This window comes from Delphinus delphis, chromosome X (assembly GCF_949987515.2).
Source record: "Delphinus delphis chromosome X, mDelDel1.2, whole genome shotgun sequence".
Lineage (NCBI taxonomy): Eukaryota > Metazoa > Chordata > Mammalia > Artiodactyla > Delphinidae > Delphinus > Delphinus delphis.
The window spans coordinates 41,409,991-41,543,440 of NC_082704.1; the positions used below are offsets into that span (position 1 = coordinate 41,409,991).

Below are 133,450 nucleotides of genomic sequence, written 5' to 3' on the forward strand. Positions count from 1 at the left end.
GACCTTGGGTAAGTGACTCATCCTCTCTCTGGTCCCATTTTCTCATCTGTAAGAACCTACATCCTAGAGTTATTGCGAGTTACTATTAACTAAGCTATCTGCCAGGCACTGTGCTAGATGCATGAATAATCTCATTTAATCCTCACAAAATCCCTGTGGGTTAAAACTGTTATTGCCCCTATTTTACAGATGAGGAAAGTGGGGCTTAGAAAGACTAAGTGATTTGCCCAAAATCACATAGCCAGTGATGGTGCTTCAACTTGAATTCAGATGTCTCCAAAACCTATACTCTTGATTGTCATGCTACACTCTTTCTTCTTCAATATGTTTGAATGGCTTCATGGTATGTAGAGATCATAAAGCTCATCACAATATTCCCCAAATGTTGCACATTTAGATATTTTCCACTCATTTCCTATTACAAATAACCCAGTGAAGAACATCTTTGTCCATAAAATATTGTGTGAACTTCAGAAAAACCCCTTAGGGTAGTTATTCTGAAGTGGACTTAGACTAAGTATGAACATTTTAAGGCTCTTAACATAAGCTGGCAAACTGCTTTCCAGAACTTTGGTAGTTTATGAGAATAAGGTTAAATATGTTTTCATATATTGACCACCTATTTATATGCTTTGACCATGTTTCTTCAAAGACATTCATTCTTCTAATTTGTTTGTATGCTAAATAGTTATATATTATGTTATGGTATATACATTTATGTTATATGTATATATTTACATGTTATATATAATATATATTAAGTTATATGTTTTATAGTTATATAGTATGGATATTAGCCAGTTTTATCATATAAATTTTTAATAAACTTTTTATTGTAGAATAGCTTTAGACTTTCAGAAAAGTTGTGAAGACAGTACAGAGTTTTCATATACTCCATACCCAGTTTCCTCTATTGTTACACCTTACATTAGTATGGTACAGTTGTCACAACTAATGAACCAATACATTATTAACTAAAGTTCATACTTTATTCAGGTTTCCTTATTTTTTTTAACCTAATGTCCTTTATCATCCAGGATACCACAGTACATTTAGTCATCATGTCTTCTTAGGCTCCTTTTGCTGTGGCTTTTTTTGCCTGTTAAACTTTTTTTGCAAATCTTTTACTTCCAATTTATAATTTGTCTTTCTCATGTATGAGGTTTTTTTCTGATGCATATAAAAAGTAAATTGTATATTCAAATATATCAGTATTTTCTTCTGTGATATCTTCTCCTGTATTTATACTTAGGAAGTTCTTCCCCATATCAGATTGAGGAAAATGTTTACCTATATAATTTCTTATTGTTTCATACTTTCACTTTTATATTTATATCTAACTCACTAGTCCACATGGAATTTATTTTGGTATATGGTATGAAGGAGGCAGTCTAATTTACTTTTTCCCAAATAGTTACCATTTCTCTGTGCACCATCTCTTATAAATTCCTTTCTTTTCCCACTGATTTGTGATTCTCTATTACCTATTAAGGTTTGTTTCTGGGCTGTCTATTCTTTTCCACTGTTAGGATGACCAATCATCCCAGTTTGCTCAGGACCGTCTCAGTTTTAGCACCAAAAGTCCCATGTCCTGGGCAGCCCCTCAGTCCTGGGCAAACCCCCCATTGGATAGAGTGGTTGGTCAACATATCCACTGTCTTTTCTTGTGCCATTGCTATGCTGTCTTATTTACTGTTGCTTTATAATACATCTTCATATCTAATAGAGCAACTACCCCTCACTGTTCTCTCCAAAAATTGATTGTTTCTCCTTCTAGATGAAATTCAGAGTATTTTACCAAATCCCAAAATAAAAATTCTAGTGGGATTGCATTACAGTTACAAATAATTTGAGGACAGACATTTTTGCAATATTGAGTCTTCTCATGCAATATGGAATGCCTCTTTCAAGTCTTCTTGCATGTTTCTTATCAAAGATTCAAAGTTGTTTTCATATAGGCCCTTACATACATTTCATTCCTAGGCAATCTAAAATTTTATACTGCTATATTAAATGGGATCTTTTTTCCTCCATTATATTTTCTAAATAATTAAAAAGATATTTTTATGTATATCCACACAATTTTACCTAAATGCATAAATGTGAATTATACACATGCTTTATTTATTAATCACAGCCTTTTTTTTCTTTTGTTTTTTGCTTGGCTACCCCAACTCTTCTCCACTTCTACCCCTGCCACACATGTTAGTAACCTAATATGTACCTTTCCGTTTTCCCCATACTTAGAGAAATCTATACAGATAGATATAGATAGATGATAGATGATAGATAGATAGATAGATAGATAGATAGATAGATAGGTAGATAGATGATAGACGATAGATAGGTAAATATGGTTTTTGCTCATTGATTTTTTGTGTACTTTTATTTATTTTTAACATCTTGATTGGAGTATAATTGCTTTACTATGTTGTGTTAGTTGCTGCTGTATAACAAAGTGAATCAGCTATATGTATACGTATATCCCCATATCCCCTTCCTCTTGAGCCTCTCTCCCACCCTCCCTATCCTACCCTTCTAGGTGGTCACAAGGCATGGAGCTGATCTCCCTGTGCTATGCAGCAGTCACTGATTTTTTTAAAATGGAGTCATATTATATACATCAGTAGATATTTCCAGATTGTTTACCATGACTATAATACTAAATATTTCTACCATCAATGTGTAAGAACACCTGTATGGGAAAAAGCACTCTTTCTCCTGTGTTTCTCCTTTACTCTCACACTACTACCACACAATATCTCTGACACCAGATGTGTGGTTTTTCCACACATCAAGCAATTCTCTGACACCAGATGGGTGTCCTACAATTCAATTCAGTCCTAACGCTATCTACTTAGCGTCAGATCTCACAAATTAAGGGTTCAGTCCCACAAGACTCCCCCTACTTCAGACACAAGTTGAAAGTCCCAGTTTGTCACCTGTACTTCTCACTGACCAGCTAAAAATCGGGGTTCTGATGACCCCTCCTTGGGTTTAATATCGATAACTTTATGTTTACCAGTTTATGATAAAAGATATAATAAAGGATATGAATGTACAGCCAGATGAAGAGATACATAGGGCGAGGTCCAGAAGGGCACTGAGCCCAGGGGCTTCTGTCCTCATGGATTTGGGATGCGGCACCCTCCCAAACTTCTAATCATGGTTTGGTCTTTCTGGTGATGAGTTCCCATCCTGAAGTTATTCAGGAGCCCACTAAGAGTTGCCTCATTAGAACAAAAGACATTCCTATTGCCCAGGAAATTACAGGGGATTTAGGAGCTCTGTGTCAGCAACCAGGGGCAAAGACCAAATATTAGAACAAAAGATGCTACCGGTACTCTTATCACTTAGGAAATTTACAAGGGTTTCAGGAGCTCCGTGCCAGGAACTGGGAACAGAGACCAATATATATATTTTTCTATTATTTCACAATATTCTTTTTCCCCCATATCCACCAGCAATAAATTTTTGCCGCTCCTAAACCACCCAAATGTCCATCATAGGAGATTTGCTGGGTAAAATATGGCACACTGGAACAATGGAATACCATGCAGCTGTTAAAAGAAATTAGAAAGTTTCTATATACTGCTATGGAGTGATCTCCATTAAGTGAAAAAGCAAGGCGCACAACAGTATTATGAAAGAAAGTGGGAAAATAAGAACATATACATGCTTGTTTATGTTTTCAAAAATAAACAATGGAAGTATAAACTAAGAGCTAATAAAGATTGTTACCTCTAAGAAGAAGAAGGAACAGTCTATTGGGGGTCAGGAATGAAAGATAGACTTCTCTGAATGTGTCACTAGTTTTGACTTTGGAATCATGTAAATGTTTTTCACAATTATAATAAAAATTAAACAAAAAACTCCCTAACATTTGAAAACAAAATAAATACAACAAATTACATATATATCAGTTGTTGGCAGAGCAACACAGAATTATTCCACGTTTCTTTAAGGCACAGTAATTTGACTCAACTGGTGGGATAGACCCAAAAGAGAAAAAAAATCACAAAGAAATCAAATTACTTTCAATAACCGTATTTGTTAGCAATAGTACTGGAATTGTTATTTTAAAACTATAAGATATGTATTGTAGAATAGAGTAAATAAATAATTATGTTAATGTCATTAGCAACTGAGATTTCAGCATGAGAAAAGGGACACAAATATAAAATCAAAGTAGTTGAGAACAAATTCTATAATTTCAATTTTGAGCTGAAAATATCAGGATGAACTGATTTATTTTTCTCTTTCTAAAAATATACCTTTAATGTTTTTATAGTTGAATACATCTATCTCTTCTTTTATATAACTTCCAGATATATAGCCTTTATTAGAAAGATTTCTTCTGCCCCTGCACTGTACTCACAGTCTACCAGACTTTCCATGTTTACCATTTTACTTTTATATTAAGTATTAAACTATCTGGAATTTATTTTTCAAAAATGTATAAGATAAGAATACATTTTTATTCTCTTCCAAATAGATAGCCAATTGTGCCAGTATCAATTATCAAATAATCTATACTTTTCCCACTGAACTGAACTATTGTCTTGGTCATACATTAACTTTTCACATATCCTGGTGTCTCATTTTGGATTTACTTTTCTGTTACACTGATCTTTTTGTCTAATCTTATATTAATATTATGTTGATTTGATCACAATGGCTTAATAGCATTTCCTAGTACCTAGCAAGACAAATCCTCCTTCAGTGTTCTTATTTTTCAGACTTTTCTTGACGACTCATTTTATCCAATTCTCCCTAAAAAATCTTGTTGGGATTCTATTTGGAATTGCTTTACATTTATATATTAATTCTGGGATAACTGACATTTTTCCATTAGGTCTCCCCATTCAAGAACACTGCATGTGCCTTTTCATTAGCTCACGAGATTGTCTTATATTTATAAAATATTTATAATGAAATTTTATAGGTTTCTTCATATAGCTCCTGTGACTTTCTGGCTAAATATATTCCAAAGTATTTTATAGGTTCTTGAAAAGTTTTTTTCCAGCTTTATTGAGGTATATATACTTGACAAATAAAAATTGTATATATTTAAGGTGTACAACGTGATGTTTTGATATACCTATATATTGTTAAATTATTACCACAATTAAACTAATTAACATATCCCTCACTTCACATAGTTATTATTTTTGTGTGTGTGTGAGAACACTTAAGATTAACTACATTTAAGTTTTTATTTAATCTTAATTAACTTAAATGTAAATAGCTACACGTGACTAGTAGCTACCATATCAAACAGCACAGGTCTATATTATCTAAAATAATGTTAAATAATAACAATAGTAGGTATGTCTTTATAGTCCCTGCTTTTAATCAAAATGGTTTTAACTTTAGCTACTTAGGATACTCTTTGTCTTGGTTTTTGGTAAACAGGCTGTTATATTTAGGGCTTTTTTCTATTCTTATTTTACTTAGAGTTTTTATTAGGAATTCCTGCTGAATTTTGTCAAATTACTTTTACTATTTATTTATGTGATCATAGGGCTTTTTCCTTTAACTTAGTGGTATAATGGATTATGATGATAGATTTTCTTATGTCTAACCACTCTCATTCCTGGAATAACCCATATTTAGTCATAGTCTAATTTGTTATTAAATGATTTTAAAATAAAAATTTAATGTGATTTTAACTAGAGATTATGTTATTTCTTTTTAAAATTTTTATTTTATATTGGAGTATAGTTGATTAACAATGTTGTGTTAGTTTCAGGTGTACAGAAAAGTGATTCAGTTATACATGTACATATATCCATTCTTTTTCAGATTGTTTTCCCATTTAGCTTATTACAGAATATTGAGCAGAGTTCCCTGTGCTCTACAGTAGCTCTATTTTCTTCAAGAGTACCTAGATCTTTCTGTTTCTTTGCCGTGACAAGGTAGAACTATGCTCCCCCTGTTGGGCATAGATCACCATTTCTGTAGAGCTCAGATCACCTAGGATGCAGCCCATCTTCACATGCATATTCAATTACTTATTCAAAAGGTAAGAAGATAGAATTGGACTAGGGGAAAACAGATAAAAGGTAAATAAACCTAAAATTCCTTCTCTAGACTTAGACTAGGCAGTTCTTGGAAAAATGGTAAAAATGACCAAGTTGATTACTATTCCTTTTACCACATAGATTTTTTTCTAGTGTATCAATAGGAATAAAAACTGGCCGATTAATTTAAATCTAGTGGGCAGTTCCCAGGAACAAAGTAAAGAGGCAGCAAGGGGCATGTAAGACAGATAAATTAAACTAAAGAAAATGATTGCAGAAGTAACAATTTAAGCAAAGTTACAGTTGGTGTGCTTTATATACAGGCAAATATTCACTGAAATATATAGTATCTTCTAAATACTCTAAAAATTAAAACTTCTACCAAATAAAGAGACAAGTGAAATAAAAGACCATCTTTGGCAGAAGTAAAATACTATCAGAACTAATTTGGGAGTATAACAATTAAAAATGAGAAAGATAGAGTAAAAATTATGATGATACTAATGGACATCCCAGATAAAGCACCTTCATTCTGCCTACCTAATACCTTCAATGCACCCAAGGGTTGCTAGGGCAAAGACACAGGCTACAGAATTGGCAGCTTCTCTGACTCCCACTTCAAAGGAGACACAAAGTTCATGGTTACATGAGGGAACATGAGTATGTATAAACCAAACTTGGCATATCTGTACTAATTTTTACATATACTACACTTCTTAAAGTTAAGTCCAGGCCACATAAAGAATCAAATGCTCTTATACATCCACTGTGCTGTATAAACTCTGAACTTCTACCAAATTCCAGTTCAGCACTACCTTTTCTCATGACTGAATAAATCCCACAGCAGCTATAAAACAAGACAGTTCTTACTGATGCCCTAGTAATATTTATCATTATTCCAGTGAGCCAAGTTTGATTGTTTTTTGTTGCGATACGCGGGCCGCTCACTGTTGTGGCCTCTCCCGTTGTGGAGCACAGGGTCCGGACGCGCAGGCTCAGCGGCCATGGCTCACGGGCCCAGCCGCTCTGCGGCATGTGGGATCCTCCCGGACCAGGGCACGAATCCGTGTCCCCTGCATCGGCAGGCGGACTCTCAACCACTGCGCCACCAGGGAAGCCCCTGATAGTTTTTTTTTTTTAAGTTGATAGTTTCTAATACATTATGACCCACTAAAGTATCAGTAAATGTGCACAAATGACTGGTAAATAAGGAGCAAATGCATCATGTTTCCAGAGAAATGAGCAGCAGATAAGCATTTGATTTATATTTTACTGTGATTAAGAAAACTGTGCTTCTGCCAGAACAGAAGACCGAAAAGGCAGGATATTATTGAAAAGCTCACAGACAGCCTCAATTTCTGGAATCTGACATCAACTTTATCCTCATCTCCTTACGTTATTTGTTCCCAGGATGCCACCATCATTTGGATAATTTTCCTAGCGAAGTTGCTTCATCCCCAACATAGAGCCCATCTGCAAAGACTGGGACAGATCTCTCTTTTACTTCCTCCCTCCCTTCCTTAAAAGAAGTTGCTTCCTTATAGTGCAGGCCTTGAGAAGTGAGACTCAACTGTAACTCTAGGCCAAGGCAACAGGAGCTGAAGTTAAATTTGCTTTTGCTTAGCCACACAGAAATGGATGTGAATGTAGGGCAGAGACAGAAATATACTCTTGAGATAATTTTTTATTATATAAAAGTAAGTAAATATGTATCTATGCTTATGTAACTGTGTATGTGAGTGTGCATGTAATTATGGGCGGAAATGAGGTTTTACTGAAAATATCTGGGAAAAAGAGAAACCCTGAATGCTTGTTGGCTTATTCTAAACCTGGCTGTGATCCATGAAGAAAACACTGTCAAAATCAACTTTATAAGAACTCTGGAAACAAATCAAAAGTTTATAGCAACTATACTTGTTGAGTGACATCACCAAAAATGGCAGAGTAGGGAACTCCAGGGTTCCATCTCCATGAAAACAACTAATAAGTGGTCAAAAACTGTCAAGTTTTTCAGAATTCTGGAATCTAATTTAAAAAATACAAGCAGTGGAAAGTTTAATGAGGAAAAAATTGGCTACACTGCAGTAAAAGAGTGCTGTGGTGTTTTTAATCACCTACCTACCAACTCCTCACTCCCCAGGTCAGTGGCAGCCATGAAGATGACATCCTGCACTCCTGGCACAGGTTGATATTGCCAGAGTGAGCAATACAGACCTTGTTCCCAAGGATTGTGATTGTTTCTTTCAAACTGACTAGTGGCTCCCTCAAGGACTGGTATAAGGGCCTGCCTTTATTTCATCTGAATTAGAGCAATCTCAGGGCTTCCTCAGTGGCTTGTGCCAAAAGCATTTAAAAGCAAAAGTATTGTCTGGAGCAGCCTGGGGGAAGGGATAACAGTAGAGACAAGAAATAGACAGCCTGAAAAGCCCTGGAAAAAGGGAGTTGGGAAAGGAAGCCTTCCAACAGCTCTTATGTATACCAGGGAATTGAGAAAGCTACATGCATGCCAAGAGCTAGACACATGTTCAGAAAAGGCCTGAGAAGATTTAAGCTTTCATCTCTGCCTGATCTTCAGGATTTGTCCAAGCAGGAACTGAAGGTTAAGGCAGAGTTGTAAAGGAACTGGCTAAGCATTTACAGAGTCCCCCAACACAGAGGCAATCTACAAACATTGGGAGAGTACTTTTCTCTTTCTCTTTTTTCCTTTCTGTATTTCTTTTCTTGGCTCTAAGCATTTAAGAAAATTCCATCAAAATACTAGTTGACCACTAATCTAATGGAATACAAACCTAACTGGCCACATTACACAATACAGTAGTCTCCCCTTATCTATGAGGGATACGTTCCAAGACCTCCAGTGGATACCTGAAACTGAAGATAGTACCAAATTCTATATATATGAATACTGTGTTTTTTCCTATACATACATACTTATGATAAAGTTTAATTTATAAATTAGGCACAGTGAGAGACTAACAATAGTAATAACAATAACACTGAACAATTATAACAGTATACTGTAATAAAAGTAATGTGAATGTGGTCTCTCTCTTTCACTCTCCCTCTCAAAATATCATATTGTACAAACTTAATGCCTTTTCCATCCTAACCAAACACTTATCATGCACTGTGGCCATAACTCTTGTAGTTTGAGGTGCAACAGGAAAACTATCATGAATTTCTTTTTCCTTCTTCCTGATTTCACAGATAGAAGATTCTTTCTTACTGTAGATCTTAGCAACCTCAGCAAACAATTTTTTTCTTCCCTTATTAAGTCAAGAACTTTCACCTTTTCATTTAAAGGAAGCACTTTAAAGCTTCTCTTTGGCATATATGAATTGCTAGCATCACTACTCTTATGCTTTGGGGCCATTATTAAGTAAAATAAGGGTTATTTGAACACAAGCACTGCAATACTGTGACAGTTGATCTAATAACCAAGATGGCCACTAAGTGACTAACAGGCAGGATATGCTGGACAAAGGGATGATTCATGTCTCAAGTGGGACAGAGTGGAACAATGAGATTTCATCATGCTACTCAGAACAGTACACAATTTAAAACCTACGAATTATTTATTTCTGGAATTTTCCATTTAATATTTTCAGACCATGGTTGACTGTGGGTAACTGAAACCATGGAAAGTGAAACTGAGAATAAGGGGGAACTACTGTAGAGATTTTATAAAAATAGTTTAGAAAAGTTATTAAACAAATACAGTCCACAATAGGAAGCAAAACACACCCTGAGGAAGAGGAACAATCGTATTTCAAAAGTTGCCATATTATAACATTCAAAATATCCAGTTTTCAACAAAAATTAAAGGAAGCCAAAGAAAGGAAAAAGAATGGCACATTCACAGGAAAAAAGAAATTAATAGAAACTGTCCCTAAAGAAGCTGAGACATTGTTTTTACTAGACAAAGAGTTTAAATCAACTGTCTTAAATATGCCCAAAGAGCTAAAGGAAACCAAGAACAAAGAACTAAAGGAGAGTAGAACAATATCACACCAAGCAGAGAATATCAATAAAGAGATATAAATTATAAAAAGGAATGAAAAAGAAATTCTGGGGTTGAAAAGTATAATAACTGAAATAAAAAATTCACTGGAGGAGAGAGTTTTGAGCAAGGTTTGAGCAAGGAGAAGAAAGAATCAATGAACTTGAAGATAGACTAATCCATATTATCTGGTCTGAGGAGCAGGAAGAAAAAGGAATAAAGAAAAATTAATAGAGCCTAAGAGACTGATAAGACACTATCAATCATACTAACATATGCAAATGGGATTCCTGGAGGGATGGAAGAGAGAGAAAAGGGAATAAAAAATATTTAAAGAAATAATAACTGATAACTTCCCAAATTTGATGAAAGACATGAACCTATGTATACATGAAGAAGCTAACAACCTCCAAGCAGTGTAAATTCAAGAGATCCACACTGAGACACATTATAGTCAAATGGTCAAAATACAAAGCCAAAGAGAGAATTTTGAAATAATGAAGAAGTGACTCATCATGTACACAAGAGCCTCAATAAGATTAACAGCCTATTTCTCTTCAGAAGCCATGGAGGCCAGAAGACAATGGGGTCACATATTCAAAGTGCTGAAAGAAAAAAACTGTCAAGCAAGAATCCTATATGTGGTAAAACTATGCTTCAAAAACAAAGTAGAAATTAAGATATTCCCAGATAAACAAAAACTGAGGGAGTTTGTTACTAGTAGACCTGCCCTGCAAGAAATGTTAAAGGAGGCCCTTCAGGCTGAAATGAAAGGACACTAGACAATAACTCAAAGCCGTATGAAGAAATAATGAACAACACAAAGATAGCTACATAGGTAAATGTATAGGCCAGTATTACTGCATTTTTTGTTTGTAACTCCTCTTTTCTTTTCCTTCAGTATTTAAAAGACAAATACCTAAAAATAATTATAAATCTATGTTATTGGACACACAATATATAAAGGTGTAATTTGTGACATTAATAACATAAAGAGTGGGGGAAAGGGCTACACAGGCATAGGGTTATTGTATGCCATTTAAATTATTGATATCAATTCAAATTATTGGGTTGGCCAAATTTTTCATTTGGTTTTATTCTGTTAGATGGCTCTAGTGGCACTTAGTTGTCCTTAACTTCGTTAGAAACAATTTTGCTAGATTGTATGTGACAGCTGTCATATCAGCATGCATTTGAAAAAAGACATCAAAATTGATGAATTTTTGTGTAGCCATTTTAATATTGAAGATGGAAGGAAAAAAGCAACATTCTCAGCATGTTATGCTTTATTATTTCAAGAAAGGTAACAATGCAATTGAAACTCAAAAAACGATTTGTGCAGTATATGGAGAAGGTGCCGTAACTGATCAAACGTGTCAAAAGTGGTTTGTGAAGTTTTGTGCTGGAGATTTCTTGCTGGATGATGCTCCATGGTCGGGTAGACCAGTTGAAGTTGATAGAGATCAAATCAAGACATTAATTGAGAATAATCAATGTTATACCACGTGGGAGATAGCCAACATACTCAAAATATCCAAATCAAGCACTGAATCATTTGCACCAGCTTGGTTTTGTCAATAGCTTTGATGTTTGGGTTCCACATAAGTTAAGTGAAAAGAATCTTGACTATATTTCCACATGCGATTCTCTACTGAAACATAAGTTCCGTTTTACTTTTTTTACTGAAAAGTTATTTTTTTACTGAAAAGTTCCGTTTTTAAAACAAATTGTGATGGGCAATGAAAAGTGGATACTGTACAATAATGTGAAATGGAAGAAATCGTGGGGCAAGTGAAATGAACCACCACCAACCACCCCAAAGGCCAGTCTTCATCCAAAGAAGGTGATGTTGTGTATATGGCAGATTGGAAGGGAGTCCTCTATTATGAGCTCCTTCCAGAAAACCAAACAATTAATTCCAACAAGTACGGCTCCCAATTAGACCAACTGAAAGCAGCACTCGACAAAAAGCGTCCAGAATTAGTCAACAGAAAACGCATAATTGTCCATCAGGATAATGCAAGACCACTTGTTTCTTTGATGACCAGGAAAAACCTGTTACAGCCTGGCTGGGAAGTTCTGATTCATCTGCCGTATTCACCAGACATTGCACCTTCAGATTTCCATTTGTTTAAGTCTTTACAAAACTCTCTTAATGGAAAAGATTTCAATTCCTTGGAAGACTGTAAAAGGCACCTGGAAGAGTTCTTTGCTAAAAAAAAATTAAAAGTTTTGGGAAGATGGAATTATGAAGTTGCCTGAAAAATGGCAGAATGTAGTGGAACAAAAGGGTGAATACATTGTTCAATAAAGTTCTTGGCGAAAATGAAAAATGTGTCTTTTAGTTTTACTTAAAAACTGAAGGCACTTTTTGGCCAACCCAATAGACTGTTATAACTATAGGATATTAAATGTCTTCCCCATGGTAACCACTAAGAAAATATCTATAGAATGTACACAAAAGGAAATGAGAAGGGAACCTAAATGTGTCACTACATAAAATCAACTAAACACAAAGGGAAATGAGGGACAAAAAAACTATAAGACACATAGAAAACAAATAGCAAAATGGCAGAAACACTTTATTTTTCCTGAGGAGTAAGGGATTTAAGCTCCACATCAGGCACCCATTTCTTAGATCCTTCACAGAAAATAAAAGACCCTCAAACACCTGGCTTTGAAAACCAATGAGTAATAGTCCAGGAAAACTGTAGAACTACAGGGAACAGAAAAACCCACTCTTGAAGGGGTCATGTGCAGCCATAGCCCTGGCACAACAGGAGGGTGCAAGCAACCCACACAGGGGACATTCCTTGAGTGCCTGGCTCTGGTGGCTAGGTGGGATTGCACTTCCAAACCCCACAGACATCTCCTACATAAGGCCATTCCTTCAAGACTGGGAGAGGTAACTGATTTACCTAATACATAGAAACAAATGCAGAGAGTTAAGCAAAAGAGGAAACAGATTGTTCCAATCAAAAGAACATGACAAAACCTCAGAAAAAGCACTAAACAAAATGGAGATAAACAATATACCTGATAAAGAGTTCAAAGTAATGGACATAAAGATGCTCACCAAATTCGGGAAAAGAATGGGGAAACACAGTAAGACCCTCAACAAAGAAATAGAAAATATAAGAAAATACCAACACAACTACCATATGACCCAGCTATTCCACTTCTGGGTATTTTCTAAATAGGACAAAAACACGAATTCAAAAAGATATATGCACCCCCATGTTCATTGTAGCATTATTTACAGTATCCAAGATATGGAAACAACTTAAGTGTCCATCAATGTATGAGTGGATAAGGAAGATGTTATATATATGTACAATGGAATACTATTCATTCATAAAAAAATTGAAATCCTGCCATTTGTGACAACATGGATGGACCTTGAGGGTATTATGCTATATATATATATTCTTTTTCAGATTCTTTTCCGTTATAGGTTATTACAAGATATTGAATATAGTTCCCTGTGTTATACAGTAGCTTCTTGTTGTTTATTTATTTTCCATACAGTAGGGTGTATCTGTTAATCCCAGATTCCTAATTTATCGGTCCCCCTCCCTTTGCCCTTTGGTAACTATAAATTTGCTTTCTATGTGTGTCAGTCTATTTCTGTTTTGTAAATACATTCCTTTGTATTTTTTTTAGAGTCCATATATAAGTGATATCAAGATATTTATCTTTCTCTGACTTCACTTAGTATGATAATCTCTAGGTCCATCCATGTTGCTGCAAATGGCACTATTTCATTCTTTTTTATGGCTGAGTAACATTCCATTATATATATAATATTCCATTTTATACATATATATATATATTCTCACATCTTCTTTATCTATTCATCAGTCAGTGGACATTTAGGTTGCTTCCATGTCTTGGCTATTATAATAGTGCTGCTATGAACATAGAGGTGCATGTATCTTTTCAAATTAGAGTTTTTGTCTTTTCCGGATATAAATCCAGGAATGGGATTGCTGGATCATATGGTAACTCTACTTTTAGTTTTTAAAGGAACCTCCATACTGTTCTCCATAGTGACTGCACCAACTTACATTCCCACCAACAGTACAAGAGGGTTCCCATTTCTCCACACCCTCTTCAGCATTTACTATTTGTACTTTTTGATGGTCATTCTGGCCAGCATGAGGTAGTACCTCATCGTAGTTTTGATTTGTATTTCCCTAATAATTAGCGATGTTGAGCATCTATTCATCTGCTTCTTGGACATCTGGATGTCTTCTTTGGAGAAATGTCTATTTAGGTATTCTGCTCATTTTTTGATTGGGTTGTTTGTTTTTTTGATATTGAGCTGTATAAGCTACTTGTATATTTTGGAAATTAATCCCTTGTTAGTCGCATCATTTGCGAATATTTTCTCCATTCCATAGGTTGTCTTTTCATTTTGTTTATGATTTCCTTTGCTGTGCAAAAGCTTATAAGTTTAAATTAGGTCCCATTTGTTTATTTTTGGTTTTGCTTCCATTACTTTAGGAAACGATCCAAAAAAATATTGCTATGATTTATGTCAAAGGGTGTTCTATGATTTCCTCTAGGAGTTTTATAGTATCCAGTGTTACATTTAAATTTTAATCCTTTTTTTTTTTTTTTTTTTTGCAGTACGCGGGCCTCTCACTGTTGTGGCCTCTCCCGTTGCGGAGCACAGGCTCCGGACGCGCAGGCTCAGCAGCCATGGCTCACAGGCCCAGCCGCTCTGCGGCATGTGGGATCTTTCCGGACCGGGGCATGAACCCGTGTCCCCTGCACCAGCAGGCGGACTCTCAACCACTGCGCCACCAGGGAAGCCCCAGTTTTAATCCATTTTGAGTTTATTTTTGTATATGGTGTTAGAGAATGTTCTAATTTCATTTTTTTACATGCAGCTGTCCAGTTTTCCCAGCACCACTTATTGAAAAGACTATCTTTTCTCCACTGTATTTTCTTGCCTCCTTTGTCATAGATTAATTGATATGGTCAGTTGATTTTCCACATGGGTGCCAAGACCATTCAATAGGGGAAAGGATAATCTCTTCAACAAATGGTTTTGGGAAAACTGGATAAGACGTCCACATACAAAAGAATAAAGTAGGACCCTTACTTTACACCATATACAAAAACTAGCTCAAAATGGATCAAAGACCTAAATATAAGACCCCAAACTACATAACTCTTAGAAAAAAACATAGGGGAAATCTTCATGATAGCGGTTTTGGCAACAGTTTCTTGGATATAACACCAAAGGTACAGGGAACAAAAGGAAAAATGCATTAGATGCCATAACAATCAAAAATTTTGTGCATCAAAGTATACTATCGTGATTATGAATTAGTAATCCACAGAATAGGAGAAAATATTTTCAAATCATATATCTGATAAGTTGTTAGTTTCTAGAATATATAAAGAATGTCTACAACTAAACAACAGTAAAAGATAAAAACCAACCAACTCAATTTTAAAAATGGGCAAAGGACTTGAATGGACATTTCTCCAAAGAAGATATACAAATGACCAATTATCACATGCAAAGATGCTCAATATTACTAGGGAAATCAAACATCACTAGCGAAGTGCAAATCAAAACCACAATGAAGGTGATATCAGCCCTGAACCAAGATGGCAGAGTAGAAGGACGTGCTCTCACTCCCTCTTGTGAGAACACCAGAATCATAACCAGCTGCTGGACAATCATCGACAGGAAGACACTGGAACTCACCAAAAAAGATACCCACATCCAAAGACAAAGAAGCTACAATGAGACAGTAGGAGGGGCACAATCACAGTAAAATCAAATCCCATAACTGCTGGGTGGGTGACTCACAGACTGGAGAACACTTATACCACAGAAGTCCACCCACTGGAGTGAAGGTTCTGAGCCTCACATCAGGTTTCCCAACCTGGGGTCCGGGGGTCCAGCAACAAGAGGAGGAATTCCTAGAGAATCAGACTTTGAAGCCTAGTGGAATTTGATTGCAGGACTTTGACAGGACTTGGGGAAACAGAGACTCCACTCTTGGAGGGCACACACAAAGTAATGTGTGAATCACGACCCAGGGGAAGGAGCAGTGACCCCAGGGGAAACTGAACCAGACCTACCAGCTAGTGTTGGAGGGTGTCCCACAGAGGCAGGGGGTGGCTGTGGCTCATGGCGGGGACAAGGACACTGGCAGCAGAAGTTCTGGGAAGTACTCCTTGTCGTGAGCCCTCCCAGAGTCTGCCACTAGCCCCACCAAAGAGCCCAGGTAGGCTCCAGTGTTGGGTTGCCTCAGGCCACAAAACCAAGAGGCAGGGAACCCAGCCCCACCCATCAGCAGTCAAGGGGATTAAAGTTCTACTGAGCTCTGCCCAGAAGAGCAACAGTCAGCTCTAACCACCGCCAGTCCCTCCGATCAGGAAACTTGCACAAGCCTATTAGATAGCCTCATCCACCAGAGGGCAGACAACAGAAGCAAGAAATACAATCCTGCAGCCTGTGGAACAAAATCCACATTCACAGAAAGGCAGACAATATGAAAAGGCAGAGAGCTATGTACCAGATGAAGGAACAAGATAAAACCCCAGAAAAACAACTAAATGAAGTGGAGATAGGTAACCTTCCAGAAAGAGAATTCAGAATAATGATAGTGAAGATGATCCAAGACCTCAGAAAAAGAATGGAGGCAAAGATCGAGAAGATGCAAGAAATGTTTAACAAAGACCTAGAAGAATTAAAGAACAAAAAAACAGATGAACAATACAATAATTGAAATGAAAACTACACTAGAAGGAATCAATAGCAGAATAACTGAGGCAGAAGAATGGATAAGTGACCTGGAAGACAGAATGGTGGAATTCAATGCTGCGGAACAGAATAAAGAAAAAGAATGGAAAGAAATGAAGACCGCCTAAGAGACCTCTGGGACAACATTAAATGCAAGAACATTCGCATTATATGGGTCCCAGAAGGAGAAGAGAGAGAGAAAGGATCCAAGAAAATATTTGAAGAGATTATAGTCAAAAACTTCCCTAACATGGAAAGGAAATAGCCACCCAGTCCAGGAAGCGCAGCAAGTCCCATACAGGATAAACGCAAGGAGAAACATGCAGAAACACATAGTAATCAAATTGACAAAAATTAAGACAAAGAAAAATTACTGAAAGCAGCAAGGGAAAAATGACAAAAAACATACAAGGGAACTCCAATAAGGTTAAGAGCTGATTTCTCAGCAGAAACTCTACAAACCAGAAGGGAGTGGCATGATATACTTAAAGTGATGAAAGGAAAGAAACTACAACCAAGATTACTCTACATGGCAAGGATCTCATTCAGATTCGATGGAGAAATCAAAAGCTTTACAGACAAGCAAAAGCTAAGGGAATTCAGCACCAGGAAACCAGATGTACAACAAATGCTAAAGGAACTTCTCTAAGTGGGAAACACAAGAGAAGAAAGTGACCTACAAAAACAAACCCAAAACAATTAAGAAAATGGTCAAAGGAACATACATATCGATAATTACCTTAAACGTGAATGGATTAAATGCTCCAGCCAAAAGACACAGGCTCACTGAATGGATACAAAAACAAGACCCATATATATGCTGTCTACAAGAGACCCACTTCAGACCTAGGGACACATACAGACTGAAAGTGAGGGGATGGAAAAAGATATTCCATGCAAATGGAAATCAAAAGAAAGCTGGAGTAGCAATTCTCATATCAGATAAAATAGGCTTTAAAATAAAGAATGTTACAAGAGACAAGGAAGGACACTACATAATGATCAAGGGATCAATCCAAGAAGAAGATATAACAATTATAAATATATATGCACCCAACATAGGACCACCTCAATACATAAGGCAACTGCTAAGAGCTATAAAAGAGGAAATCGACAGTAACACAATAATAGTGGGGGACTTTAACACCTCACTTACACCAATGGACAGATCAACCAAAATGAAAATAAATAAGGAAACAGAAGATTTAAATGACACAATAGACCAGAGAGATTTAATTGATATTTATAGGACATTCCATCCAAAACCAGCAGAATACACTTTCCTCTCAAGTGCGCACAGAACGTTCTCCAGGATAGATCACATCTTGGGTCACAAATCAAGCCTCAGTAAATTTAAGAAAATTGAAATCATATCAAGCATCTTTTCTGACCACCATGCTATGAGATTAGAAATGAATTACAGGGAAAAAAATGTAAAAAACACAAACACATGGAGGCTAAACAATACGTTACTAAATAACCAAGAGATCATTGAAGAAATCAAAGAGGAACTCAAAAAATACCTAGAGACAAAGGACAATGAAAACACGACTATCCAAAACCTATGGGATGCAGCAAAAGCAGTTCTAAGAAGGAAATTTATAGCTATACAAGCCTACCTCAAGAAACAAGAAAAATCTCAAATAAACAATCTAACCTCGCACCTAAAGGAACTAGAGAAAGAAGAACAAACAAAACCCAAAGTTAGCAGAAAGAAAGAAATCATAAAGATCAGAGCAGAAATAAATGAAATAGAAACAAAGAAAACAATAGCAAAGATCAGTAAAACTAAAAGCTGGTTCTTTGAGAAGATAAACAAAATTGATAAACCATTAGCCAGACTCATCAAGGAAAACAGGGAGAGGGCTCAAATCAATAAAATTAGAAATGAAAAAGAAGTTACAACAGACACTGCAAAAATACAAAGCATCCTAAGAGACTAATACAAGCAACTCTATACCAATAAAATGGACAACCTGGAAGAAATGGACAAATCCTTAGAAAGGTATAACCTTCCAAGACTGAACCAGGAAGAAACAGAAAATATGAACAGACCAATCACAAGTAATGAAATTGAAACTGTGATTAAAAATCTTCCAACAAACAAAAGTCCAGGACCAGATGGCTTCACAGGTGAATTCTATCAAACATTTAGAGAAGAGCTAACACCCATCCTTCTCAAACTCTTCCAAAAAATTGCAGAGGAAGGAACACTGCCAAACTCATTCTATGAGGCCACCATCACCCTGATACCAAAACCCAACAAAGATACCATAAAAGAAGAAAATTACAGACCAATATCACTGATGAATATAGATGCAAAAATCCTCAACAAAGTACTAGCAAACAGAATCCAACAACACATTAAAAGGATCATACACCACGATCAAGTGGGATTATTCCAGGGATGCAAGGATTCTTCAATATATGAAAATCAATCAATGTGATATACCATATTAACAAATTGAAGGAGAAAAACCATATGATCATCTCAATAGATGCAGAAAAAGCTTTTGACAAAATTCAACACCCATTTATGATAAAAATTCTCCAGAAAGTGGGCATAGAGGGAACCTACCTCAACATAATAAAGGCCATATACGAAAAACCCAAAGCAAACATCATTCTCAATGGTGAAACACTGAAAGCATTTCCTCTAAGATCAGGAACAAGACAAGGTTGCCCACTCTCACCACTATTATTCAACATAGTTTTGGAAGTTTTAGCCACAGCAATCAGAGAAGAGAAAGAAATAAAAGGAATCCAAATTGGAAAAGAAGAAGTAAAGCTGTCACAGTTTGCAGATGACATGATACTCTACATAGAGAATCCTAAAGATGCCACCAGAAAACTACTAGAGCTAATCAATGAATTGGTAAAATTGCAAGATACAAAATTAATGCACAGAAATCTCTTGCATTCCTATACACTAATGATGAAAAATCTGAAAGAGAAATTAAGGAAACACTCCCATTTACCACTGCAACAAAAAGAATAAAATACCTAAGAATAAACCTACCTAGGGAAACAAAAGACCTGTATGCAGAATACTATAAGACACTGATGAAGGAAATTAAAGATGATACAAATAGATGGAGAGATATACCATGTTCTTGGACTGGAAGAATCAATATTGTGAAAATGACTATACTACCCAAAGCAATCTACAGATTCAATGCAATCCCTATCAAATTACCAATGGCACTTTTTATGGAACTAGAACAAAAAGTCTTAAAATTTGTATGGAGACAAAAAAGACCCCGAATAGCCAAAGCAGTCTTTAGCGAAAAAACGGAGCTGGAGGAATCAGACTCCCTGACTTCAGACTATACTACAAAGCTCCAGTAATCAAGACAATATGGTACTGGCACAGAAACAGAAACACAGATCAATGGAACAAGATAGAAATCCCAGAGTTAAACCCACGCACCTATGGTCAACTAATCTATGACAAAGGAGGCAAGGGTATACAATGGAGAAAAGGCAGTCCCTTCAGTAAGTGGTACTGGGAAAACTGGACAGCTACATGTAAAAGAATGAAATTAGAACACTCCCTAACACCATACACAAAAATAAACTCAAAATGGATTAGAGAACTAAATGTAAGACCAGACACTATAAAACTCTTAGATGAAAACATAGGAAGAACACTCTTTGACATAAATCACAGCAAGATCTTTTTTGATCCACCTCCTAGTATAATGGAAATAAAAACAAAAATAAAGAAATGGGACCTAATGAAAGTTAAAAGCTTTTGCACAACAAAGGAAACCATAAACAAGACAAAAAGACAACCCTCAGAATAGGAGAAAATATTTGCAAACGAATCAACGGACAAAGGATTAATCTCCAAAATATATAAACAGCTCATGTAGCTCAATATAAAAAAAAAAAACAACCCAATCCAAAAATGGGCAGAAGACCTAAATAGACATTTCTCCAAAGAAGACATACAGATGGCCAAGAAGCACATGAAACGCTGCTCAACATCACTAATTATTATAGAAATGTAAATCAAAACTACCATGAGGTATCACCTCACACCAGTTAAAATGGGCATCATTAGAAAATCTACAAAGAACAAATGCTGGAGAGGGTGTGGAGAAAACGGAACCCTCTTGCCCTGTTGGTGGGAATGTAAATTGATACAGCCACTATGGAGAACAGTATGGAGGTTTCTTAAAAAACAAAAAATAGAATTACCATATGATCCAGCAATCTCACTACTGGGCATATACTCAGAGAAAACCATAATTAAAAAAGATACATGCACACCAATGTTCATTGCAGCACTGTTTAGAATAGCCAGGTCATGGAAGCAACCTAAATCCCATCGACAGACGGATGGATAAAGAAGAAATGGTACATATATACAATGGAATATTACTCAGCCATAAAAAGGAAGGAAATTGGGTCATTTGTTGAGACGTGGATGGATCTAGAGACTGTCATACAGAGTGAAGTAAGTCAGAAAGAGAAAAACAAATATCGTATATTAACGCATATATGTGGAGCCTAGAAAAATGGTACAGATGAACTGGTTTGCAGGGCAGAAATTGAGACACAGATGTAGAGAACAAACGTATGGACACCAAGGGGGGAAAGACGTGGGGGGGTGGGGGTGTCGTGTGATGAATTGGGCGATTGGGATTGACATGTATACACTGATGTGTATAAAATTGACAACTAATAAGAAACTGCTGTATAAAAAATAAATAAAATAAAATTCAAAAATTAAAAAAAACACCACAATAAAAATAATGGCTATATATGTTCTGTGCAAGCTAGTTTGACAAGAGTGTTGCTTCTGGGAATGGATGTGATTGCTGTTTTTTAATGTTCTAGGGATTTGTTCAACAATACATCTAATAAAGATGAATACGAGTGCTAAAAAAAAAGCCCACCGTGAGATACCATTACATACCCATTACGATAGCTGTTGTTTTTTAAAAATGGAAAATAATAAGTGTTGGTGAGTAGGTGAGGATGTGGAGAAATTGGAACCCTGTGCATTGTTAGTGGGTTGTGAAATGGTGCAGTCACTATGGAAAACAGCTTGGTGGTTCCTCAAAATTTAAAACATAGATTTACCATATGATCCAGCAATTCAACTTCTAGGTATATAATCTGAACAATTGCAAGCAGGGGCTCAGATACTTGTACACCACTGTTCATAGCAGAATTATTCACAGTAGCCAAAGGTAGTAACATCCCAAATGTCCATGGGCAGATAAATGGATAAAGAAAATGTGGTATATCCGTACAATGAAATATTATTCAGCCTTTAAAAGGAATGAACTCTGATACATGCTACAACAGGGATGTACCTTGAGAATATTATGCTAAGTGAAAGAAGCCCGATACAGAAAGACAAATGTTGCACAATTTTATTTATATGAGGTACCTGGAATAGGCAAATTCATAGAGACAGAAAGTAGAAGTTACCAGGAGCTGGGGGAAGAGGGGGAATGGTGAATAACTGTACAACTAATTGTTTAGGGGAAGTCCGAATATGTAGACATAGACACAGAGTCAAATGGAACTGAACTTAAATTCAATATTGGCTCTGCCATTTACTAGATGTGTGACATGAGTCAAGATAACTTTTTAAAATCTCAGTTTACTCATCTGAAAAAAGCAAAAACAAAAACAAGAACAGGATCATAGTCACATCAAACTCACAAAGCAGTTGTGAGCATTAAATGAGATAATGCATGAAAAACACTTAGTAAAGAGCTTAGGGGAGAAGGGGAAGATGGCGGAAGAGTAAGACGCAGAGACCACCTTCCTCCCCACAGATACATCAGAAATACATCTACACGTGGAACAACTCCTACAGAACACCCACTGAACGCTGGCAGAAGACCTCAGACCTCCCAAAAGGCAAGAAGCTCCCCACGTACCTGGGTGGGAAGAAGAAAGGAAAAACAGAGACCAAAGAATACGGATGGGACCTGCACCAGTGGGAGGGAGCTGTGAAGGAGGAAAGGTTTCCACACACTAAGAAGCCCCTTCATGGGAGGAGACTGCGGGTGGTGGAGTGGGAAAGCTTCGGAGCCGTGGAGGAGAGCGCAGCAACAGGGATGCGGAGGGCAAAGCGGAGAGATTCCCGCACAGAGAATCGGTGCCGACCGGCACTCACCAGCCCGAGAAGCCTGTCTGCTCCCCTGCCGGGGCGGGTGGGGGCTGGGAGCTGAGGCAGGGAGAGGACTGGCGGTGTGAACACAGCCTGAAGGGGTTAGTGCACCACGGCTAGCCGGGAGGGAGTCTGGGAAAATGTCTGGACCTGCCGAAGAGGCAAGAGACTTTTTCTTCCCTCTTTGTTTCCTGGTGCGCGAGGGGAAGGAATTAAGAGCGCTGCTTAAAGGAGCTCCAGAGACGGGCGCGAGCCGCGGCTATCAGAGTGGACCCCAGAGAAGAGTATGAGATGCTAAGGCCACTGCTGCCACCACCAAGAAGCCTGTGTGCGAGCACAGGTCATTATCCACACCTCCCTTCCGGGGAGCCTGTGCAGCCCGCCACTGCCAGGGTCCGGGGATCCAGGGACAACTTCCCTGGGAGAACGCATGGCATGCCTCAGGCTAGTGCAACGTCACGCTGGCCTCTGCCGCCGCAGGCTCGCCCCGCACTCCGTACCCCTCCCTTCCCCCGGCCTGAGTGAGCCAGAGCCCCTGAATCAGCGGCTCCTTTAACCCCGTCCTGTCTGAGCGAAGAACAGACGCCCTCCGGTGACGTACACACAGAGGCGGGGCCAAATCCAAAGCTAAACCCGAGGAGCTGTGCGAACAAAGAAGAGAAAGGGAAAATTTTCCCAGCAGCCTCATGAGCAGCGGATTAAATCCCTTTTATTCTGAGCCGTGTGGATGAAAGGCTCTTGGTGCTGCAGCCAGGAGTCACTGCTGTCCCTCTGAGGTGGGAGAGCCAACTTCAGGACACTGGTCCACAAGAGACCTTCCAGCTCCACATAATATCAAACAGCAAAAGTCTCCCAGAGATCTCCATCTCAACACCAACACCCAGCTTCACTCAACGACCAGCAGGCTACAGTGCTGGACACCCTATGCCAAACAACTAGCAAGACAGGAACACAACCCCACCCATTATCAGAGAGGCTGCCTAAAATCATAATAAGTCCACAGACATCCCAAAACACACCAACAGACGTGGGCCTGCCCACCAGAAAGACAAGATCCAGCCTTATCCACCAGACACAGGCACTAGTCCCCTCCACCAGGAAGCCTACACAACACACTGAACCAACTTCAGCCACTGGGGACAGACACCAAAAACAACGGGAACTACAAACCTGCAGCTGCAAAAAGGAAACCCCAAACACAGTAAGAAAAGCAAAATGAGAAGACAGAAAAACACACAGCAGATGAAGAAGCAAGATAAAAACCCACCAGACCTAACAAATGAAGAGGAAATAGGCAGTCTACCTGAAAAAGAATTCAGAATAATGATAGCAAAGATGATACAAAATCTTGGAAATAGAATAGAGAGAATGCAAAATACATTTAACAAGGATCTAGAAGAACTAAAGAGGAAACAAACAACGATTAACAACACAATAAATGAAATTAAAAATACTCTAGAAGGGATCAATAGCAGAATAACTGAGGCAGAAGAACGGCTAAGTGACCTGGAAGATAAAATAGTGGAAATAACTACTGCAGAGCAGAATAAAGAAAAAAGAATGAAAAGAACTGAGGACAGTCTCCGAGACCTCTGGGACAACTTTAAAAGCAGCAACATTCAAATTATAGGGGTCCCAAAAGACGAAGAGAAAAACAAAGGGACTGAGAAAACATTTGAAGAGATTATAGTTGAAAACATCCCTAATATGGGAAAGGAAATAGTTAATCAAGTACATGTAGAAGTAGGAGATTAGATCACTCCCTAACACCATACACAAAAATAAGCTCAAAATGGATTAAAGACCTAAATGTAAGGCCAGAAACTATCAAACTCTTAGAGGAAAACATAGGCAGAACACTCTATGACATAAATCACAGCAAGATCCTTTTTGACCCACCTCCTAGAGAAATGGAAATAAGAACAAAAATAAACAAATGAGACCTAATGAAACTTAAAAGCTTTTGCACAGCAAAGGAAACCATAAACAAGACCAAAAGACAACCCTCAGAATGGGAGAAAATATTTGCAAATGAAGCAACTGACAGAGGATTAATCTCCAAAATTTACAAGCAGCTTATGCAGCTCAATAACAAAAGAACAAACAACCCAATCCAAAAATGGGCAGAAGATCTAAATAGACATTTCTCCAAAGAAGACATACAGACTGCCAACAAACACATGAAAGAATGCTCAACATCATTAATCATTAGAGAAATGCAAATCAAAACTACAATGAGATATCATCTCACACCAGTCAGAATGACCATCATCAAAAAAATCTATAAACAATAAATGCTGGAGAGGGTGTGGAGAAAAGGGAACACTCTTGCACTGCTGGTGGGAATGTAAATTGATACAGCCACTATGGAAAACAGTATGGAGGTTCCTTAAAAAACTACAAATAGAACTACCATATGACCCAGCAATCCCACTACTGGGCATATACCCTGAGAAAACCATAATTCAAAAAGAGTCATGTACCAAAATGTTCATTGCAGCTCTATTTACAATAGCCAGGAGATGGAAGCAACCTAAGTGTCCATCATCGGATGAATGGATAAAGAAGATGTGGCACATATATACAATGGAATATTACTCAGCCATAAAAAAACGAAATTGAGCTATTTGTAGTGAGGTGGATGGACCTAGAGTCTGTCATACAGAGTGAAGTAAGTCAGAAAGAGAAAAACAAATACCGTATGCTAACACATATATATGGAATCTAAGGAGAAAAAAAAAAAGGTCATGAAGAACCTAGGGGTAAGACAGGAATAAAGACACAGACCTACTAGAGAATGGACTTGAGGATATGGGGAGGGGGAAGGGTAAGCTGTGACAAAGTGAGAGAGTGGCATGGACATATATACACTACGAAATGTAAAATAGCTAGTTGGAAGCAGCCACATGGCACAGGGAGATCAGCTCGGTGGTTTGTGACCACCTAGAGGGGTGGGATAGTGAGGGTGGGAGGGAGGGAGACGCAAGAGGGAAGAGATATGGGAACATATGTATATGTATAACTGATTCACTTTGCTATAAAGCAGAAACTAACACACCATTGTAAAGCAATTATACTCCAATAAAGATGTTAAGAGGCTTCCCTGGTGGCACAGTGGTTGAGAGTCTGCCTGCCGATGTAGGGGACACGGGTTCGTGCCCCGGTCCGGGAAGATCCCACATGCCGCGGAGTGGCTGGGCCCGTGAGCCATGGCCGCTGACCCTGCGCATCCGGAGCCTGTGCTCCGCAACAGGAGAGGCTACAACAGTGAGAGGCCTGCATACCGCAAAAAAAAAAAAAAAAAAAGATGTTAAAAAAAAGTGCTTAGCACCTAATAAGTGCTTAGTGATTATTAACCTTAGAACAGTTCCTGGCACATAACTCAAACTTCTGTTGAAGGAATACATGCAACTGCATATTTCCTATAATGATGAAATTGACTGAAGCCATAGTTAAGGGAGAGGGAGGAAGGCTTTGGAGGGGATGGGGGTTCAGAAGAAGATATCAGAGAGACAGCAACATGACAGGACAAAACCCAGAAAAATATTCTGACAATATGACAGTATGTATATGACAGGTTTTTACCTGTACATCAGAGCTACTTCTTGGATCTGCTCTCCCCTACCAAGAGAAACCATAATTCGTGCCTTTTCCTTTTTTTCACTTTTCATTCCATTCTTTCTCAAGAAGGGGCTGGAAATCTGGCAGTAAAGGAAAAAATTACATATGTGTATGTTTGTGCCTTAATTTTTGCCTCCTTTCATGAAAGTCTTACCATATTTTAAGCACTTAATAAATATTTCAAATCAAGTCTGGCATATTAGATTATCAGTTAATATTTGTTGGATGATTGAATTTATAAGTGAGCAGTTACTTACTATGCTCCCCTCCTTCACCCATAGGGATACTCCCTCTGACACTTCTGTCAGAGCACTATTTTTATTTATCTAATATTTATATCTGATTCTCTTCACAAAAAGTTTTGAAGCAGTTTTCAGTGTTATGTACCACAACAGATAAAAATAATTAGGGATTGGGAGACAATGTGATGATTCAAAACAAGAGATCAACATATGCCAGTGAGGTTCACAGTTGTTAGAGGTGGGTTGCAAAATTGATTCTGAGCTTCCTAGCAGCCATCAAAAGGAAATTACATAATTCACATTGTCCAATGATTCAAAACACACTATTAATGGTATTTCAGTTACTGAGAATAGAAATTTTCCTTTGAGTTATTATTAAAGAATAATTTTTGATATAAATGCCATCAATAATTTTCTACAGTACATGAAAAATGAGTTTCATTGGTCCATTTTGTATTATAATCTTCAGTGTACCTCACCACATTATGCTAAAGTAAAGATCAGTGGATGAATTCTCAAAGGGACAAAAAACGGTTTTGTCTTGGTCTGAAGCTCTGGCAATTTAGCTTCACTGAAGGGAAAAAAATATCACGTATCCAGAAGAAACGACTGTACCACAATTAGTCTTCTAAAAATATTTATTCCTTACCATGAAGTTTAGATAAGTGAAGGCAACAGAGACTTCACGTCTATAATCTCTAAGAGGCACCACTTAATGTCTCTAATATTACCCCTGTGTCTTTAAGGACACCATTTTAGGAACGGTTTCATTTTTAGGAAAGTTCTGGAAACTTTTAGGTCACATGACTCAATAGGAAGCCATTTTATGACCTCAGCGAGAGACCATGGAGTGCCCTGAGGGACGGCGCTGCAGTTCCTCAGAAAATGATTTAACACCGACTTCAACATCAGAAGTAATGAGCCTCCGATATTCCCAAACTGCCGTTTTCCATGGAGCTGAAACTGCCGGCGGTCTTGGCGCCCAAACTGCCGGCGGTTTTGGCGCCCAAACTGAAGGCGGTCTTGGCGCCCAAACTCCTGCCGACTATGGCGCCCAAGCTGATGCCGCCATCGGCAACCAGGCTGCTGCCAGAACCCCTCTGGAAAACTTACGAGAAGGGACAGGTAAGTGGTTTTAAGATTTTTTCCGTACATTAAGGATCTATGGGAGAAACGAACTGCTAGAAGTTTATTTGAACCACGATGCCCATTTAAGAGAAATAAGCGGAGTACGCTGTATCTCTGTCCAAAAGATGTAAAATAGTGACTGTTTCGAAGGGATCAGCTAGTTAGAGTAGTTTGGGCGCGGATTCTAGTTATTTAATGCGTTTGCGCGGCGGTGTAGTTTTCACCAGGCGAGGTCGCGTCACCAAGGAACAAATCGGTCCAACCTAACAGATTTGTGGAGCAACCGATTCTGCCACCCCTTTTACAGTTATCACTGTGTGCTGGTAAAACCCCCGTGGCCGACCCAAGGGTCGTCCCTGTGTAAAGGGTATTTGTTCTTTTTTTTTTTTTTTTTTTTGCGTTATGCGGGCCTCTCACTGCTGTGACCTCTCCCGTTGTGGAGCACAGGCTCCAGACGCGCAGGCTCAGCGGCCATGGCTCACGGGCCCAGCCACTCCGCGGCATGTAGGATCCTCCCAGACCGGGGTACGAACCCACGTCCCCTGCATCGGCAGGCGGACTCTCAACCACTGCGCCACCAGGGAAGCCCGGGTATTTGTTCTGAAGCCTTGCTCCGCGAGGTACTTGAGCGGCCGCAATCAGCACCCTTCGAGTTACCGCCCAGGCACGCGGCAAGCTGGCCGCCGCCTCGAGGCCATCCGCCTATCCGCGGTGGCGGAAGTGTGGGGAGGGGTTGCGCGCGAGGCTCCTCCCTGTCGCCACACAGTCCGCCCGCCGCCGGGAGCCCACTCGCTCCCTCTGGAACCACCCTGTGCAGAGAGGCCGTCCCGGCGCGAGTCGGCTGAGGGGCGTGTGAGTCCGGCGGTCGGAGGGCTCAACGAGGCGCCAAGGGCTGCTCGCTGCTCTTCCCTTGCCAGCCCACCTGGGGTGGCGCGAAGGCTTAGGGCCCCTTGGCCTGGTGGGAGGTTTTCTAGGGAAATGGGATCAAAGCCTAGGGCTGCGGTCTTCCCTTGGGAGCCTAGTGCCCCTGGGATAAGGATGGAGTGGTCATTGCCTCCAAACTGCAGCTAGCAGCTATGAACTTGAGAAACTACCAATTTAGTTTTGTGCTGACTTGTGCTAATGGGAGCTTGCGGTCAGGCGCCCTCCATTTAATCATAATTCTGATTCCAATTCTAATTCTGATGAAGTGAGATGGAGCTGGCTGGGTGGGGGCGGTGAATGGTGGAGAGAGGCCCTGTTAATTTAATTAGGTATCAAAGAGTGCTTGCTGGAAAAATGTGGATGGCTTTTCTTAAAAGAAATATGATGCAACCAGTTCATTGTATAAATGCAGATAGCAAATCTAAAAAATCATTAAAACTCATTTCTACCAGGGATGTCTACCTTCTCTGAAATGGTTCCAGTTCTTACATTCTTTCTTTCATAAGAGAGGAGTTGCCAGAAAGGCACTGAAATGAACAAAATGCCTTAGTCTTAATTCTGCTGATAAATCTAAAAGTTACTACTGATCTGATAAAATCTTGCTTAGCAGCTAGTTCTTCAAATCTGTATTTCTGCTTCCAACCTTAAATGTTTGTTACTCTTATGTTAGGCAATGTACCCAGTTCCAAGATTTTTTATTCAATTTATTTTATTTTAATTAACTTTCCCCCTTACCTTTACATTTAGTTTTGTGTGTGTGTGTGTGTGTGTGTGTGTGTGTGTGTGTGTATAACTGTATGAGGCAGGAAAAGGAGAGAAATGGCTATCACAAATAATCTCTTTTTCTCCCTTTCTCTTTTTCTCTCTCTCTCTCCTCCCCCCCACCCCACCCTCCCATCCTGGGTGTCTGATTTTTCACTCCTGATTTCTCTTGTGCTTTCTATGCCTTTCTGGTAGTTTCTGAAGTCAGCCTAAAGGACTGAAATCATAACTGGTGAATGGTTTACCTGTAATAGGGTCTCAGACTCACTTGTATGAGGTTTTGTTTGTTTGTTTTTCCTTTTCTCTATTTTAACTGGTAGTGCTAAATATTCTTTGTCCTCCCCCCACTTTTTCCAATTTTTTTAAATTGAAGTATAGTTGATATACAATATTATATGTTACAGATGTACAATATAGTGATTCACAATTTTAAAGATTATGCTCTGTTTATTGTTATTATAAAATATTGGCTATATTCCTCGTGTTGCACAATATATCCTTGTAGCTTATTTTATTATTTTTTTTCTTGTAGCTTATTTTATACCTAATAGTTTGTACCTCTTAATCCTCTACCCCTACATTTCCCCTCCCCTTCCCTCTCTCCACTAGTAACCACTAGTTTGTTCTGTATATCTGTGAGTCTGCTTCTTTTTTGTTATATTCACTTGTATGTGTTTTTTAAAAAGGTTCCAGTGCTTTTAAGTGAGATTCAAATTCAAAACTCAGAACTCAATTAATGGTTTACAGAGTATTAGGGGCTATACATTATCTGGAGCTTTTCATCTAACTTAAATTATAAGATTTTATAACTTGGTGTATAGCATAGTGTCCTTAGAACATAAGAAAACTTTTTCAGTTTTCATATATGTACACTGCTTTTTTCCATTTATTTATTTATGGCTGTGCTGGGTCTTTGCTGCTGCATGCGGACCTTCTTTTTAGTTATGGCGAGCAGGGATCACTCCTTGCTGCAGCGCGAAGTCCTCTCATTACGGTGGCCTCTCCTGTTGTGGAGCACAGGCTCCAGGTGCGCAGGCCTCAGTAGTTGTGGCTCGCGGGCTCTAGAGCGCAGGCTCACTTGTTGTGGCACATGGGCTTAGTTGCTCCACGGCATGTGGGATCTTCCTGGACCAGGGCTCGAACCCGCATCCTCTGCATTGGCAGGCAGATTCTTAACCACTGCACCACCAGGGAAGCCCACTTTTTTCCATTTTTGAGAAAAAATTTCCTCAGAAGTAGTGTGGGCCCTAAAACTCAAAATGCAAGCCACTACAGATATATCCCTAATAGATGGAAAATAAGATGAAAAAATGAAGATCAACTTGGAGATTATTCACTTTACAGAATGTGCATTATATATATATGTGTGTGTGTATGTGTGTGTGTGTGTGTGTGTGTGTGTGTGTGTGTGTGTGTGTGTATGGATTCATCTTAGGATTCCTTCAAATGGCTCTTAGGGGTATTTCAAATAAGTGGTGGTTGTGAGGATTAAATGAAATAATAGACCTTATGCACTCAATGTAGAGCCTGGCACATGGAGTGCATGCAGTAAATGTTAGTGATGAATAAATCAAATTAGATTTTATGTTTTTTCATTATCATCCCTTCAGAAATGAGTCTATTCCATGAAGTTAGATGTACTTATATAGATAGCCCAGCCATAAGACTGGGGCTCCTAACTTTTCCCCGAGATAGCTCGGAGCTGTTGATGTTGGCTTTAGAGTCATAAAAAGCTGCCTGCTCTCACACGGACTGTTTAATTCCTACCATTTTATTGATCATTAAGGTGAAATACTGAAAATTAAGCTCTGTTTCCTTCAAATCATCATAGAGCATTTCTGCCAGTGGTTTTTGGGGTTGATTTTGGCCTTTGGTTGGCAGTCTTCTCTGCAGAGGTATGTAGCTTACTTGCTTTGGTAGTCACCACTGTATTGATGAGTTAATCCTTTACCGGAGAGTCTAAGAATATTAAGAAGACTAAATCATGTGTAACAGCTCTTACTTCATTTGTTATCATGTAATTAGTATTAACGTTGGAAAATCTGCACATATGGGAGGGGAGATAAGGTGACTTTATAAATAATCAAGTTATGTCAAATAAAGTGTTTTGAAGCTGTACACACATCATTCCAGTGAGGGTTATCAGCAAGATATTGTATAATTTTACCAGAAGTGGTCAGTAGAGGGGGCAAGAGGAGTTTTTGGTAACTCTGTTGGTTTTGTTTTTGTTTTCGTGAACTCAAAAACAAGAGATGAGTAGAAGCCAGGATGAACCTCCTTACGAATTTGAGAAGCAGTTTATATTGCGTCTGCCTCTGGTAAGAAACCCTTGTATCTCAGGCCAAATATCTTCAGGGCATAAGTATCAGCCCTGCTTGGATTCTGTAGCATTTCTGATTATTTAATGTAGGCTATAAAAACCAAGAACATTTGTTTCCAGGAGTTGTGTTGTATTTAGCAGTCCTATTCTAGCGTGTACTCCTTTAAGCAGCATTTCTTTTGTCCTGCACATGCCACCTACTGTGTGGGTTGATTTCCTGGCAAACAGGTGGGACAATGATGGATTCAGTCACTTATCACAGATGCCAACAGCCTTGCTCACTGGACAGCCAAGATAAGACTCTTCTAAAAGAGAGTTCCTTTCTGTCACCTCAAAAAGGGGCAATGGAGGGGTTAGCACTGTCTCCTCAAATTCATCATCATGCAAGGCTGTTGAAGCTCATTTCAGCATTGTGTTAGGGACTCTTCCCCTATTGACACCTGTATTTAAGTATTATTTAGTCTAAGAAAGGTACATTAAGTATGGGCTTCAGAAAGGTATTTCCCTAATTAGGGTTAGTTAATATAGCCAGTAAACTGCAGCTAAGCCTTCCCGTAGCAACTACAACTTGAAGGGTAACAGTGAGAAACAGGAAGGTACAGCTAGGAGAAGGCATTATCTGTAGCTACTAAAAGACAACAATGAGATTAGAGTCAACCTCATCCTAACTTGACTTACCCAGTGCACAGTATCTCATGGTACATGGCATTGTTCCTAACGTTTCGGAAGTTTAAGGTTCTATTTAAGGGAGGACTGTCTCTGACATATCTGTTCTATTACCTGCTAAGTAGACAATTCATCCTTCTGATTTTTCAATCTACCTCCTTTTTAGGAACATGCTTCTACTGCCAGAAAGATAATACGCTCTGGAAGTGCTGCCATGAAGGATAAACTGAAAATTGACTTATTGTGTAAGTAGTTAATATCCATTCACCATACATTGAACAGTAATTTATTAAGGGATTGCTATGTGTCAGGCACAATACTAGATACCAAGTATGTGACAAAGAATAGAATGTGGTTTCTGTCTTGATGGACTCAAAGAGAGGCTTCAGTCACTTCCATCTCTTCCTTTTAAGAGGAAAGGAAGTAGAACTTATACAACTTGAGGTAATTATCATGGTGTGTATAAGGAAGAACTTGGAGGTCAACTGTGGGATTTGCATACTGCTGATTGTCTCCTATATGAAACTTGTGATTTCTGACTGTCCAGGGGAATGACAGGTGGATGTACTATTCTTTGTTTACAAAAGTGACATATCTTTATCTTTTTTAAATAATATTTATTAGAGTTTTAAATACAGAGAAGTATATGAAGAATAAAATTTTAAATGGCCCATAATCCCACCACTCTGGTAGCCCTTACTGACACTTTTAAAAAAAGGAATACAAATGCATGGCTAGAAAATTCAAATAAAACAGAAAGGTTCAAAAGGAGAAGTGAAACTATCCTTCACAGTGCCTCAACCTCAATGCCAAGGATAACTAATATTGGCCTTTTCTCCTTGTGTTTCCTTATAGACAAAACTTTTATGCATAATACCAACGTATAAATAATCTCTCTATATTTTTAAAGATAATTTACACAAAAAGGATCATGTCAAACATAGTTCTGCATCTTTCTTTTTTCACTTAATATTAGAAGATTACACTTGAATCCTTTTGTATCAAGAGACGTTCATGTTTGAGACATCTGGGCAGGATTCAGAGTTGTCAGTATATAGCTGACTCTTTCTCTCTCTCTCTCTTTCTCTCTCTCTCTCTCTCTCCCTCTCTCTCTCTCCTCTCTCTCTCTCTCTCTCTCTCTCTCTTTCTCTCTCTCTCGCTATTGTGTAGAATTTTATCTAGAATTTTTATCTAGAATTTTATCTAGAATTTTAACTAGAGATTATAACTTGAGACTTATTAGTACTATTCTAGAATCAACCCTCCCCTTACCCAACCCTTTGAAAACACCCATGTACAATGACATGATCGAATGCTCCTAATGGTATCCAAACGAATGGGTTTAAATGAATGGAGTTGGCCTTTCAAGATGAGAATGAAACAGTTACCACTTCATTCACTTTAGTTCACAACCATGACCAAGAAACTCAGCTACTTTTGATGGAATGACATAAACTAGAAAAAAAGAGCTCCATATACTCTGCCTTCTTTGCTGTGGAAAGTTACTAATTGCGTACACAATTCTGGCATTGTGAGAAATAGTAAGTTTCAATGAAAGACTCCTCTGTCCCCCATAAGTCTTCATTATTCAAACCCCAGGAGTCTTGAGAGTACATTGGGAAGATGTCAGCTTTAATCTTTTCTACTTCTGTTCAGCTGATGGACGTCATGCAGTTGTTGGGGTTGAAGATGTCTCACTATCTGCTAAGCTGGTTGATTTGCCTTGTGTTGTTGAAAGCCTGAAAACTCTGGATAAAACAACTTTTTATAAAACGGCAGATATTTCCCAGGTATGGACAAGTTTTCTTAATCTACTCGCCCACACATCCTTCAAGGATTTACTTTCTCCCTCCTTTTCTTTCTTTCAATTCTCTTTTCACCTGCTTGTCATTTCTAATTTCCAGCTCAATTGCACGGGGAATACAATGTCATGTTCTGGTTTGGTGTTTGATCCATCACTTTTCACTACTTTATCCAAATAGCTTTTAGAGCCTCCTGTTTGCCATTTATAGTGCCTTTCATTATTTGAAAAATATGAGCATCTGGGATCTTCGTCTGAAATTCCTGTTAAAGCAGTGTGCTGTTAACTCTGGAGGTTTACATTGGTTCTTATTCATCATCTCTACTGTTGATTTTTTGTTTCCTTTATAAATCAAAATGCTAAGATATATCTTGTTTTCAACACATTCCTTCCGCAGTGGTAAACACTGGAGCTAAAAAAGACAACAACAAACTCAGAGTCCATATGCTGTGCTGCCGAGATAGAGAGAGAATGCATACGAGTGTATGTAATACTTGGTTTTCTGGAAATGCCAAGTAGCATTCTCCTTACTTTTGTGCTCCAGGATTTCTGGTGGTAAGAATGATCATTATCCATTACTAACCCAAGATTTGTGGCCACAGTCAACTTCTTTGTCTTTGTTAAATGCAGATGCTTGTGTGCACTGCTGATGGTGGTGTCCACTCTCATCCTGAAGAACCGGTTACCTCTACTGATCTTAAAGCAATCAGGAAAAGTAAAAAGGAGAGACAGAAAAAACATATCTGGAAGCATGGCAGTAAGTCATCAGTCCCTTGCTCATTCTGGCTAACTACATTTATCTGCTGGATCCTAATTACTTGTGAGCCAGGGATCTGTTACCACACTTAGGTATTTGGTTCAGTAGGCATCCAGACACTCTTAAAAGAACGAGTCGTGTCATGAGCCAGTGGCTTAGAGCATAACCTTATCAAATTCAGACAGATATGTGACTACCATCAGTCATATATACATTTCACCATGTTGAATTTATTTTAGTTACTCCACCACTTAGGAATGTCAAAAAGAGAAGCTTCTGCAAAACAACAAAAGAGGTTAGTGCCATGCTATTTCTGTGTCTACTGGTTGGATTGGAAGAGGATTATGAATGGGGGGGAAGGGAGACAGTCAGTTGGGTATTCATTTTTTCAGTCATTTATATGTCCAATAAACATTTGCTGAGTATGAGCAACATGCCAGGCACTGTGTGCTAACAATTGGAAATATGTAAAGAACAAAAACAGACTTGACCCTTGAAGTTATAGGGTAGTCACTTAGGGATCTAGATGTGTCATGAACTTGAAACTCCTGCTAACGCTTTTAAAAGTTTCCAACTGCAAAATCTTGTTTTAAAGTGAACACATCCAGAACCTGAGAATTGGGAATTGTGGTTGTATTTCTAACCTTAACTCAGACTTGTAGAACCCTGGGCAAACTACAGGAGTACTATACCTTGGCTTCTTTTTTAATTAAATTTTTTATTTTGAAATTATTGTAGATTTACATGCAGTTGTAAGCAATAGAAAAGAGATACTGTGTACCCTTTACCCAGTTCTTCCCATTGTAACATTTGCAAAACTATAGTACAGTATCACAAATAGGAAATTGACATTATTACTATTCACTAATCTTATTCAAATTGCTCCAGTTTTGCTTTCTCCTGTGTATGTGTGTGCATGTGTTTAGTTCTATGCAATTTTATCCCATGTGTATGTTGGTGTATCCACCCACGCAGTCAAGATACTGAACAGTATTGTCACCACCAGGATCCCTCATCTTGCCCTTTTAAAGCCACACCCATCTCCTCCTCACCCCAAACCACCAGGCTCTAACCCCTGCTAATCACTAATATGTTCTCCATCTCTATAATTTTGTCATTTCGAGAATGTCATATAAGTGGAATCATACAAAGTATAACAGTTGAGACTGGCTTTTTTTTTTCACTCAGATTAATTCCCTTAAGGTCCATGTGGATTGTTGCATGTATCAATAGTTCATTCCTTTTTATTGCTGAGTGGTATGCCGTGTTATGAATGTACCACAGTTTGCTTAATTGTTCACTCATAGAAGTACATCTTGGCTGTTTCCATTTTTTGACTATTATAAATAAAGCTGCCAGCAGGTTTTTGTGTGAACATAAGTATTCATTTCTTTGGCATAAATGCCCAGGAGTGCAATTACTGGGTATGTTGCATGTTTAGTTTTATAAGAAACTACCCATAGTGTTTTCCAAGTGGCTGCACCATTTTACATTTGCCCCAGAAATGTATGTGTGATCCAATTTCTTTACATTTTCACCAGCATTAGGTGTTGTCACTATTTTTTATTTTAGACATTCTTATAGATGTGTAGTGATCTCACTGTGGTATTAATTTGCATTTCCCTGATGGCTAAAGATGTTGAGCATCTTCTCATGTGCTTGTTTGCTATCTATATGTCCAGTTCAGTGAAGTGTCTGTTCATGCCTTTTGCCCATTTTCTAAATGGATTGCTTTTATTGTTGAGTTTTGAGAGTTCTTTTTTATATTCCAAGTACTAGTTTTCAGATACGTGGTTTGCAAATATTTTCTCCCAGTCTGTAACTTGTCTTTTTATGTTCTTCACTGGGTCTTTCAAAGAGCAAAAGGTTTTTTGTTTGATGAAGTCCAATTTATTGATTTCTCCTTTTAAGGATCATGTTTTTCATGTCAAGTATAAGAACTGTTTGCCTAGCCCAGATTCTGAAGATTTCGCCTATCTTTTTTAAGTTTTATATTTAATTTAAGTCTGCAATCCATTTTTGAGTTAATTTTTGTAAAAGGTTTGAGGGTTAGTTCAAGGTTGTTCTTTTTTTTTTCCCCTTTGCATGTCCAATTGTTCCAGCACCATTTGTTAAAAAGGCTACCCTTTGTCCGTTGTATTGCTTCTGCACCTTTGTAAAAACTAAGTTGGGCATATTTGTGTGAGATTTTTTTCTGGGTTCCATTAATCTGTGTTGATCACCGATTCCACAGTGTAGCTTTGTAATAAGCCTTGAAATCAGGAAGACTGATCTCACTTTTCTTTATTCAAGATTGTTGTAGCCATTCTAGAGTCTGTAATTTCCATATACATTTTAGAGTAAGCTTGTCTATGTCTATAGAAAACCTTGTTGGAATTTTGATAGGAATTGCATTAAACCTATAGATCAATAGCTTTACTATGTTTAATCTATGAACATGGTTGTTTTGGTTTTATACTGTCAGTCAACAGCATTCATTGAGTGCCTACTAAATATAAAACTACATTAAGGGCTTCCCTGGTGGTGCAGTGGTTGAGAGTCCGCCTGCCGATGCAGGGGACACGGGTTCGTGCCCTGGTCCGGGAAGATCCCACATGCCGCGGAGCGGCTGGGCCTGTGAGCCATGGCCGCTGAGCCTGCGCATCCGGAGCCTGTGCTCCGCAACGGGAGAGGCCACAACAGTGAGAGGCCCGCGTACCGCAAAGAAAAAAAAAAAACTACATTAAGAATGGTTCTAGAACTCTTTAAGCTTTAGTAAAGTACAACAATTATAATATAACTTCATTGTTCATTGTGTTTTATTTCATAGGTCACTGATATCAAACAAACTGAAGAAGTCAGCTTTCCTGAGGTAGACAAATCGTAATATAACTTTATTGTTAACCTATGCTGTGTTTTATTTCACAGCTCTTTAATTTCAAACAAATAAAAAAATCATAAAGATTGCTTTCAAGCCTTCCTTCTCACCTGTAACCCCTACTCCCATACACATACACTGAATTTGATTCACTGAAAAATGAATTCATTGTTCAATGTCTGACAACTCCAAGAGCAAAAGATACAATTTGATCAGTGACCCTGTGTATTTTAATCTGCTTCTTTTCTGTGATATTTATTTTTAAAAACCATTTCTTGGAAGCCAGGGTTCACTCTTACCAGCAATTGTTTGTAATTAGTTATTCCCCCTCAAAGTTCTAATCTCTATTTGTGGCATGATGAATTGGTTGCTGTGGAGATAATTGTCTAAAACTGGATTTAAGGGAGAATATGTGGCTAAGACCCAGTTTTTATAGGAAACTCTCTAATAATAAAGATGTGGAGAAGTGGAATCTGGGATTTTGGATCTTTAAACCAAATTACTTCCAAGTAACAAAAAAATTATAGTTCTTTGCCAGTGTGGGTCAGCACAAATAATTAACAACTGAGGCTTAAGGGTCATGCCTCTGAGGAGGTCTTTAATATAGAGTTGCAGATTGAAAAGATTAAATGTCTCAAGTAATTTGATTGGGAAAAAATAAGCTTACTGTACAAAAATATAGACCCTGATCAAAGTTTCCTTCATAAATAGCATTGTTTAAAGTAGAAATTTGATTGGATGTATCTTAAAGAGGCCTAATTATTTGAATTCATTTGTATGTAGGAAGAGGACATTTCTGCAGAACACAGGGTGTTAAGTGATGGTACTGGTATTCCTTCTTCTCCAACTTTGGTTCAGCATGTTGAACCTCCTGATGTGGAAAAGGAAGTGAAAAGACTACTGCACTCAGATGCTGAAGCTATCAGTGTCCGTATCCTTTTATACTAAATATTTTCTGTGTAGTCTGGTCCACCCAGAATGCACTTGGTGACAAGCTCTCATTTCTGATATTGTGTGCTGATGTTAATGTACAGAACTTATGATTTTTGGAAATGTTACTTTCTAGCTAGGAACAGTACATTCATGTAATAGAAATTATTTACTTGCGTAATTCAGTATAAGGCACTTTTCTATACTAGGAATCCAGATACAAATGGCCTGAAGTTGGACTAAATTAAATAGCACTTTCAGCCAGAGAGCCTCTTCCCTTTCAAGTTTGCCTTCTGCTTTCTTTCTGCTTTTTCCTTGACTGCCTCTCCTTTCAGGATGGGAGGTCATTGCCGAAGGTGAAACCAAGGAAATAGAAAGTCAAGGCTTCATTCCAGGCTTTGAGATAGCCTCAGAAATGAGTGGCTGTAAGCAGCGTCATACCTTACCAGGTGCATTAATAAAGGCAAAGCAGGAGCTTCAGAGAGGGCAGGTGTTGACTGTGTGTAGGACCATTCTCTGTAAACTCAGGCCAATCACAGAAAAAGGGTGCCTTTGCCCTTCTCTCCTCATATTGGTCCCACAAGTTTAGGGGTTTTAGATTGGGGTTCTAATATCCCATCCATCTCTGCTATTCTAAATTCCTGTGGGCCCTTGGATTCTCTGAATATTTTGATCATTGAGTACATGAATGAATGTTACAGTGTTTTTGCCTTTCCTGTCCTTGTTTTATAAAGGGAATAATCTTCCTGTGAGAAAAATTATTTTTAAAATTCATTGGTTGCCCAGTAAACTTGAGGGGGAGTATAATTGCAGCTGGAGTGGGAATTATTTGAAAAGCTTCAGATGGTTTCACCTTCCTTTTGCTTAAAACCCATAGAATATGGTGTGTTTCGGGAGATGGTCAATGACTCTAGCAGTAACAGTGAAGTTGAGGATGATAAGGAGGAAGATGAAGAGGGAGAGGAGGACTATGATGATGCGGATAAAGACAAGGAAGAGGAAGAAGATTATTATGAAATGTATATGGAAAGGGAGCTACAGGACAAGTTCACTGAATCTGGCCAGTATGAGGCAAAGGAGGGAACCAGCTCAATGGGTAAGTTAGGGAAAAACAAAGGGGTGGGACAGAGTGGGTGGCAGTACTAAAGACTGACTTTAAACACGTGTTAGTTGCAAAGTTAAGTTTGAGAAATTATTGCTCAGATGTGTAGTGGAGTTTTAGTTGATTTGGATCTTGGTCCACTGGTTTAGGCCATGTTTAGATACATGAAGTTTTTGTCTATCTCTGTTAGTCATGAAAATTCAGAAGCAGACTCATTACGTGGAGAAAAAACTCCAAGAGATTCAGTGCAAAGCACAAAGACAGAAGAAGCTCATTATGAAAGTGGAAAACCTAATGCTCAAGGTAAATTCTTGTTGGCTGGTATAAATATATCCTGATATCTTACTTTCAAAATCCCATCTTTGTGTTTCCACTCATGTCATCTCTGTGCAGCATTCTGGCTCATTCATGAACCTGAACAACCTCTTAGATACCCCTAATAAAAGATAGCCCTATTTCCTTTTACCTGAGTATTTTTGATCATCTTATATAAGCATTTTTGGGAGGGGACCAGGAGACTTGAGATAATAATTGCCAATATTGAACATTTAACTATGTGAAAGGCATGTACAGAGCTAAGCATTTTACGTGTATTATCTCATTTCATCCTGACATCCCTGAAATATAGGTGCTGTCACTATTCCCGTTTTATAGATAAGAAATTGAAATTCAAAGAGATTAAGTAACTTGCCAAGGACCACAGTAAGTGGTAGGGCATAGATTGAACCCTGTTGCTCTGTACCAAAACATATTCATTACAATGAAAGAGAAACTAAATTAATTTAAAATTTTTATGATGCCTGCTTGAACAAAAATTAATATCATGCTTTATTTTTATTAATATGCATTAATACATATTTTATTAATACACATATCAGCAAAAGGAAAATGTATGTTTAGGCCATGTTTGCTTCTCTTTTTATAGTGAGGGAAATTCTGAAGCATCTGGAGAATTCCTTGCCAGATTTGTTTTTCTATAGAGCTGTTGTCATCAAAGGGGAGCAACTTGACACAGAACTATACTTATTTAGAGTGTTGTCCTTCAGAATAACCAAGTTAGATAATAGATGTGGACATACTTTGAAAGATACAGATATATGGTATTATGATTGTTGTCGTGTGCAGTAGTAGTTAAGAATGGTAATATTCTGCCCTAGTGCAGGGGAATGAAGGAGTCAGCACCAGATTCCAAGCCAGCTCTTTAAGTAGGTCACCACAGTCAAAGGATTTGTGCTAAACTAGAAAAAGGTAACATGAAGGCATTCTAACTCTTTGTTTTAGGGCAAGAAAAAAAGTGCCATGTAGGGTGTATAAAATCAAATCGAATGGCCCTGCAGTTGGAGAGTGTAGTTTTTATACTCTAAATCCTTTTTAAAATGTGTTTTTATTGAAGTAGAGTTGATATACAATGTTGTGCCAATCTCTGCTGTACAAAGTGACTCAGTTATACACATAGAGACATTCTTTTTCCAAATCCTATTTTAAAAGTACTCTTTTGTTACGACTGACAGTTTTCTTACTTATCAAATTATTTGCCAAACTCTTTGTCTCTCTTGATTCTCTTTTCCTTTGAGACTCAGCATTCATCTTTTATATAATTCGTTTTCCAGAGTCATTTACAGTCTGTGCTGGAGCAGCTTAAGCTACAGGAAAAGCAAAAAAATGAGCAGGTGAGAAGTGTGTTTTCACATCAACCAGAAAATATTTGATGCAAAGAACCCCACCCCCCATCTCATTTCTGGCTGTTCTTTCACAGGAACAGTAGTGGCCAAATCTTCTAAATGAGGGTAGCAGGTTGGAACAAAGTCTTTGTGAAAATTTGTTCATTCAGCAGATATTGAATGTCTATTAAGTGGAAAGCACTGGATGTACACACAGTGTTGAATAAGACACATACAATACTTTTCCTCATGGAGCTAACAGTCTAGCAGGGAAGATCAACAGCAAACAAATTATCATACAAATATAAAGGTGCAAATCATAAAGAAGGGCTGTGAAGGAGAAAGAGTCAGTGGTGCTATCTGAATAGAGTCCTGAATTAAATTGGGGAGATCATAATCAGCCTTTCTGAGGAAGTGATACTTAAGAGACCTGAAGGAAAAGTCCAGGCAAAAAGTGTATGAAGAGCTCCTTGGGTGGAGTGTATGCCAGGTCCCACATTGGAAAAGAGCTTGGCCTCTTTGAGGACCTCTGCAGTATTTAAAGCGAGGAAGAGAGTGACTTAAGGTAAGGTTGGAGAAGTAGGCAGAGGCCATATTGTATGGTCCCTTGCAGTCCATGATAAGGAGGATGGGTTTTAGTCTTAAGTGCAATGGGGAGCCCTTGGAGAGTTTTAAGCAGGAGAGTCACATTTAATTTAGAAGTTTTAAAGATCACTTTGATTATTATCTGGAGAATGGATTGTGGGAGGGCAGGACTAGAAGCAGGGAGGCCAGTTAGGAGGCTGTGGGGTCGTCTAATAAAAGGTGATGGTAACTTGAAATAAGGAGGTGGCAATGGAGATGGAAAGAATAAATATTTTTTCTTTTTTTATTGAAATGTCGTTAATTTACAGTGTTGTGTTAGTTTCAGGTGTACAGCAAAGTGGTTCAGTTATATATATATGTATGTGTGTGTGTGTGTGTGTGTGTGTGTGTGTGTGTGTGTGTATTCTTTTTCAGATTCTTTTCCATTATAGGTTACTACAAGATATTGAGTATACTTCCCTGTGCTATACAGTTGGTCCATGTTGTTTATTTTTTATCTATTTTATATATAGTAGTGTGTATATGTTAATCCCAAACTCCTAATTTATCTCCCTTCCCCCCTCCTGCTATCCCCTTTGGTAACTATAAGTTTGTTTTCTATGTCTGTGAGTCTATTTCTGTTTTGTAAATAAGTTCATTTGTATCATTTTTTTAGATTCCATATGTAAGTGATATCATGATATTTGTTTTTCTCTGACTTACTGCACTTAATATGATAATCTCTAGGTCCATCCATGTTGGTGCAAATGGCATTATTTCATTTGGAAAGAATATATATATATATTTAACGGCAATAAAAATGTGTTATAACAGCTTTATTGGGATATAATTCATATACCATACAATTCATCCATTTAAATTGTACAATTCAATGGCTTTTAGTATATTCACAGAATTGTGCAACCATCACCACAATCAATTTTACATTTTTATCACCCAAAAAAGAAACCTGTACCCATTAGCAGTCATTTCCCGTTTCTTCTGACCCTCTCACTCACCACGACCCCCCCACCCAGTTCTAGGCAACCACTAATCTACTTTCTACTAGCCTATTTTGCCTATTCTGGTTATTTCATATAAAAAGGAAACATATGTCCATGCCTCTCTCTCGCTTTGTCACAGCTCACCCTTCCCCTTCCCCATATCCTCAAGTCCGTTCTCTAGTAGGTCTGTGGCTTTATTCCTGTCTTACCCCTAGGTTCTTCATGACATTTTTTTTTCTTAAATTCCATATATATGTGTTAGCATACAGTATTTGTCTTTCTCTTTCTGACTTACTTCACTCTGTATGACAGACTCTAGGTCTATCCACCTCATTACAAATAGCTCAATTTCATTTCTTTTTATGGCTGAGTAATATTCCATTGTATATATGTGCCACATCTTCTTTATCCATTCATCTGAAGATGGGCACTTAGGTTGTTTCCATCTCCGGGCTATTGTAAATAGAGCTGCAATGAACAATTTGGTACATGACTCTTTTTTTTTTTTAACATCCTTATTGGGGTATAATTGCTTTACAATGGTGTGTAAGTTTCTGCTTTATAACAAAGTGAATCAGTTATACATATACATATGTTCCCATATCTCTTCCCTCTTGTGTCTCCCTCCCTCCCACCCTCCCTATCCCACCCCTCCAGGCGGTCACAAAGCACTGAGCTGATCTCCCTGTGCTATGCAGCTGCTTCCCACTAGCTATCTACCTTATGTTTGTTAATGTATATATGTCCAGGCCTCTCTCTCGCTTTGTCACAGCTCACCCTTCCCCCTCCCCATATCCTTAAGTCCGTTCTCCAGTAGGTCTGTGTCTTTATTCCTGTCTTACCCCTAGGTTCTTCATGACATTTTTTCCCCTAAATTCCATATATATGTGTTAGCATATGGCATTTGTCTTTCTCTTTCTGACTTACTTCACTCTGTATGACAGACTCTAGGTCTATCCACCTCATTACAAATAGCTCAATTTCGTTTCTTTTTAGGGCTGAGTAATATTCCATTGTATATATGTGCCACATCTTCTTTATCCATTCATCCGAAGATGGGCACTTAGGTTGTTTCCATCTCTGGGCTATTGTAAATGGAGCTGCAATGAACATTTTGGTACATGACTCTTTTTGAATTATGTTTTTCTCAGGGTATATGCCCAGTAGTGGGATTGCTGTGTCATATGGTAGTTCTATATATACACTACCAAATGTAAGGTAGATAGCTAGTAGGAAGCAGCTGCATAGCACAGGGAGATCAGCTCAGTACTTTGTGACCGCCTGGAGGGGTGGGATAGGGAGGGTGGGAGGGAGGGAGACTCAAGAGGGAAGAGATATGGGAACATATGTATATGTATAACTGATTCACTTTGTTATAAAGCAGAAACTAACACACCATTGTAAAGCAATTATACCCCAATAAGGATGTTAAAAAAAAAAAAGAAAAGAAATACAGTGATGCTGAAGAAATTTTAAAAAAAAGGAAACATACACTACAAGGTCTGTTGTGTCTGGCTTCTTTCACTTGGCATAATGTTCTCAAGGTTAACCCATGTTGTGGAATGTATCAGTACTTTATTCCACTTTATGGCTGAATAATATTCCATTGTACAGATATACAACATTTTGTTTATCCATTCATCCATCAGTCGACATTTGGGTTGTTTCCACTTTTTGGTTACCATGAATAATGCTGTTGTGAACATTTATATATGAGAGAATGTATTTTAAAGGTAGAATTGATGGGAATTGGGCCAATTACTGAGTGTTGAAGGAGAAAAGAGCATTAAGGATGTATGCCAGATTTCTAACTTGAAAGACTATCATTTAAAGCCACAAGAGAGTGAGCAGAGTGAAAAGAAAAGAGGGCAGTGTGGGATAAGTGAGGGTCAAGTAGCTGTATAGAAATGTATGCTGGTTCCAGCCCTATACTGTTGAGGGTAGAGTAACAGTTTTAAAGAGACTGGAGGTCGTATTATGAGGATGGACTTAGCATGGAGCTTTTTTAGGGGGGGGCCCACGCCGCGCATCTTGCAGGAACCCGCACCTTCAGCAGTGAAAGTGTGGAGTCCTAACCACTGGACCGCCAGGGAATTCCCGAGCATAGAGCTCTTAAGGTAGTGATGCCATCCCCCATGCTCATCCCCATACAAACAAGGCCAGGAGAATTCTTATGTTCTGTATATTCCCTTCCCCTCAGCACATCACTCATCCAAGTACTGCTTATAAACAGCCATGTGAACAGTTAATGCCAGGATTGCTTTAGCACCCACTAAACATCTTTGTTTTCCTACATGTAAGTAGTTAGTATTGGGGAGTGCTATTTTCAACATAGAACTACAGTTGTAAACTTTATTCACTCAGAACCCTTTATGTTAGCTCATTTATTCAACATAGATTTATTGGGCACCTACTTAAAGCTAGGTTCCACAGGGAACTACAAAATGCTTATGACATAGTCTCTGCCTCCAGTTGGGGAGAAATACATGAGAGGGATAGGAATTTAAAGGAATGAGAGCTCACTTTTGTCCATGGAGATTAGGGGAAGCTTCATGGAGAGATGGTGTTTGGGGCCTTAAGAGGTGGGTAAGGTTCTAATAAAGAGATAGAGAAATGAAGGCATTCTGTATAGAAAGTAGCATTCACAATGGCTCAGAGGTGGTGATGCCAGGCTTAAGAGTTTAGATTTTTGGTGTAGGTCATAATAAGCCCTAAAAGCTTTTTCACCTGGGGAGTAACTCAGGAAATTTTCTCTGCTAGCAGTATATAGGAGAAATTGGAGGGGGGAAAGACTAGAGGAAGATGCAAGTGATAGAAGGAATCAGAACTTAAAAATTGATTGGATTTCCAGGACAAAAAGGGAACAAGGAGCCTGGGTGACTGGAAAATGGTGAGCCACTAACAGGAATGAAGACAACTTGAAGAGGATTCTTGGGGGGTGGAGGATGGAGAAGATGATGAGTTGAGTTGGAAGCACTTTTTAAAATGGGAGATTGGAGAGTGCCTCATGCATAGAAATGATCATTGAAGCTGTGGGGATAGATGAGTTAGCCAGGTTGACTGTTCAGCAAGAAGTCTGAACCTAAGGAAAAACCTCCCTTTAGGAGGTGGTGGGAGGAGAAAGTGCCAATAAAGGAGAAGGAACTGGAGAAGTCAGTGGTGGTAATCATGGTCAGCATCTGAGTGAAAAGATGCTCTCAATTACTACAGCTAGCAATTATAGCAGTTTGGTAGCTCATGTCCAGCACAGGATCATTTTGTAATGCTCCATTCCTGTCATTCCACAAAATGAAAATCCACACTGATATGGGGTGAGCTAAATTGAATAATACTCAAAAACAATCTTTGTCTCAAAGACAGTATACCTGAGTGTTATTGGTCACTTTGCCATTTCAAGTAAATAAAAAAAATAAATCTTACATCACAAAATGTTCAGGGCTTCTGACTTAAAAAGCATCAGGGTAAGTAGAACGTCATCAGACTTGTTATTGGTTAGGACTCTGAGTCAGTTTTCAAGGGTCTCATAACATGGCAGGAAGCAGCAGCCACGACTCGGTTTAAGACACGTTAAAGGTGCGTTCAGTGGGGCAATCGGCTATCACAACTGCCTTATCTTCTGAGTCTTAGACTATGGCTACAGTGATCCCATCTCCTTTGCCCCTACAGTGAGCTGTGACCTCTGTACACTCTTCCCAGAAGTACAAATTCTTAACAGCAAGCATATTTAATTTCTTTAGTATATTCAATTTTGAAGCTTCGTTTTATAAGTTTGGCATGATAAAGGACAGCATCATTGTTTGTGTTCTTGACTGTGGCACTGTTCTTTGGAACATTGTAAGACTAAGATAACCTTATAAATGCCAAATTACAGTCTTCCTTTTTGGTTTATATAAGTAAATTCTAGATCAAGTAATGGAACTTAAGATTTCAGATGAATTTTTCATGTTTTTCTGCCTCTCCCTACAGCTCATTTATCTACGGAAAAGACTGAACTATTTTCTGAAGAAGTGAGGAGAGCCTTCAGCCTGGCACACAAACCTTGGCTTCACCATCCAGACTGAAGACCTAGATGAAATTGTACCTGTTTCTTCTCCTTTCATTGCCTTATGTTGCATCATTTGTATTTGTTTCTCTGAACGTTTTTTTTTTTTTTGCTAGTTATATTCAAAGTTTGTAGCCATGTAGAAAGGGACAAAGTATTAAAAAGTAGTAGACCTAGAGACCCAACTTAACTATGGGACTTTGCTTCTCTTTATCAATTTGAGAGTTAACTTAAATTGTTTCTCTTTTATGGTGTCTCAGATGATTCAGCCATGCTTGCCAAAGGCAAACAGTCTAACCTGAAGGCTATACAGCTGGTTTGCATAGATTTTTAGCTTTTTCTTCTTCTGTTTGTTCCAAATATTTCCTAAAACAGAGTCAAACCATTTCTACCATGGGCTAGCACCTGCCACAGTGAATAAGTGCCTATCTGGCAGCAGTTGATACTAGGTTGTATCCTGTCTCTGTTCAGGCATTAATGGCTGCTTTCCGGCTCAGGGATGATTTCTTGCTGCTGCTATCTTTGTTCTGTTGTTAATGGTTTTAGGATTGTGTCTGGTTGTTATTTGGCAGCTATGGGACTAGTTAGAACAGAGATGATATTCTGAGCTGTTATCCTTATTCTGAGCCTCTTCTTCCTAACCCCCATCGGAAAAGGTTAGGAAAAAAAACAGATACCTGTGGGAGCTCCCTGGTTGCCTAGTGGTTAGGATTCCAGGCTTTCACTGCCATGGCCTGGGTTCAGCCCCTTGTCTGGGAACTCCCATAAGCCTCGTGGCAAAAAAAAAAAAAAAAAAAAAACAAAAAACGAACAAAAAACAGATACTTGTATTGCCTGTGAAAACTTCCTTAAAAACCCTGGGCCAGTTTGGTGATTTTCAGCTATGTTAAGATTTTATAGTCTGTATTCCTTAAGCAATAAATAAATTCCTTAAGTGGATTACTGTCACTTTATTAAACAGCTCCCATGATAAGTACATTCATATCCAAAAGGAAACTGGTAAGACAAGCAATAAATTCTGCAGTTAGGAAATTAAAGAAGATGCTGTCAGCACTGGGACATCCTTCTAAAGAGCTCTTAGGATAACTCCTAATGAACTAAGCAGATCATCTCATATTCACCATAAATCATTGGGATTTTGAGAGAAGGTACAGAGAAGTAACAAAAATGGCAGCTCCAATATTTGCACTGAATTATGTTGTAGTGGAAGGAGCACAAGGTTGGAATCCTGGCTCTGCTACCTACCTTGGGCAAGTCCCTACACCTCTTAGAGCCTCTGTGTCCTTATCTGGAAATCAAGGGTGATAATGCTTGTCACCAAGAGACATCTGAAGGTTTTCTGGAAGTAGCCCAGCTAGACCCAGGTCTGGTCCCAATTGATGAAGTCGGTGCCACTCTAGGAAATGAACCCCCAAGATTTCTCTGCCACTTTTAGTTCTCTCATTCCAAGTTGAAGGTAATAAGCCAAGGGCAGAGAAGGGGAAGTCAGTATGCATGGGCAGGGCCTATGGAGAAGGGATGAAGGCAGAAGGAATGCTGGGGACAAATGCAGGGAAGAAGTGGGTCTAAGGGCGAGAGACATGGACAAACAAAATGAAGCCAAGATTAGGAGAAAAGTTAGAGGATAGCTTGAAAACCAAGATGGTTTTTTGAAGTTTTTTTTTTTCAGAAACCCAAAATTTAAAAGATGAGAAGAAAGAATAGGGAAAAGGACTTGTCAGAGGCAGAAGGTGGGGGAAGAGGCAGGGTTTGAAAAGAAGATAGACCTTTCCAGATGAAGGATGGCATAGGACTGGGGCAAAAACATAAAAAGTACCCTGGGGATGTGGCTGGAGAGACTGAGGCCGGAGAGAGTGGCACATAGACCACAGGTGGCATCCAGGGGTGAGAGAAGTAGAAGAGCCCTAGTCCAGCCTCTGTCCAATACTGTAGCCCAAGAGCAGCCAGAGCTCTGCTGAGAGGCAGTGGGGAAGGGAAGACAACGGGAAGGAGCAAATTCGTGTATCTGTGGTGCCCTTCTGTTCCCTCTACTACCACGTCTTGTAACCCTGGGTAACTGCTTCACCACTGCCCTCCAGTCACCCAAGGCTTGTTGCCGCCCTGACTCCCTCCCTCCCCCAACACACACACGTAATATATCATGAAGGTTTCCTTTTCTACAGCTCAGTGATTGTGACTTTGGCATGTTACAGAACTGCACTGTCCAATATGGTATCCACTAGCCATGTGTGGCTTTTGAGCACTTGACATATGGCTAGGCCAGCCTAGGCCAAATTGAGGTGTGTCTTTCCACATAGGCAAGGCTCAACTGCAGGTGGCCCCAGGCCTTGGCAGAATGCCCTGTGATCCTCCTGGAACCTGGGAAGACGGGCAATCTCACGAGGATTTGAGACAAGACCATTTCTCACCTCCCTGTTTTGAGGGAGGCTGTCATGGGGCAGTTTCTCATCTGCCTCCCTCATTCTGGTGAGCATGAGACTTTCTGCCTGCCTCCCCACTCCCCTACCCTTGCCCCAGAGGGTCCAGCTGCAGGCCATAGAGCTGCTTAGCAGCGGTGTGGAGTTGGTACTCAGCAACATGGTGTCCTGCCATTCATGTTGCATGTCATCTGGCCCCTTTTGTTTCAGTGTCATCCTGTGCAACAGCGACATGGAACGGATCCCATTGCTGGTCTTGCTTTTGCTGTCTCTAAGTAATAAAGTGCCTGGATGTATGTGGGTTTCCTGTTCTTTTTTACCAGTTGAAATCTGTCAGCTTACTTGACAATTTCCAAGACTTAGTAAAAAAAGAAAGAATATAAAATATCTCAATAATGGTTTTATACTGATTACATGTTGAAATGATAATACTTTGCATATATTGGGTAAAACAAAATATTAGTAAAATTAATCTCACCTGTTTTTTACCTTTTTAATATGGCCGCTAGAAAATTTAAAATTGCATATGTGATTCACATTATATTTCTGTTGGACAGTGATGTTATAGATCAGTGAAGAAAGAAAAATTGGTGGTGGGGAGGAGGGACTGACAGGGTTTTATTTTGCCAGAAAATGGCATTAAAAAAATAAAACTATCGCCACCAATTCACAGGGACATTTTAACACACACCCCCAAATATATAACCATAATCTCAGAATAAAGGATAGACTTTTAAATTGATTATATGTAACTTTATGGAAACTCACTGCATTGTCCAGATTTTTCTCTTAATGCTTTAGGCTGGTGAAAAATTCCTCAGATTGATGAGGATGGTGTTGAAGAACCATTGCTACAAAGAGCTCATCCCATGAGCTGATAACTAGCTAATTTGTGTGGGGCTTTGAGAGGCGACCAGTCCAGGTAACAGTGGTGGATGGGGCTAGTGGGGGGTGTCTTCTTGTCCTGTAGGTGTTGGACTCTTCTGGTGGCCTATGTTTTGCAGTGTTCCTGTGGCTTCTTGGCCCCACCCTCTTCTCCCACACCCAAATAAGGTAAAGATGTGGAGTGTCAGAGTCAAAGAGTGTAACCAGAGGAACCAAAGTAAACAAATACGAATTTATTCTTTTCAAAGCAGAATTTACGGGAAAGGGGAAAAGCACCACAGTGAGTGGCAAAGTTAACTAATTTGTCTCCAGCCCCACCCCTTCATCCCAAACTTTTCTAGACTTGTGCGCGGCCCTTGCCACTTCCCCAAATCCCATCCTTGTGACCAGTCCTTGCAGCCAGCGAGCAGCATCGCAGGCTTCGGTCTGGCCTCAAGACTTCCCTGGGAACAGCAAGGACATTGAGCAGGTGCCCCTCCAAATGCGGCAGCTGTGGGAGGAGATGGAGACTGGGAGCTGAGCCCTGGCCTTGAGCCTTTCCCTCTCCCACAGTCATTGGTGTTTAAAGAACAAGAAGGAGCTGAAGTATTCCTTTGTTCTCAGGGCCAGATTTTGGAAGGAAGGCCCAGAGACAGAATTGCCCAGCTGAGCAGGTGAGTCTCCACAGCCCTAGGGCAGGGCCCCCACTTTCTCCTCCAGGACTGTTCATCTTAAGGTAGCTACTTTCTTGGTTATCTGTCACCTATGTCAAGGGAACTTTGATGAGAGTCTTGGCCTGAAATGGTCTCGGAGGTCGTGAGTCTGCCATTGAGAATGCCTCTTCAAGGAATGCTCTAGCCCAAAGCTGACTATGGAGCCCAGATCCCAAACACACACCTCAAGCATCATGGGTATTCCTTAAAATTCATCAGGAAGGAAACCATCTCCCAGGATTTGCCTCTGCTTGGCCTCAGGGTTTCGCATTACCATGGCCTGCCAGCCCAGCTCCTAAAGTACAACAAACTCAAACAGGTTTCTCTACAAGGAAATATCTCCAAACTTTGGGCCTGGAAGGAAATGGACATTTGAAGGTCTTTCCATTCTGGAGGGAAGGGTGCATATCCTCCTGGGTAGGACCCTCTCTAGGGAACCATACAACAAACAGCCTGATGTCCTCTAGCCAGTCAGCCTTCCTTAATAATTTCCCAGTCAACCTGACTCCACTCTGCTCTCACTAGAAGCAGAGGCACCCTCATAATGGTTTTTTGGCCTCTACCAGATTCTGTCGAGAATACATTACCTATCAATCCTAACTGTTCCCCGATACTATTTGACAACAACCCCAGCAAACACATTCCTTATCGCTGATGCTAATCCCACAAGCCAGGGGTTTTCATTAGGTTGCCTACCCAGCAACTCCCTTCACCACCCTTCCAGTACGGGGCCAAAAACTACGCAGCATCACACACAATACCTCTAGGAGACAACATACACGACAGATGCTTAACAACATGCAACACATCTCCGTAAATCCCACCTTAATTTGAATTCACAGTGCCCAAAGACCCGTTTACCTCACTGTGGGAAAACTCTCCGCACATGCTGCAGTGACTATCACTGGACTCTCAAGCGATATACTCACCTTGGGCATCAAGGTAAACCCAGGACCACTAAGTGTCATTGACCCTGTTACTGAGAATTCAACTCTTGACTTGCTGCTTCAGTCTACCTATAGCACAAATCCTACATAACGAGATCTACGTCTTCTCTACCATGGCCTACTGCAGTTGCCACAGGCCCTCAACAGCCCAAGATCTCTCATGTGGAGTAGCAGTTAGGAAAAGGATTTTCCAGGACTTTCCTGGTAAGATTGTTTCATAACCTCTGCCCTCTTTACCAGCTGAGCAGGTAAGTCTCCACAGCCCTAGGACAGGGCCCACTTTCTCTTAGGCAGGCGTATGCCTCAAAGACCCTGAACTCTGTGTCCTAGAGCAAATTTTCTCTATACTATTCCTACCTACAATCTAGGCTCCTACAAATATAGCTCCCCCGCGCCCGACCCCAGTAACTGATGTCCAGGCTCTGTGTTTGATGCCCACCTGCCACCTGCTCACCATACATCACCAGTGCTCCTGCCCAGAGACCTCATGAGCTCTAAGGCAGATGTCATGATGAAGTCTGACACCCTGAACCTGTGGCTTAGTGCCCCCTGGTGATTCTAGAAGGAGGCAATCCTTGGCTTCTGGACCCAAGCCACTGCCTTCCCTGCCCAGCAGTAGATAAATCTACCTTCCCAGCAGTTCTACCCACTGGCCTACTGCTTGGTTATAAGACAGCACCCCAACCGTCTCACACCCTCCTGACCTTGGTATCAACTGCTACTTTCCTTAAGGCCCTGAGCCAGACTTAGAAACTGGAAGGGGCAAGAGGATGTACTCTGTGTCTTAGCCTGGCTATTTGTTCCTCCCTTTCTGCATGGGGTGAGTAGAGCTTGGATTTGTTCTATTTTGGCCTCTGAACCATTGTTTAGAGGAGCCCAGGAAGATTCACCCAAGGCCCACGTCTCCAGGGAACAAGGTGTGGAATGAATGAAGAGAGCAGAGTGACTCTTCCTGTTAGATTCCTCTGTGGCCACAGGCTTCTGTTGCTTTGGTCTTGAGGACAGCTCACCTCAAACATAAATGGAGAGACATCCTAGGGGAGCAGCCAGGAGGCATCTGTCTGTCCAACCAGAGGCTGGGACTAACAAAGAGCAAGGCAGAACATTAATACTTCAAGAGGTATTAGAATTTAATGTGTGAGTGAGGCCAGGGGAGTACTGATGTACAGTAGATATGTAGGATAGGTATGTATGTATATAAACTTAGGCAAATTAAGTCAATTGCAGGGTTCTAAGTTGTAAAGCTCCTTTTGGTAGAAAGCTGCCTCAGTGGGTTCTGACTCTGCTCAAAGTCCCCAAGCCCACCCCCCATCCCCCACCCCCACTATTTACTCTGAACAGTTTCTGGATAAAGGAATCATGGTGTATGTTGCCTAGGAAGACTTAGCTCAGTTTGAGGACTGGGTTCACCTTCCAGAGTTAGAAAGAATGGTTTTATGCAAAGGAAGGCCTTGCTGTTGTCTCTGTGGAAAGTGGCCAACTTCCTGATCTGTAGCCCGTGGATACTAGAAAAGGGCCGCTATTCAGGATGGCCTGTTGCATCTGCCTTCTGACTAGCTGGGGGATATCAGCCACCTCATCTGATTCAGCCTAAGAGAAAGAAGGGTCACAGCCTGAAAGGGTGTTGGGTGGTCACGCTCCTCCAGTCTAGAGGGTGGCTTCCCCTTCCTCACCCAAGGAGAAGACCCCCTTGCTGAGCAGCGGCTGGCCCTCCCCCAGGGCTGTGAAGGCCAACTAGAGAGCCAAGGGTGGCTTCAGCTGGGTTTCCAGAGCAACTCAGCTGGTCTCTGAGATGCTGAGGTTTTCAGGAAAGAGGAGGATCTGGGGAAAATATCTAAGCCCATAAGTATTTCTTTAATGTTTCCCAATATAAGGTGAAAATAGGAACCTGAATGAACTGTTTCCCCCCTTGAGAAAGGTCTGCCAGGGACTGAGGCAGAAGGAACTGAAGATATTCAAGGAGGAAACAGCATCTAGGTAGCATCGGGATGACTAGATCTATGCCTTTGAGCTGAAGTTATATGACACACGTTGCCCAGACTTTTTCAGGGGCACTTTGTGGGGGGAGCGGGAGTGTCTTCAGTGTCACCTCCCTGTGTTGGGCCAGAGAGTAGGGCTAAGTCCCGTGTGTTCACAGTGCTGGAGCCCTCGGGTCATTAGGCTCCCCCAAATCCATCATTCCATGGAGAATGGAAAGGGGCCAATGGGCACTGCTTCACTCTGCAAGGCAGCTTCTCTGCTCCCCATCTGAATGGCCTCCAAGTGCCATTAGCCTGGGCTGCAACAGAATTGTACTTAAGGGATTGATCTCAAACTTGAAGATTAAAGGGCACATTTCTAGAGTCAGAGGAATCATGCCTCTCCCTCCCCCGGCCCTCACACACCCACCTCGCATACCATCGAATCCCTGCTGCTGCCTGGAGCCCAGATAACTCCGGCTGAGGAATGTGGGGCCAGTGGGGACTGGAAAGGTTAGGTGAAGGCTGAGGGAAGGCTTTGACCAGAACTGGGAGAGGACTGTGGACTATAGGATGGGGATCTGGTTCCATCAGGAGGCCAGCAGAGTGTTGGTAGTCACATCAGAACTTCGCACACTGGGGAAGGCATGGCGGAGCTTCTCCATAATGTCTTCCAAGCACAGGCTGACATCTTGGCTCTTTGACCCCACATCATCTGAGTTGGAGAAGAAAGATGTGGGAAGAGAACTAGAAATTCCCTTATGAGGTCAAGGGGCTGAGGTAGGATGCTGCCGGCTGAAGGTGAACCTATAGCATTTGTATCTTCCCGGCACGATGCTTAGGTACATATGAGGTACTCGACATACATTTGTGGAATAAAATGAATGAATCAGTCAATAAGCCAATCATCCCTGACCCTAAGCTCAAAGCCATGAGGAGAAACCAGTCCCAGCCCTAGCAGAACCTTAGTCAGGAGACCTGGGGCAAGACAAAGCCATGGAGGAAGGGGTTGGGAGGGGCTGGGGGAACTCACCTGCAGCTTGAGTGTCTGGAGTAGTCTGTCCCTTCTCCTGGGGGTGACTGCCTTCTGACTGCTGCGGAGAGGAAGCCAGGGACGAGCCTGCAGAGCCATTGCCATCCGATTCAGTATGTGGCTAGCAAGAGGTAAGGCATGACTTAAGTGGCTTTGCCTTCCTGACCTTACTTTGACAGACTCCCGAGCTTAGAAAGGTCCTTAGAGACATCATGCCCATCCCTTTGCCCTGGGACTTTAAGAAGCTTTTGGTGGTGCCCCAAACAGTGGTTTCCCCTTTCACGAAACTTCTTAGAATATTTAATTACCCGCTTTGAATACCCGCTTCCTTCAACAACATGTATCAAAGGCTCCCAGTTCTTCTAAGGATACCATTGCCCCTAAATATCTCTTGCTGTCATTTCAGCTATAATTAAGCTATTTAGAACTCAATTCCCTCTGGAAATGTAGAGTTGCACACCTGATCCTTGGTGCATGACATAATATCATATGTTAAGACCTCCAGGAATTCATCTAGAGGCCATCCCTTGGAGGATCTGGGGAAGAGGCACAGTGTGGTATTACCTGGTATGGATAATGACAATAATTATTCATAAATTATTCATTTATGAAATGTTTATTATAGTCCTGGCATCATTCCAAATTGTTTAAATGTGTTATTTCATTTGACGTTCACCACAATTCCATGAAGTTGGTATATTTTTATCCCTGTTTTACAGATGAGGGAACTGGGGCTTAGTGAGGCTAAGTAACTTTCCTAACATCCCACAGCCACTAATCAGCAGCACTACACTCAAACTCAGGGCTGTCTAACTCCAGAACCACACTACATCCTATACACTACCTCTCAAAGAGGAAAGCGGCAAAAAGTAACAAGTGATCCCTTCACAGCAAAAATCTTCCTCTTGCCAAGCATGTCCAAACTCGCTTCTTTCCAGCAAACATCAAAGTAGCAAAGTCAACGTTTTGGATGATTCTTTGAACTTTGTTCTTTCAATACCAGATTCAAATGGGTTGTGGGGAAGTGAGCCCTCAAAAGCCCTCCCTGTGCCCTAGGCCCCACGGTGGCTTGAGAGTAAACACACAAGGATGGAATGGAAGCTAGGTACAAGAGAATTGGCCAAGCGATGTGATATAGCAGCCCATTCCTCCCCCCAAATTTCCTGATTGCTAGCCCAGTTCTCTTTAGAAAGTCTTCTAACAGCCACCTCCCAGGAGCAAGGAGCACCTCTCCCCGGCCCACCTGTGCTCGGAGGCTGCTCTGATTCTTCCCTTGGCCCCAGACTCACTTGCAGGAGCAGCTCCCTTAAGCGCTGCAGCTGGGACTCGAGTTGCTTGTTGTGGTCTTCAAGAATCTGCATGCGTGTCTCCAGGCGGCTCTTGTGCTGCCGAAGGATCCGGGCCTCAGCCAGCAGCTCCTCATTGCGGTGGTCCTGTGCCACCTCGGCAGAGCCCTCAGCCAGGGTGGGTGCCTCAGCAGCCTCCTCATGCTGCCACTTCAGGCGCCTCAGCTCCCCCTGGAGAATCCTGCCAAGGATGGAGAAGCCAAGGCCAATGACCTTCACAGGGTATCGACTGTCCAGGGCTCAGTGGCCCCTCATACCTAGGTGTGAGCAATCTCTTTGCTCTCCCATCCCCACCCCCACCCCAGCCCCCAAGCCGTGCTTTTTTTTTTTTTGGTCGCAGCATGTGGGATCCTAGCTCCCCGACCAGGGATCGAACCCATGCCCCGTGCAGTGCTGCAGCGGAAGTGTGGAGTCCCAACCACTGGACGGCCAGGGAAGTCCATCCCAGCCATGCTCTTGCTTGAATGGCCATATCCACTTCCTCTCCAACACATATATCATTTACTTTGCCATCATTAGGCCACAGAGCAGAGAGAGCTGACATTTCATATAACAAATGTCTCAGGGCTTTGATGTACTGCTTCGGGGATTAATTCTGACCTTAAAATCAGGCAGAAACACAGTCTGCAAATAAATGAGGCATTAGGGCCACTGACTCACCTACTCCATTTTTAGATTTTTAGATTCCAGGGGAAGACATAATATAAACAAAGGATCACCCATCTTTCCTCTTCTCTCTACTGCCCTCCTCTTTGACCCACTTTAAACACCCATGTTGAGTCATCAAGGAAACAGATTCCAAAGAGTTGGTCTTTGGAGGACATTACTGTTTTTTTCTTTTTTGCAACAGAATCACTCTCTCCCTAGTGTTTCCCAGGGCCTCCCCACCACTGCTCTAGTGCAGTGCTTCTCAAACTATCCATAGCAAAAAAACAGGGGGATTTTTTGATCCATCATGGATCAATACATGGTCTGAATGTGCATAGCTAGTACACAGCTCACGCCACACATGACTTGCTGCCCAAATTCAACAACACTCAACCTGGCCTATACCCAATTCAAAGAAGACAAGTCCACTAATTACGTGCGTGGATATTGTGGCCATGTCAAATTGCTATGAAAATTTCTAAAAGTTTACTCTCTATTTATGTATTTATCTTGTCTTGAACCAGTAACAAATACTTTGCAGATAGGCCCTGTTCTAAGGACTTGCTAATCCAAATACAGTCTGTAGGCCTGAGGCATGGGCATCCTTTAGAAGCTGGTTAGAAGTGCAGGAACTACGGCCCCACCCCAGACCTTCAAATCAGAATCTGCATTTCACCAAGCTTCCCAAGTGACTTGTATGCACACTAATGTTTGAGAATTACTTTTCTGGGGGTCGTTATTGATTCTACTACACACCCCCAAGGTGTCTTGGATGCTCCTCAGACTCCTGCTGCCCTCCATGCTTTACAGAGGTCAATGCCATCCCCATAATCTTCTTCACCTTCCCTCTTCCAGTCCTCAAATGCTCTATGCAGTATCATCCTCCTCTTATTACTTTCACTAAGTGATAAGGACCTCTTTCCATTTCCAACAACTGAAAGTTCCTTGAGGGCAGAGACATCATCTCTTCTGTATTCTCTATGTTTGCATTCTCTCTGCCTGTATCTGTTGGGTACTTGGAGATATTTGGGTTGAGTTAAAAAGATTCAAATAATTATTAGGATAGCTAGCTTTTATTGAACACTTCCAATAAGACAGACACTGGCTAACACATTATATGCCTGATCATTTGATCTTCACAAGTGACCTTAAGAGGTAGGTACTCTTATCATCATCCCCATTTTACAGATGAGGAAATGGAAGATCACAGAATATAAGTAACTTGTTCAAGGCCACATAGCTAGGATGTGGGAATTCAGGACTTGAATTAAGCCGTCTGACTCTAGAACCCACGCAGATCTGTGCCATTGCCACACCTACCGGTTCTCATCCTCTAAGTGGGCCAGGATCTTTTCGAGCTCCCCTTTGCTTTCAGTGGCCATGCTGCACGGAGCCTGCTGTCCAAAGGCTGGCTCCCGGTCTGTAATGGGGCTGGAGTGCCGCAGCAAGTACTGGTCCTCGTCTCTGTGTGGGGGTGGGGAGAGGAAAGAGGGGCCCAGGCATTGAACTAAGAAACAGCTCAGGGTGTGAGTTCTCAGCTCCCACCTCAAGCCCCAGGAGACACATGCTGGAGGATTCCCTCTCTAAGATACATAGAGAGGGGAAAAGCCATGTATTCAGGTTTAAGAGGGATAAAAGTGTTCAAAGGTGGCAGGGGTCATTGTTGGGGGTAGTAGGAGAGAGTGTTTTCAGGATGCCAAGACTCCTGGGTTCTACTTATAGTGACCTGGGAAACAATGAGCAGGTCACTATAACATCTGTGATGTTCCCCCACCCCACCCCCCTTCGCTTTCCCATCCCCAGGGGAATTGTGGCCTGCCTGAGTCCCAGTCCCAGGGCTGGATTTATCCGTGTAGCCAACAATTTCTAGGTCCTCTGAGGAGGCCGGGGACCTCCCTAGAGATGAAGGGCCCCTTCTCTGGGCTATAGCACCAAGGAATCTCTCTGGCCACACTTCAGTCAAGTCCCTGGTATCTCCGCAGGGTTGATGTGGCACTAGATGGGGCATTGGCATTTTGAGCATAAGATAATGGCTCATTTCTGCAACTTTAGTTGAGGGTATATTCTTCTTCCCTCAGAGTTAGGAATAAAAGGATGGGATCTTGCAACAGAAAGGGACTTTGGCAGATGGCAGGGAGGTAGTTCATCCTTCATTACCCTGCTCAGTTGATAGAGGGCAGACTGCTTCTCTCATTAAATACTGTGCCCAGAAAGCAGACTTCCTTCCTTAGGGTGTCAGGGACCCTATCCACACACACCCCACCTCCCACTGAGGATATACCCTCCCCAAGTAGTGGTAGAAAGATCCCAAAGGAGAGCTATTCCTGGCAAATATGTATCTGTGAAAACTCACATGCTGTCGTCTGGGGACAAGCTGTCATTAAAGAAGGAGCAATTTTGACTTTCCATCTCAGCAAGCCTAGGAAGAAAGAGCAGGAACAGAAGGGAAAACAGTATGTGAAGACTGCTTTCATCTCAAGGACTGTAATCCCACAGTAGGATAATCACGTTTGGGGGGCTGTCCCAATTCCCCCTCCCCTGCCCCAAACGTTAGGCCTCGCTGGCTGCTGCAAAGCCCACTGTGCATGTTCCCCTGGCCCTAACTTCATTGTCTTTGCCCCAACTGAAAACTCCTTTCCCCCTTGGACTCCTTACAATTCCCCTCCCCAAAACCTGGTGGTACCTGCTGGCAAAATGCTCAATGCGGGAGTGTGTGTCAGCGTGTGGCAACATCGGGGAAGAAGCTGGCCTAGAAGAAAGCAGCAAAGACTCAGAAGACCAAAGACTGGGTAGCTGGGCAGCCTGTCTCCTCACCACCACCCTTCCACACCCCGCAACACCACCACCAAATTAGGGAGCTCCCAAGAGCTGATGGGAACAAGATACAGAGACTGGATTCTAGTCTGTTTCTCAGGTCAGATTCCTGGTCAGGCCCCAGCTGAACTGCCCTGTCACTAGTTGGGTTTGCCCTGGAAGACTGCCCTAGCCCATGTGAGACTCAGCCCCTTCACAGCACATCCCTAGGCTCAATGAGGATGCCTGCAGCCCCTGCTCAGCTACCGGTACTCACGTCTCACTGTAGTCAGCCTCCAGCACTGATTGCACAGGCAGATAACCTCGCTGAGGGTGTTTGCTGAAATAATGCTTTGAGCGGAATTTGTTCTTTAAGGTAGTGGCAAAGTCCCTCATGTTCTCACTGGATGTGGTCTGGGAGGAGACAAGATAGAGGGACTCACCCTAATGGGCTATTCTAGGGAGGTGTGGCCACTCCCCTGGAGCACGGACCATGACTGGTAGTCCACTCTTGTTCATATTTACCACACCTCGCTCCTAGAAAAAGATCTAGAAGGATACATGTCAAACTGTGAACACTGCTTGCCTCAGGGAAGTTAGACTTGAGGGGTGGGGAACGCACTGAGGAGAAAAAGGGACTTTGTTTTATACTTTAAACACCTCTATATAATTTAAATCTTTTACATGATCGTATATTTGTTAACTTTTAAATATCTTTTACATAAATTCTAGGGATGCAGAAGATGAGCAGGAGCTAGACAATTATCAGTCTACCATCTCTAGCCAGTTTCCCATGTATGACGTTAATAATGTTTATTTTAAAATGATAATAAAAGAAAAATAAAGGTCAAGGTCACTGCTTCCATTGGGTCACACATGTTTCTGTGTCAACAGAACTTGGAGAAGAGATGACAGCTCAGGGAGATGGATTATGGAGATGGGGAGGTAAGATGGGAGAGAGCAGTGGGGGGAGCTGGGGATATGCTTGGGACGTTGGGAGAATGTGTGCGGAGAGAGGAATAAAGGAGTTTAGGGAGCAGAGTCAGCTCAGGAAGCTAAGCCTGGAGGTCTGAGTCCTGAACATAGCAGAGGAGAAATTCTGTGGCTGGAGTTCAGGGATGCTGGGCTCAGGAGGCTATGAAGGGCACAGTTTCCAATGAAAGCCCAGTTGATTTTGGGGACCCAGGTAAAGAGCATACCCCCTTTTCACGCAAGAGACTGAGTAATGAAGTTGAGCACAAACTTTGGTATTGACTAGAAGGGATGGAAGCAATGACAAGGTAGCAGGTGAAGACCAGGGGACAGAAACAATCCAGGAAGCTAAGCAGGAAAAACTAAATTGAGCGATCGAAGGCTAGTCACCTGTAACTGCCTTGCTGTCTCTATTTTTTCCTGAGACTTCTCTCTGCAGGAGTATAGTGAGTGTCTTTTAGATGGCCAAGAATGTCCTGGGGTGCTACAGCCAGCTACCGCCCCGGTGAGGGTGAGGGAGAAGCTCTGCTAGAAGGACAGCCCTGGATCCCCCAAATTGGTCAATCACCAGGCCTGTTTGGAGGATGCTCCCCAACGGAGAGCAGAATACAGTGAGCTAATGCTGGACAAAATGGATCAAGCACCCAGAAGCTGAGAGTTACCTGCCCCTCCCGCCCAGCCCAGAGGCTCCATACCGGGGTGTAATACTCCATGATGGGATAATGAAGCTTGTTGCCCTTGCTGGCCCTGCCTGTCAGGAAGCAGGTCTGGCAGATGTCCACGTTAAATTGTTTCAGACTCCGATACCTTGGGGAAAGGAGAGGTGGTAGGAAACAGGATGCAATGTACTATAATGACCTCCCCCTCCCCCAAACATCCAAATATACACATACATTAAAAGGGGGTGAGGCATGGAACCATAACCTCCTATACGCGGAGCACTTAACCTCCTATGCATAGCAGTGATAGAGTCCTCACTAGATAACTAGTCTTACTCCAGAGACCACAAATCTCCATGAAATCACATGCTCAGAATCCCAGGAAGTTCGGGAAGTAGCCCTGTCTCACCATCTTTTTTAAAAGGAAGGGTGGGATAAACAACAAGCTCCTACTGTATAGCAGAGAGAACTATATTCAATATCCTATGATAAACCATAATGGAAAAGAATATAAATATATATATATATATATGTATAACTGCAGTAGAAATTAACACAACATTGTAAATCAACTATACTTCAATGAAAAAAATAAAAAATAAAAGGGAGGTTGGGACGGGGTAAAGAGCTCATTATATCAAATAACCTTCTAAACAAAGGTGGCCTGAAAGGGTCCAGTTTCACAGGTATGACCACCTTCCTTGGAGAAGGCACACTTTCAATATGAAAACAACTGATTCTATCAGCCGTGGGCAAGTTGGCTAAAAATTATTCCCCAAAGTTATTTATAATAATAACTCTATTATGACTGAATATAGACTAGCCCTTAAGATCCAATTCCAAAGCCTGATTGGACTGCGCAGACCTAATAGCATAGCATGGTGAAATGTCTAGACTTAGAACAGTCAGAGGATCTGATATCCTATCCTGGAGCTACACTAGCCAGAAGTGTGAACTCCACCTCTGTGCCTCATTTGCTTATAAAAAGCAGGGTGGTTGTAAAGAGAGTATGTGCTAGTGCTTTAAAGTGGTAAAAACAAGCATTTTATGATGAAAGCCAAATTCAGGGTAGCGGCTACCTTTGTGGGGACAGGAGGGAAATATAATCAAGGAAACTTCAAATATATTGTTTTATATATTATATAAAATATGTATATAATATATAAATTCGTAGATATATAAATATATTATATAATATATATAAATATATTGTAAAATATTGTTTGTTTCTTCAGCTTGATGGTGGGTGCCCACCATGGGGCGCTGGAGCCTGCTCATACAAGCTCACGAGAGCTGGTTGTTAAAATTTCAGGAATTTTCCAAGCCAGTTGTTAAATATAGCCATTATTTAAAAATTAAATTGTATAAACTCACAATTAAGCAAATGGTATTAAAAACAAAGGTAATAAATACTCAAACTCATCACTTCTTATTTCACTATTATCTATGCTCTCGAGGTTGTCTACATCTGTTATACCTGGTGGTGGAAATACTATAAATGGTGTGCAACTGTGTGTCTCTTCCTGACCTCCTATGGGTAGCCTGACACTGGCCACAGTGAGAGTATTTACATCATGGAAATTAGCCAATGCTATATCACGTTTCTCTTTTGCTCTCTAGAGAGTAGCACATTTGCCAGCACACATTTTGGTGCGTAGGTGTTCTCATATGTCAGGATGCTGGGGCTTCTGGGTTCTACTTAATGCTCCCTGAGAAACAATGAACAAATTACTTCCCTTTCTGTGCTGTTCTCCCACCCCACCCCCTTTTGCTTCTCTACATTTTTATAGGTCTGAATACTTCATAACACAACTAACAGAAAAAAATTTCATCATTTTTGAGTTTTTTAAAAGTTAAACATTCTGCAGTAGAAAGGATTATAACAGTATATCACAACATACAATAGATTAATTATAATTATATAATTATGTAATGCCCTGTTTTGCAATATATGGTTTATATGTAACATGGCCTATTTATTATTAGTATCACTCCAGCAGGTATTGCTTTCCCTACCTGAAACCTTTGATGGGGCACTGCCTACAGATAGAGCACTTGGTCTGATGCTTCACTTGTTCAGCAATGGTGACCCGATGCAGAACAGCCAGCCACACCATGGACTGGGGCTCCAAGTTGACCCATTCCAGGAACTGTGCAACTTCAATGACTGGCTTCCCAGTGCTCTAGAGAAACAAGAAGCCCAGTAGTGATGTCTGAGGCCCAGTGTCTTGTGCCCAGAATGGCAGCCCTCAGGGGAGGAGGAGAAACAGCAAGACCTGGTTGGACTCTGGGTTAGACTGTTCTCCAGAGGTGTCCACCTTCTACCCTGTCCTAGTTGACCTGGTGCCTTCCCCTCAGGACTCTGACCCTAAAAGCCCAGAGAACCCTCTGCCCTGTCACTCCAGCCCAACAAACTCCCTTGCATCTGAGTACTTCAGATCAAAAGCCCAGCTCTCAGTCCTCCCTCCCTTCTTCCCACCGTCTGTCCCATCATTCCTCCTTTCCTCCCTCCCCAGTTCCATACTCACAAAACGGAAGCAACTACGGACGCTGGGCTCCACGTTGCTGCCCCCAAAGGCCGCCACTTCCCCCAGCTGACGGGGCACCTGAATGGCTTCATGAAGCAGGACACCAAGGTGGCGTTGGTCACACTGGCTGCCTGAGTTGGCCACTTGGCTGAAGAGGTCTGCTGGCCCCACCGTAAGTCATGGCCAAGCCCGATACAGGAATGGCCAGAGAATTGGTGTGGGGAGAAAGAACAGAAAAAGAAGACAGGGAAAGAGCACATTGACTTAGCTAATGACTTTTGAAATTGGAATACCTAAAGGTCCATCCCTGACCTTCTAGAAGTCCAGGTGTTCTAAAAGCAGCACTCCTCTGGGTTCAGAGAGAAAAAAGTGAGTCAGACACAAAGACAGAGAGCGTCAGAAAGAGAAGGGGAGAGAGGGGTGAAGACAGAGAGCAAGCTGTGTGTGAGAGCGGTGCCAGACACAGATATGACACTGCTGGGAAAACAAAGTCTCAAGAAGAAAGATGAAGGGGTGTGGGATTCAAGGGTGCCTGAATATGAGTTGCAGTCAGTCTGCCCTATCCCCTCTTGTTCATGTAGCCCATGTAGTCTGATACTGCAGTAATCTCTCAGTTATCCACACAAATGAAAAGAAACACTGGCATGGATAATCCAAAAAAAGGGGATAATTCAAAACATTTGATCATCTAAGAATTCACTCTAAATCATTGTGGAACAGACTATGGTACTTATATATTTGAGCATGGTCTATATCTGCCCTTGTGGGAACTCCCCCGTCCCACCCCAACTTTAGAAAACCTCCTCCAGAGGTTCTTGTCTGTCCGTTTCATACCTCACCTAAGGCCCAGAAATGGAACAAAACCAAAAGGCAGAGGGCCTGGGGTTTATTTCTGGATCCATTACTGACTAGCTTGTGAAACCTTGGGTAAGTCATGAACCACTCTATGCTGCAGTTTCCTTACTTATAAATGGAGACTAAATCATCACTGTCCATCCCGTCTCAAAGGAACATTGGGAGAAATAAATTATATCATAGATATGAACATACTTTGAAAAGTCTTCTTCCCTGTAAATCTTTCCTAGACGGCTGTCCTCACTCTTCTGTGATCTGATATAGCACATATCCTTTGCCATTCAGATTATTCTAATTAGCACTCTAAAAAATGCTTTCTGTGTACTTCTGTATCCTCTTCTGGACTATAAACCACTTGAGGCAGGGACCATGTCTAACTGGACCTTGTACTCACCACATGTAGCACAGTGGTCAACGCACATTAAACACTTGACACTAATGATGCTGTTGCAGAAAAATGCAAAATGCTGTACAAATGATGGAGGATGGAGGGGAAAGCAAAGGTACTGTACACCAGAGAGGTTCAAACCTACAGAATTACATGTTGTCCACTTCCCAGATAATGGGGATTATTGCACACCACCCACGTTATCACATGGGAAGTCTCCAACAGAATGTGTGATGTAGTTTTTTTTTAATTAATGTATAGTTTTTTATTCTATTTCAGATGCCTGTGTTGATGATGCAGATTCTCAGGAAACCCCCAAAACTATAAATGCCTTTCAAAGCTTTTGACAGTCAGGGTAAATTGAACAATTCTCAGTGATGTATTATATAGTAAAAACCATTCCATTTATAAAAACCAGCACACACCTGCCTCGTAAACAATAAAACTGTCCTCTTCCACATTTGCGTGATGTGGTTTGAGCTTCAGATTGGGAGAGGGCTAAGCCTGATAGGCCAAAGGGAAATGGAACTAGAAAGTCCAGGTCCTGGGTATCCCAGGATCCCAACTCAGATCCCCATCAAGTAATTACACCAGATCAGAAGAAACCAATGCCCTTGGAGTAACAGTGGGAATAATAACAGGCCTTAGACCCATCTTGGCCTTTGGCTGTTGTGGATTCTTTGCAATAGTTTGGACCAGGAAGCATTACAAGGTAGCCTGAGTAGCCCTTTGCTGAGTCATAAGACTCATCTTCTGCTTATCTTAGACTTTTCTTCCTCCCACCACACCTCTCCCTCCACACAACTCTACTCCAAACTTTGGAGTTGTACTCACACTGCAGTTTTTCCTTCACTTCTGTGCCACACAGGCATGCAATGCCAGTCTTAAAGGACAATGCCCGCATCTTTCCACTGCGACCACTAGGTTTAAAAGAAGAGACTGAGAATATGAATATCTATAAAGGGTTAACATCTTGGCAGTCATGTCCCTCACAGGGTTGATCCCAGCAGGGCTCTGTGCCAGACATGCCCCAAGCTGAGCTGAGTCCAAGTGCACCAGGGGAGCAATTCCTTCCCACCATGCCCACTCCAGATGTCCCACTGAATTTCACCATGGAGGCTGTCAGGACTGCAAGCCCTTACCTATCAAAAACATTGAGGAGCCAGTTGAGGCTCATGTCCACACAGAGTGGCACGTTGACAAGGATGCCTCTTTCCTCCTCCAGTCGTTCATATAAGGCAGTCAGGCAGTGAATGACCTCCACCACATCCATTACATGCTCACTGGCCTGCAGATCATGCTCATTGAAGATCTCCAGGGCTGTGGTTAAAGTTACCAGGTCCACTGGGAAGGAAAGGAGAGAAGGAGAAAGTATAGCCAAAAGTAGAACCCCAGGGACTAGACAGGAAGATATGGCCACCAGCATCACCAAATCTGACTCAATCTCCAGACTAACCATTTGTAAGTATGAAACAAGCTTGCCGTTTACCAAGACCCTCAACCCAAGTAAGGAGAAGGCAGCAGAAGGCCCCCTAAATTAACCCCAAATGTTTCTATACCCAAATGTTTCTTGACATCAGTTTCAAGAAGATGGTGGGATTTGGGTAAATTCCCAGGGGTTGAATACCATTATTTTAAACTTTCTTTGTCTTTACATGCATTTCAACTGCAAATAAGTTGGTCTGTGAACCTCATTCTGAAAAACTAGACACTGGTTATGAAGGCTCAGGTATGCCTGGGTAAATGTGACATAACTCAGGAGGATTTTTTAACTACCTCCAATGCTGGAATCAGCCTAGCCAGATAACCTGGTCCAGGAAGACTGAATGGACAGTGTCTCAGAGAAAAGACAGAAGGCACATTATATCTGCAGCCATGTTGTCCCCTAACCACTGGCATTTGCTTCAACAGTTCTGCTGCTACATCCAATAACCCCAAGATGGTGAAAGAACAAGCCTCCAGTGGCTCCAAACCATTTGCTGGGATACTTCTTGCCATAAAACACTTGCTTGATTATCCGTTTTGGGCAGGGAAGAAGGTAAAAGGAAGAGGATAGCTGTGCGTTAATTTGGAAATAAGTCTGGGGGTTGGGGAAAATAGAAGGGCCCTGGAAAAATCAGGTGTCCACAGCCAGCATATCCCAGCCTTTGGAGAGTCCCCACAAAGCCAATCTACAACACTGGACAGGTGGGATGAAAGTGGGAAACAGTCAACAGATGAGGAAGGGTAGGAGTGGGATGAAGGCTATAAGGGAAGTGTAATAGGAGACTTACGACGCAGTGCCTTCTGGACTCTGCGTAGCTTCATGGCAGTGCGGTAAGCTGAGAACTTAATGTTGTTCAGATCAGCTGCAGAGAATGGAAAGAGATCCACTCAGATCACGGAAATGCAAATTAAAACCACAACAAGATACCATGTTACACCTGCCAGATTGGCAAAAAATAAAAGTCTGACAATAGCAAGTGTCAGCAAAGAAATGGATGAATGAGAATTGCTGGTGAAAGTGTAAACTGATACAATCACACTGGAAAACAACTTGGTATTACCTAGTAAAATTGAACATTCATATATTCTATGACCCAGCCAGCTATATATCCTAGAGCAGTGATTTTCACATGTTTTGTTTGTTTGTTTGACCAAGCAGCATAGTTCTTGTTAGCTCCAAACTAGAAATGACCGAAATGTCCATTAACAGTAGAATGGTTGAGGAACCTGTGGTATATACAATGGAACACTCCATGGCAGTGAAAATGAATGAACTATAGTCACATGCATCAACATGGGTAAAATTTACAACATAATAGTGAGTCTCTCTTGGCAGTCAAAGATAAAGCACATGAGCGTCATATTCGTAGCCTGGATAGTATCTTTCAAAGAAGCTCTAGTACACATCTATAAGCATAATTACCTAATGTGATGATAAAATCGTTCAGGAAGAGTATAGAGCTTCCAGTTGAGGGAGGTGCAGAGGGGAAAGGAAAGAAGGCTACTGGAAAAAGCACAAGCACTTACTTCCACCCTCACCTGCTTGTTGAATAGGATTCCCTTCTATTTTTTTTAATTTATTTTTTATTGAGATAACATTGGTTTATAACATTTTGTAACTTTCATGTGAACAAAATTTTATTTCTACTGCTGTATACCCTACAAAGTGCTCACCACCAAGATTTAATTTCCATCTGTCACCATACAGTTGAACCCCTTTACCCATTTCAACTTCCCCCTACCCTTTCCTCTCTGGTAACCACTACTCTGTTCTCGGTATTTATGTGTTTGTTTTTGTTTTGTTCATTTATTTTGATTGTCTCTTTTTATATTCCACATATAAATGGAATCATATGGTATTTGTCTTTCTACTCATGTCACTCAGCATAATATCCTCAAGGTCCATCCGTATTGTCACATGTGGCAAGATTTCATCTTTCTTATGGCTGAGTGTGTGTGTGTGTGTGTGTGTGTGTGTGTGTGATCCAGCTATCCCACTTCTGGGTATTTATTCAAAGAATATAAAAACACTAATTCAAAAGGATATATGCACTCCTATGTTCATCACAGCACTATTTACAATAGCCAAGACATGAAAAAAACCTAAGTGCCTGTAGACAGATGAATGAATAAATAGGATATGGTATATATATATAAACACACACACACACACACACACACACACACACACACACACACAATGGAATACTACTCCCTTATATTCTTATAGGACAAAGGCAACTGTATAGATCTCCACACTATACAGGAAACTTGAATTCTTACCTAGGGTTTGGTATAACTCAGTCATCTTGGGATGATCCCAGCATGTGGTCTGAGCCTGGTGACTACAAATAAAAGCATCAATAGTGCCAGGGTCTATACCACCCCCCAACCCCTCAAACACACATGCACACACCCCTCAGCAATAGGTTGGATGCAAGGAGCAACAGGATCTGAGGGTGAACCCTGAGGATCCCAAAGCACAAGGGTTCACCTTTACCAGGTAGAATCTTGAGCTCTTGAGATGAGTAGGAGGAAAAACTGGAGTGGATGGAGGAATCCCAACAGGTAAGGGGTGAGAGGGATAGATAGAAAAAAAGACAGGAAAAGGAGGGGGTGGGCAGGTGACTGACCCATTTCCGATTCAGATGGTCACTCACTTGATATAGTAGGGAACTTTATTGGGTGAAATTGCTCTTTCCCAAGGAACCTGAACAGAGGCTGGTGAGGGAGAAGAGAAAGAGAAAGAAGCTGACCACTAATGCTCTTCAAGCCCCTGGTTACTCCCCTGCTCTATCCTCTCAAAGAAGTAATTAAGCCCAAAAGGGGATGCCTGACTCTCATTGCCAGCTCTTAACAGCCCCTGAGCTTGAGGTATACACTTTTAAGGAACACACTTCTCTCCCTGACGTTTGAGTGAGGGAAGGAGAAGAGGTTGTCACTGATACCCTCATGTGCCAGAGACATGACAAGGGCATGAACAGGTGGCCTTGGCCACCCTATCTTCTCCCTGAGCTGTCTGCCATTTTATCCATTCAGCAGAAGGCAGCTGGTGTGCTGCTGTGGATATGAAGTGGACTCTACTTTCCTCATGGGGCTCAAAGCCCTTCCCCCAGAAGGTCAAGCTTCTCAGTCCTGTGGGACAATGGGGAATGGGACTGCTCACTCCTCTCTGGTGAGGAACTCTGGGAAAGGATATCTCTCTCTGCTCTGTGTCTTTAACATCCGGATGCTCCAGGAGAGGCTCAGTCACCTGGCGAACCTCCTTATTGCAGTTTCCCTGGGTACAAGAGCCCTCTGCAGGTATATCTGCATGCCAGTGATTATAATTCAATAGTTCTAATCACCATTAACATTGATTAAGTTCCTGCTATGTGACAGATACTCTGCTGAATGCTCTGTGTGCATATCTAATTTTCATATCTGTACATTTCCACTATCTCCACTGCTGCCACCCTGATCTGGGTCACCATCATCCCTCATCTAGATTGTTGCAATATGCATCCTAATAGGTCTCCTTCCTCCCACTCTTGCCCCCCAACACTCTGTTAAAACATAAGTCGGATCATGTCATCCCTCTGCTCAAATCCCTGCAATCGTTCTCCATTCCATTCAGAATAAAATCCCAAGTTTTTACCATAGCCCTCCAGGCCCTCCATGCTCTGGCCTCCTGCTCCCATTCTGACCTCTTGCTCTCTCCCCTCATCACTCACTTCTACACTGGCCTCCTTGCTGTTCCTCAGGTATGCCCCTGCCTTAAGGTCCTGGAAGTTGTTGTTCCCTCTGCTCTTCCCTAAGATATCCACATGGCTCATTCCTTCACCTCCTTGAGGTTTCCACTCAGTTGCCTCCCTCATTAAGTCCAGCACTCCCTAATTCACGTCTTCCCTGCTTTACTTTTTTTCCATAGCACTTGTCACCGATTGACTTTATATATATTTTACTTATTTGTTTATGGTCTGGCTTCCTCCTGTAGAATGTAAGCTCTCCACGTCCAAGGATTTTTGTCTATTTTGTTCACTGATGTAGCCCCAGTACCTAGAACAGTACCTGGCCCACAGTAGGCCATCAAGAAATATTGTTGGAACAATAAAGTCATTTAATTCCCATAATTCTACCAGCTATGTAATATTTTCCCTCTTTTTACATATGGGAAAATTGAGGTTCAAAAAGGTTAAGCTATTTTTTTCAAGCTTGCAAAGATATAAAGTCGAGCAGCTGTGACTCAGATCCAGGTCTCTCTGACTCAAGAGCCTGTCCTTTTAACCACTACACTACACTGTTTTATCCTACTGCTTCTTAGATGCCAAGGTACACTCCGCTCCCACTAGGCCCCCAAGGGACAAGAGTAGACCCTCTTGGAAGGTGGCTGAGTTTCTACCAAGTGAAGCCCAGTTTGTCTCACATACAGGAGAGGAAGTGCTGTGACCCAGGCCCAAAGTCCCGGTGGGCATCCTGGAGCTGCTTAAGTCTCTCACCAACTGACACCTATGGAAAGAAGATGCAAGAAGTCAGTGGACTCATTTCAGATATCCAGGGTAGGATTTCCACATGCCTCTGGCAATCTCTGTGAATTCCCTCAGAGGCTGCCTCTTCAGTTCCAGATCCTCCTAACATTCACCCAAATCCTAGCCTTCCCATGGCACTCCCAGGGGTCAGAGAAGAGCATCCCTAATTCCAGGTCACAGACACCCTTCATCTGCCCCTGTCTACCCTGAGGGGCAGACAGGCCCCTCTCAGACCATTTTAATCACTTCCTGCAGTTTAGAGGTTGAGAAGCCTGTTTCCTAGCCCCAAATTCTCTACAACTCTTTCTCCACATAGATTCCATTTCAATGCCCCTTCACTTCCTTTGGGCCTGGGTAAGTTGCCCTCCAAGCCTAGTTATACCAAGCCTTTTCCTCATGCCTCACTCCAGGCTTCTCTTTTACCTGTAGCTGTTTCCACCGGATGTTGATCTGCTCCAGGGCCCGGGAGTTCTCCATTGACAAGTGCACATCAGAAATGGCAAGTTGATGGGCCAGATCATTCACCAACTTCACTCCATCTTTCATGGGGAAGAATTCTTCTTTGAATAGCTATAGAACCAAAACCCAAGTGCCACAGTAGGTAGAAAATAGGAAAGAGGAACCATTAGTCATTTTGTTTTAATAGCACAACCTCAGTGCTTGCCTATTAGGGCAACCAGACTAAGGTGTGGGGGGGGGCATTGTCCTTATCTTCTTCCTTTTCTACTCTCAGAAGACACCAGGGAAAGAGAAGCCAGTAGAAGGACAGAGGAGACTTCAGCTAAACCAGCCCCCAAATCTAGCACAGAAACTGGGACAGACTCTATTGAAGTTCAGGGCAACAATGGAGCCTCAGCAGCAGGAACACTGTCAGGGTCTGGGAGGAACATCTGGTCCCGGGGTGGACTGTAGCCACAGGAGGGGGCCTGCATACCTTAAGAGCCTGGATGTGCTCAGGAAGTGAATCAATGAAGAGATCCCCAATGGGCTCCCAAGTGGCTCGGACTCCCTCGGCCTGAGTCAGAGTCGCGCTTAATTCCTCCATTGCCCCTTGGATCTCCAACAGCTGCTCCAGAGTGCGCTCAATGTGGCGGTGCTGGTCCACACAGCGGGCTGTCAGCTTCTCCCATAGTTCACTGGCCACCGTTGCCTGCTTCCACACAAAGCGGCTAAGATTCTGGATCCGCTGTCTGGGAGAGGTATCTGCAAGGGCAGGCACGAAGTCAAGTCAGGCCAGCCAGGCAAGGATAGCCATGGAAAGACAGAGACAGATAGCCCTTTGTAAAATGTGTGTCTGTGTGCATGTACGTGTGTATATATATTCACACACACAAAAATGCATTTTTTCATAGTTGAGCTCCTTTTGAAGATTCAGCTTTTTAAAAAATTAAAATTTTTATTTTGAGTTCATTGTAGATTCACATGCAATTATAAGAAATAATACAGAGGGACTTCCTTGGTGGCACAGTGGTTAAGAATCCGCCTGCCAATGCAGGGGACATGGGTTTGATCCCTGGTGCAGGAAGATCCCACATGCCGCGGAGCAACTAAGCCTGTGCACCACAACTACTGAGCCTGCACTCTAGAGCCCACGGGACACAACTACTGAAGCCCACGTGCCTAGAGCCTGCGCACCGCAACGAAGAGTAGCCCCCGCTTGCCGCAGCTAGAGAAAGCCTGCACGCAGCAACAAAGACCCAACGCAGCCAAAAATAAATTTAAATAAATAAATAAAGCTTTCCTGTGGTCTCACATCACTTCCAGCTCCTGCCTAAATTCTTTAAAAAAGAAAGAAAGAAAGAAAGAATACAGAGATCTCATGTACCCTTTAGCAAGTTTCCCCAAATAGTAACATCTTGCAAAACTATAGTATAATATCACAACCAGGATATTGACATTGACATAATTCACCAATTTTGTTCAGACCTCCCCAATTTTACTTGTACTCATTTCTCTCTCTCTCTCTGTGTGTGTGTGTGTGTGTGTGTGTGTGTGTGTGTGTGTGTGTGTGTTTTGCTCTATGCGATTTTATCACATGTGTAGGTTCATGGACCCACCACCACAGTCAGGAGACCATACTAGTGTTTTCCACTTATTATATCATGAGGATTTCCTCATATTCTTAAAAAATGGGCAAGGTAAAGAGTGAGTAAAATATTTAAGATGTGTAGTGAGACAAATCATTGAGTCCTATTCACATGACCTTGGAATGCGATTTTGCATTAGTGTCTGCTGCCCACTTCCTTCCGAAAAAGGGAGGTATTTTATGAAGACCCAACAAAGGAGAGGTTAGTATAATTTGCCCAGCCTTTCCACCTAGGCTCCTAAATTGTAAGTTTCCTCTTCCTCCCTCAGATCTCCCCTCAGAAGTATATTCAGAGCCCCCAAACTCCAGACTAATTGGAATTGTCCTGCTCTCTTGAGCTCATTCTATCTGAGGCCCATTGGACAGTAAATTGAGTACTAGTTAGTACTCAGTAGGAGGGGCTCGAGGTAAACTGAGAGGGTCAACAGCATTGACAAAGGGCTGCATTAACAAAGGGTCCTTTCAGGCTATACATAACCAATCTCAGAGGGTTGAAGCCTCTTTCTGGAGAAGAGGGCATGCTGGGCCACCACTCAGACCTGAGCACCACGGATCCCACCCTGCTGCCTTATTTAAACCTAGACCTACAGTGACCGGCTCTATTGATGAAAGAGGGCCAGAACTCACCAGGGTCAGAATTAAAGAGCCACAATCATTTTTCTTTTCAAATGCAATCACCAAACCTTTTAGAATTTTTTGAAAGGTTTTTTTTTATTTTCTGGTTGATTATAGCAGTGCCACATGCCTCTCTATGTTGTAATAAAGCAGTATGCTTTTAAAGGACATACTACTACTTTTACTTACTGAGTTAGTTTAATGCATTTGAGTCTTTTTTTTTCTTTTTCATGCCTTATTAAATGGCCACACATGATGCTCCAGAGAGCTACATACAGCTTTAGGCCACACGGTCATCTCCCCTGCTCCGGGCTCTGTTCTCTTTGCTTTATCTTATAGTGTGAATCTGGCTTCTTCCTAACTTTGGACTCCCAGGAGAAAATTATCCTCCTAGGTAACAGTTGAGAAAATGAGTTTGGGGAGGGCAGGAAGGTGTTTAATGGTTCACAGCTCAAGAAGAAGATGAAAGAGGGGAAGATCACCCACCTTTGCTCTCAGAGCGAGGCTCCTCTAATTCATCAAATGGGTGCTGGGACAGGAAGGCCTGAGCTGACTCCAACACAGAGTAGATATAGGGGCCCCGAGACTTGACATCTTCCATAAAGGCCTGTGAAGTTAGCAACATGGTCAATGGGGAAGGAAAGTCTTTCAATTGCTTTGAAATCCATCCTGCAATTGACAGTCTTTCTTCTCCTCAGTGCAGCTTGATCCTTTGGCGTTATCCTGTATCTTTGGGCTACTCAGACTAAAGAAGAGCAGTCTTCTCCTTAGGCAGAAGAATAACTCTGACACTGGAAGGTCTATTTACTCTGAAATGGGTCTGTCTATGCCACAGGGTAGAGTGAAATGTGGGGATCTGGTTCTGGGAATCTTGGTTTTCTGGAAGACTCAGAAAGTCCTCTGTGAGGGGCTTAGAGAAATCAAAGCCAGGATGGGCAAGATTTATATTAAAATTTTAATTAGTTTTTTTGTTGAAATATACACCAATAAGAGTATACAAATCAAAAGTGTACAGCTCAATGACTTTCCATAAAGTGATTCAATCTCTGTAACCAGTACTGAGATAAAGAAACAGAACTCCACCAGCATCCTGGAAGGCTCCCTCATGACCCCTTCTGGTCACTCTCTCACTCCCCCCTCCCCCAAGGTAACCACTATCCTGACTTGTAACACCACCGATTAATTTTGCCCATTTTTTAACTTTATATAAATGGAATCATACAATGTGTGCTCTTGTTTGTATTTGGCTCTGTTTTCACTCAGCATATTGTCTTTAAGATGTATCCATGCTGTGGCACACATTTATAGTTTATTTTCTTGTTGTATGGTATTCCGTTCTGCATTCATCTTTTAAATTGAGATATAAATGATATATAACATTGCATAAGTTTAAGGTGCACAATATACTGATTTCAAACATTTATGTAATATGATTGCCATTAGCTAACACCTCTGTCACATCACATAATTATCATTCCTTCCGGTGCATTCTGGATTCATTTTAAGAAGCATGTTGTTATTTTCTGATTATAGAGGTAATATATGTCACAGAAATCTTAGAAATCTCAGAAAAGTATGAAGAAGAAAGTTAAAAAGAACTCTGATTTCATCACTTGGATTTAACCATTGTGAAGATTTTGATACAGTTTCTTCTTCTGTTTGTATACATGTGTATACATACATACATATCTATATTGATTTTTATACAGTTGAGATCCACCTGTATATAGTTTTGTATCCTGTGTTTTTTCACTTAATATTATATTATGTTCATTCCCATGTCCCCATTACAAATCAGCGCAGAATTTTAAGGGAGGTCAATATTTGATGGGAAGAATAGAGGGGAAAGATTTGACTTATTCTCTGGAGTACTATCCACAGACCAGTAGGACTGTACACAGCTTCCTGTGACTTTAAGCATCTAAGCAGAGACTGGGCATCCATCAGTCAGGGTGTTGCAGAAGAGATCCCTTCCCGATGGAGAGGCTACACACCACGGCCTCTGTAACTCTAACCTACCGCGTGCGTCTCCTTCTCCTGTTGCACCAGGGCCACATCCCCTTGTAGGGGCAGCTGAGCTGACAATTCCTCATCCTTTTGGCTGAGCCAGTCAATAATCTCTTGGAGAGGGAGCTGAAGCTTTCCACTGTGATCTGAGAAGGCCTCTAGGCGGGCGCTGCACACAATGGTAAGACCAGTGATTTTCAATCCTCTTGTTAAGTTGCAAAACATTTTTCCCCAACAAATACATATGTGGAACCTTAATATATAAACAGATGAAAGAGGTGCTGCTCTGGTTGAAGTGGGAGGAGGCCCAGAGCCCTCCCTCTGACCCACCCACAAAGGCTCCCAAGGCACCTCCAGAGGGAGTACGGTACCAAAACACTTGGCAGACGTCAGCTAATTCAGTTGAGTGTCCAGCATCACGCTGGGAAGGGTAGCGAACTGAGCAAGGCCATTAGAGGTGACAGCTGTCTGGTTGCCCTCTTGTCCTAGAGGACCTCAAGTCATGCCAAACTGCTCATCCTCAGAGGCTTCTTGGAGGCTGCCTTCTGAGCAGAAGCGGATGCAGTAGGTGGAAAGGGCGCGTCAGGTGGCTGAGTTTGGGCACGCACGTGTGTGAGGCTGCATACAAATACAAGCAGCCCAGGGGTCCCAAAGGATGAGGACAACATAGGCTGGAAGTTTGATATATGGAAGGAGGAAAATGGGTACCGCATAATCACCTCTGCTTGCCTTCCCCCACAAATGAGCCATGAGCTGAGGTCCAAGTGGTAGGAAGCCAGAGGCCAGCCCAGGCTGTGTGCATCCATCGAGCCCATTCCCCTCAGCCGACAGTGCTAACTAGTCCTTGCGTCCCTACCACGTGGGCCAAGCCTTTTACTACATTTTTGCTTCCACTAATTCTCAGAGCAACCTTGTGAGGTAGGCACTGCTATTACCCAGAGAGGTTAAGTAATTTGTCCAAGGTCACACAGTTAAGTCACTGGTACAGCGATGATTTGAACTCAGGTTTGTCTGATTCCAGAGCCTGCATTCTTTCAACTTCTCCACACTCTTCATCCCCGCCAGAACCCACCAGAAGCCAGGAGCTTGGTCTTTGATGATAGGAAGTAGAAAGGAAAAGTGTGGGTGGGGGGTGGGGGCGGCAGGGGTTATAGAGAAGGGTAGAGGAAAGAGGAACAACTGATACAGAAATTGCCTGCAGGCTCTTACTGATTCGCCCTTACTTTGGGGAGGCATGGGTGGGTGATAAGCAATAGACAGGAATAGAGGGATAAAAAGATGGGAAAGAGAGTAGATGAGATCTACCAAGATGGAGGACAGTTATGAGAGGAAGAGGGGGAGGCAGTAATCATATCCTCCATTTATACATCTGAACTTATACATTTAAGTTCAGAAAGCATTTTCATATCTTATTTGAGTCCTCACAACAACACTGGGAGATAGTTAGGACATCTATTATTCTTCTACTCATTTTTTTTTCCTTAAAAAATACAAACAAGTGGAAGCTAAAATTCAGAGGTTACTCAAACCAATTATGCAAGGTGACACAGCTATTCAAGACTGAGGTTCAAATCCAAGTCCCCTGACTTCTGACCCAGTGTTCTTCCCCCAGTTCCAGAGAAGGAAAAGGAGGAGAAACAGAGGGTGAGGCTGACGAGAAGGCTGAGAAGAGGATGATGAGCTACAGCAGCAAGAGGAGCCCAACACCTTCCCAGACAACTCCCTAAAGCCCCTGTTTCGAGGGGCCAGGCCTTACCGGAGGCTGTGCGACTTCTTTTTGATTTCATTCCAACACAGATTCATGGCTGGTGGTTCCAGGGGTCCAGCGGCACCAACAGACCCGTTGAATAGCTTTGGGCTTAGGTAGGGCACCCCAGCACCATCATGAGGAGGCGCAGGGGTGCTGGCAGCAGCTCTAACCTGGACAGAAACACAGGCACCTCTGTGAGCCCTGGAGTGTGCCACACCCTGGTCTGCACCAAGTCAAGCGTGGGACAAGTGTGAACAGAGGGAGAGAAGGGCTGGTTCTGGGGTGTGTTCAGGGGTGGGGGTTGAGAGGAAGGATGACTCCATGGCTCTGTTCATGGCAAGGTCCTCTCTTGGTACAGGTCGGTCACTTTTAACTGCTGACTCCTATCATTATCACTCTTATTATTGCAAATTGTGCCAGGATTACTGCCCAGATGGGACCCTAGACGTATTTGTGTTAGATAAGAGCTGCTCAGAATTGCCCAAACATAGGCAACCATGACATTCAAGGTGAGCTGCAACTCTTACTTCAGTGTCCCACAGTTTAGCCAACCTTCTAGAAAAGAAAGCTGAAGGGCTGTCCCACAAAGTTCCAGAGAGAGAGAAAGAGAGAGAGAGAGAGCAGCCAGAGAGAGCCATCAGTAGTAGATGATGTCCTAGTTCCAAGTGAATCTAGGCCTTGGTGCTCCCTCTTCCTCTTCCCCGCTCACATTTTCCGCCACAGTCAGGAAGGCTGGAAAGGGTCCTAAAGAGCACTGTTCATCTTCCACGGGTTGAGAAAGGGCTAAAGCAGCATTTTGGGTCCTGATCTCCAAAGGACTCTGACCAGAGTCGACAGCTAAGAGGACCAGCCGTGGAGCCTGCCAAAGTCTCGCCTTGGGCCGTCAAGTTCAGAGCCCGTCACTTGCTCACCCTGTAGGGTATTGTGGGGTTTGGGGGAGTGTGGGTTGTGCCAAGTAGCCCTTCAGGAGTTAGCTACCTTCAATGCAGTGCCAAACCTGCGCAGCCAGGGGCAGAAGGGGGTGGAGAGCAGGGGAGTGTGGAGAGGAAATCTCAGCCTCGGGAAACCCACCTGCCTGCCTGCCTGTCTACCTCCTCACCTCCTGTGGAAAGCACACGGTCCTGGTGGCTGAACCTCCTCTTGTCTCCCCTTGCCCCCAAACCATACCTCCTCCCCACACAAGACTCTCAGGAAGTTGGGAAACCAATCATCCCATTCAGACCACGGCTCGAAGTGCTTAACACACAGTAGGTGCTTAATAAATATCTGTTGATAAAATTAATGATGCCCAATCTATAGAATAAAAAATATTCAAGATTTAAAAAAGAACCCACAGCTCGCAGCCACACACGGAAGGAGAAGCGGGAGAGCAGCCAGGCTCTGGGGCAAAGCTCTGAGTGCAGTTGCCTTGCGTCCCTGGGAGCGGACCCTACCTGTGCCGCCTGGGGACCCAGTTGCAGGACTGGACAGCTCCATGATGATCCCTCCACACAAATCTGGACCCAGTGCCTGGTGAGCTAAAGGCAGAGTCCTGACAGGCTCTGAGCAGGCTCCCTCAGGGAGGGTGGGCAAAGCTGAGCCAGGCCAGGAGGCGGGATCTGTCACCCTGTTTGTTTACTGACCCCCCAGGAATCCAGAGGGGGCGGCTATGTCAGGACTCCAGATGGTGAATCAGGGCTTTGTCCCTGGGGAATTCCGGCTCACTCCCAACTGGGCCCGCCACACCGGGGCCAGGAGGGCCCTCCCAGACTGGCAAGGATGGTGAGAGTGGGACTGAGCATTCCATGGTGCTGAGGAGGGGCACGAAGAGGGGAGCTTCTGTTGATTTATGTTCCCTTTCCCTGGAAGACACAAAGGACTCACTCTGCCTCCACCCCCACCCCCTGAGGTGAAGGAAAGGATCAGACTGCTTTGGTGACAAACCTCTGGTAAGCAATTTCCCCAAGGTCTGGAAGGACAATGAGCTTGGTGATAAGCCTTGTCCTTGACCAAGTAAGCGTCCTCAGAGGCAGTGAGAGATGTGTGTGGCACACCTGGGGACAGAGCTGTGGTTGGGAAGGTGGGCAGCAGAAGACTGACCCAAGCCCACAGTGAAAATGAGAGAAGAGGGAGAGCCTTGTCCCCACAGACCTCCGCCTGCACTCTAAGGCCAGGGGGAGATGGATGGTCAATGGGCAATCCCCCCTGGACTTTTGCAGGGTGGGGAGAGGGCAAGAGGGAACCCAGAAACTCCATGCAGGGATCCAGCGCCAGAGAGGCTCCTGTGCCTTGCCTGTGCTGTCATTGGTCCCTGGCCTGAGGGGCAGGGCCCCTTCTGGAGGTGGCCACTCTTCTCCTTTGCCAGCAGACTTGGCTGGAGAAAGGTTAACATTCCCAAGCTGGGCCCCCACCCCTCAGCACTGAGGCAAAACCCTTCATTTTGACCAAAAAGAGTTCTGTTCCAATCCTCATTTATCTCCCACAGAGTCTTCTGGGCTTTCCACAGTTCCACATTGTTTCCATGCTGAGGCCCACCTACAGGAATAGTTAGAGCAGCTGCCTGACCCTTTCTGGGACTACGGGGTAGAGCCTTGCGGGGTGGATGGGGGATGGCAGGGGACAGCAGGCCAAGAGCAGGGAGTGGCTCTAGCTCTGTGTCGCAGCTTGGCTTATGCTGGGATAATTGGTCCCAAGCCAGTCTCACAGAGTTCCCCAGACTGGGAATGCCCCAGAGTTAGAAATGGCCTCTTGTGATCCAGCCACAGCCTAGTTGTCTGGTTCTGATGGAAGCACCCACGATGAGCTGGGCTCCACCCATGTTAGCCTTTCATTCCCTCCAGCCTTCTTCTCAGTTTCCTATGCCCCCATTTGGCTCCTTTACTATGCTCCATCACCCTGTTTTCCCCTCCGAGTTCCCCCTAATAATCACAAGTCCCCTGGGGCGGAGCCAGGCACGCAATAGGCAAATAATGAATAATCATAGTTTTCTTTCCCTATCAATAGCCTTCTACTTCTGGCTTTTGTGGCCAAAATGTTTGCTTCTCACTCCCCACTCCCCATAGGGCTCTCTCCTTATCTCTTGAAACTTTAAGACAAAGTCAGAGCCATAGAAAAGGAAGAGAAGAAACTAGACAGTGACCGAGGAGAGGACTTGGTCTCACCATTCTCTGTCACAAAATGAAGCCCTCAGGTCCCGTTGCCAGGTGGAGAAGTTTGGAGGGGGTGGGCAATGAGCAGGGCAAGCCTTATGGAAGGACCCATGCTTCTCAATCCCTCAACCTTCTGAAAGCCCCAGTCTGGGGAAGGGGTAGGTGCACAGGGGGACTCTCAGTTGACACTGACTTTGAGAATATGTTACAAGCAGCAAATTCTCTCTGGCTAGACATGTGAAAACAGCTTGGGAGGACCTGGGTCTTATGCCTCTCTGGACCTTGACTTTCCCTCATTATTCTCCCCCAGATGGGCTCCCCAGCACCTACATTCTCCATCCACGCCACCTCTCCATCCGTGTCGCTCTCTTCCTCCTCCCTGTATATTCAGCTGCTGTTTGCAGCTGAATAGTGACTCAGCGCTGCAGTCCATCTGTGAGATACTAAGAAACAGTACTTTCACATACTCCTGTGGCCTCTGGACCCCAAAGCATTGTAGGGCAAGCCAAAGTATGCTGATACTTCTCTCTTGTCTAGTCAGCTTTCCCTTGGACCTCCCTAATTGTCAGGAAAGGGGGCTGCCCTCTTGGGATTACTGCCTCGCACACATACTCTGACCACCTAGAACATATGCAGGTGGGCACACGCAGCACCACCACTCCACTTCTATAGGAGGAGAGAGACAGGAGAGGCCAGTATGAAACTCAGGGGAGCCTTAGTGGGGTTAACCCACTGTGAGTAAGACTAGGGACTTGAGAAGAAGAGCCAATGGAAGGAGAGGGAATATTCTGCAGGTATGGAATATGAGGTAAGCCACAGAGAAGTCAAGACAAAGGAAGGTCCTGTCTTGTCCTTGGCTATACCCTGAAGGATCATGCTTTTCTGGGACCTCCCTTGGGAGGTTAACATAAAACCAGCCCCCTCAGCCATTGTGGGCCCTTTGGCTTGTCCAGCTCAACATACCTCCTTTGCCCCATGCCCCCCCCATAAAAGGCCTCATGAGTGACAAGGATGGGCCAAAGGAGACCTCGTGCTGTCCAAGAGGTTTCATGTATATGGACAGTACCCCTGAGCTTTAGGAAGCATGGATACCCACAAGATCACACACAGATCATGTGTCCACCCTGTCTCCACAGGTCTTTCTTTTGCTCTCGGCCTCTTACCTGAGGCTGGGGGCAGGTGCTTCGGAGGCTGCTGCTGTGATGGAAGTGGTCAGCTGCCCGCCACTCATGACATCGTGGGAGGGTATAAGGGCATCCCTGCATGACCATAGGTTGCATCAGAACTGAGGCTCATGGGGGGGCGGTGAGGATAGGCAGTGCACCAACCGCTGAGCATAAGCACCTGGAAGAGTAACAAGGAGAAATTTAGAGTCAAGATCTAGAAAAGGACTGCAAATCCACCACTTCCTTAGAGGTGCCTTGACCAGTTATGTAAATAAGTATTCAAAGCTTACTTACCTATCCAATAGTTTTTCCCAGGCTATCATGTACCATCAAAATTTGATTTAATTATTGATCAAGGAAATATTTATTGTTTCTCTATTGTGCTTTGTGCTAGAGACACAAAGATTATATGCTGAGATTTCGCTGCTTGGGGATGGGGTGTGGGAGATGGAGGGGGGCAGTCATATAAGCTGATAATGATAATAAAACACTTATGTGGAAAATGCTATAATCGAGGTTTGACCAGAAGGCTAGGGGAGCACAGAGTGGGGAACAACTAACTCTATCTGAGATTTCAGAGAGACTGCATTTGAGATGAGTCTTGAAGGACTCAGTAGATGTTTGCCTGTGCAGAGAAGGGAAGAAAGGGAGAAATGCATTCCCAGCAGAGGGACCCACCTGTGCAAAGGCGGATGTCACAAAAAAAGCACAGCATGTTCAGAGAACAGTAAGTTCAGTATGGCTGGAGTTTGGGAGGCACAGAGATGAAAAAGACATGGTGCCTGTCCCTGAGGAGTTCACATACGGAGAGAACAGACATGGGGAAAATCAAGCCATAAAGTGTTACTTGCATTAATTGTAGAAGTATTGATGGGTTGTAGTGAAGGGATGGATGAGGTGAGTTCTACCTGGCCATGTCAGGAAAAGTCTCCTTAGAGGAAATATACTTGAAGTGAGTCATAAAAGAGAAATCAGATTGCCATTAAGCAGAGAAGATAAAACAAAAAAGAACATTCCAAACAGCACAAAAATAAAATGTATGGTGTGACCAGAGTACAAGGTAGGTGCTTTGTGGGGAGTAGCAGGTGAGGCTGTGGCCAGATTGGGTCATGCCTTGAATGATAAGCAGAGGATTCTAAGGCTTCATCTCGTAGACAATAGGAAAGCACTGAAGACTTTAAGCAGGGGAGTGACATGACTAGATTTGCATTTTAGAAAGAGCCCTCTGGCTACCTTGTGGAGAGATTCTCTTGGGCAAAAACCCATTGAGGAGCTGTCAAAATAGGCAGGCAGTTGCAGTGAGGAGGGAGCAGAGAACATGGCTTTGAGTTACATTGAAGAGGTAAAACACACTGGGCTCGGTGATCACTTGGAGGTGAAGGGTGAGAGAGGTGAAGGAGTCAAAGGTTTTTAATTTGGGAGCTGGGTGGATAATATTGCCAACAGCAGGAAAGGAAAGACAAGAGAAGAAGCAAATTTGGTGTGGCAGGGGCAGGTGAGAGCAGTATTCCGTAATAAACTATTCTTTAGACATGTTCAGCTTTTGATGTCAAGAGCTAAGCTTAGAAAAGACATGAATGAAAAAGTTAAATGTACAGACCAACTGACAGTTTAGTGAATGTACACAAGTGTGATGAGGATGGGTGGCTAAAACAATGCTTGCAGATGATAAAAGTGATATCTTTTAGTGCTGGGCAAAGATGTGCCAGCTTTGATCCAATGGGCAGGAAGTGAACATCTTTGATTCCTGATCCTGATGATTAAATAGCCACCATTTTTAGTCTCTATTTCAGTGGTTCCCAACATTTTAGGTATAAGGGCCTCTTCTTAAAATAAAAACATCTCACTTCACCCACTCACACCTACATAGTAGCTGTACTTTTAGCACTTACGGAGTGAGAAAAACACTTATACATTTAAAGATCTGTGGACTCCTCACATTAAGTACCCTTCCCTCCTCCTCATGGGTCTATGGTCCAAAGATTGGGACCATTACAGATCATGAAGGTGCAAGAATTTATTGTCTGAAGGACATTTTACTGTAGTCAAAGTCCCTAGAGATCACACAACTACATCATTCCTCATCCCCAAAGAGATTGCCCTAAAGAATGGTTGAAAAGGTGGCTCCCCTCTGATCCAACGCCAACATAAAAGAATTAACCACTCAGATCAAAAATGAAGTACTGCTATGGACATATTGTAAGTATGATGGCTACAAAAGTCTTGCTTTCAGCCCTCTTTTTACATTAATATTTTTATACAAATAATGCATGTTTATAGAAAAACTGGAAAATATAAAAAAACATAACTGAAACTAAAAATAACCTATAATACTAGTATCCAGAGATAACCATTACTAACAGGTGTGAATCCTTATGGTAGTTTTCCTATGAAAAATATATACTTACACTTTGGAAATAAAACTGTCATCATATTATTTATATATTCATTATATATTTATAATTTTGTATCATGCTTTTTTTATTTTCCTTTTATATCATGATCAGTTTAGAATTTCACTAACTATTCCTCTAAAAGATGATTTCTAATGGCTGCAAAGCTGTTAGAGTGCTATGGTTGAGGCCATGGGTTTTTGCATCAGACAGACCTAGGGTCAAACCCACACTATTCAACCTAATATCAGTGTGGCCTGGGACAAGTTAACCTTTCTGAGCTTCAGTGTCCTCATCTGTAAAATGGGGATGACTGCCCTCGTAGACTACTTCTAACGATTAAAATTAATAATGTATTTAAATAACTTAGCACAGTGTCTGGCAATGGCACACTGTTCAATAAATGTTAGCTGTAATCATTGTTGTATACTATCCCACTGAATGGATATACCATAATTTATTTTAACAATTTAACACGTCACACTGCAATGAACAGCCTTGTGCATATTTGTGATTCTTTCCGTAAGATAATTTCCTAGAAGGGAAAACTCCTGGATCAAAGGGCATGAACCATTTTCAGACTTGTAATACATACTTCTTTATTTGTTAATTTATTTACTTTATTATTGGCTGTGTTGGGTCATCATTGCTGCACGCAGGCTTTCTCTAGCTGCGGCAAGCGGGGGCTACTCTTTGTTACAGTGCACCAGCTTCTCATTGTGGTGGCTTCTCTTGTTGTGGGGCACAGGCTCTAGGCACACGGGCTTCAGTAGCTGTGGCGCATGGGCTCTAGAGTGCAGGTTCTGTAGTTGTGGCGCACGGGCTTAGTTGCTCCGCGGCGTGTGGGATCCTCCTGGACCAGGGATAGAACCCGTGTCCCCTGTGTTGGCAGGCAGATTCTTAAACACTGCGCCACCAGGGAAGTCCCAGACTTGTAATACATACTTCTAAATTGCCCTAGAATAAAGTTAGATCACTTTGTACTACTCCCAATGTATGAGAAAGCCAGTTTCCCAGCACACTTGCCGGCAGTTAGTATTCTTATTTTTAAAATATCTTTGCCAATTTTGTAAGTGAAGATGGCATCTTGAGGATTACTTTGCATCCTTAACTACTAGAAATGCTTAGCTTTTTCCTTCCATTTTTAGTGGCCAGCTGTAGTTCTTCTTTCATAAACTATCCCTTTTTCTCTTTTGAGGTTCACCACTCTACAGATAAAATTCCTTCCTTCCTATTCTCCTCTACTGACCTGATGTCAGTTTGATGCTTCACAAAATAAAAATAAAACAAATCCAGGAATCAGGGAATTCAGATCTTCTAATCCCAACACAGGCCAAAAAGGGATAAACTCTTTCTAGTACTAGCGTGACTACCTTCTGTTATGTTCAGACTTTGCCACTGATTGTGACAAGTCATTTCACCTCTCTAGACCTTGGTTTGCTAAAATGTTAATGTTTAACAGTTGCCACACATCAAAATGCTAGCATTTGCTATATTTGTAGGGCATGCTTTTGTAGCCTGCTGTACTGTTTTTCTTGATCCTCAATGGACCTGGTAAGGTTGGCCCAGCCAGAATTATGATCCCATCTGACAGATGAAGATGCTGAGACACAAGTGAACCTGGACCTCCTGACTCTTGGCCAGTGCTCCTTGTTCTACATAAAGATTCTTCTTTCTGCCTCTTTATTTATCTCCATCTTGTCCCAATTACTACCTGTACATACTGATTGTTCTCTTCCTATTCCTCCTTTTAACTTGCAGAGTCTGTGAGGAATTGGAGATGAATCTGACTTGGTACCCAAAAGGTCGAGTGTGGGAAATAAGACATATAAACAAGTATCACAGGGGAGAAATGATTCATACCTTACGTGGGGCACAGAAATCATACTCTGAAAGGTCACAGAGCAGGAACTGTTCACTTCAAGCTGGAGGGATATAGGATATATTTATGGATGTTTTTGAGCTAAGGTGAGAGAGAAGCTTTGGATGCATGAAGTAGTATGGAGGATGCTTTTGCAGTGGAACCAACTCGTCTGTGCTCTCCCCTAGGTATCCTGCTAGATACCAAACTGTGGCTTTTTCCCAATAGGAATACTCTTTTCCTAGTTCTCAAAGCCATATACAGGCCCTTCTGGGAGGATTCAGGGAGGAGACATTGTTTAACTTAGGCAGAGATAAAAGCTTTAAATATATGTGGAATACCAGGATTTCAGCATGAAAGCAAGTTTGTTGGTGGAGGACAAGATTCATGCCCAATATTTATTTCTACCTCACATATTTTTAACACAGAGCCAGGCACAGAGCAGGCACTCGGTGAATGTTTTCTGACTTGATTTTCTTAATTAAAGTATAGTTGATTTACAACATTATATTAGTTTCAGGTGTACAACATAGTGATTTAGTATTTTTATAGATTATACTCCATTTAAAGTTATTATAAACTAATGGCTGTATTCCCTGTGCTGTACAACATATATCCTTGTTGCTTAATTATTCTATGTGTAGACAAATACTCTATGTTATCACTTATATGTGGAATCTAAAAAATAAAACAAACAAGTGTATATAACAAAAAGAAAACAGACTCACAGATATAGAGAACAAACTAGTGGCTACCAGTGGGGAGAGGGAATCAGGAAGAGGTGAGATAGGAGTATGGGATTAAGAGACAAAAACTAACTTGATCTACTGAATTGAACTCCAAACAGGTGAGTGTACAGGTCCTCAATTTTGTAGGTACAAATTCCAAGGGGCATGAAGAGAAAGGCTCTGGATATACACATTTCTTACATTTGTGTGAAATGATGTATACAGAACATTAGCATTTGAAGCAAGGCTTGAAATGGCAAAAAAACTGCAAACAACCTAATTGTCCATTACTAAGGACTTGTTAAATAAATAATTGTGTATCCATACAATGGAATTCTATACAGCTGTTAAAAACAGAATTAAGAACTATTTATGTGCCAATATAGAATGATCTCTTAAGATATATTTTTAAGTAAAAAGGAAACAAGAATAAAAAATAAAGTGGTTAGTTTACATTAGTTTTAAAAAAAGGAAAATATGTGCTTATATATGCAATAAAATATCTTTGGAAGTATAGAAAAGAACCCGTTAACATTGATTGCCTTTGGAGAATGGCATCAAGTGGCTACTAGACAGAGGTGGGAGAATTCCTTCCATTCCTTTGGGATTTTTCCTTATTTTCTCTCTTTCTAAAACTGAGAAATATAACTTACAAAAAAGTGCATAAAACATATGTGTAAAATATATTGAATTATTACAAAGTAAATCCCCATATAATCATGGCTTGGGTTGAGAAATAGAATAATTACTCACACCCACAAAAGCACCATGTCACCAATAGGAGATATAGTTTTTACTGAATATCTTTTTGTACCTTTTGAATTTGGAGCTGTGTGAGTATATTAGCTATTTAACGGCTATTTTCTCCCTCCCTTCCCACTCCTCACCAAAGTGCCATGGACATCTTCAACTGTTTTATGGAAAGGTAGGTGTAGCAGCTTTTCCACAGTCAAATAAATAATAACAGTTAAAATTTACTGTATTCCATGTTTTACATATATTAACTAATCAGTCTACATACATCAAGCATTGAATCCTCAGGACAATCCTATGAAGTAGTTACTACTGTTGTCTGCGTTGTGCAGGTAAGAACACGGAGGCACATAGGCAGTAAGTAACTTGTTCAAAGTGATATCGTTACTCTGAGGTGAGGAACTGGGATTTACATCCAGGCTAGTGTGTCTCAGAATACAAGTTCTTCACTGCTACACTATTCTGCATCTGTAAATTCTAGAACCCAGGCTCTGAGGCACTGTGGTCACTGACACTTAGTAAGTAGGGAAGATTCTTGGCTATGGGCCACCAGGTGGGAGCCCAAGGGCTGACTCAGACATGCCACTACCCAGGCAAAGACACAAGCAATTAAGAATGGACAGGATGCAGTGGGTCTGGGGTATCAGCCAGCTGGCAAATCCTACAGAGCATTTAAATGACCTTCCAAGGACATCTGGGAGGTAAAATGCTAGTCAACTCTCCCAGTCTGACCTCAGACCTTTCCCAGTGCCTTAGAGCTCAGTAAATGCTTTTTGAACAAATGAATAAGCTCTTTCCACCTATAAACTGGAGAAGTTTAGGAACCTACCCTACAGAAGTACTTGCAGAAGTGGACGAGGGTGTCTGCTACAGTATTGTTTGCAATAGCAAAACTGCAATTGACTCAAATCTCCATCAACAAGGGACTGGTTAAGTATCGGAGAGGCGGCACCGCATAGCAGTGTAGAGTGTGGGCTCTGAGCCAGCACACTAGAGTTTGCATCCTGGCTCCAAGACCTAACAGCACAGGTTTGGACAAGCTCCCTGACTTCATGCTTCAGTCCCTGCATCTGTAAAAAAGGGGATAATGAAAAGACGTACTTCATAGCCTTGTTGTAAGGAGTTAATTCATAGTTTCTGACATCTAGTATGTACTGAAATCTTTTCTATTATTGCAGCCACTCATGCCATGGAATATTATGTAGCTGTTAAAAAGAAAGAGGTAGATCTGTACTCACTAATGTGAACAGATGCTGAAGATATATATTTTAGGTTAAAAAAAAAAGTGTCAGAATGAACATGTCTGGTATAACTCCAGTTTTGTAAAAAACCTTCTTTCTGTGTATGCACAGAAAGAAAGCCTACAAGGATACACAAAACCGTTCAGCATGGGCTTCCCTGGTGGCGCAGTGGTTCAGAGTCCACCTGCCGATGCAGGGGACGCAGGCTTGTGCCCCGGTCCGGGAGGATCCCACATGCCGCAGAGTGGCTGCACCCGTGAGCCATGGCCGCTGGGCCTGTGTGTCCGGAGCCTGTGCTCCACAACAGGAGAGGCCACAACAGTGAGAGGCTCGAGTACCGCAAAAAACAAAAAACAAAAACAAAAAACTGTTCAGCGACATTGCTTCTGGAGAGTTGTATGAAGGGGACCCTCATTTTGACTTTATACACTTTGTGTGTGTGTACATATATTTTATATATATATATATATATAATTTTTACAACAATCATTTATTATTCTTGGAAGAAAATAAATAAGGAAGACTTCTAAATCATGAGAGGCTCGGGAAAGAACAGGGAAGTGAAAAGAAGACCCCTTCTTATGAGCTACAGTTTCCTCTCTCCAGTCCAAGGTGACATTGCATGATGGCCCTCCCTCTCACAGCACTGCCTTTCTACCTGACAGCATGGCACTAAGAGACGAGACACACATTTCATTTGTACCAAACCTTGTTATGTGTTCCTAAAATAATTCCTGCAATGTAGCCAAAAACCAAGGTTCTGCTTCAGATGCTCTCACTAATGAATAACACAGGGAACACAGATTGTCAAGCTGGTAGGGACCTTAGAGCTTACTTAGGCCAACCCCTTCATTTACAAATGGAAACAATGAAATGTGTTCCTGAGAAGGTAGATGTCAAGTAATTTTGAGAAATACAATTTCTTTTCCAGTGGGAAGAAAGATCAGAGATGCATCCTCATGAGGAGAATTGTATTATAAGAACCAATTAATAAACAAACTTATGGTTACTAAAGGGGAAAGGGGGGAGGAGGGATAAACTAGGAGTTTGGGATTAACATATACACACTACTATATATAAAATAGATAAACAACAAGGACCTACCGTATAGCATAGGGAACTATACTCAACATCTTGTAATAAACCATAATGGAAAAGAATATGAAACAGAATATGTATGTGTGTGTGTGTGTGTTTATAACATAATCACTATGCTGTACACCTGAAACTAACACAACATTATCAATCAAATATACTCCAATAAAAAAAAGAAAAAAGAAAACCAAATGAAATAAAAGATATAGGAATTAGAAAGGGAAAAAGAAAGAACCAATTAATGCAATACATCTAAAACCTTTATACACTGCTGGTGGGGGTATAAGTTGCAAACCATTTTGGAGAGCAATCTGACAATATCTCCCCAAAGTGAAAAATTCTCATACCCTGCAATGGGGCAATTCCCTCCTAGATATATACCCAATAGCAATAGTCACATAAGAATATCTACACAGGAATGATCACAGTAGCCCTAACTGTGAGCCAGAAACTGGAAACAGCCTAAATGTCCATCAACTACAGAATGGATAAATAAATCATGGCACATTCATTAAATGGAATGCTATACAATAGTGAAAAATGAATGAACTAGAGTCACATATCACAATGTGGATGAATTTCACAAATATAACATTGAATAGGAAAAAACAAATTGGAAAAGAATACATACCATTGATATACATTTTAAAAACACATAAAGCAGTGGCATATGCTGCTTAAAGACCCATACATATATAGTAAAAGTATAAATAGATGCATGAGAATAATAAATGCCAAATCCAGAGAGTGGTTACTTTGGAGGGAGGAAAGGAGGAAGTTTGATCACAGAAGGATAGAGGGTTTCAAGTCTACTGGAGATGTTTTTTCTTAAGCTGGATGGTGGATATCCTGATTTTCATTATATTATTCTTTATACCCCTTTGAATGTCTAAAAATTTTCATAGCATATTGTTTAAAAGAATGCAAAAAATCCAAGGCTGAAAGGGAAATTCAGAATTTTCAGATATAACAAAATAACTAAAGAAATGTATAAGATACAAACATCTCACTCAAAATGACAGGATTATTCCTTCAACCTGCTTCATCTTCCTGGGACTAATTTAACAGGAGGGAACCTGCTAGAGGAGCAGCAAATGGGCACAGGGGGACTAAGAATTAGGAGATAAGGGTTCCATTTTCTCAAATACTCAGAAAGAACAATTTCATTAACCTCTCGTTTTTTCACACTTAAAAATGTGGTGCTGGATTAGATTACTTTAAAGTTTTTTTCCATATGTTAATTTCTTCCAGGAATTTTTTTGGGCAGCAATTTCTAAAACTGTGTGTGCAAGATACAAAAATTTTTTCCATGTAGAAAAGAGTTCCCTGGTCAAATCTGTTTGGGATATATTGGGTTAAACAGAATTAAACAGGGCTTCCCTGGTGGCGCAGTGGTTGAGAGTCCACCTGCCAATGCAGGGGACGCGGGTTCGTGCCCCGGTCCAGGAAGATCCCACATGCCGCAGAATGGCTGGGCCCGTGAGACATGGCCGCTGAGCCTGCGTGTCCTTGCTCCGCAAGGGGAGAGGCCACAACAGTGAGAGGCCAGCACACCACAAAACAAACAAACAAACAGAATTAAATAGATTACAGCAGTACTTCTCAGAGCCTTTAACACATTTATATATATTATGACTCTTCAAGAGGATAATTCAGTTATGAAGCATTTTCAAAAAATTATTGGACCATAGAAAACGGCCCCCTGAGACAGCAGAAGTAAGAAGAACTACAGTTCTGCAGCTGTGGAAGGAAAACCACGTTCACAGAAAGATAAACAAAATGAAAAGACAGAGGACTTTGTACCAGATGAAGGAACAAGATAAAACCCCAGAAAAACAACTAAATGCAGTGGAGATAGGCAACCTTCCAGAAAAAGAATTCAGAATAATGATAGTGAAGATGATCCAGGATCTTGAAAAAGAATGGAGGCAAAGATCGAGAAGATGCAAGAAATGTTTAAAAAAGACCTAGAAGAATTAAAGAACAAACACCTAGAAGAATTAAAGAACAAACAAACAGAGATGAACAATACAATAACTGACATGAAAAATACACTGGAAGGGGCTTCCCTGGTGGTGCAGTGGTTGAGAGTCTGCCTGCTGATGCAGGGGACACGGCTTCGTGCCCTGGTCCGGGAAGATCCCACATGCCGCAGAATGGCTGGGCCCGTGAGACATGGCCGCTGAGCCTGCGCGTCCGGAGCCTGTGCTCCGCAATGGGAGAGGCCACAACAGTGAGAGGCTCGCATACCTCAAAAAAAAAAAAAAAGAAAAGAATACACTAGAAGGAATCAATAGCAGAATAACTGAGGCAGAAGAATGGATAAGTGACCTGGAAGACAGAATTGTGGAATTCACTGCCACAGAACAGAATAAAGAAAAAAGAATGAAAAGAAATGAAGACAGCCTAAGAGACCTCTGGGACTACATTAAATGCAACAACATTCGCGTTACAGGGGCCCCAGAAGGAGAAGAGAGAGAGAAAGGACCAGAGAAAATATTTGAAGAGATTATAGTCGAAAACTTCCCTAAGATGGGAAAGGAAATAGTCACTCAAGTCCAGGAAGCACAGCGAGTCCCATGCAGGATAAACCCAAGGAGAAACATGCCGAGACACATAGTAATCAAATTGATAAAAATTAAAGGCAAAGAAAAATTACTGAAAGCAACAAGGGAAAAATGACAACATACAAGGGAACTCCCATAAGGTTAACAGCTGATTTCTCAGCAGAAACTCTACAAGCTAGAAAGGAGTGGCAGGACATATTTAAAGTGATGAAAAGGGAAAACCTGCAACCAAGATTACTCTACCCAGAAAGGGTCTCATTCAGATTTGATGGAGAAATTAAAACCTTTACAGACAAGCAAAAGCTAAGAGAATTCAGCACAACTAAACCAGCTCTACAACAAAAGTTAAAGGAACTTCTCTAAGTGGGAAACACAGGAGAAGAAAAGGACCTACAAAAACAAACCCATAACAATTAAGAAACTGGTAATAGGAACATACATATTGATAATTACCTTAAACATGAATGGATTAAATGCTCCATCCAAAAGACACAGGCTCACTGAATGGATACAAAAACAAGACCCACCTATATGCTGTCTACAAGAGACCCACTTCAGACCTAGGGACACATACAGACTGAAAGTGAGGGGATGGAAAAAGATATTCCATGCAAATGGAAGTCAAAAGAAAGCTGGAGTAGCAATACTCATATCAGATAAAATAGACTTTAAAATAAAGGATGTTACAAGAGACAAGGAAGAACACTATGTAATGATCAAGGGATCAATCCAAGAAGAAGATATAACAATTATAAATATATATGCACCCAACATAAGAGCACCTCAATACATAAGGCAACTGCTAACAGCTATAAAAGAGGAAATTGACAGTAACACAGTAATAGTGGGGGACTTTAACACCTCACTTACACCAATGGACAGATCAACCAAAATGAAAATAAATAAGGAAACAGAAGATTTAAATGACACAATAGACCAGATAGATTTAATTGATATTTACAGGACATTCCATCCAAAAACAGCAGATTACACTTTCTTCTCAAGTGCATACGGAACATTCTCCAGGATAGATCACAACTTGGGTCACAAATCAAGCCTCGGTAAATTTAAGAAAATTGAAATCATATCAAACATCTTTTCTGGCCACAATGCTATAAGATTAGAAATCAATTACAGGGAAAGAAACATAAAAAACACAAACATATGGAGGTTAAACAATACATTACTAAATAATGAAGAGATCACTGAAGAAATCAAAGAGGAAATCAAAAAGTACCTAGAGACAAATGACAACGAAAACACAACGATCCAAAACCTATGGGATGCAGCAAAAGCAGTTCTAAGAGGGAAGTTTATAGCAATACAAGCCTACCTCAAGAAACAAGAAAAATCTCTAACAAACTAACCTTACACCTAAAGGAACTAGAGAAAGAAGAACGAAAAAACCCAAAGTTAGTAGAAGGAAAGAAATCATAAAGATCAGATCAGAAATAAATGAAATAGAAACAAAGACAACAATAGCAAAGATAAATAAAACTAAAAGCTGGTTCTTTGACAAGGTAAAGAAAATTGATAAACCTTTAGCCAGACTTATCAAGAAAAAAAGGGAGAAGATTCAAATCAATAAAATTAGAAATGAAAAAGGAGAAGTTACAACAGGCATGTCAGAAATAAAAACGGTCATCAGAGATTACTACAAGCAACTCTATGCCAATAAAATGGACAACCTGAAAGAAATGGACAAATTCTTAGAAAAGCACAACCTTCTGAGAGTGAACCAGGAAGAAATGGAAAATATAAACAGACCAGGGGCTTCCCTGGTGGCACAGTGGTTAAGAATCCGCCAGCCAATGCAGGGGACACAGGTTTAAGCCCTGGTCTGGGAAGGTCCCACATGACACAGAGCAACTAAGCTCGTGTGCTACAACTACTGAACCTGTGCTCTAGAGCCCGCAAGCCACAACTACTGAGCCCACGTGCCACAACTACTGAAGCCTGTGTGCCTAGAGCCTGTCTTCCACAACAAGACAAGCCACCGCAATGAGAAGCCCACGCACTGCAATGAAGACCCAATGCAGCCAAAAATAAATAAATAAAATTTTAAATATATATATAAACAGACCAATCAGAAGCACTGAAATTGAAACTGCAATTAAAAATCTTCCTGGTCCAGGAAGATCCCACATGCCGCGGAGTGGCTAGGCCCGTGAGCCATGGCTGCTGAGCCTGCGCGTCCGGAGCCTGTGCTCCGCAACGGGAGAGGCCACAACAGTGAGAGGCCCGCGTACAGCAAAAAAAAAAAAAAAAAAAAAAAAAAAAAAATTCTAGGGCTTCCCTGGTGGCGCAGTGGTTGAGAGTCCGCCTGCCGATGCAGGGGACGTGGGTTCGTGCCCCGGTCCGGGAGGGTCCCACATGCCGCGGAGCGGCTGGGCCCATGAGCCATGGCCGCTGAGCCATGGCCGCTGAGCCTGCGCGTCCGGAGCCTGTGCTCCGTGACGGGAGAGGCCCCAATAGTGAGAGGTCCGTGTACCGCAAAAAAAAAAAAAAAAAAAAAAAATCTTCCAACAAACAAAAGTCCAGGACCAGATGGCTTCACATGTGAAATCTATCAAACATTGAGAGAAGAGCTAACACCCATCCCTCTCAAACTGTTCCAAACAATTGCAGTGGAAGGAACACTACCAAACTCATTCTATGAGGCCACCATCACCCTGATAACAAAACCAAAGATACTACAAAAAAAGAAAATTACAGACAAATATCACTGATGAATATTGATGTAAAATCCTCAACAAAATACTAGCAAACAGAATCCAACAACACATTAAAAGGATCATACACCATGACCAAGTGGGATTAATCCCAGGGGTGGAAGGATTCTTCAACATACACAAATCAATGTGATACACCATATTAACAAACTGAAGAATAAAAACCATATGATCATCTCAATAGATGCAGAAAAAGCTTTTGACAAAATTCAACATACATGTATGATAAAACTCTCCAGAAAGTGGGCATAGAGGGAAACTACCTCAACATAATAAAGGTCATATATGACAAACCCACAGCAAACATTATTCTCAATGGTGAAAAATTGAAAGCATTTCCTCTAAGATCAGGAACAAGATAAGGATGTCCACTCTCACCAGTATTATTCAACATAGTTTTGGAAGTCCTAGCCACAGCAATCAGAGAAGAAAAAGAAATAAAAGGAATACAAATTGGAAAAGAAGAAGAAAAAGTGTCACAGTTTGCAGATGACATGACACTCTACATAGAGAATCCTAAAGATGCCACCAGAAAACTACTAGAGCTAATCAATGAATTTGGTAAAGTTGCAGAATACAAAATTAATGCACAGAAATCTCTTGCATTCCTATACACTAACAATGAAAGATCAGAAAGGGAAATTAAGGAAACAATCCCATTCACCACTGCAACAAAAAGAATAAAATACCTAGGAATAAACCTACCTAAGGAGGCAAAAGACCTGTACTCAGAAAACTATAAGACACTGATAAAAGAAATCAAAGATGACACAAACAGTTGGAGAGATATACCATGTTCTTGGATTGGAAGAATCAATATTGTGAAAATGACTATACTACCCAAAGCAATCTACAGATTCAATGCAATCCTTATCAAATTACCAGTGGCATTTTTTACAGAACTAGAACAAAAAATCTTAAAATTTGTATGGAAACACAAAAGACCCTGAATAGCCAAAGCAGTCTTGAGGGAAAAAACTGGAGCTGGAGGCATCAGACTCCCTGACTTCAGACTATACTACAAAGCTACAGTAATCAAGACAGTATGGTACCAGCACCAAAACAGAAATATAGATAAATGGAACAGGATAGAAAGCCCAGAGATAAACCAATGCACCTATGGTCAACTAATCTATGACAAAGGAGGCAAGCATATACAATGGAGAAAAGACAGCCTCTTCAATAAGTGGTGCTGGGAAAACTGGACAGCTACATGTAAAAGAATAAAATTAGAACACTCCCTAACACCATACACAAAAATAAACTCAAAATGGATTAGAGACCTAAATGAAAGACCAGACACTATAAAACTCTTAGAGGAAAACATAGGAAGAACACTCTTTGACATAAATCACAGCAAGATCTTTTTTGGTCCACCTCCTAGAGTAACGGAAATAAAAACAAAAATAAACAAATGGGACCTAATGAAACTTAAAAGCTCTTACAAAGCAAAGAAAGCTACAAACAAAATGAAAAGATAACCCTCAGAATGGGAGAAAATATTTGCAAATGAATCAACAGACAAATGATTAATCTCCAAAATGTGCAAGCAGCTCAATATCAAAAAAACAAACAACCTAATCCAAAAATGGGCAGAAGACCTAAATAGACATTTCTCCAAAGAAGATATACAGATTGCCAACAAACACATGAAAGGATGCTCCACATCACTAATCATTAGAGAAATGTAAATCAAATCCACATTGAGGCATCACCTCACACCAGTCAGAATGGCCATCATCAAAAAACCTACAAACAATAAATGCTGGAGATGGTGTGGAGAAAAGGGAACCCTCCTGCACCATTGGTGGGAATGTAAATTGATGCAGCCACTATGGAGAACAGTATGGAGGTTTCTTAAAAAACTAAAAATAGAGCTACCATATGACCCAGCAATCCCCTGCTGGGCATATACCCTGAGAAAACCATAATTCAAAAAGACACATGCACCCCAATGTTCATTGTAGCACTCTTTACAATAGCCAGGTCATGGAAGCAACCTAAATGCCCATAGACCGATGAGTGGATAATGAAGATGTGGCACATATATACAATGGAATATTACTCGGCCATAAAAAGGAACGAAATTGGGTCATTTGTAGAGATGTGGATGGATCTAGAGACTGTCATACAAAGTGAAGTAAGTCAGAAAGAGAAAAATAAATATCGTATATTAACGCATATATGTGGAACCTAGAAAAATGGTACAGATGAACCAGTTTGCGGGGCAGAAATTGAGACACAGATGTAGAGAACAAACGGATGGACACCAAGAGGGGAAAGTGGGGTGGGGGGTGGGGTGATGGTGGCGTGATGAATTGGGAGATTGGGATTGACATGTATACACTAATATGTATAAAACAGATAACTAATAAGAACGTGCTGTATAAAAGATAAAATAGAATTTAAAAAAAAAAGAAAGAAAACGTCCCCCGCCACGTGCAACACACCACCACCACTCCTTATTTTAAAACAGAATCTATTAACATTCTTTCTTAACAGTGTTCTGTGGAATATTGGTTTGGTAAATGTCATCCTAGAAGGATTTATCTCACTTGCTCTTTCAGTTGCTGATGGATGTTTAGAATCTTTTTAAAGAGTGGAATGTAGTTTCCTAGTTTAACTTCCACAGAGTGGGTTTCCTTTGAGTGAGTGCTCCTGGCCATTGTAGAAGGCTATCTTCTTAGGCTTCATTAGTAAGAGCCCATCCTATCTCACATTTTGGCAGATTTAACATGAGAAACTTCTGAGTATCTTTGGTTAGAAGTGCTGCATCCCAGATGTGCCCTCTGTACCTGGCTCTTGGGCCTTTGCTAAGTTTGCTGCTTCAAGCCGTGCTCCCTTCCTTTGGGTGATTGCAGAGCTGAGGAGTGCTCTAGCCTGGAACTCAGGGCCGAATTCCTGTGGGACAAGCCTCAAGGGAAGAGGAGCCCTAAGTGCCTTCATCGCCCAGCACTGGTTTGCAGTAGACAGGACTGCAGAGCCGAGGCCAGTCCACCCAGGAAAAGAGGGGATCCGACTTCTTTCAGGGACAGGACACTTATCAGTTCCACTGGCAGCACTGCCTTTTGGCGGGAGGGGTTCCTTAGAAGATCCCAGGGTCCTCTGGAACTATCTCCCCATCCAAATCCCAGAGGGGAAATCTCCTGAGGTTTGTGGCTCCCACAGGGCCTTTTAAAAGGTGATTTACCTGAGGGCCTTTAATCTAGAAACAAGGATTCCTTTGGAAAAGTCAGATGCTAAGGTGAATGAGGCAGAGAGATTTTTTTTAAAGGCTTTTGTTCTTTTGAACAATCAAAAAGAAAACATGAGAAAAGTATGTTCTTTTCCAGGCAGCTGCTGCTGCTGCCCTTCCTCCTTCTCTACCCCACTCCACCCCAGCCTGGCCCTGCCCAGCTACCTGCTTGGACCCAACACCTCTGAGGCCTGGCTCTCCCTGCCTACCGAAGGCAAGATAAGCCTTAACTACCCACACAGTGTCAGGCCCACTTACCAGGCTGGGGCATTGGGCCTGATGCTGGGGAAAGCTGAAGAGAGAAAAAGGAACAGGGTGTTTGATGCCAGAAGAGGTGATCCCCATTTCAAAGCTCTCCAAGCTCTGCTCTCAAGAATGGAGAGGAGCCTCCTGGTTACAGCGGGTAGAAAGGAAATCAAGGGAAGCAATCAGAGGAAAACTGCAACGGGGGAAGCCGGATTGAGCCAGGAAGTAAATGCAGAGATTAGGATGCACCTTCAACCCCAGGCTCCTAGGTCAGAGCCCGGTTTGCTCCAAGGAAGTGCTCCTGTGTCCTGTCTGCTGGCCAGACACTCATTTGTTCAGGAAACCTGCTCCAAGGTCCCGTGTTTCCTCTCTCCTCCCTTTTCAGCTAATGCTTTCCACACCCCTTCCCTTCCCTCCCTCCAGGAAATCCATCCATGGACAAAAAGCCTGTCATTGAGAACAGACATAAATAAATAAACAAACATGTAAATAAATAAATACCCCTCTACTCTCAAAGCAGCAAACTGTGGACCTTCCTCTTATTCATTTTTAGACCATAGTTGCTCAAATTGGATGGAGTTTCTATTCCTGGGCATCTTTTTTTTTTTCCTTCTATAAATCCAGGCGGTGGCTACTTCATTGTGGGCATTTTTTTAAATGCAAGTTTTCCCCTAAAGGCACAAGCAGGTGGCAGGCAGGCAGGCAGGTGCATACACACACACACACACACACACACACACACACACACACACACGGGCGCACACAGAGTACCTCTGGAGCTTCCCCTCCCTCAGTCATTTCCCCTCAGTGGGCTGAAAAAGGGTGAGGCTTGAAATCATTTCTCTGTGGCCTACCTTCTGATTCCAGCAGGTCTGAGGAGCAGGCGACAACCGGGAGCTGGGCGGCCAGGGCTGGGTTGCCTGTGTGAATCAGCAAAGAAGTCCCTGAGACAGGGATGCTGACAGCTGCTGTATGCACACTCTCCCTCTGTCTCTCCCACCTCCCTGCCCTCCTTCTCCTGCTCCTCCTCCCCTCTCGGAACCGCTCTGTGTTGCTATGCAATCATATCACAGGACTAACAGCATCACTCCCACCTCAGGCAAAGATACCCTTGACTGGGCAAATGCAGGAAGAGGAAGGACAGTTTTGTAGAACTACCGGAGCCTTGGCAGCTCTCTCGGAGATTTCAATTTATTAGAAGCAGAGAAGGAAAGCGGAAGACGCTGAGAGGCAGAGGGGGAGAGGGGGAGAGGCTTCCACTGGGGAGGAGGAGACAAAAGAGGCTGAGAGATCAATACAAGCTGCTGAGCGAGGAGCCTGGGCCTCAACTTCCACAGATCTAGCTCAGAGCCAAAGCCAACTTCAGAGCCAGCAGCTGGCAGGGCCCCTCATTAGCCAGTCCAGGATTCAGTTTCTGTGTTAGAGGTTGAAACACTCTGCTCTAGAATCATCACTTGTACCCAAGGTAGAGTCTTGGGCCCAGGGCAGTCTGCCAGTCACCCGTAAGTTCCATCCTTACCTCCTCTTAGATCTAAATGTAGAGAAAGCCTTGACAATGAGAGCAGCAAAGTGCACCTTGAATGATTTAAGAAAATACAGCTCCTCCGTGCCTCCCCTCACCCACTACCCCAGTCACTCTCCTTCCTTCTGTCCATACCAGCCCTTACAACTTTAACTGTCACCCCTGTTAAAGAGAAGAGGGTATGAATGCCAAACACACTGAGAGACCTGGGAGAAGCCACTAAAGGGATGGAGGGGATTATACCCCTTTACGGAGTGCCCAGCACACAGTACGTTAACTCAATAAATATTTATTGAATGAGTAAATTGAAATGCTGGATGGATGGATGGATAGATGGATGGATGGATGGGTGGCTAGCAGTCAGAAGGCCCCCATCCCCATCCTCCTACACAGACATACTCATATTTAAAGCCCCAGCAGCTCCAGCCTGGGGCAAAGGATAAGAGAAGCATTCTTCTTTCCTCTCTCCATTTCTGAGAACAGGGTGTGTATGAGAAGGAGAAACGCTTTGGTTTGGGGGTGGATTGCTTAACTTTACTGATTTGCCTCTAAGAACTCTATAAGCTCTGATGGCAATGGAATTTAGAAGACAAAATACTTCCTGGCCCAAAGGACTTGGGACTAGTGTTTACAAAGTTTCTACAAAGACTGAGAATTATTATTATTATTATTAATTATTATCTTTATGGAAAACCCTCAGGTAGGAAATAACTAGTGTGTATGTGTTTTCTTTTGAGATAAAAATGTTAAAAACTTAAGCTGCTGGTTTCAGTAAAAGATTAGCCATAAAGGCCTGATCTCCTCTTTAAAACGAGCAAAGAAAATGGGAACCAACTGCTCCCTCCCCCAAACGAGGCTTTTAGAGCTGTGTGAGTGGCCCCCCCTGCCCAACCCCCATGCAGGCGCAGAAAGGGCCTTTGATTTCTGAAGGGGTTTTGGAAGCACAACCGGCTTCTCAGTCTACACACCCCCGACAGAGCAGTTCTGAGCTCCCCAGCCTCACCCGGCCTGGCCCCAGTCTTAGTCCTGGCAGCATGCAGGGTTTCTCAGTACCATCCAGATCCAGGGCCCCAGAAGTCCTTTACTACTGACTCAGAATGACTTGGAGGGGGCAGTTGGCTAGAAGAAAGACCAGAGGAACACTCTGAGAAACTGTTTGGGCTGGCACAGCACAGAACACACACCGAACACATGGGGACCTGACTCCATGCTCACTCCTGGCACCAGTGCACTGGCACACCAAGTCAAAGCCGAACCTGAGTTTCGAAGGAGGAAGGAGAGTGAGCCGGATGGGGTACTTGCTGCCCACTTGTTTTTTTAATTTATTTATTTATTTTTGGTTACATTGGGTCTTCGTTGCTGCGGGCAGGCTTTCTCTCTAGTTGTGGCAAATGGGGGCTATTTTTTGTTGCGGTGCACAGGCTTCTCATTGCAGTGGCCTCTCTTGTTGCGGAGCACAGGCTCTAGGCATGCGAGCTTCAGCAGTTGTAGCATGCGGGCTCAGTAGTTGTGGCTCGTGGGCTTAGTTGCTCCGTGGCATGTGGAATCTTCCCGGACCAGGGCTCGAACCCGTGTGCCCTGCATTGGCAGGTGGATCCTTAACCACTGCGCCACCAGGGAAGCCCTTGCTACCCACGTTGACTGCACCTGGACTGACCCAGATCACCATGAGCAGTCAGAATCCTCCTTAATTTTTCTATCTCTAGAGAAAGCATTCAGGCTGCTGTTACAAAAAGACAATACAAACCTCCAGGAAAATAAACCCACAGAGTTTGTTTTGAGGGATACAACAAAATCTTTCCCTAAATCTCTCTCCCGTTGACTCAATTATGATGGAAAAGACCTCCCCTCCTTGTTCCTTTGCTTTAGGCACTCAGAGCTCTTGTGTAAAATGAGGGTATTACCAGTGAGACAAAAAACGTTATGCTATTATCAGCTAGCAACACTTAAGATTTAATTATTAGATTATAATTATGGCTAACATTATTGAGCATTTACTCCAGGCTAGGCACTGTTTGAAGTGCTTTGAACATGTTATTAGCTCATTTCATTCTCATAGCAGATTAAAAATAGCTTCTATTATCCCCCCACACACTTTATAGATAAAGCACTGTAACACAGTGAGGTTACATGACTTGCCCAAGGTCACACAGCTATGCATTATGGAGCTAAGACTTATCCTAGATCTCTCTGGGCAATGCCCACATGATTAACCATGATGCTATACTGTCTCCATCTATCTTGTAGTGGTCTGATCAGATGTCAAGCCTAGGTAGGTCATTGAGACAAATGTGACTAGGGCAGAAGTCCCTGGATAGTTTTTCTAATCTTTTGAGTCTTTTCTCAGGCTATTTCCTCTACTCAAAATGTCTCCCTTCCCTTTAGAGGTCAGAAACACAAGGGACCTTAGACGTAAGATTTCTCTCTCTGAGAAGTTCCAAGTGAGTAGATTCCACACAAATTTTGGTTAAGACTATGAATGGAGTATGAAAGGGAAAAGACAAATGACCTTGAGATGAGGTGGAGTGCTCCAGTTTGCTATGGTTCCCACACTGCCCACTGTACTCTAGTCGTTTATATTACCTGTTCAGCTCCTGTGGCTTTTCAGTGGGTGCCGTCTCATAGGCTACCGAAGGTACATTCCTTACTGTCATTGGTCTTCTGGTGTATTTAGAAGAGGATTGTTTGGTTTTTGCTTCCTGGAGAGTGTCAGGATGGGTAGAGTCTCTAGCTGTGTTTCAGGAAAGGTAATATCTTGGCTTGAACATCGCAACTGGATAGAAAAGTTCACTCTGACATTTAAATCCCAGGGAGAGGCATTTTTACCCAGGAGACATCTCAACAAACCAGAGCAAGCACATAGGCTAGCTTCAACTAGTTTTCTGATGAGGATGAAGAAAGATGAAAGGGGGTCAGGCCACAAGCTTTGATTGTCTCTCCACCCTGGTAACCTACAGGAGGATGTTTGAGACCCATCCTAGTATCACTGAGCAGGACTTTGCTCAGTGGACAAGGATAGGTGGGGCATTTCAGGCAGAGAGAAAGCATGTGAAAAGGCACAAAGCTGAGAGAACACAGCTTGCTAAGGGACTGTAAGTACTAACTCACTTTGATTAACCTAAGATGGGGTTACAGGTGGGAAATGGCAGGATGTGGCAGGAGGTGAAGCTTTGGAAGCACACACAGAGGCACTAGGGTCATTTATGTTTTTGTTGTTTTTGTTTCAAGCAGGGAAGTGGCATGGTCAGATTTATGTTTTAGAAGTATCATTCTAATGGGTTTCATTGAAGAAACAATTTTTTTAAATTGAAGTATAGTTAATTTACAATATTAGTTTCGGGTGTACAACATAGTGATTCAATTTCTTTTATAGATTATTACTCCATTTAGAGTTATTACAAAATAATGGCTATATTTCCCTGGGCTGTAAAAGATATCCTTGTTGTTTATTTATTTTATACATAGTAGTTTGTGTCTCCTAATCCCCTCCCCCATCTCACCCCTCCCACCTCCCCACTGGTAAACACTAGCTTGTTCTTTGTATCTGTGAGTCTGCTTCTTTTTTTTATAGTCACTAGTTTGTTGTATATTTTAGATTCCACATATAGGTGACATCATACAGTATTTGTCTTTCCCTGCCTGACTTGTTTCACTTAGTATAATACCCTCCAGGTCCACTCATGTTGTTGTAAATGGCAAAATTTCACGAGCACTTAGGTTGCTTCCATATCTTGGCTATTATAAATAGTGCTGCTATGAACATAGGGGTGTATGTATCATTTCTAATTAGTTTTTTTTCTTTTAATATATACTCAGAAGTGGATTGCTGGATCATATGGTAGTTCTATTTATAGGTTTTTGGGGACCCTCCATACTGTTCTCCATAGTGGCTGCACCAATTTAGAATCCCACCAAAAATGTCCTAGGGTTCCCTTTTCTCCACATCCTCGCCAACATTTGTGAAGAACAATTATTTATTTATTGCCCGCTACATGCTAGGTCTGTGCTAGACCCCAAGAGCACAGAGAAAACTTGAAAACTACCTTCAAGTTGCTCACAGTCTAATGGGTGAGACAACTAATGAAACATAAATACAATCGAGTGCAATGAACGATGAATTGGAGGAGAGGAAGGCTGGAAGCTTGGACACCTAGTAGGAGGTGGTTGTAGCACTCATCTGATGAGGGCCTGAAGCAGAGCAGTTGGTAGTGAGGGTGGGACAGTGCCTCCATCCTTAATGAATCTTCCTCATATTCTCCTTCCCTTTTATCATTTCTTCCTAGCCTAGCTTTACTACTTGCCAAGTTGCTAAAAGAGAAATAAACTGTGAATAGCTTTTTTGTCCTTGGTGGGTGGGGGAGAGGTAGTATAGGTAATTCCCATTGTCATTCCACAACCTTATTCATTGCCCCCCCCCCACCGCCGACCATGTTTACCAAAAGTATTACTTCAAATCATTTCTACTCTTCTCAAACACCCAACCCATGCCCACCTACCTCAGCAAATAACCTCCATTCTTGTTTTGCTGAGAAGGTGAAAGCTATTCCTGCAAAAGTCTTCTCTGCCTCAGAACTTCTTTCTATCTTCTTCCCCTTCCATTATCCCCAGACAAAGAACCTCCCCCTGCTTTTTCCTCACCAAGGTCAATACCTCTGCTCATGACCTCACACCATTCTCTTCCTATCTTCTCTGGTAACTTCATAAATTTTTGTCTCTCTCTGGCTTTCATCTTCAACCTAATCCTTGCTTTTGACACTTTTCCCTGCTTTCTAAAAACATGTGAGGAGAAGGAAGTTTGCTGATTCCAGTGAGCTGGGAAGGGGGAAGAATGTTCCCCCACTAGAGAAAGCCCTCCTCTCTGCCCTGTAGGAACCCACCACACACACAACCCGGTCAAAACTGTCTTACCAACAAGTTTGGAGGGAAGAAACGTCATCAGGGCAAAGAATTCCCAGGTTTCAGGTAAGGTTAGGACATAAAAAGTAGAACTAAGAAAATGCAGAAAATAAGAATAATAAACATTTTTACCAAAAGGGAAAGGGGGGAGGGATAAATTGGGAATTTGAAATGAACATATACACACTATTATACATAAAGTAGGTAAACAACAAGGACCTACTCTATAGCACAGAGAACTGTATTCAATATCTTGTAATAACATATAATGGAAAAGAACCTCAAAAAGTTATATATATATATATATGTATAATTGAATCACTTTGCTGTATACCGGAAACATTGTAAATCAACTATACTTCAATAAAAAAATTTTAAAGTAAAGAATAATAAACCTTGGCCAGTTATTTGCAGAGTGCTTTTTGCCACATTGTTTTTTATTTTGTTTTTTTTTTGTTTTTAAATAAATTTATTTATCTTTGGCTGTGTTGCTGCATGCGGGCTTTCTCTAGTTGCGGAGAGTGGGGGCTACTCTTCGTTGCAGCGCGCGGGCTTCTCATTGCAGTGGCTTCTCTTGTTGCAGAGCACAGGCTCGAGGTGCGTGGGCTCAGTAGTTGCCACATTGTTTTATTTATCTAGCAGAGATTGCTTCCAACGAATGGGAATTTCATGTAGCAAAATAGAAAGGATTAAGTAGAGGGGCAGACAGAGGTGAAATGCCTGAGAAGTTGGGATTGTGAGAATGAGTCAGAGAGTAGAGGGGAGAGAGTTTCCCCAAGTGTGTATGACATAGACAACAGAGCAGGAAATTGGGTGATAAGTTGGAGGAACATGTTAGGAATGTAGGGGCGCACTGCTGAAAAGGCTGAATTTCAATGACATGTTTGTCATTGAAGTTGGTAAGGAATAAGGCGAAGCCACAACAGAGAAGGGCTGAAGAATCAGTGTTGTCCCAGTCAGTGTCCTGAGCACCCTCTGCTGTTTCTGCTGAACATCTCAAAATGTGGAACTCATCTTACACACTTGGTTACCTCCCACCCTCTTCTCCTGCTTTTCAAGCTTCTGCTGCACCAGACCCAGCAGCTGGGATGTTATATAACCAAATATTATGTTCTATTTATGTTTTTAAATATATTCCATTTAGACCAAAACCATTCAAGCTACGGTAAAATTGGTACAGTGGAAAGAACACTGAATTAGGAGTCAGAAGACAAAGGTTCTAGTCCCAATTTTGCTATTAAATTGCTGTTAACCTTTATGAGCCTTAGGGTTTTTTGCTTCACCAGAAAGAGGGTAATATCTGTCCTATTCACATGATTAGGTTGAGAATCAAACAGGATAATGGATATGAATATATATTGAACATACTGAAATTATAAAATGCTATTTAAATGTAAGAGATTACTATTTCCATTGCTTCAACGTCCTGGTGATTCTTCTATCTGCAGTTGTTGTGAGTATTACACCTAGTAATTACACCTAGTGAGTATTACAAGAGGTAATAGCTGTCAAGTGTCTTACACTGTGTTTGGCACAGAGGATGAGCTCCAAAAATGTTAGTTCCCTTCTCCTCTCAATGCAAGTTACAAGCAAGAAATGGGGCTTCCCTGGTGGTGCAGTGGTTGAGAGTCCGCCTGCCGATGCAGGGGACACGGGTTCGTGCCCCGGTCCGGGAAGATCCCACCTGCCGCGGAGCGGCTGGGCCCGTGAGCCATGGCCGCTGAGCCTGCGCGTCCGGAGCCTGTGCTCCGCAACGGGAGAGGCCACAACAGTGAGAGGCCCGCGTACCGCAAAAAAAAAAAAAAAAAAAAAATGCTCACAACAACTAGGTGAGGTAAGGATTATTGTTCCCAACTCTATAAACAAGGAAACTGCATCTCGGAAATGTTAAGTAACTTGTTCAAGTTCATTAAGCTAATAAGACATGAAAGCTGGAATTCCATCCCAAATCCATCTGACTCCAATGCTGATGCTCCTCCCACTTCTCTCCTTCTTCTAGGCAGGACATCAATATTCAAAGCAGGGCACATCCTAGAAATTACCACTTCTTGTTGCACTCAAAAGTACATATTGCCATAACATCTGGCAAGTACCTTGGCCACCAACAGGTAGAGTCCCCTTTCAGTGATGCCTCTAAATCCTGAAGTTGTTTTGGAATCTAAAGAAAGCCAGGACCTGGACTTCCCTGGTGGTCCAGTGGGTAAGACTCTGCGTTCCCAATGCAGGGGGCCCAGGTTCGATCTTCAGCTGGGGAACTAGATCCCACATTCATGCTGCAACTAAAAGATTTTGCATGTCACAACTAAAGATCCCTCACACCACAATGAAGATCCCACACACAGCAACGAACATCCCACGTGCTGCAACTAAGACTTGGCACAGCCAAAATAAATAGATAAATAAATATATTTTTAAAAAGAAAGAAAGAAAGCCTGGACCTAACAGACAAGAGCTATCTTTTACATCAAGTAGTGAGCTCTACACATCTCGCAAGACAGGCAAGATATTTGCTTGGCAGAGGCAAAGTGACAATTTCAAGCTGAGACTATCAGTGTTAAAAGGATGCCTCACACAGTGTTCTCTGGCCAATAACCAATCAAACTCAGAGCTACCACACTGGCCACTCCTTAGATTCAACCTTATAGGGGTGAATAGAGTTGGTAGGTATCTACCTGGTATGATTTGAGGAGAACTGAAATGCTATCACTAATCAAAATGATTTCCCCTCCTGGCCTTGCCATGAGACCTGCAATTTCCTACTAATCACTTCTTTCAGGTTAAGGCATCTGTCAAAATGTAAGTGCTGTCTTCAGTCATGATATATTATAATCATTCATTTATCACTTTCATTCTAATCACCAGACAGGTATGGGATACAGGGCAAATCATATTGAAGGAGAAGACAGAGAGGAAGCTTCAGTGTGATATATAATGGGCAGCTAGAGTCAAGCAAGTCCAGATCAAGACATTTAGAAACACTAAGCACCGAAGAGATAGTGTTACAAACTCTATAAACTAAACATAAGATGGAAACCTATAAACTAAGCATAAGATGGTTCAACACAATCTGACCTTTCCCGTAATTACAACTGCAATTCTTTTTATTATTTTTTATAAACTTTGACTTCACAAAAACTAAAACTGATTGCTTAAGTTTTTAGCACTGATGAGTGCTAAAAAAATAGCACTAATTATGCTATTTTTACCCTATTTTTCATGTGTTCTTATTTGCATTACTCCTGATCTCTTTTTTTTTAACATCTTTATTGGGGTATAATTGCTTTACAATGGTGTGTTAGTTTCTGCTTTATAACAAAGTGAATCAGTTATACATATACATATGTTCCCATATATCTTCCCTCTTGGGTCTCCCTCCCTCCAACCCTTCCTATCCCACCCCTCTAGGCGGTCAAAAGCACCGAGCCGATCTCTCTGTGCTATGCGGCTGCTTCCCACTAGCTATCTACCTTACGTTTGGTAGTGTATATATGTCCATGCCTCTCTCTCGCTTTGTCACAGCTCACCCTTCCCCCTCCCCATATCCTCAAGTCCGTTCCCTAGTAGGTCTGTGGCTTTATTCCTGTCTTACCCCTAGGTTCTTCATGACATTTTTTTCTTAAATTCTATATATATGTGTTAGCATACAGTATTTGTCTTTCTCTTTCTGACTTACTTCACTCTGTATGACAGACTCTAGGTCTATCCACCTCATTACAAATAGCTCAATTTCGTTTCCTTTTATGGCTGAGTAATATTCCATTGTATACATGTGCCACATCTTTTTTTTATTAACATCTTTATTGGGGTATAATTGCTTTACAATGGTGTGTCAGTTTCTGCTTTATAACAAAGTGAATCAGTTATACATATACATATGTTCCCATATCTCTTCCCTCTTGCGTCTCCCTCCCTCCCACCCTCCCTATCCCACCCCTCCAGGTGGTCACAAAGAACCGAGCCGATATCCCTGCGACATGTGGCTGCTTCCCATTAGCTATCTACCTTACTTTGTTAGTGTATATATGTCCATGCCTCTCTCTCGCCCTGTCACAGCTCACCCTTCTCCCTCCCCATATCCTCAAGTCCGTTCTCCAGTAGGTCTGCGTCTTTATTCCTGTCTAACCCCTAGGTTCTTCATGACATTTTTTTCTTAAATTCCATATATATGTGTTAGCATACAATATTTGTCTTTCTCTTTCTGACTTACTTCACTCTGTATGACAGACTCTAGGTCTATCCACTTCATTACAAATAGCTCAATTTCATTTCTTTTTAGGGCTGAGTAATATTCCATTGTATATATCTGCCACATCTTCTTTATCCATTCATCCGATGATGGGCACTTAGGTTGTTTCCATCTCTGGGCTATTGTAAATAGAGCTGCAGTGAACATTCTGGTACATGTCTCTTTTTGAATTATGGTTTTCTCAGGGTATATGCCCAGTAGTGGGATTGCTGGGTCATATGGTAGTTCTATTTGTAGTTTTTTAAGGAACCTCCATACTGTTCTCCATAGTGGCTGTACCAATTCACATTCCCACCAGCAGTGCAAGAGTGTTCCCTTTTCTCCACACCATCTCCAGCATTTATTGTTTCTAGATTTTTTGATGATGGCCATTCTGACTGGTGTGAGGTGATACCTCATTGTAGTTTTGATTTGCATTTCTCTAATGATTAAGGATGTTGAGCATTCTTTCATGCGTTTGTTGGCAGTCTGTATATCTTCTTTGGAGAAATGTCTATTTAGGTCTTCTGCCCATTTCTGGATTGGGTTGTTTGTTTTTCTGTTATTGAGCTGCATGAGCTGCTTGTAAATTTTGGAAATTAATCCTTTGTCAGTTGCTTCATTTGCAAATATTTTCTCCCATTCTGAGGGTTGTCTTTTGGTCTTGTTTATGGTTTCCTTTGCTGTACAAAAGCTTTGAAGTTTCATTAGGTCCCATTTGTTTATTTTTGTTTTTATTTCCATTTCTCTAGGAGGTGGGTCAAAAAGGATCTTGCTGTGATTTATGTCATAGAGTGTTCTGCCTATGTTTTCCTCTAAGAGTTTGATAGTTTCTGGCCTTACATTTAGGTCTTTAATCCATTTTGAGCTTATTTTTGTGTATGGTGTTAGGGAGTGATCTAATCTCCTCCTTTTACATGTACCTGTCCAGTTTGCCCAGCACCACTTATTGAAGAGGGTGTCCTTTCTCCACTGTACATTCCTGCCTCCTTTATCAAAGATAAGGTGACCGTATTTGCATTGGTTTATCTCTGGGCTTTCTATCCTGTTCCACTGATCTATATTTCTGCTTTTGTGCCAGTACCATACTGTCTTGATTACTGTAGCTTTGTAGTATACTCTGAAGTCAGGGAGCCTGATTCCTCCAGCTCCATTTTTCGTTCTCAAGATTGCTTTGGCTATTTGGGGTCTTTTGTGTTTCCATACCAATTGTGAAATTTTTTTGTTCTAGTTCTGTGAAAAATGCCAGTGGTAGTTTGATAGGGATTGCATTGAATCTGTAGATTGCTTTGGGTAGTAGAGTCATTTTCACAATTTTGATTCTTCCAATCCAAGAACATGGTATATCTCTCCATCTACTTGTATCATCTTTAATTTATTTCATCGGTGTCTTATAATTTTCTGCATACAGGTCTTTTGTCTCCTTAGGTAGGTTTATTCCTAGATATTTTATTCTTTTTGTTGCAGTGGTAAATGGGAATGTTTTCTTGATTTCACTTTCAGATTTTTCATCATTAGTTTATAGGAATGCCAGAGATTTCTGTGCATCCATTTTGTATCCTGCAACTTTACCAAATACATTGATTAGCTCTAGTAGTTTTCTGGTAGCATCTTTAGGATTCTCTATGTATAGTATCATGTCATCTGCAAACAGTGACAACTTTACTTCTTTTCCAATTTGGATTCCTTTTATTTCCTTTTCTTCTCTGATTGCTGTGGCTAAAACTTCCAAAACTATGTTGAATAATAGTGGTGAGTGTGGGCTACCTTGTCTTGTTCCTGATCTTAGTGGAAATGTTTTCAGTTTTTCACCATTGAGGATGATGTTGGCTGTGGGTTTGTCATATATGGCCTTTATTATGTTGAGGAAGGTTCCCTCTATGCCTACTTTCTGCACGGTGTTTATCATAAATGGGTGTTGAATTTTGTCAAAAACTTTCTCTGCATCTATTGAGATGATCATATGGTTTTTCTCTTTCAATTTGTTAATATGGTTTATCACATTGATTGATTTGCATATATTGAAGAATCCTTGCATTCCTGGAATAAACCCCACTTGATCATGGTGTATGATCCTTTTAATATGCTGTTGGATTCTGTTTGCTAGTATTTTGTTGAGGATTTTTGCATCTATGTTCATCAGTGATATTGGCCTGTAGTTTTCTTTCTTTGTGACATCCTTGTCTGGTTTTGGTATCAAGGTGATGGTGGCCTCGTAGAATGAATTTGGGAATGTTCCTCCCTCTGCTATATTTTGGAAGAGTTTGAGAAGCATAGGTGTTAGCTCTTCTCTAAATGTTTCATAGAATTCACCTGTGAAGCCATCTGGTCCTGGGCTTTTGTTTGTTGGAAGATTTTTAATCACAGTTTCAATTTCAGTGATTGTGATTGGTCTGTTCATATTTTCTATTTTTTCCTGATTCAGTCTTAGCAGGTTGTGCATTTCTAAGAATTTGTCCATTTCTTCCAGGTTGTCCATTTTATTGGCTTGTAGTGATCTCTCATGATCTTTTGTATTTCTGCAGTGTCAGTTGTTACTTCTCCTTTTTCATTTCTAATTCTATTGATTTGAGTCCTCTCCTTTTTTTTTTGATGAGTCTAGGTAATGGTTTATCTATTTTGTTTATCTTCTGAAAGAACCAGCTTTTAGTTTTATTGATCTTTGCTATCATTTCCTTCATTTCTTTTTCATTTATTTCTGATCTGATTTTTATGAGTTCCTTCCTTCTGCTAACTTTGGGGTTTTTGGTTCTTCTTTCTCTAATTGCTTTAGGTGCAAGGTTACGTTGTTTATTCGAGATGTTTCCTGTTGCTTAAGGTGGGCTTGTATTGCTATAAACTTCCCTCTTAGAACTGCTATTGCTGCATCCCATAGGTTTTGGGTCATCGTGTCTCCACTGTCATTTGTTTCTAGGTATTTTTTGATTTCCTCTTTGATTTCTTCAGTGATCACTTCGTTATTAACTAGTGTATTGTTTAGCCTCCATGTGTTTGTATTTTTTACAGATCTTTTCATGTAATTGGTATCTAGTCTCATAGCGTTGTGGTCGGAAAAGATACTTGATACAATTTCAATTTTCTTAAATTTACCAAGGCTTGATTTGTGACCCAAGATATGATCTATCCTGGAGGATGTTCCATGAGCACTTGAGAAAAATGTGTATTCTGTTGCTTTTGGATGGAGTGTCCTATAAATATCAATTAAGTCCATCTTGTTTAATGTATCATTTAAAGCTTGTGTTTCCTTATTAATTTTCATTTTGGATGATCTGTCCATTGGTGAAAGTGTGGTGTTAAAGTCCCCTACTATGAATGTGTTACTGTTGATTTCCCCTTTTATGGCTGTTAGTATTTGCTTTATGTATTGTGGTGTTCCTATGTTGGGTGCATAAATATTTACAATTGTTATATCTTCTTCTTGGATCGATCCCTTGATCATTATGTAGTGTCCTTCTTTGTCTCTTCTAATAGTCTATTTAAAGTCTATTTTGTCTGATATGAGAATTGCTACTCCAGCTTTCTTTTGGTTTCCATTTGCATGGAATATCTTTTTCCATCCCCTTACTTTCAGTCTGTATGTGTCTCTAGGTCTGAAGTGGGTCTCTTGTAGACAGCATATATATGGGTCTTGTTTTTGTATCCATTCAGCCAATCTGTGTCTTTTGGTGGGAGCATTTAGTCCATTTACATTGAAGGTAATTATCGATATGTATGTTCCTATTCCCATTTTCTTAATTGTTTTGGGTTCGTTATTGTAGGTCTTTTCCTTCTCTTGTGTTTCTTGCCTAGAGAAGTTCCTTTAGCATTTGTTCTAAAGCTTGTCTGGTGGTGCTGAACTCTCTCAGCTTTTGCTTGTCTGTAAAGGTTTTAATTTCTCCATCAAATCTGAATGAGATCCTTGCTGGGTAGAGTAATCTTGGTTGCAGGTTTTTCTCCTTCATCACTTTAAATATGTCCTGCCACTCCCTTCTGGCTTGCAGAGTTTCTGCTGAAAGATCAGCTGTTAACCTTATGGGGATTCCCTTATGTGTTATTTGTTGGTTTTCCCTTGCTGCTTTTAATATGCTTTCTTTGTATTTAATTTTTGACCATTTTATTAATATGTGTCTTGGCGTGTTTCTCCTTGGATTTATCCTGTATGGGACTCTCTGTGCTTTCTGGACTTGATTAACTATTTCCTCTCCCATATTAGGAAAGTTTTCAACTATAATCTCTTCAAATATTTTCTCAGTCCCTTTCTTCTTCTCTTCTTCTTCTGGAACCCCTATAATTAGAATGTTGGTGTGTTTAATGTTGTCCCAGAGGTCTCTGAGACTGTCCTCAGTTCTTTTCATTCTTTTTTCTTTATTCTGCTCTGCAGTAGTTATTTCCACTATTTTATCTTCCACGTCACTTATCCGTTCTTCTGCCTCAGTTAGTCTGCTATTGATCCCATCTAGAGTATTTTTCATTTCATTTATTGTGTTGTTCATCATTGTTTGTTTCATCTTTAGTTCTTCTACGTCCTTGTGAAATGTTTCTTGCATTTTCTCTATTCTGTTTCCAAGATTTTGGATCATCTTTACTATCACTATTCTGAATTCTTTTCAGGTAGACTGCCTATTTCCTCTTCATTTGTTAGGTCTGGTGGATTTTTATCTTGCTCCTTCATCTGCGGTGTGTTTTTCTGTCTTCTCATTTTGCTTATCTTACTGTGTTTGGGGTCTTCTTTTCACAGGCTGCAGGTTCATAGTTTCTGTTGTTTTTGGTGTCTGTCCCCAGTGGCTAAAGTTGGTTCAGTGGGTTGTGTAGGCTTCCTGGTGGAGGGTAGTAGTGCCTGTTTTCTGGTGGATGAGGCTGGATCTTGTCTTTCTGGTGGGCAAGTCCACGTCTGGTGTTGTGTTTTGGGGTGTCTGTGGACTTATTATGATTTTAGGAAGCCTCTCTGCTAATGGGTGGGGTTGTGTTCCTGTCTTGCTAGTTGTTTGGCATAGGATGTCCAGCACTGTAGCTTGCTGGTCGTTGAATGAAGCTGGGTGCTGGTGTTGAGATGGAGAACTCTGGGAGATTTTCGCCGTTTGATATTATGTGGAGTCGGGAGGTCTCTTGTGGACCAGTGTCCTGAAGTTGGCTTTCCCATCTCAGAGGCAGAGCACTTACTCCTGGCTGCAGCACCAAGAGCCTTTCATCCATACGGCTCAGAATAAAAGGGAGAAAAAGTAGAAAGAATGAATTACTAGAAGTAGAAAGAAAGAAAGAAAGGAGGGAGGAAGGGAGGGAGGGAGGAAGGAAGGAAGGAAGGAAAGAGGGAAGGAAGGAAAAAAATAAAGAAAGAAGATAAAGTAAAATAAAGTAAGATAAAATATAATAAAGTTATTAAAATAAAAAAATAAGGCTCGCCGTGCGTTCTCCTGGGGAAGTTGTCCCTGGATCCTGGGAACCTGGCAGTTGCAATTCTTTTTTATTGCCATATAATTCAGTCGTTAGAAGTGTACAATTAAATGGCGTATAATATATTCAAAGTTGTGCAACCCTCACAGCAATCAATTTTAGAATATTTCCATCACTTTCCCCCAAAAAAACCCCATATCAGTCACTCCCTTTACCCCCCACTCCCTCCCAACCCTAGGCAACCACTAATCTACTTTTTTGTGTGTGTGTGTGGTACCCGGGCCTCTCACTGTTGTGGCCTCTTCCTTTGCGGAGCACAGGCCCCGGACACTCAGGCTCAGCGGCCATGGCTCACGGGCCCAGCCGCTCCGCAGCATGTGGGATCTTCCCGGACCAGGGCACGAACCTGTGTCCCATGCATTGGCAGGTGGACTCTCAACCACTGCGCCACCAGGGAAGCCCACTAATCTACTTTTGGTCTATGTAGATTTTTCCTATTCTGGACATTCTCCATAAATGGAATCATACAATATGTGGTCTTTTGTGTCTGGCTTCTTTCACTCAGCATAATGTTATTCTCAGCATAATGTTATCAAGGTTATTCTTTGTTGTAGCATGTATCAGCACTTCATTCCTTTTTATGGTTGAATAATATTCCCTTGTATGGATATAACACATTTTGTTTAGCCATTCATCAGTTAATAGACATTTGGGTTGTTTCCACTTTTTGGCTATTATTGAGTATTGCTGCTATGAACATTTGTGTACAAATTTTTGTATGGACATATGTTCTCAATTCTTTTAAGTATATACCTAGGAATGGAATTGCTGGGTTATATGGTAACTCTCTGTTTAACTTTTGAGGCACTACCAGACTGTTTATCAAAGTGGCTGTACCATTTTACATTCCCACCACACCAATACTTGCTATTGTCTTTTTGATTATACCCATACTAGAGGGTATGAATTTGTATTTCATTGTGTCAATCCTTTTTTGAAATACCAAATATCCAATTCTTTAAAAAAATCTTTAATGCCTCTATTTAGTTGGTTTCCTAAGTATATGCTTGATCTGCCTATTATTAAAGCATCCAGGACTGGGATCAGCTAGAACTGATTTGGTTCCTCGGGTTGGAGGGCTATAAGGGAGGGCCTATCAGGTAAAACATTTCTAACACCAAACCAAGACACAAAGATGACTAAGCCACATTTCCTGTTTAATAGGGGAGCCAGTCACGTACCCAAAACAACTACAAAACAAAGTAGAATGAGGAAAGTGCTATAATAAGGCAAGGGAAGTACAGAGGGGTATCAGGACAAACCAGGTGCAGTTCTCTCAAAATACAGTGCTAAGCAACTCCAAACATCACCAAAGCAAACTGGCTCTCCACCCCTACCCAGCCACAGCGTGAATCCAGAGTCTTCTTGGAAACAGTTACAAGAGCAGGGAACAAGGCTCTTAGAGATATACTGTACTGAGCCTGAGAAGTATATTTGTCATCTTCTCATTTCAATTACTATTCATACTTACTACCCACTGGCTGGCTCTTTCAGACTTGGCCTCATTACTTTCAGTCTTACATCAATTTGTAAGACTGCACTGAAGAATGGTTGTAAAGTACTTTGTAAATCTAAAGTGCATTATAAATAATAATCTCCTATTGCAACCTTCTTAGCAACAAAAAACAAGTCCTATCCCGGAAGTTCCTCATTGCCCTCTCCCCAATCTACCATTTTACCTGAATTGTTCCCATCACACCTCTTTGCACCAGTACACCCCAACTTCTGGAGATGATGCTTACAATCAGCTAAGCCTTCAGAGAACCTTTGCAGTCTTAGAAGCATTTTGATTCTGTATTTTGCTTTGGAAATAGAAAGCAAGCCAAGGAGATTGCTCCCATTTCATCATGGAGAGGCTGAGGCATATGAAGATTAAGTGACCCAATAATTTTAAAGAAATCATGTTATCAGACTGAAGTTCTGTGTGTCCTCCCTGTTTTACCCCTACCTCTACCCATGAGAAAACTACAGCTATTGAGGTTGTGGGATTGGGATACCTACTCCCCAGGTCCCAAGCCTTTCTCCTGAGAGTAGCTAAGAGTAAGCAGGCTGCCTGAGCACAGCTCACTCATATTCAACAGACCAGAGAAGGTAATTTCACTTTTTTTTTTTTTTTTTTTTTTTTTTTTTTTTTTTTGCGGTACGCGGGCCTCTCACTGTTGCGGCCTCTCCCGTTGCGGAGCACAGGCTCCGGGTGCACAGGCTCAGCAGCCATGGCTCATGGGCTTAGCTGCTTCGCGGCATGTGGGATCTTCCTGGACCAGGGCACGAACCAGTGTCCCCTGCATCGGAAGGCAGACTCTCAACCACTGCGCCACCAGGGAAGCCCAGGTAATTTCATTTTTGAACTGCTCTCTACTTTTCTGAAGTGGAACTCAATTGTGCTTGAAAAAGTCAAGCACAACCTAATTGCCCTCAACCATCTGTCTAAACCCTGCTCAGGGCAATGGGCCAGGGCGTTGTAAAAACACGTGATTCTGCCTGAGGGAGCACTTGGAGGAAGCTCTTTGGAAAACAGAGACCTCTAATCACCTCTTTGTTTATTCAAATATTTATTGAGCACTTACTATCTGAATACTTCAGAGTAGTAATAGCAGAGGGGTCACCAGCACAGGTTCTGAAGGCCAACTGCCTGGGCTCAAATCCTGACTCTAATGCCTGCTTACTGACTTTAGTTTCTCTCTTGGTAAAATGAAAATAAAATTACTCATGCCATAGAGTAGACGAAATGAGATCCACATGTGAAGTGGCTAGTGCACTGCTTGGCCCGTGGGAAGTTTTCAATAAATGCTAGCTAATATTGCTATTCATGCAGAATCAGAGCAAACTTGTCAGGGATCAATGGATGAGAGTAAAATTTTACAGCCCTTCGGCCAGTTTCATGGGCCCATTGCTAGAACTTCTCTGGGAAACAAGCACATGCTGAGAAGAGTGGTAGGAAAAGTGTCATGATTGGGGGAGGTAAAGTAGAAACACTTGGATTTCAGGGAACTACTTGTTGCACTATGGAAGTTTCAGAAGAATATCAACACCAAAGAAGAAGTTATTGCACATCAATGCATTCTGCTCTAGGGTAAATGATTCCTGCTATCACAACCCAGCCCCTCCCTGTCCAGTTTTCCATCACACGACAAAGAGGACAATGCAGACTTAGGGAAGTGATTTTTAGGTGCAAATCCCGGAACCTAACAAATTATTTTAACTTCCTCCCAGCAACACTTTTCCTGGAATTAGTCCTGTGAGTTGGGGTACCCAATTGACCCCAAGGAAAGACAAATATGGCAGAGAGAAAATCCAGTTGATGAGCCAACTTAGGAGAAGACTGATTTAGGACTAACTTGAGGGAGTAGAGGGTCTTTTGCTGAGACAAGGCTCAAAAGGAACGAGGGAGGGTGGGGCATGAAAGTGAGAATACTGTTTTGACCATGCTAATGGCTGTCAAGCAGGGATCTTTAAAACCCTTTCCTGCTTTCATGTTTATCGAGTGTTTCCTGTGTGCACAGTAATGCTGAGTATTGCAAGGGTCCCAAAAGAAGCAACAAATGTGCTTCCTGCTTCCAAACTGTGATTAAACTGAAGTGGGAAAAATAGTCTACACTTTCTGCCTGTAACTTAATTCCAGATTGGAGAGTACAATGGTAACAGCTGCACTAACTGCTTTCATTTTACATACAGCGCATAGAGTCAGAACCTCTTGAACTCAATTCACAAAGTGACATAAAAGCATACGTGGGCACTTCTGTTTGTTATAGGATTGTAGCCAGAACTGTATTAAATTCTCTGTTTATGTTCTCTACTGCACCAGTCTCTCATTGAACTGGCATTCCATAGTCTTTAAACAACAACCAACCCAGTAAAATGTCTCTGGTCCTCCCAGGGAAGGGCTGGAGGGCCCCAAGGGCATACACACAGTGTGTTAACATCATTGGGCATTCTTGTGCCAGGTCTGCTGTTTCCTCTCAATCCCTGTGCCATTTGAAAGCCCTGTTTTTGTTTTCCACTCATGATGGGCTGAACCTCAGAAACAGTGGGCTGGTGAACAACCATTTGTGACCAATCTAATTGTGAGGGAATGAAGGCAATGGCAGACTGAGCAGAATGAACCCAAAGCTCCAATGAGCTACCAACCCACGCATCGGTACACTCTCTGGATTCCTGTATCCCAGTTCCTCACACCTCTCACTTAGGGTAACAAGGCTCACAGTGAGGGGGAGGTACCAGGCAAGGCAAGTAGTTTGCTAGGATTATTTTTCTCTTCTATATGACATTCTCAAAAAGTTCTCCTTTGCTTGTCTAAAGTGGGTTAGGTATAGTTCTGCTGAAAGCAAAGAGATGGCCCCTTCCAGCCATGTGAACCTCTGGTTATACTTCCTGAACCCCACAGAGATGAGCCACCTTGTTTAGTGTCCACGCTGTCTAGTCTTTTTTTTTTTCCTGTTTAAATCTACCAAGGACCAAGCTATCCAAAAGATCTCTGCTTATTGAAAGCTTGCTGCTACTGCTATTACTACTTTTTATTTTTTACATCTTTATTGGAGTATAATTGGTTTACAATGGTGTGTTAGTTTCTGCTTTATAACAAAGTGAATCAGTTATACATATACATATGTTCCCATATTTCTTCCCTCTTGCATCTCCCTCCCTCCCATCCTCCCTATCCCACCCCTCTAGGTGGTCACCAGGCACCGAGCTGATCTCCCTGTGGTATGCGGCTGCTTCCCACTAGCTATCTATTTTACGTTTGGTAGTGTATATATGTCCATGCCACTCTCTTGCTTTGTCACAGCTTACCCTTCCCCCTCCCCATATCCTCAAGTCCATTCTCTAGTAGGTCTGTGTCTTTATTCCTGTCTTACCCAGAGGTTCCTCATGACATTTTTTGTTTTTTTTCTTAAATTCCATATATATGTGTTAGCATATGGTATTTGTCTTTCTCTTTCTGACTTACTTCACTCTGTATGACAGACTCTAGGTCTATCCACCTCATTACAAATAGCTCAATTTCATTTCTTTTTAGGGCTGAGTAATATTCCATCGTATATATGTGCCACATCTTCTTTATCCATTCATCCGATGATGGATACTTAGGTTGTTTCCATCTCTGGGCTATTATAAATAGAGCTGCAATGAACATTTTGGTACATGACTCTTTGAATTATGGTTTTCTCAGGGTAGATGCCCAGTAGTGGGATTGCTGGGTCATATGGTAGTTCTATTTGTAGTTTTTAAGGAACCTCCATACTGTTCTCCATAGTGGCTGTACCAATTCACATTCCCACCAGCAGTGCAAGAGTGTTCCCTTTTCTCCACACCCTCTCCAGCATTTATGGTTTCTAGATTTTTTGATGATGGCCATTCTGACTGGTGTGAGATGATATCTCATGGTAGTTTTGATTTGCATTTCTCTAATGATTAATGATGTTGAGCATCCTTTCATGTGTTTGTTGGCACTCTGTATATCTTCTTTGGAGAAATGTCTATTTAGGTCTTCTGCCCATTTTTGGATTGGGTTATTTGTTAGAGCTGCATGGAATTTTATCACTGTTTCCTCCTCTTGGGGAAGCTCAGCCTGATAGCACAGTCACTAAGAAATTAATTCTGACCACAATGGGAGAGTCTGTGAGACTTCCAACAGAGGCTGATATTTAAATTGGTCACCAGACGGGGAAGGGCATTCCAGGATGAGAGCAACATGAGCAAGGGTTCAGGGGTACATAAGTGCATGGTGGATTCAAGAAAATGAATAGCTGAGCAGGACTACAGTGGAAGGTATCAGTGAAGTGAGAGTGATGCTCAGGAGACTGTAACAACGTAAGGTGGGGCAGAATGTGAAGGACATTGAAAGCCAGGTTAAGTGGGTGGACTTACTCCTCTAGGCAATGGGGTGTTCTAAGCAGATGAAACACAATCCAATCCACATTTACAAAGAGAGCTCTGTGGAAGTATGGAGGCTTGATAGACAGAGGTAAAGAGACCATTGAGGAGGCTCTAGCAAAGGGCTAGATAAGAAATGAGAGCTATATCTAGGGTAGTGGTAGTGGGAACTGAAAGGTGGCAGATTTGAACACACTAAGAAGCAGTGATGTGCTGGTAAACAACTGGCTCTCCAGAAAAGAAAAGGAAAAAAAAGCCCCGATTTACAGTGTTTGTTGATTTCCATGGTGTAAATACTTCCCCATGGCTGATTTCAAGGTAACACTAGACGTCGCTGGATGTGGAATTGTGAAGAGGTGCGCTCAGTCAGCTCTCTTGAGCCAGTGTGTGCCGGCATACCACTACCAAGTGACCAGTTCAGTGTCAGGGAAGAAAGAGAAAAATCAAAGGTGATGGACATGGCTAATTTGGATGACTCCTTAGATGTTAATAGAGAAAGGGAACTCAGGAGGAAAAACAGACTTTATTTATTTATCTGTCTGTGGTGGGGGAGGATTAGGAGGTAAGAGGCATATCAGGAGGGAATTATGACTTTGGTTTCGGACATGTTGACTTGGAAGTCCTACCCTTGGAATTCAATTTTCAATGAGGCTCTGCCTTATAACAATAACTCACATTAATGGAATACTTATATTGTGCTAGGCACATTATATGTTTTTATGATCTTTCAGTTATACCACAACCCTATGGCTCTAGTAGAAAAGCTGGCAAATAGTAGTTACACAACAAATATCTTTTAAATGAACGAATGAATTAGGTACTCTTGTTTTTTTCATTTTATAAATGAGAGAAATGAGACACAAATTGATAGTAACTTTCACAAGGTCATTCAGCTGGGACTCAAACTCAAGCCTGTGTGATTCCAAAACCACTCTGCTATACTATATGTGTGTGCTGTGGAGATGAACCATGGCAGGGACCTTTTCTTTTTTATCTTTCTAAATCTAATCTATCGCAATGCTTATACATAGTGTTATAGACTGAATGTTTGTGTTCCCCCAAATTCGTATGTAGAAGCCCCAACCCCTAATATGACTGTATTTGGAGATTAGGTCTTTTCGGAGGTGACTGGGGTTAGATGAGGCCATAAGGGTAGGGCCCTCATCCGATGGGATTAGTGTCCTTGTACAAAGAGGAAGGGAGACCAGTGCTCGCTTGTGCTCTCTCTCTCTCTCTCTCTCTCTCTCTCTCTCTCTCTGTCTCCATTCACATGCACCGAGGGAAGTCTATGTGAGGGCACAACAAGAAGGTAGCCATCTGCAAACCAGGAATAGAACTCTCACCAGATGCCAAATTAGCACCTTGACTTTGGACTTTCCAGCCTCCAGAGCTGTGAGAAAATAATGTCTGTGTTTAAGCCACCTAGTCTGTGGTATTTTGTTTTGGTAGTCTGAGCTGACTAATACACAAGTACCGGATCATTAAATATTTGTTGACTGAATGAGGACTGATCCTAATATTTATATTGAAGTTACTATTTTTCAAAGATAAGGCCTAGTAGGACATAAGGAAGAGCTAGGAGTAAAAAGAGGCTCCACCTGAGAGATCTTTGGTAGGGGATTTTTCTCTGATGGAAGTTTTCCGCTGTGGGGCTGGTGAGGAGTTTCTTGCCAGGATTTTACAGCAGTATTACTGACCAGCCTCAGAAATATCCTTTCTTGGGGATCTTCATATTCTGCTTCCTCCATTCTTGATATACTTATGACATTAGGAATGCAATGGGATAATAAGAAAAGTATTTATTAATTTAACAAATACGTATTGAGTATCTTCTGTGCTGTACAATATGTCCATTATGGTATTTATTTTTTTACCACAAGCCTGGGAGGTAGTTCATATTATCCCGTTTTTGCAATGAAAAAATTCAAGTTAGTAGAGGTTAATTTGCTCAAGGTTAAATTATAAGTGGAATCACACATTTGAACTTGTGTTTGACTTTTTAAAAACATTACCGTCTCTCTTTCTTCACCCTTCCTAACCAGAGAACACATTTTTATTTTAATTTTTTGCTGTTTGCAATCAAAGGACTCTGATTAAACCAAACTCAGTGAATGGTACTATTTTATTTACCCAGTAGGTTACGTCAGAAACCTGAGAATTCTGGGCTGATAAGATACTCCTATATCATCAGTCACAAGTCTGATACTGAGTCTACTTCTTAAATCTTTCTAATCAGTCTCTCTATTCTTATAGCTACTGCCTTGATTCAGGCCCCGTCTTGCCTTAATTGCAGCAAAAACCTCTTAGTTGGTCTTCTTGCTTTCTGAAAACCCAAATTGATCATGTTGCTCCTCTATTTAATACCTGTTGTGGTTCTTCATACCATTTAATATGAGTTTGAATTCCTTAGCTTAGCACAAAAGGCATTTATGACTAAGCCCCTGCCCACAATTCTCCCTCTTGAATAAAATGTAAAGTAAACCCACTATTTTTGTGCTAACATTCAACTACCCCCCGACACACACACACAGTACAAACCAATAGGCAGGAGATATTTTCAAAATATTCACCTAAAAGACCTTAACTCCTGGAGGGAGCAGACCTTTGTACAGTGCCTACTCATCATAGACACAATACTTAATTCCCTTCACTCTCTTTCCCATGCTGAATATTCCCCAGTAATTCCTCAGTGGTATAATTTCATTCCATTTCCTTCTTGCCTCGACTCTTCTCTACAAGCCAAAATGTACACATTATTGTCTTTTCTTTCTGTGGTGGTCCCCCAATGAGCCCATGCCTCCCTGTATTCACACCCTATGTGACCTATCCCATATCCTTCCCTTCCCCTTGAATCTTGACTGGTCTCGTGATTTTCTTTTAACCAATAGACAGAAGTGACTGTGTGAATGCTGAGGCAAGGTCAGAAAAAGCCTTACAGCTTCTACCTGGGCCACTGGGACCATTCCCTCTCAGAACTCAGCCATTATATTGTGATAAGCCCAGGACACACGGAGAGGGAGCAGGTAGTTGTTCCAGTTGACAGCCCCAGCTGAGTTCCTAGCCCAGAGCCAACATCAGCCACCAGTGATATGAATGATCCACCTTGAACATCCAGTCCAATAGAGCCTTTTGATGACTCCAACCCCAGCCAAGAATTGCCCAGCTGAGCCTAGTCAGCCCACAAAAATGTGAGGAGACAAAAATACAGTAATTTTAACTTTGGGGTAGTTTGTTACGCAACAAGAGATAATCAGAACGCTTTTCTCATTCCACCTTGTATCTAAAAAAAATTCTCATAGGTAAACTAGCTAATGTTGTATTGAACTTTCTTTCCTAGTCATACTATCATCTAGTCTAATAAGTTTTTCATCCTAGGACAAGCATTCAGAGACTCACCTAGATGATTCAGCCTTAATCTACATCTTCTGCAGTTTCGAATTCCTCTTTATAAGATTGAATATACTCTTTTTAAACTTTTTAAAAAATAGGACTATTACTGATTACAGGATTTTAGTAATTGTAGGCTTGTGATGAAGTATTCTGAAATTCATCCTAAGTAATGGCTGGTTACTTTTTCTTTCAACTCTAAATGTCTGTCCTAGAACTCTTCTATTGGTAACTACAGATCCCATAGATACCTTTATCCCTACACTTGGTCTCCAGGAGTAAATCCCTCTTCTGTTTGTAATAGAAAGATGCTTAACAAGAGCAGACTACTGACATACCCATTTCTTTCCCAATGCTTCCCTTTCTTTTTTTCGTAGTGGCTATTCACTGGATTGTCAGTTTTACTTTCATTTGGTATGTTTTTCTGACAATATATATCAATGTCAAACGTTAAGAAGAACAAAGTTAACTATTTTCTCTATCTCACAACTCCTTCCTAAAAATCCTCAGTGTCTTCTTGACTAAAGATTCTCACTTCAAAGGAGAATTGCTAGGTAAGGATTCTGAGTCCATCAATTACTATCATGTTAAGCAAAATACTTCCTTCAAAACCAAACTGATGTTGGAGAAATGAAAGCTTATTGTTTCCTCCATATTAGTACTTAACGGTGGTAAATTGCATGAAGAAGTAATGATAATAATGGTTAACATTCATGAAGTGATCATTATATACTAAGCACTGTTCTAAGTGCTTTACATGTATTAATTCACATAATTTTTATAACAACCCTAAAAGGAAGGTGATATTATTACCCTTATTTTACATATAAGGAAACTGAGACACAGAGAAATTAAATAACTTGCCCAAAGCCACACACCTAGAGAGTGGCAGAGTCTAGATTCTAAACTAGACAATCTAGCCTCAGTGTCCACTCTCTTAACCACTATACCATTAGTTCAAGTTTTTATTCAAAGTTTCCAGATACTTAAACTTTAAAGAATGGAATAGAAAAAGCAAAATTACCCAGTATCTGTTTTTCTTCTATTTTCTCTGTGTTAGAAAATGATTATTCATTGGTTTGGAAAGGGTAGAACAATTACTCATATGAATATTATATACAAAGATGAATTAAGCAACACTTAATACAACATCTCAACAATCTGTAAAAATTAAATTCTAGGGACCTGTGCCAGTAATTTACTCATTGCCCCTCAACTCTACTCCTACCATTCTATACTTCATGCATTTCCCAGGCTCTCTTGCTAACTAAGCTTACTGTTGGAGTCTGCCAATAAGAGGCAGTGACAGGAGATCAGAAGGTGGAGGAAGAGAGATGCTTCCTGCTTTTGGCTCTGATAGGTTGCAGTTGCTGATAGAAGATGTAGTGACAGCAATAGCAGTTTCTGGCCCTGGTTAGGTGATACTACTTTGGCAGATCTAGAATTGATTGTGATGTCTCTAACAGTGCAATAGTAGATACAAACTTGTGAACTACACTCCAAGAATATTAGTTTCTGATCTCTTGGTATCATCTTTTCTTCCTTTTGCCCACCCACCCTTCTCCATTTTGCTCTACCAGTCCTTTCAAAATTGTCGTAACTAATTCTTTTTATTAAATTCCCTGTTTGAAACACCAAGAGTAATTTCTTTTTACCTGTGTGGACCTTAAAACCCCAAAGAACTTACAGATGAGACTATTGGATCCCTCTCAATGATTTTTGAGAAACTGATAGTTACATCAGAAGATTGAAAGCAGCAAAACATTGTACTTAAAAACTTTTGGAGTTGGGTTTGGGGAAGGAGAGAAATAGGTGAGGGAAATTAAGAAGTACACACCTTCAGTTACAAAATAAATGAGTCATGGGTATGAAATGTACAGTGTGAGGAATATAGTCAATAATTATGTAATATCTTAGTATGGTGACAGATCATAACTAGACTTATGATGATCATTTTAAAATGTGTAGAAATATCAAATCACTATGATGTGTAATAGGAGCTAACATAATGTAGGTCAATTATACTTCAAAAACAAACAATCAAACTCATAGAAATAGAGATCAGATATTTGACCACCAGAGGTGGGGGCAGGGGGAATTAGATGAAGGTAGTCAAGAGGTACAAATTTCCTTTTATAAGATAAATTAAGTACTAGGGATCTAATGTACAGTGTGATAAAGATAATTAACACTGCTGTATGAAAGTTGTTAAGACAGTCCTAAGTGTAAAAAAATCCTAAAGTAAAAATTTTTTTTCTATTTCTTTAATGTTGTACCTATATGAGACGATGTAATCATTTCATGATGTATGTAAGTCAAATCATCATATTGTACACCTTAACCTTATACATGTGCTGTATGTCAATTATATCTCAATAAAACTGGAAAAAAATTAATAAAAGTTTTAAAACTTTTTGTATTGTAAAGAATAACACATACAGAAAAGTGAGCACACAGAAACATATAGCTCAATGTTTACCAAGAATCAGCCAAGTAATCAGCACCCAGATCATGAAACAGAACATTACCGGCACCCCAGAATCCCCCTGCCAATCACTAAGTCCTCTCTCTTCAGCAAAGGTAACCATTAACCTGACTTTTATGAGAATCATGTCCTCATCTTTCTTTATAGCTTTACCACCTAAGCATGTATACCTGAACATAAATGGTTTAGTCTTTCTGTTTTTTGAACTGTTATATACGTAATCAAAAAATATGTGTTCTGGGCTTCCCTGGTGGCGCAGTGGTTGAGAGTCCGCCTGCCGATGCAGGGGACGCGGGTTCGTGCCCCGGTCCGGGAGGATCCCACATGCCGCCGGGCGGCTGGGCCCGTGAGCCATGGCAGCTGAGCCTGCGAATCCGGAGCCTGTGATCCACAACGGGAGAGGCCACGGCAGTGAGAGGCTCGCGTATCACAAACAAACAAACAAAAAACCCTAGTCTTACAAAATTCTTAAAGAAACCTAATAACACAAAAATGCAAAATATGAAGCGTTTAACTTGTCAAAGTTAAACCTATTTGGTGTTAGAATAAGACAAAATGCTAAGAAAAAATTAACCCTTATTAATGTCAAGGAAAAATCTGAGGTCCAGGGTAAAAGGAGCTAATGTAGTTATTAGTCAATATGTCTCAATATGTCTACTCTTACGTAAATGGCTGATAGGGGTAGGGTTTTTCAAGTGTAGGTCCCAGCCAGACTCAATTACTGCCTGACCCCTAGACCCTAAGTCATAGACCAAGAATCCTCAAGCTGAGGGAAGCTCAATTCCTTTCCAAACACAAGGGAAGTGGATCTTTGAAGTCGGGAAGGGCAGAAATCAGAAGAATTGTACTCTAGCTCCCCATTCAGCTCCACACACTCATTTCCTCTTCTTTCTCTGCACTAGGCAGAGGCTAAGTAGCAGAGGTCGAATTCTTAATTCCTTGTAGTGGGGTAAACGTCCAGCAGGGGGAGATGGTAGGATATCCTAGATTCAATAGTAATAAGGAATTCTAAACACAACCAAGAATGTTTTACACAGAGCATCTTAGAAACTCGGTTAAACAATTGAAATAAGGTTAACTTTTACAATTCTCACCTGAAATTAAATAGTTTAATAAATTTTTCTTTACAATTATCCATATAAAGACGTGAAAATTGGACTTCCCTGGTGGCTCAGTGGTTAAGAATCTGCCTGCACATGCAGGGGACACAGGTTCGATGCCTGGTCCGGGAAGATCCCACATGCCACGGAGCAACTAAGCCTGTGCGCCACAACACTACTGAGCCTGCACTCTAGAGCCCGCGAGCCACAACTACTGAGCCCGCGTGCCACAACTACTGAAGCCTGCACGCCTAGAGCCTGTGCTCCACAACAAGAGAAGCCACCGCAATGAGAAGCCCACGCACCGCAACGAAGAGTAGCCCCACTCTCTGCAACTAGAGAAAGACCACACGCAGCAACGAAGACCCAATGCAGCCAAAAATACATTTATTTTTTAAAAAAACGTGAAAATTTTCCATTTCTATTTAAAATATCATTCACTCTGGCTGTATCCTCATTCAGAATAAGGAAAATTAACTAAATATTTTGTTAGAAATTCAGTTGCATTTTATTTGTTTGAATACATCCATTATAGCTATATTTTTATTTTTGGTAGAAAAATATGCAAATACCTCTAAAATTGATCAGAAACCTTTTTAAAGAGAAACAATATTACAATGATTTTTACCCACTATTTCATAACCTACTTCCACTTGCCTATCTATACTTTAGAAAATTATTCCAGCCTATCTTTTTTCCTTACTGACCCTAAAATATCTCAAATAAACATGTAAATCTGGTATCTAACTTTAAAAATTCTTTAAAATGCTTGATGGCTGCACAATTACCACATAAAATTCTCTTTGCATATTCCTAATTTCCTAGACTGGAAGAGGACAAGGTATGACATAGAAGAGAAGCAAATAATGATTTTATGACTATAATTTTTCCAAATTTGTTATTATACAGTTAAGATAATCATTATACAAACATGCGATCTTTAAGATTACTCATCTCATCCTTTCCCAAAACAGGAATTGAAACAGTTCTTATAAGTTTTTTTTAAGAGCTTTAGTGATATAATTTAATAACATAAAATTCAGTGGTTTTTTATTATATTTACAGAGCTTAGAACACTTTTAGCATCTTAAAAAGAAACCTCATACCCATTAGCAGTCACTTCCCGTCTTAGTCCTTTGGGGCTGCTATAACAGAATACCATAAACTGGGTAGCATATACACTACAGAAATTTATTTCTCACAGCTCTGGAGGCTGGGGAGTCCAAGATCAAGGTGCTGGCAGATTAAGTGTGTCTGGTGAAGACCAGCTTCCTGGTTCATAGACAGCCATCTTCTTGCTATAACATTACCTGATGAAAGAGGCAAGGAAGCTCTCTGGGGCACTCAACCCATTCATAAGGGGTCCACTCTCCTGACCTAATCATCCCCAAAGGCCTCACCTCCAAATATCATCACATTGGAAATTCAGCATATGAATTTTGGGGGCACACAAAATTTCAGTCTATAGTACTCCCCATTACCTCCACCCTATCCCCGTCAGCCCCAGACAACCATTTAACTACTTTCTGTCTTTATCAATTTGCCTACTGTGGAATTTTCATGTAAATGAAACCATACAATATGTGCTCTTTTGTGACTGGCTTATTTCACTTTGTATAATGTTTTTGAGGTTTGTCCATATTATAATATGTATGACTTCATTCCTTTTTTTTTTTTTTTTTGCTAAACAGTATTCCATTATATGGAAATAGCATATTTTATTTATCCATTCATCAGTAGGACATTTGGGTTGATTCCACTTGGGGCTATTATGAATAATGTTGTTATGAACACTTGTGTACAAGTTTTTGTGAGGACATGTTTTCATTTCTCTTGAGTATATATCCAGGAGTACAATTACCATATCAGTCATGGATATGGAATACCATATCCGTCATATGGTATCTCTATGTTTAAAATTTTGAGGAGCTGCCAAATTGTATTCCAAAGTGGCTACAACCATTTATAGCCCAGGCAGCAATGTGTAAGTTTTAATTTCTCCACATCCTCACTTCTTTTTTTTTACAGCCATCCTAAAGGGTGTGAGGTGGTATCTCACTATGGTTTTGATTCAATTTACCTAACGACTAATGATGTTGAGCACCTTTTCGTGTTCTTATTACCCTTCTTTTCTGGGAAGAAATATTCAGATCCTTTGCCCATTTTTTAATTGAGTTATCCTTATTAGTGAGTTGTAAGAGTTCTTTATGGACTCTGGATACAAGACATTTATCAGATATATGATTTGCAAATATTTTCTCCCATTCTGTGAATTTTCTCTTCACTTTCTTGGTGGTCTCATTTGAAGCACAAAGTTTTTAATCTTGATGAAGTTCATGAATTTTTTCTTTTATTGTTTGTGCTTTTGTTATCAGAGCTACAAAATCAATGACTAACTTAAGGTCATGAAGATTTACTCCAATGTTTTGTCTAGGAGTTTTATAGTTTTAGACATTACATTTAGGCTTCTAACACACTTTAAGTTAATTTCTGTATTTGACGTGATAAACAGTCCAACCAGACTCTTTTGCATGGGGATATCCAGTTTTACCAGCACCACTTTCTTTCCCCATTGAACTGTCTTGGCATCCTTGTTGAAAATCAAATTGACCCTAGATGAATGGGTTTATTTCTGGACTCTCGATTCTATTCCATTGATCTTTGTGTATCCTTATGCCAGTACAACACTGTCTTGATTAGTGTGGCTTTGTAGTAAGCTTTGAAAGCGGGAAGTATGAGGCCTCCAATTTTGTTCTTCTTTTTCAGTATTGTTCTGGTTATTCATAGTACTTTTCATTTCCATTTGAATTTTAGGATCAGCTTGTCAATTTCTGCAAAATGCCAGCTGGGGTTTTGATAGGGATTTCATTGAAACTGTAGATCAGTTTGGGGAGTATTACTATCTTAACAGTATTCAGTCTTCTGACCTATGATCATGGGACATCTTTGCATTTATTAGATGTATTTTTACTTTCTTTAAACAACATTTTGGTATGGTGTATTACATTGATGTTAAGCCAACCTTGTGCTACTGGGGTAAATCCCAGTTGGTCATGGATTATAATCCGTTTTATGTTGCTGGATTTGCTTCGCTAGTATTTTCCCAAGCTTCTTGAATGTATAGAGTGTTTTTCATCAAATTTGGGGCATTATCAGCCATCATTTCTTTAAATATTTTTTGTCCCTTTGTCTCCTCCTCTGGTATACCCATCATGAGTGTGTTTGTGTACTTAATGCTGTACTACATTTTCATAAGGCTCTGTTCATTTTTCTTCACTGTTTTCAAGTCCAGCACTTCCATTTGGGGTGTGGTGTGTATGTATTCGATTCTTTACTGGTATTTTCTTTTTGATGAGTCATTGTCATTACATATTCCTTTAATTATTTAAACATGGTTTAAGTTCTTTGAACATATTTATAATAGCTGCTTTGAAGTCCTTGTCCACCAAGTTCAATATTTGATCCCCCCTCAAAGGCAATTTGTCTTTTTTTCCCCTGAATATGGGTCACACTTTCCTATTTCTTTATTAATCTGAACAATTAGGTAATATATTGTAACAGCACTGGATTGTCCCTGCTCCAGAGTCTTATAGCAACTTGGCTAGACTAATTATGTGAAATCAGTTCCCCCATAGTGTGGAGCCTCTAATTTTCCTGTTTGGATTTTTTATTTTTCATCTTGACACCTGGGTTCCTAAGGGTAATCCCTGGGTCAGTATAGTTTAGCAGTCATCCACTGATTGATTGGAGTTGTACTTAAGCCCCTGAGCCAATAAGGTTTTCATTTTTTGCTGTTTGACCTGTGTGGCTTAAAGACTGCTTTCACACTTCAGGGAGCTTACAAGTTTGTCTCACATTTAGTCAAGGACTAATAGTAAAGCAGTTTCCTCTCCAGTTGCTCCCGAGAGAGTGTGGCCTTAGGTATGTGCACACTCTTCCTTATCACCAGGCCTCCTTTGCTGGCTCTTTCTCTGGTCTGTTAAACTTCTGGCTGGTCTGCCTCTATTAGTATCATACCATGCTTTTGGCCTCCACTGATTGTTTGCTGATTTTTATTTTGGACAGTTCCTTTGAGGCACAAATTGCTCCACAATACAAATAAAGTCAGGTCCCTCAGGCAGGGCCAGGGTGTTGCCAGCCTTTGAGGTTTTCTCTGACCCTGTTGGAACCTCTATATTATGGAACAGTATCTGGGAGAGATAGGAGCTGCCACTTGGCTGCCAAGCTCACTGTAATACCTCTTCTGCAATGCAGAGTTGGGTGGGAAAATGGGTGTAACCTCTATCTCACATGTTAAAGACTCCTACTACTATTACTGAATTTTGTAGATTTTGAATAAATGATTTTCAATTTGTTGCAAATCCCTTTATCATTCTCCAGAGACTTTGAATGACTGTCTTTGCTAATTTTGACCAATTAGGTAGATATTTTTTTCTGGGGAGAAGTTCCATTGAGCTTGACTATGCAGAAACTGACGATCAAGTTTGTGAATTTAACCTAGTCCACAAAACTGATTACAAATAGAAAAAGGATTCAGTTCTATTTTTTTAAGTTGAAATTCACATCTAATTAAACAATTATATACTACCTTCTTCCTCACTACCCCAGGTAATAGAAAGTTCACCTACAAATAGATACAAGGGGAAAGTACAGCATATTAAAAATGCAATCTTGTTCAATTTCATATGTGATATTAACTATGTTATTGTATCCAGGGCTGTAATACTCATAAATGCTTAGGATGTCAAACTATTAAGTAGGTTCTTATTCATTCATACTTTCAGCACTTTTCTCAGAAAGGCTCAGGAAACCTCTGTTCACACAGAAAGTAAAGTACAGAGAACGTGCATTACTTCAGTAAGCCAATACCTCCTGGAATAGTCTTTTTGTTTGTTTGTTTGTTTAAAAAGCCTTTATTCATTTTTGATCAGGGAAAGGACAATCTCAATGTCAACTTGTCACCTAATCATAAATTTGAACTTACAGGATTCACTGCCCTAAAGACACTGCACCTACTGACTTTGACAAGATAACTTAAAATGAAAATCTCCTTTCTGTTCCCTAAGGTTGCATGTTGAACGAATCAAACAATCCCTTGCAACAGCCAACATTGGTACTTGGCCTAGGTGTAAGGTCAAATAGCAAAACAGGAGCAAAAGGCCAAAAGCATTGTAACTTGATAGCCCAGCAAGTACAAACATCATCGGAACAAAGAAAGTTGCAGGCACCAAATAAAACAAGGCAGGTTCATTAGCATAAAAAAATTTACACTTGGTTGAAGGTGAGGTCAACTATTCCACATATGAACTTGTATGCCAATCCTAATGGCTAACATGGAACCACAGAAACAAAAACAAAAACCTTAAATTCAATAACTACACTGAATGTAAAATTCAAAACTTGAGTTTACCCAGGACATCCTCCAAAATCTACAGCTAAAACTTTTTTTTAATGCACCAGAAGATCTGTTGTAATGACATGACTTGGTCACACTTAGATTTGCAT

At 41.2% G+C, this 133,450-nt stretch overlaps 2 protein-coding genes across 3 annotated transcripts; one reads left to right on the forward strand and one right to left on the reverse strand.

The window, feature by feature from the left end:
- The first annotated feature begins 27,636 nt into the window (after nt 1–27,636).
- On the forward strand, nt 27,637–47,453 carry TAF7L (TATA-box binding protein associated factor 7 like). Of its 2 annotated transcripts, XM_060002494.1 has the most exons (13): nt 27,637–27,916; nt 31,856–31,923; nt 32,758–32,836; nt 34,248–34,381; nt 35,023–35,149; nt 35,389–35,444; nt 37,959–38,000; nt 38,865–38,937; nt 39,272–39,385; nt 39,814–40,032; nt 40,229–40,341; nt 41,649–41,708; nt 47,234–47,453. In XM_060002494.1, the coding sequence occupies exons 1-13, from the start codon at nt 27,637–27,639 to the stop codon at nt 47,276–47,278; spliced, it is 1,410 nt and encodes a 469-aa protein (XP_059858477.1). In that variant the 3' UTR covers nt 47,279–47,453. The 2 variants fall into 2 exon arrangements, with proteins under 2 accessions (XP_059858477.1, XP_059858478.1); XM_060002495.1 differs by lacking the exons at nt 27,637–27,916; nt 39,814–40,032 and having other exon boundaries at nt 31,858–31,923.
- On the reverse strand, nt 41,590–82,293 carry DRP2 (dystrophin related protein 2). The gene is made up of 23 exons (XM_060002493.1): nt 82,173–82,293; nt 77,888–78,051; nt 76,144–76,300; nt 74,611–74,731; nt 72,358–72,626; nt 71,847–71,993; nt 71,325–71,403; nt 69,576–69,636; nt 69,199–69,260; nt 67,704–67,778; nt 66,573–66,774; nt 66,265–66,350; nt 64,188–64,345; nt 63,676–63,842; nt 61,696–61,807; nt 60,306–60,442; nt 59,919–59,984; nt 59,589–59,654; nt 58,556–58,699; nt 56,531–56,768; nt 55,242–55,362; nt 54,639–54,923; nt 41,590–41,681 (listed from the first exon to the last, which is right to left on the reverse strand). Exons 1-22 carry the CDS (start codon nt 82,287–82,289, stop codon nt 54,799–54,801), a joined length of 2,874 nt encoding a protein of 957 aa, XP_059858476.1. The 5' UTR covers nt 82,290–82,293; the 3' UTR covers nt 41,590–41,681; nt 54,639–54,798.
- Nucleotides 82,294–133,450: the final 51,157 nt, after the last annotated feature.

Coding starts and splice junctions, on each gene's coding strand:
- TAF7L (XM_060002494.1), top strand. CDS start 27,637: ATGGAGTGCCCTGAGGGACGGCGCTGCAGTTCCTCAGAAAATGATTTA. Junction 35,150..35,388: donor ACATATCTGGAAGCATGGCA/GTAAGTCATCAG, acceptor AATTTATTTTAG/TTACTCCACCACTTAGGAAT. Junction 41,709..47,233: donor AAAAGCAAAAAAATGAGCAG/GTGAGAAGTGTG, acceptor CTCTCCCTACAG/CTCATTTATCTACGGAAAAG.
- DRP2 (XM_060002493.1), bottom strand. CDS start 82,289: ATGCAACCTATGGTCATGCAGGGATGCCCTTATACCCTCCCACGATGT. Junction 60,443..61,695: donor TCATGGAGTATTACACCCCG/GTATGGAGCCTC, acceptor GTCTCCTCCCAG/ACCACATCCAGTGAGAACAT. Junction 56,769..58,555: donor CACTTAGAGGATGAGAACCG/GTAGGTGTGGCA, acceptor CATCCTTGGCAG/GATTCTCCAGGGGGAGCTGA.